This window comes from Pelobates fuscus, chromosome 4, assembly GCF_036172605.1.
Source record: "Pelobates fuscus isolate aPelFus1 chromosome 4, aPelFus1.pri, whole genome shotgun sequence".
NCBI classification, from domain to species: Eukaryota; Metazoa; Chordata; class Amphibia; order Anura; family Pelobatidae; genus Pelobates; species Pelobates fuscus.
Window position 1 is genome coordinate 119862080 of NC_086320.1, and position 144179 is coordinate 120006258.

Here is a 144179-nt window from a genome sequence, read left to right on the forward strand (position 1 = left end):
CACTCACACACTGCATTCATACACGCACTGCACTCATACACGCACTGCACTCATACGCACACTGCACTCATACTCACACTGCACTCATACGCACACTGCACTCATACGCACACACTGCATTCATACGCACACACTGCATTCATTATATACACACACTGTAAATAAATATTCAATTAATATAATTTTTTTAGGATCTAATTTTATTTAGAAATTTACCAGTAGCTGCTGCATTTCCCACCCTAGTCTTATACTCGAGTCAATAAGTTTTCCCAGTTTTTTGGGGTAAAATTAGGGGCCTCGGCTTATATTCGGGTCGGCTTATACTCGAGTATATACGGTACTCTCCAACAATGGAATTACTAAAAGATATAGATGGATCAGATATTCCTACAGCTTTTAAAAAATGGGAAAGAGATTTGGGTATGGAGATTCAATATAAACAATGGTGTCATGCTTACTCAAGAGTAAAAAAATTCATACACTGTTTAAATATATTAGAAAATTTCATCAAAGTAAGCTATAGATGGTACATGGTCCCAAGTAGACTTAATACAATTTCCGAGAGTAATCCCCCCAACTGTTGGAGATGCTTCCACATGGATGGCTCTATGATGCATATTGGGTGGAACTGTCCTAGAATAAGATCCTTGTGGGACCTCTCATTCAAACTAATACGCAAGGTGGGAGACACTTGCCTGAGTAATAAACCTGAAATAGCATTATTACATTTGTATGGAACGAAATTAGATAAAAAAGTAGAGATTATGGTAATTCATTGCCTTTCGGCTACTAAATTATTGATTGCTAAAGCTTGGAAACAAACATTAGTACCAAATGTGCAACAATTGAAAAACCAAATAATTTCACAAATTGAGATGGAAATGGGTAGGATCTCATCAAATTTGCATTTTAAAAATAAAACTAAGGAGCTCTATCTGAGTCTTATCACTGATATTAAAAGAGCTTTAGTTAATTAAAAAAGGGAAAAGAGAGGTAAAATTTAAGAGAAGGATAAAGGAGGAGGGATGATTTGCTTGTAGAGAGTTAACTTGAGCGTATAAACTACCTTTTCTATATGTATGAGACATATGAGGAAACCCAAATCACATGAATGCATGGTATGAATGCTATAGACGTAAGAGTAATAGTGAGAGTGTAAGTGCAAGGGCAGGATGGGATACCAAGACCCAATAAGAATGATACAAGGTTGAGGCATTCTAGAGTCTTTCAGCGGACTAAAGGATAATAATTTTTTCTATTGCTGAACAAACGTAACTGTCTGACAGACTTAGCTTAGCCGGGAATATTATGGTAATACTGTACTGCGATATAGGGCCTAATAACTATTGGCTAAAACTGTTAAACCTCAGTATAGATGTATGATAGGTATTCCATAACAATTGTTGTTTGTTTGTTTGTAAACGGTTCCATTGATGAACCAGTACATGTCTATTTGTATTTAAAGTATTAAAAAAAAATTTCAATAAAAATTAAATTACAAAAAAAAAAACCAAAGAGGTGCATCTCACTCATCAGATTTGAGAGTCTACATAGAAGAAGTTGCACATATGCTGATAGAGCTCCCTTTATGGGCCGATTTGCCTACACCCATTTTGTCTTTTGACTAGCAGAATTTTTACTTATACAATCAAGTGCTAGAGTCAGCAAATACATTATTTTATTTATTTACCCATAGTTCACTTCATGTATGATGAGGATTTTGTGTGTCACCATTTTTTGTGCACCTTTTAGCTTTATTTTGCCCTGACACCGAAAATGCAATAGTGTGCCAAATCCGAGTATTCTTTTTTCTGAAGATGGATGCTTTTGGTAGGAGAGGTTGGTCCTTGGCCTTTTGGCTGCCACCCTTTCTGAAGACCTTCTGGGCAGTGTATCTGAACTTGCTGTTCAGTCTTTGTAGGCCGATGAGGGGTGGGATAGTTTTATATAAGCCTTGTTTTATCTTTGTTTTATTTTCTTGCTGCTGAAGGTGTTTTTTCCTGAACCACCACACTGCTACTTAATTCCACTTGATGTGGAGATATGCTCAAGACTTGCATATTGTCTGTAAGTGCAATCTAATAAAGTGTATTTGTATTTTAACTTTACATCACTATGTGTGGCCTTTTTCCTCTATATATTTAAGGATTCCCACCATTTGAGAGCTGCCATCCTCTCCATCCATTTAACCCCTGGTGGGGTGAGAAGCCTGATTCATCTTTCGTTTGTGAGTTTTCTACCTTACATCATCCATTCTGTTTTTAATTACTGTATTACGCTATGTCATGTTTGTCATCATTATAGATCCATTGAGGATTCGTTTTTCCTGGATTATATTTCCAGGTTGTTTTAAGAATTTTTGACGTTTGCTGTTTTTTTTTTCCCACTTTCTGTTTATATTGTTTATTAGGTGTCAGTGAGGTACACCTGGGGGCACTTTAAGTTAAACGTTTATATCTTTTGTCTTTATTGTGTATACTCTTTTTTTTTCTTACTGAGGAATAGTGGGAGCCTCAAGGTGCACTGCTCCTGAAAACCCAACTTGGTTCTCCAAGTAGTTTGTTTTGCAGAAGTTTGGCATGAAGCACCTTGCAAAATTTGCATGAACATTAAAGATAGCAAACTCTTGCAAATCGGGCTTCAATAAAACAGGAACGAACTTGCGTACCAGGCTCAGATTGCCTGATGTTAATGACGTGCCTCCCTGGATCATGTATCTTGTAGTTTAAAAAAAAAGACTAAAAATATAATTGTTTTATGGTGAAAGAGAAATGTATTGTAGAATAAAATATTTTAGATTCAGTATGTACGTCATGTTTATCAAATGGTATTTGCACCAAATGAATAATGACAAAGTAACTTGTATACACAAAGTGAGCACTCTCTTTATTAGATCATGCTATCAGTCTGTAATTATGTGACTGCAGTATTAGCTCCAATATATCATATGGCTTTTCTTAATCATGTAAAAACCTTTTATTGCATGGTTGTCATGTTAACCTCTCCCCATACTTTCTATGAGTTAATTATATATATTGCCTTATTGTGGTTTGCTTCTATAAATACATAATCAGGTCAAATTGTACATGTTAGCTCTGTGAGTGCTTAAATAAAAATATAAATGCATTGAGGATCACTGTACAGTGGGTTTATATATAATATATATATTACTGACTTCAGCATAACTGTGCACCCTCTATAAGTGCTTTCATTATTGCTTTTTTTCTGCACTGTGAAGAGGCTGCTGCATATTTTTTGTGCAATGGCAAGGATGAGAACAGGCCAGGAAGAAACTGACACTGAGCAATTCGGAATTCTTTCCTCCACCTAACTTGCCTGCAAAACCTTTCTTAATAGAACACAATATTCAGGGAGTAAATTTGAAAAAGGAAAACACTGCACAAGGTTTTTCTTGTATAGGTTAAAGCATAACCTCTTTTTACTTAATTTTAAAATTGTGATTTTTTTTAAATTAATGGAATGCACAGTGAATGAAAACTGTGCAAACTGTGTTTTCACAGTGAATGAAAAACAATATGTAGCTGATATGAACGAAAGTGATGACACCTTAAAAGTAATGATATCAATATTACATAGTGGAACTCACCATTAATGTCTTTATTATATCTATTTTAGTTAGCTAATATTGCTATGGTAAACTATGAAAAGATAGTGCTAAAAAGAACTTATACACACAAAAACAAACAAACAAACAAAGAAAAAGCGATTTATTAGTACCAATGCTCCAATGTTAGACAGATAATAAGCTGTAGTATTGCTAAATAATGAATCCCCTGTAAAACAAGGAGTGTTTAATCTTTGATTGTACCATATTGTGTCACTGATTATTAGTAACTTGTAAATATCTGTATAAATAAATGGGTGCTTCATGATATATCCAAATTTCTAATAAGGATTGTCATATAGTAGGAGCGTCAGGTGTCACAAAGTATGAATGCGATCATTGGTTACATTGGGAGACTCCATCTTTTATGTTTGATTTGGTATCAGTAGGTTATTTTTTACAAGTCAGGGCCTAACCTTTACCATCATTCCTTGCCCTTTCCTTGCATTATGTTCCTTCATTGAAAATTCATCATTTGCAATGGTCAAGCGCAATCACTTCCATTGAACTAGGTATTTAAAAGCACTCTTACCTTAACACAGGTGAAGAAATTGATGGTGGTATAGACACCATCAATTATAAAATTGTGCATCCAAGGTCTCACTTTAAAAATGATCTTACCTTTTGTGGAATCCTAACTAGGAAATTAGGATGATTGAAAATTCTAACCTGTAATGAAACCTATAGGTACTTTCAAGGTATATGGTCATACAGGTGATACTCTAAAAATTAGAAGTTCATTTATTTTAGTAATGCAACGTAAAAGGGGAAACTAATATATGAGATAGACGCATTACATGCAACGCACCATAGTTCAAGCCGTGATTTGTCATAAGTGTGATGATGATGGCTTAAAGCTCATGAAAACCCCAAATCCACAATCTCAGTAAATTAGAATATTGTGAAAAGGTGCAATATTCTAGGCTCACAGTGTCCCACTCTAATCAGCTAAGTAAACCATAACACCTGCAAAGGGTTTCTGAGCCTTTAAATTGTCTCTCAGTCTGGTTCAGTGGGAATCACAATCTTGGGGAAGACTACTGACCTGACAGATGTGCAGAAAATCATCATTGACACCCTGCATAAGGAGGGAAAGCCTCAAAAGGTAATTGCGAAGGAAGTTGGATGTTCACAAAGTGCTGTATCAAAGCACATTAATAGAAAGTTATGTGGAAGGGAAAAGTGTGGAAGAAAAAGGAGCACAAGCAGCAGAGATGACCGCAGCCTGGAGAGGATTGTCAGGAAAAGGCCATTCAAAAGTATTGGGGACTTTCACAAGGAGTGGACTGAGGCTGGAGTCAGTGCATGAAGAGCCCCCACACACAGACGGATCCTGGACATGGGCTTCAGATGTCGTATTCCTTTTGTCAAGTCGCTCCTGAACAACAAACAACATCAGAAGCGTCTTACCAGGGCTAAAGAACAACAGACCTGGTCTGTTGCTCAGTGGTCCAAAGTCCTCTTTTCTGATAGAGCAACTTTTGCATCTCATTTGGAAACCAAGGACCCAGAGCCTGGAGGAAGAATGGAGAGGCACACACTGCAAGATGCTTGAAGTCCAGTGTGAAGTTTCCACAGTCTGTTCTGATTTGGGGAGCCATGTCATCTGCTGGTGTTGGTCCACTGTGCTTCATTAAGTCCAGGGTCAACGCAGCCGTCTACCAGGGGATTTTGGAGCACTTCATGCTTCCTTTCGCAGACAAGCTTTATGGGGATGCTGACTTCATTTTCCACCAGGACTTGGCACCTGCCCACACTGCCAAAAGCACCAAAGCCTGGTTCAATGACCGTGGGATTACTGTGCTTGATTGGCCAGCAAACTTGCCTGAGCTTAATCCCATAGGGCATTGCTAAGAGAAAGGTGAGAGACATGAGACCGAACAATGCAGAAGAGCCGAAGGCCGCTATTGAAGCATCCTGGTCTTCTATAACACTTCAGCAGTGCCACAGGCTGATAGCTTCCATGCCACGCCTCATTGAGGCAGTAATTGCCGCAAAAGGGGCCCAAACCAAGTACTGAGTCTATATGCATGCTTATACTTTTCAGAGGTCCGATATTGTTCTATGTACACTCCTTGTTTTATTGATTGCGTGTAATATTTTAATTTACTGAGATTGTGGATTTGGGGTTTTCATGAGCTGTAAGCCATAATCATCGCATTTATGACAAATCACGGCTTGAACTATCTTGCTTTGCATGTAATGCGTCTATCTCATATATTAGTTTCCCCTTTTACGTTGCATTATTGAAATAAATGAACTTTTGCACGTTATTCTAATTTTTCGAGTATCACCTGTACTACTTCATATTCTTTTATGAAACGTAGAGTACCCTTATTTAGCACACATTTATTTATATAAATATCTAATTGAAGCAAGGAGTACTTATCCAATAGTTGCTACTATTCTATTGTTTTCACTTATATACAGAAATTCAGTACAGTACAATGCAGCAATTGAGGCCACTTGTACTATATTCTAGCAATTCTTAAGCAGTAGACAGGGAGTGAGGGCAATTGGTTCCAGGATTCCTCTTCTTTTCTTCCTTGTGCCCTGCAATAGAACGAGAGATGAGAAGGTTATTTTCACATGTTAGCCATCATTTCTTGCTTTCTGCAACTATGTGGTAAAATCCAGCACTTCTCCAGCTCCTCCTATAGGCAGATAAACTAACTGCAACCAACCAGTTCCCTCTGTCAGGGCACCTGCAACATCAAGGAAGGTAACTTGTGCTGTGAAGTCTGCTGCCCCTTTTTAAGTTGGGTAAAAGTGGAAGCTACCAAGAAGAAGACTACTTGGGAATAAGACTGGGAATTGTGTTAACCTTGCTAATGCCACTCAAGCTGGAGGGGGATTACTGGTATGCTTGCTAGTCCTAATGTGGGTAATTCTATAATTTCCATTAATCCCTCACATTCCTTGCATTCTAAACTATACCACTCATGATACACCTTCTGTAGCTGCCAACAATGCTGCCCCTGTTACCTCATCTCATGTTATCCTTGGGGAGGCTGTTCACGCTGTTTCTGGTGTTGCTGGTTTATTTCAACTACCCTCCACTTTGCTTGGGTCTGCACCATATGAAGACACAGACCCTGCTTCATCCAGTCTGTTCCACTTTTCCATGAAACATACATTACATCGTCCTGGTGTCAGGGTGGGTGCTCAGTCTTATTCCAAACAAATTTTTAATTTGTCTAAAGCCCTTGGTGCTCCCAAGCTTTTTTCTGTTTTGCAGTCACTCAGCAGTCAAATGTAATCAGAACTGATGCAGGACAAAGCTTGGCTAGTGATGCAATCCCTCCTTAACAACCGAGGCTAGAGACTGATGATGCAGTCCATCCTCGACAACCTTCTACTGAATTTCTTTCTGGTTCTTCTTACACACTGGCTGGGTGAGGACAAAGTGAAATGCCACCTTCTCCCCATGAGCCTCTTTGCACACTCTTTCTTCTGTTTTGTCTGATGACTCTGGGTCTCATGATTCTTAGGTCTCATGGGAAAGGGCCAAAGGTTAATGTTTAGGAGACATTGGAAGTTGTTTTCTGCCCAGCTTGGTTGCCTCTTTTTTCTCCCCTAGTCCGCCATTGACATGGTGCAGGAGGACTCGTATCCCTGATCTGTTTATTCCCTGCATGCACACTTGAAACTTAAGATTAAAGCACAAATTTGGGGGTTTAAGTATATTCACATATTTAAGCTCTCTGCTGAAGTTTAGTGAGGATGGTACATAGTCCAAAAGGCCTAGACACCAAGAGTCACCCAGAGCAGCCAATCCCTCTCCTAAAATACATGCATACGGTGGACTACGTCCACCTTCATTTCTGGCAGGGTGCCTGGAGGGAATATGATCCAAACTTTAGTCACTGATTGGACACAATTCCATCTTTGAAATTTTGGTCTCTGGAGGTCAAACCCTTAAGTTTTTTTCTTTCTTTTGCCATACTACAGCAAAGCAACACCGTATAGTGCTAGTAGTAGTGCTAGTACTAATAATTCATACTTTTTTGAGTGTGCTACATACTAAGCAATAGGCTCTATTAAGCAGATACATTTAATAGTAAATACAATATTTATTATGAGATATGCTGTGATATGCTTTGGTGGTAAAGAAACAAGTTTTACATATAGTACAAATGAGCATATATCAATTTATACACATTTACTGAAGATGCTCAAAACAATTAGAAGCAATAAAGTATACAATATTAAGCTAAGAGATTGCAGTTCAACAGCATATTTCGTGTTCTGTAATTTTCTGTCATAGAATCAAGAGAAAGGATACACATTTCTATTGCGTTCTCTCTGCAAATCTCACAACTACATCAGATAATAGACTCATATGCCATGTTATTTGATATCTGCTTGAGCCTAATCTGCTTCTAGTATTGCTTTTCTGTGCTACGCCGATAGACGTCCTTTTTTGCATTCTCCTCGAGGGTTTGCTTTATCATTTTGACAACTTCATCAACCTTAATTACTGATAGTTAAAATTATTTTTAATGAGACTATTAAAACAAGCAATGTAATTAATCTTGGAGAAGTAACATTACTAGATAAGTTGCATGTTGAATATAAAACCCTCCGTCCACTTTGCATAAAAGAGCACAAGGACTTTAAACAAAGTGTAATGTATTATTTGAGATATAATGGGTTAAATCATTGGGATGAATGTAACCATAGTAACGATCAGCTTTCTGCTTGTTCTGTGCTCTGAGGCAAAGTAGCCTGTGAATTTAGTTCTGCACAAGTGATCTATGCAGACAGAATAAAAAAAGATAAGGCACTACTTCCACTGGACCTTGCACCATAGGTTACATCAGTAAGTACATGACATTTATTTTTCAAAGACTACATTTTGTTCTTCCAGATCTATTCAACTGTGGTTTCTTCTTTTGATTTGTAATTATTCTGTCAATAATGGATAATTCATTGTTCTGCCTTTTAAGAATGTTGTATCTATGCATAGGATTAGTGGAAGACTACTTATGCAGATAATGCAATTAAGTATATGCAACATATATGCAATAAACTAAAATTTAGAAAACATATAAGATAGATACTTTCATTTGCAGTCTCTATGTATTCTGTGGGTTCTACAGCTTCTGCAGTGAGCACTCACCAAACCAGGAAGTGACGTAGCCAGTCACTAAAATTATAGTACTGCATTGCTGACCACATAAGTGGTGCCTTATTGCCATAGCAAGGTCATCTAGGAGAGCGGAAGAGGGAGAGAGAGAATACATTATAAATCTATTATGGAAACAGTATGAGTTCTGGAGACATCAAGATAAACCATTGAAGGCCTTCAGATCTACAAAATGGCATTATTTTCCCTTGGCCAGAATGGGACTCGTATTCCCCGACACTCCTCTGACATTAGGCAGTAACAAATCAAACTGCTTTATAGAGAATAATATATAAATATGTCACTCACCATAGTGGGTTTGAAAACATGATCTACCTAATAAAATAATGGGTAGATATAGATAGATAGATAGATAGATAGATAGATCGATAGATCTTTGAAAACTTACTTCTTTAGGAAAGAATATCAATTAAACTGTGAACAGCTTTCTCTCCCCGCACCCTGATTCCTCTTCTGCAACTGTCATCAAAACAAAACACTCAGCCCTCAGTGAATACTATCCGAGCAACATACTATTCTACCCTACCCTTACCTTTTGTGTCACTATACCCCTCTCCCTCTAGAATATAAGCTCATTGAGCAGGGCCCTCAATCCCTCTGTGCCTGTGTGTCCAACTTGTCTGATTACAAATACGTGTCTGTTAGTCCACCCATTGTACAGCGCTACAGAACTTGTTGGCACTTTTTTTAAATATTATTAATAATAATAATTAAAAAATAGATAGATAGAAAAACAGCAACTTTTTATTATTTTTCTAAATATGATTATTTATATATAAATTTGTGTAGAGAAGAAGATTAATCACTCTTAGAAATATGTGTCAACCACCTAGAGTAGAAGAACAAAATCCATACAGTTTGATTCTTTGTGAAAGCCGGAAGCTCCAATGCAAGTAGTGGAGGCAAGGAACAGAGCTCTGTTTTAAAATGGTTTGGCACTTTACAGTGGGGTGGGGGACAAGACACGCCTGGTCACCATGACCACTACATAATGCTGTAGTGGTTGTAGTGTTTGGAGTGGTGATTTAAGTATCAACTTCAGGCAATGGTATCTTGTTCACACAAGTTTGTAAACACTGTTGCAGCACAAAATGCATTTTTGTCCTGTTACATTTACTGCTGTAGTACCACAAAGCGTTCATTCACCTGGTACAGTATTATATTTATAATGCTTATAACACAATACACTTTTACTTTCAAAACACAATTGCCTGAAGTTGGTGATTGATGGATATTAGCAGGGTTCTGACTGCATTCCATTCTTATGCTTAATTCTGAAAATATTCAATGTCTTGTACAGAATATTCAATATCTTGTATAACTAAGTGCTGATGACATTTAATAGGGTACGTGCAATTGTAGCAATGTTAAATGCCAAAATAAAATAAAAATGGTATGTTTTGCTAGTGTAATTTCCATAAATATAAATCAATATATATATAAGCATTTATGAAATAAGTAAACTATGGCAAATATCCTGTCAGTCATACATGTCAGTTTTATGGATTAGCCAAGATATTTGTTTATAAGTGTTTTAGTAATAGTGAGAAACAGGATATTTTTGAACTTGCATACCACTTGGGATTGATGTCTCAGTGTGCAAGCATTTAGTTGATATAGTAATTAGTTTATTCCGCACTTGCTTAATCAACAGGAAATGTATAGATTACTGCTCAATGAGATGTGAATGCACTAGTCGCACATGACATTCTGGGATAGACCTATTAGCAGTGTGGAATGTGCATGAATGCCACCTATATGAAATTGACCAGAATTGCAGTTGTAATAAACAAATACATTTCACAAATTCCCCATTCATGTGTTGCCATATCTGTGGACCACTTTGGGACTCCTTGCTGTTCCCTTGCTTTTTTTTTACAAGAACTATCTTACCAAATAAATTACTTTCAAAAACAAAATAAAAAAAAAACATGATTTTTCTTGACTTTTATCAAGATTTGTATTTTATTTTGAGGCAAAATCCTTTATAGTGCCTTTAGAATTGTATATATTTTAGGAATACCTAAAATGCGCTAAACAGTAATTTTGACAGACGACCTTGAATGGAATCTGCTCCTGCTACAAAGAGCATTCCAGGAATGAACCATAACATTTTGATACATTTGGAAAAACCCGGATTGTTTTAGTCAATTATGAAGGTTCGTATGTAGGACAAGTATAACATTTTGATAAACATGTTTCTGGTAAAATTATCGTGCATTTTCTGTATTATACTGTCCTCCATGTAAGCACTAGGGCACGGCTTTTTTGGTGGAGTCTGAGGCGTTCAAAAAATTTGTAGCTATTGGGACACCGCAGTGGAAGGTACCCGGCCGAAATTTCTTTGCACAAAAGGCAATCCCCAACCTGTACTCGATTGTGCAAAAGGAAGTAATGGCATGTCAGGCACACAGTGTTGGGGCAAGGGTCCATCTGACCACTGATTCCTGGTCTGCAAAGCATGGTCAGGGCAGGTATATCACCTACACTGCGCATTGGGTAAACCTGCTGACGGCTGCCAAGCATGGAATGCGTGGCTCTGCAGAGGAGTTGGTGACACCGCCACGACTTGCAGGCAGGCCTGCTGCCACCTCCTCTACTCCTCCTACTCCATCCTTTTCCATAACCTCCTCGGCTGAGTCCTCTTCTGCTGCTGCGTCTTGCTCCACATCAACGGCGCCCCCCCAGCTCCCCAGGTACTGTTCCACATCCCGGATACGGCAGTGTCACGCCGTCTTGGGGTTGACTTGCCTGAAAGCAGAAAGTCACACCGGACCAGCACTCCTGTCCGCCCTGAACGCACAGGTGGATCAGTGGCTGACTCCGCACCAACTGGAGATCGGCAAAGTGGTTTGTGACAACGGAAGAAATTTGTTGGTGGCATTGCATTTGGGCAAGTTGACACATGTGCCGTGCATGGCACATGTGTGTAATCTGATCGTACAACGCTTTGTGCATAAGTACCCAGGCTTACAGGACGTCCTGAAGCAGGCCAGGAAGGTGTGTGGCCATTTCAGGCGTTCCTACACAGCCATGGCGCACTTTTCCGATATCCAGTGGCGAAACAACATGCCAGTGAGGCGCTTGATTTGCGACAGCCCGACACTTTGGAATTCAACACTCCTAATGTTCGACCGCCTGCTCCAACAAGAAAAAGCAGTTAACGAGTATTTGTATGACCGGGGTGCTAGGACAGCCTATGCGGAGCTGGGAATTTGTTTGCCACGTTGCTGGATGCTCATACGTCCTTTTGAGGAGGTGACAAACCTAGTCAGTCGCACCGAAGGCACCATCAGCGACATCATACCATTTGTTTTCTTCCTGGAGCGTGCCCTGTGAAGAGTTCTAGATCAGGCCGTAGATGAGCGTGAAGAGGAAGAGTTGTGGTCACCATCACCACCAGAAACAGCCTTATCAGCATTGCTTGCTGGACCTGCGGCAATGCTGGAAGAGAATTGTGAGGAAGAGGAGTCAGAGGAGGAATGTGGCTTTGAGGAGGAGGAGGAAGACCAACCACAACAAGCATCCCAGGGTGCTCGTTGTCACCTATCTGGTACCCGTGGTGTTGTACGTGGCTGGGGGGAAGAACATACCTTCAGAGAGATCACTGAGGACGAGGAACAGGACATGAGTAGCTCGGCATCCAACCTTGTGCAAATGGGGTCTTTCATGCTGTCGTGCCTGTTGAGGGACCCTCGTATTAATAAGGCTGAAGGAGAATGACCTGTACTGGGTGTCCACGCTACTAGACCCCTGGTATAAGCAGAAAGTGCCTGAAATGTTACTGAATTACGGCAAGTCGGAAAGGATGCAGCAGTTCCAAAATCAATTAAAAAGTATGCTTTACACAGCGTATAAGGGTGATGTCACAGCACAACGGGAATCTAACAGGGGAAGAGGTGAAAGTAATCCTCCTCCTCCCACGACCACGCCGGCAAGGACAGGACACTTTACAGACGTGTTGTTGATGGAGGACATGCGGAGCTTTTTAAGTCCAATGCATCGCCACAGCCCTTCGGGGTCCACCCTCAGAGAACGACTCAACCGACAGGTAGCAGACTACCTCGCCTTAACTGCAGATATCGACACTTTGAGGAGCGATGAACCCCTTGACTACTGAGTGTGCAGGCTTGACCTGTGGCCTGAGCTATCCCAATTTGCGATAGAACTTCTGGCCTGCCCCGCTTCAAGTGTCCTGTCAGAAAGGACCTTCAGTGCAGCAGGAGGTATTATCACTGAGAAGAGAAGTCGCCTAGGTCAAAAAAGTCTAGATTACCTCACCTTTATTAAGATGAATGAGGGATGGATCCCGAAGGGACTGACAGTGGGCGATACATTTGACTAAAAAAGGCTTGATGAGGGGGACTACTTAACACACCACTCCTATCTGGTGGCACATTAGATTGCACGCGCAGTGCCCCAAATTGAAGTAGGAGGACCGACCAAGCATCTTTTCCATCTCCCGCTTCCTAAAATCGATGCCTTGTATACACGTCCCCTGATAGGGGACGTAACAGGGATTAAACTGATAGGAATAGTACTACTTAACACACCACTCCTATCTGGTGGCACATTAGATTGCACACACAGTGCCCCAAATTTGAAGTAGGAGGACCGACCAAGCATCTTTTTCCATCTTCCGCTTCCTAAAATCGATGCCTTATATACACGTCCCCTGATAGGGGACGTAACAGGGATTAAACTGATAAGAATAGTACTACTTTACATACTACTCCTATCTGGTGGCACATTAGATTGCACGCGCAGTGCCCCAAATTTGAAGTAGGAGGACCGACCAAGCATCTTTTTCCATCTCCCGGTTCCTAAAATCAATGCCTTATATACACGTCCCCTGATAGGGGACGTAACAGGGATTAAACTGATAAGAATAGTACTACTTAACACACTACTCCTATCTGGTGGCACATTAGATTGCACACGCAGTGCCCCAAATTTGAAGTAGGAGGACCGACCAAGCATCTTTTTCCATCTCCCGCTTCCTTGGTGGAGGAAGAGAGACCTTCAGTGACATCAGTGAGGACAAGGAATGGGACATGGCTAGCTTGGTATCCAACCTTGCGCAAATGGGGAGTTTGTAGTTGTGCAAATGGACTGTTTGCATAGTTACATAGTTACATAGTTACATAGTTACATAGCTGAAAAGAGACTTTCGTCCATCAAGTTCAGCCTTCCTCACATATGCTTTTGCTGTTGATCCAAAAGAAGGCAAAAAACCCAGTCTGAAGCGCTTCCAATTTTGCAACAAACTAGGAAAAAAAAACGGTTGTTTGCGGTTGTTTGCGGTGCGTTAAACAGGGAGTTTGGTCTGTCACTGTGAAGCGGGCATAACCCTTACACTACCTGATCGATACAATATCATACCTGATGTTTTAAAGCACGTTATTCCAAACAATTTAGGAATGTTAGGTGATTTATGCCCTTTATGGATTAAAACCAGACTCTGCATCAACTATGTCATTTTCCATGGGAGTTTTGCCATGGATCCCCCTCCGGCATGCCACAGTCCAGGTGTTAGTCCCCTTAAAAAAAACTTTTCCATCACTATTGTGGCCAGAAAGAGTCCCTGTGGGTTTTAAAATTTGCCTGCCCATTGAAGTCTATGGCGGTTTGCCCGGTTCGCCCGTTCGCGAACATTTGCGGAAGTTCGCGTTCGCCGTTCGCGAACCGAAAATTTTATGTACGCGACATCACTAATGGAATGTTAGTCAGTCTCACATTAACTCTTTCAGGGATGAAGTGTTAGTCAGTCTCATATTAACTCTTTCAGATATTAATTTTTTCAGGGATGGAGTGTTAGTCAATCTCATATTAACTCTTTCAGGGATGGAGTGTTAGTCAATCTCATATTAAGTCTACAGCGTGTATCCCTCTCTAGTCCCCTTCAGTTGTCTTTCTCTCTTTAGTAAACCTCACTTGTCTCTCTTTTTACCAGCCATCACTTCTCTCTCTTTCTTTCTCTCTCTCTCTCTCTCCTTTTAGTAACCCTCACTTCTCTCTCTCTCTCTCTCTCTCTCTCTCTCTCTCTTTCTCTCTCTCGTTTTAGTAACCCTCACTTTTCTCTCTCTCTCTCTCTCTCTCTCTCTCTCTCTCTCTCCCCCTTTCCCTCCCCCTTTAGTAACCATCACTTCTCTCTCTTTACCAGCCCCCACTTCTCTCTTTCTTTAGTAACCCCCACTCTCTCTCCCTCTCTTTACCAGATCCCACTTGTCTCTCTCTTTTTAGTAACCCTCAATTATCTCTCTTCAGTAAGCCCCACTTTTTGTGCTTTTTACCAGGCCAAACTTGCACTTTCTTTCATTATGAAACATTGCTTTTCTCTCTCTCTTTTTATCAGCTCTACTTGTGTCTCTCCTCCAGTCTCTATTATTCTACAAACCCCATTTTCTATCTTGTGAGTGAGTGCAATTCACACAGCACAGAGCTAAAATGAACATCTATACATAAATATAATTAAAAACCAGAATAAGACAAAATAATGAGAAGAAAAATTTGAAGATATCCAGAAACATGAAAGACTTCCATCAAAGCCAGGCTTTTAAACTGGTCTGAGCAAAAGTACCTAACATAATCAATACAAAAAGTGAAGTACTTCTGAGTAATTCAATAGATAATTGCTTGTATACTTCAACAGTCAAGGGGGATAGTCAAATGATAAGAACTTAAGAAACAAAAAAAATAATAATTCATATTCATTAAAATTTACAGTAGGTAAAATAAAGCAAATATTTGGAATGTGTTAAGCTAGCTAAATTCAAATGATTCAAAGAAGCTTGGCAAGAAAAAGCAGTAGAGAGATGGAAGGTAATTATTCAATTTTTTGTAGGAGATATACATTTTTTGACTAGGAGAGGTAATCACATTTGATTTTATTTCATATTTAAAGGAACACTATAGTCACCTAAACAACTTTAGCTTAATGAAGAAGTTTTAGTGTATAGATCATGCTTACCATGTTTCAATTCACTGCCATTTAGGAGTTAAATCACTTTGTTTCTGTTTATGCAGCCCTTGTCACACCTCCCCTGGCACTGATTGACACAGCCTGCATGAGAAAAAATGGTTTCACTTTCAATCAGATGTAATTTACCTTAAACAATTGTATCTTTTTCTCTGTAAATTGAACTTTAATCACATACAGGAGGCTCTTGCAGGATCTAACAAGCTATTAGCATAGCAGGGGATAAGAAAATCTTAATTAAACAGAACTTGCAATAAAGAAAGCCTAAATAGGGCTCTCTTTACAGGAAGTGTTTATGGTAGGCTGTGCAAGTCACATGCAGGGAGGTGTGACTAGGGTTCATAAACAAAGTGATTTAACTCCTAAATGGCAGGAAATTCAGCAGTGAGACTGCAGGGGCATGTTCTATACACCAAAACTGCTTCATTAAGCTAAAGTGGTTTTGGTGACTATAGTGTCCCTTTAACAAACAAATAATTAATTAATGAGAATGTTAAGGTCAACCAGTTGATGAACATGTGAATATCTTTCTTGACAATCCCAACAAACCAGTTATACAACATGTTGATTATATGAACATGGAAAAAAAAACTAATTGTTTATTTACCGGTCATGGCAACAGATTTCCCAGTTTGACATCCTAATTCCCAAGTTGCTTTCAACTATAAACTTGTCACATTCTAACTGCAAGTGCTAACAAGATTATTTTCCAGCCTCTAGGATGAGTGAAGATGGTAAACTACTTAGTTTAGTTTATTGTTATTATTATCAGTGCACTCACTAACTCATGCAATAAATGAGAATAAGTAGAAAACAATATAAGGGCAAGTACATATTTTCTATGTTTGTGAAACCAGGCAAACTCGGATGGACATTAATTGGCAATTTAGATATCTCCTTTAGGAACTTGAGGTCAGCAAGCGAATGATTTTCCCCTGACAAAATTATTGTTAGTATTTGTTGCAAAGTACCAAAATGCATATAGTTACATAGTTACATAGCTGAAAAGACACATGCACCCATCAAGTTCAGCCTTTCTCACATTTGATTTTGCTGTTGATCCAAAAGAAGTCATAAAACACCCATCTAAAACACTTCCAATTGTGCAACTAACTAGGAAAAATTCATTCTTAAACCCAAGAATGACAGTCAGATAATGCAATTGCAGACTGAAATCATTCACTGACCAATAAAAGTTACAGCTATAGAAATCTGTGAAAAATAAGTCATATTATTCTAGATCCAAGATCTGTACAAATCTATCATACAGTAGGCAAAACATCAATCTGTCACTAAATTAGTACTTTTTTTGGTACATCAGCAGAGAGCATATTAGCACAGTTCTCTGCTACAACACTGAACTAATTCCATATAAATGATATACATAGTAAAAATAAAATCATTGGAGTTTCTCAAGACCCTTATGTTAGAATTAGGAATAGATAGATGTCCCCTCTGAAAGACCCTATGGACCACTTTATTGTATACATAATTCCTCCATCCCACGTTGAATGTTAACTCTCAACCATTATGCTATTTCCACTTGTTATTGTTTGGAAGAAACCAGAATATGTAGGGAATTATAAGTATATGCATAATTTGCAACATGACTGCACATGAATGCACAGAGCCAAATAATTTTACATGGTGTTTAAATAAGATAGGGACTGTCTGTGGCCTCTGTCCACTAATCTCTACTGAAGAACGCTTCAATCCTTAAAGGAGAGCTGGTACTTCATCCATCATTTGGCAGGAATACGGTTCTTCTGCTGTATTGAAGTATGATTGTAAGGGATAGCGTCATCTGTATCTAATCCCCATAGTTTGCCGGTGATCAGTGCTTCTGTACCGTGCGTACAGAAGTGTGTAAGTGCGTGTAAATGTGTACAGAGATGTCAAATAAGCAAGGGAAACAGTTATCTACTTCAGGTGAAGATGGTCTGGACACTTTCATAATATCTTCATGATATGTAAAGTTCTAATAATAGTCTTACATTGCTTGCCTAGTTCGTAGCTCTTTGTTTACATGCCTCTTACAGACTTTTCATTCTCCTTTGGTGTTATTATTGATTATATTTTGTTTGAATAGGATTTTTTTTAACAACTGGCATGCTCTGACACTTTTTGGACAGCACCCTTGAAGATTTGATCATTTCTAATTGTGAGCACCTGTTTTTCTCATTTGTGATAGTCAATTAAACTGACACTTTATTTGGAGAACTTTGAGTATATTGCTGAAAAGACTAAATGTTAATATTACCCTAAACCTCCACATTTTGTTTACAATTTTCTCTCTTATTGAATAAACTGTTCGGACTTTAGATAATGGTTTTTTTTTTTTTAGCAATATGTTACATTGTTTCTAAGTAAGTAGTCCCCACCTGTAACAACTGTCCTATATTCTATCTCATTTTTCACATAAAGGGTAATCCAGATGTGGACCCCTTGCTCACGGAGAGATATCAGCTATGCCTCACTGAAGATGCCTAACAAGGTTGAAACGATCATCTGGGGTTGCTGTGTCTCTAGTGCAGAGGGAACTTGCTGGCATTTCAGATCGGGACTGCCCGTATGGGTGGGACCAATCTGATATGCTTCAGATAGGTTCTCTCTGCATTGGCACAAGATGAGCTAAAACCAGCTTGAGATCTGAGCAGGGACCCATGAAAGGGCAGGCTAATTGAGCTGTTGTCCATTCTCACCTCTCTTGTTTTTCTCTCAAGTATTTATGATATATTTATCTGTATGAATATCTACTTGAAATAAATTGTTTTTTAATTATATGAAATATAAAAGATGATTTTCATTTCAGCTAATTGTGTGCTGTTGGCATTCATGTGTAGCTGTATATATGTTTGACCATGAGTTGGGGGTGGTGGTGTTATTTTATCTTTTTGCAACCCTTTCATGTAAGTGCATACTGTACTGGATTGTTGCCCCTATCTATACTAATTATTATCTACTTCTTGACAGCTTGAATGATTATATAGTGTAGTACTTTCCAACCCAGTTCTCATGGCTCTCCAACAGCCAGGATTTTTATCCAAAGATTCTATAAATGTAGAAATTCAGTATAATGATGTGCCTTGAGAAAGACTCAAACTGCCAGGTCTCGATATACATGAGGAAAAGCCATCTGGCTTAAAGTCCTAGAGGTTCGGTGAGCACTGTATTGTGGTGATGCCTACAGTTGTAATCAACATTATTCAACTCCCATTGAAAATCCAATTTATTGTCAAATTTACAGATTTTTAGCTGTTTGCAATGAACAAATTAAACAAAAGCAATTGAAATAGCTCAACACAACAAATGCTTCAAGTGGTTTTCTGATATTCAACTGAAAATGCAACTTATTATGACTTCTGCAGTCTCCACATTTTTCAATCCCTTCATGACAAGCATCTTTAGTACTTAGCAGAGCACATTTTTACTGTTATGATCTGCTGCAAACTAGATGCATAGCCAGACACCAGTTTCTGACCACGTTCCTGAGGAATGTATTCCCATTTCTCATGAGCAATAGCCTCCAGTTCAGTAATATTCTTCAGTTTGAGTCCTGCAACCACCTTCTTTAAATCCCACCAGAGATTTTCTATGTGGTTCAAGTCAGGTAACTTCTTCACTAACCAAGTGATTTCTTCACTAACCAAGTGGAATTTTAGGTATGCTTCGGATCATTGTCTTGTTGGAAGATCCAATGGCGCCCTTCCTCACAGACAGCATGACGTTTTCTCATAAGATTTCCTGATACTTCAGTGAATTCATCTTGCCTTCTACACTCTGCAGGTTTCCAATGCCAGAGCATCACCAAGCATTTAGTAAACACCCTACAGTACTCACTGAAACCTCAGTGCCTGTAGCTGAAGGTCTTTTGCAGTCACTCAAGGGTTTTTCACAACCTGCCTTCTGGTTTCACAACAAATCTGGTTGCAGCCATTAAGATCTTCCTTATTCCTCCCCGTCCAGGTAGTGTAACCACTGTTCCTTTAACTTTGAACTCACAAACTATTTTTCCAACAGTGTCTCTTTGAACATTCAGTGCATTCGCTATTTATTTTTATCCTGTTTCTTGTTTGTGATAGGCGATAATCTCTTCTTTTAACTTTGTAGACCATTCTTTAGACTTAGCCATATCTCTAACATGCAGTCAAACGGGACACTCAACAAATCCCTAGCCAGTTCAGGTATTTCAAGTGTTCCAGCTCAAGCACAACTGGTGCACCTAATGAAGCCATTGATTAGTTGCATCTGGTGTGCTTGAAACAACACCCTTTTTCACATTTGTGCTGTTGTGAGAGATTCTATTCAGAGAGGTTGAATAATCTTGAGACTGTAGAAGTCATTATAAGTTGCATTTTCAGTTGCATTTTAGGAAACCACATGACAAGTTCATTGTGTTATACTATTTCAATTGTTTTTGTTTAATTTGTTCATTGCAAAAAGTCTGTAAGTTTTGACAATAAACCTGATTTTCAATGGGGGTTGAATCATTTTTATTACAACTGTATGTATGTTAACTACATACGTTGTTATAGGGCTGCAGAATTTGTTGCTGTGCTATAATATATTATCTTTTATTTTATTTTATTTTTTATCAGTGGTGTTGCTGTACTTGCAGGTTTATCAGAACATGAATGTGAACCATGAATTTATTGACCTATTGCTCTGAATACATGGAGAAGACAGGCCTACTATGAACTAACGGTCAAGCATGGAAATATTAAAATAAAGCTGAAACATTAAAATTAAGCTGACACAAAGGGCAAAAGTTGCAACATTGTGATGTGATGGCTTATTTGATTTTATTTGTTATAATTTTACATTGAAATTGGTTAAAACATCTTTCAATAGGTTGATTTTTCTTATTGATAGTTGAAATTAGCATTCAGTGATAATTAATTTCACAATTTTCTCAAATGTTTAAATAATTCCATAATTGTCTCGGTGAACTGGTGACAGAATTCTAACGCGCCTTCCTCTGATTTGCATACTGAAGCTGAAGAACTGGTGTAAACCTGAAACTGAATCTTTTTAGACAGACAAATACACATATGAAACTTTAGCACTGGTTTAAATTAAAATATTACAGGATGTCTTCTTTTATATATGTGTATTCTTTTGCTGGGTAACGTTATTCAGTTTTGAAAGCTTGCTTACAAGAAATTTTAATATAATGTTTCCAAATGTTATCCTCGTGTCATCAGTACATTTAACAACAGAAATTTAAGCTCTGAATCTTGCCAGTTGAATTTCTCTCATGCTGTTTCTGTGTTCTTCTAGCTAATGATGAAAAGATAGTGGGATATTACTTAGATTATATAATTCAATTAAAAATATATATTATAAAACAAACAAAGAAAAAAAAATCACTTTGCCTTCATGATAAATGTGGCAGCCTACTTGACAGACAGGTGGCATTACTTTGCGGATTTATAAAAGTGCTGATTTTTTTCTAGAAATCAGAACTTTTATGAAATAAGACTTCCTTGACAAGGGCATTAAACTTTGGAGCAGGGGTTGGCCTCCTTCGGCACTCCAGATGTTAATGACTACATCTCCCATAATGCTTTAACAAATATAATTCTGGCAAAGTATCAGGAGGATGTAGTCCACAATATCTGGAATGCTGAAGGTTGCCTAACCCTGCTTTAAGGGATTACTTTAAAGTAAAATTTGACTTGCCAAAAGGCAGTGGAGACATCCCCCAGCAATTCACACTCAATTACTCTCAGTCATTTGTCTTGTTGCTAGCTTTGCACACACTCACATTGTTGAAAAAAAATTAAATGTGTAAAATACTGTCATTCAATATGTATGTAGTTAATGCGTGTTTGTGAAAAATGTGTGCTTTGTGTCTTTTTACTGTTCTGCTCAGATTCCTCTTATATAACTCAAATATTCACTTGCACATTTCTCTTCCCAAGTTCTTACTCAGTTCACAATTGTGACAGTGTGTGCATATGTTTGTGACCTTTTCTTCAGAACACAGCAAGCGAAAGATAAGGACATGTTTATCATAGCTTCAGTACCAGAGTTTTAACATTGTTCCTAGTACATTATCTTTCATTGTGAATCTGACATTAGCCTGAGAGGTTTTTCTTTTTTTGTTGTTAATATTTAAATCTTTATATCTTGTATTATAATAAGTTCTGGAATCAAGGGGAGAAGAGAGAAAATGAGGGTTAACAAGCAGGTATTCCATCTATGCCACTTCTACTTAAATAATGAGTACCAAGTAATGTGCCCATAATGTATTATTAATAATAACTTAAGAGCTTCTGAATCTTTTAGAACATTTAACACTACACAGAGGCAGGTTTGCATAATTAATGTAAAGTTGTTTTTGATGACAGGTTCATTTTATGTCACCATAGCTACTTTAATTCCCAGAAAAAAATGGTTATGGTTAAAACATGGTTATTTCCTCTTTTAATTTTACAAATCTGGTAAATTCTGAGTTTTCCTCTAATCATTTAATGTTAGAGTACCAAAATCCAAACTTCGAGACATGGAAATCACAAAAATGTGGTCAACTCAAAGTTGGAAGAAACCTTTTCCTAGCAAATGTACCAACACAACCTTTACTTAATGAAGAAATTTCAGTGTAGATTAAGTGAAGTTTTAGTGTATAGATCATACACTTCTCTACCATTAAGGAGATATGAAATAAAAAATAAATAAAAAAAAAGATATATAAGATAAGATAAAAACAAATGTAGACTATGTTTCAGGAAGTTTGTAGGAAAGCTGTGTTTAGTCTCAAAAGAGGGGGCTAGAGTCCACACAGACAGGGAATGGGTCTGCCTGGTGGATTAGCAGTTGAGCCTGGAATGAATGCATTCTAGACTGCCTGTCCATCATCCACATTAGACCCTGGGCTCAGATGGTCAATTTCCATGCTTAAGACAGGAGTCCCCACACACTATAACATTTTATATACATGTTATCTGAGTCTTATTGCAGCAAATTTAACAAAACATTGCTGCTAGGAGCCAGTCACATCCACAATTTGTGCATGCTGTCTTTGGCATACTCCACCGATCTCAGTGTGTGTGGCAACTTGTAAGGCAGCTTTAGGTCTGGTACTGCCAATCACCCCTGCCATGCTCCCCAAATATATCTGATCATCATAGAGCATAAGGAAACAAAGTATGCTGCAGGATGTGAAAGGGAATGAGTTTGGAAAATGTAGAAGATGCTTTGCAGCATGTTTATTTTAGTAACAGCAATTCGGCCCAGTCAGCATATATGTAGTAGGGACCAATCTTCTAGCTATTTATAGAAAGAGATTAACATAAGGAGGAAGTTAATTTGTTAAAGTCGATCAAGGTCCCTAGTAAGCCAAACACCTAAATATTTTGCTCTATACGACACCTTCAATGGGAAGCCCCAGTGGATCAGTTCAGATCTTCCCTTTGGCACAGTTACCTATAAAATGATAAACTTCTCTCCATGTCATATAATCCCTCCCTTCCAAAAAATCTAACATTATGGATGCTCCAATGCATGCCGAACAAACAGGAAATACGACTCACTTATCTCACTAGTTCATTCTCTACATTACGCCTGGACTCTTACCTTACCTCACGTCCCACAACCTTTCAGGATTAGTTTAATCACCACTAACTCACTCACTATCTTAAAACTCTCCCTCACTGGACCTACGCTATATGCCCTCTGACCACCTTCGAAACCTTGTGTTCCGCTCCAGGAATTCAGAAACATTCACTCTTGGTATCTTATAAAATAAGCAAACAGACTCATTACCCTCCTACTAGTCGTTCTCTTTTTTGTCTCCACTTGAGAAAGCCATCATAGGTGAAACGCGTTGTGGATATTTTATAATTTTATTCTGTATTCCAATAAAGGTATTTTGGCTACTTTTAACATACTTTGATTGTGCCATTTAACTTTTTATATATATTTTCATTATTTATTCTTGCTATTGCTGCTTGGTATCCTGATTTAATTTTTTTGGAGTATTACTCCAAAGAAATCCTAGGTGAGGATTATACCGCTCCCGTCTGAGTCGTTGAGCAGTCCACCTGCTCAATCATATGTGAGTACACATTTGATTACTTATACTCCTAAGATATATTTTTACAGCGAGCACTATCAGATGTCTCTCTTCTCTCTTATCCTCTCTATGGTCTACATATTGATACTATACTAACCACTCTCCACGTATCCTATAAGCAGGGATTGTACCACTGTATGCCATTCATACTAGAGCTGGTTCAAGCTCTACTATACATGAGTAGGACTACAATAGACCCTGTTGTCCAATTATTTATCCATCTGTACTAGACGTATTGCACCATCATTTCTCTCTTTTCTCCACATACGGATTAAAAGACCAATACCTCTCTACGTATCCTACAAATGGGGATTGTACCGCTGTATGCCATCCATACTAGAGCTAGTTTAAGCTCTACTACATGTGAGTAGGATTACTATAGACCCTACTTTCCTGATATTCACCTTCTGCACCATTATTTTCTCCTCTCTCCACATACGGATCCAAAGAAGCCGTCTCCATTTGGTCCAGAGAATATTCCCCTACACAGGCCGTTGGCTGTCCATCTGGCATAACTGGGAATTTTGGTATCTCGCTTTTTAAAGGTTTTTCTTAAGATTTACCACCGTATTTTGGACTTTGTTTACCATTAGCTGTACTATAGTCTGTTTTGGCGCAACCTTTATTTGTCTTGTCCTTTGCACTATCCTTGTCAATAGGGCTTATAGGGAACCCTATTTTTTGATTTGCTGCCTCTTATTCTCTTCATTTATACTATCGGTTCATTTTAGCGTTGTTTCCTTTGTTTTTGTATTCCTACACTAAACTATGGGAAAAAGAGCTAAACATCTCTCTGACAACCCACCAATGGAATTTTTTTTTCTAAATCACATATACACTCACCACCAGTTCCAAACAGTTGGAAACCAACTTGAAGCTGCTGACTAGATTGTATCATACACCAGAAAAGCTACATAAATGGAACCCCCTAACCCCAGAAGTGTGCTGGCGATGCAGCTCTGGCCGGGGAAATATGCTTCACATCTGGTAGCACTGCTTACCAATCAGGTTTTTTTGGGACAAGGTACTGGTAAGGCAAATTAGTGGACTACCTCTCCTGATGGAGCCTCCAGCTGTCCTTTTACTACATACTAGTATGCCACATGCTCTGAAGCGTTCAAGCCTCCATTTATGCTATGCTGACCGCAGCCAAATCGCTCATCCCCCTACACTGGAGGTCCCCACATACACCTACCTTGAGGGAATGGAGGGACAAAGTAAAGGATATAAGATGTGTGGAGGAACTCACAGCCTTTTCCTTAAGCAAGCTACACGTCTATACGCAGAGATGGAACATCTGGGTATCCTACTATACAAACCATGCAAAACCCCTCTCCCCCTAACCTCCCTTTCTTCTGACTGCATCCTGGCTAGGAATTATTTTACTAGATGGGTGACAACCCGGTGAATCCTACTGTGAAATATATACTGTATGACCATTTGTGATATGATTATGTCCTGGTTGCCTGCTTCCTTATATGTTGTTGTATGTTTTAGGACGTTGACCTTCCCTTTTATATGGGTATTGCAACACTGATACATATCTTACTATGCAATTATGATGTATGGTGATTGTCTACTCTTTGTCTTACACATTCCTGTATGTTGCAATTTACCCAATCAAATTTTATCAAAAAAAAAAAAAAGGGGGGAATCCATCCTAAAACCTTAAGATATATACAAAAAAAGCAGAAAAAAGGCTGCGCCTCAAAAATTATCACACAATAATAATGTTTTTATTATACTACTTTTTACTATGTGATAATGCTTGTGGTGCAGCTTTTTTTCCTGAATTTTATCATTACCTCTTGGTATACTGGATCCATGTTGATGCAACATTTGTATTTTATACTTTATTACACATCTCAGGCAAGGCAAGCTTTCATTTATTTATTATTGGATGTTATTATCTAAGCGTTGGTTTCTATGCAATTTATGGTATAGCACAGTGGAGCTGTATGGTTGTAGGTTCAGTACATACTGTAATTTATTCATACAGCATGTTTGCTGTACAGAATGCTACCATTATATTTCTTAATATATATTCAAATACTAATGTCATCTGTAGCTCAAATTTATAGGAAGAAATAGAAGCCAAATGAACAGAGCTACTGATTAGGAAATATATTAGCTACAAATACTGAATATTTTTATATTAATAATAATAATAATAATAAAAAATAATATATAGTTTATAGCATTTCCATTAGACCAACACTTTATAATTTCCAGTTAATTTCTTTCAACTTCTAGAATGCAATTGTGACCATTTGTGAGTTATACAAGTCATGCTTGAAGGCTATTAGAAACTATTAGAACTATTAGAAATATGAAGCCAAGTTAAAACTGAAATCCTGCTGACATCCCCCTTAGCTTGACCTCTTTTTATACAATTTTTTCTGTTGCCTCTAATTTTTTTTACGTGCATAACCATTTTTATGTTCCCTCTCTCTCTCCCTTGCTTAACCTTGCTTAAAGGAAACTATAATGCTATGAATACAAAGTTGTATTCCTAGCACTATAGTGCCCTTTAGTGCCCCCCCCTCTTAAACACTTTCGTCACTTACCTGATTCCAGTTCCGATGTCCTTTGGCGCTGGACAAGGGGCTGGCTCCGCTCTTCATCCACCAACGTCAGCCAACGTTGGAGACCTAATGTGCTTTAGGACTACACCATATGACAGCATTAAATCAATCAGACAGTCCCTAGATTTGGAGTTAACCCTGCATGTAAATATTACAGTTTATCAATAATTGTAATAATCACAATTGCAGGGCTAAACTTATAGGGAAAACCGAGGAAAAACAAGTTACCTGCGCTCTCTCATTAATCCCTATGTATTTTTAAACAAATGGAGGTTTTTTAGTTACCTCCAATGGCCATGAGAGGATGGGCCCACCTGCCAACGTCAAGACAGACCCCCCTAGGTGGGTCATAACTCTAACCATTCACCTTGCTTCCTTGAGCCTCTGGCAAAAATCTCTAATGAGACAGAAAGGGGTATTTTTTATATACACCCCTATACATTATTAACCCTTAATAGGGAACACATGGGATGGGCGGCTGCATTGTAACAAGGCTAAGTAATACAAAAAATGGATACAAATGCAGAAAGAAAAGTCCTGCGCTCACTCCCATCATTGGGCGGCTGCAATGACTACAGTACACATCAGCCCCAATACATAGTAAAAACCAAAGAAAAACAAGTTACCTGCTCTCTCTCCTTAATCCCTACGTCTTTTTAAACAAATACCCCTTTCTGTCTCATTAGAGAGTTTAGCCAGAGGCTCAAGGAAGCAAGGTAAATGGTTAGAGTTAGGACCCACTTAGGGGGGTCTGCCTTGACGTTGGCAGGTGGGCTCATCCTCTCATGGCCATTGGAGGTAACTAAAAAAACCTCCATTTGTTTAAAAATACATAGGGATTAAGGAGAGAGCGCAGGTAACTTGTTTTTCTTTGGTTTTTACTATATATTGGGGCTGATGTGTACTGTAGTCGTTGCAGCCGCCCAGTGATGGGAGTGAGCGCAGGACTTTTCTTTCTGCATTTGTATCCATTTTTTTATTACTCAGACTTGTTACAATGCAGCCGCCCATCCCATGTGTTCCCTATTAAGGGTAATAATGTATAGGGGTGTATATAAAAAATACCCCTTTCTGTCTCATTAGAGATTTTTGCCAGAGGCTCAAGGAAGCAAGGTGAATGGTTAGAGTTAGGACCCAACTAGGGGGGTCTGCCTTGACGTTGGCAGGTGGGCTCATCCTCTCATGGCCATTGGAGGTAACTAAAAAAACTCCATTTGTTTAAAAATACATAGGGATTAAGGAGAGAGCGCAGGTAACTTGTTTTTCTTTGGTTTTTACTATGTATTGGGGCTGATGTGTACTGTAGTCATTGCAGCCGCCCAGTAATGGGAGTGAGCGTAGGACTTTTCTTTCTGCATTAAACTGATAGGGGCCCATGTAAGCGTTACTCATAGGTTTTTTCCTGACCATTTTCCTGCTTACAACACATGAAATTCAAGAACTGACTATTCCAACTATTGACAGGTGCCATTGTAACAACATAATCAATGCTACTTACTTCATCTGTCAGTGGTATTAATTTTGTTACTGATCAGTGTGTGCAAATGTATACATATACAGATATGAATATACACTGGATAAATAACGGCACTGTCGGGACTTATTGATAAAGAGCACAAAGTGTTATTTATTTAGTCAATGTTTCGGTTTGACAGCTCAAACTTTCTTCAGGAAAGTTAGTTATATGTATATTAAATAAATATATAGATAGCTATTATTTTACTGTTCCTCCTTCTTTCCTCAATTAGTCACCTGTTAGTAAATCTGTGAATAAAATTATCATTTATTGGCTGTCCCTTACCACCAATTGTTTTTTTTTCCCATCAACCATCTCTTTATATATCGACATGGACTGGCCTCCGAATCAAATGAGCATGTTTGGCCATCACGCTAGTCTTTTGTTCGGTTATACATCTGAAGAATTGGGTCAAACAGCCAATTGGGTCTAAAAACTAAGTGCAAATCAGAACCAAATGCACAAGTCTAGCATTACTGATGCATTTTGTTTTGGTAATACCTAATATAAACTAAAAACACTGGCTGGTGGTTTTTGTTCCCATAAAAAAAAAAAAACTATTGCTGAGAATAAATAATATTCAGCTTCTATTGCTAGTCTCTACCTCAACTAAATAGAGATTCATTTGACAAAGATCACAGGAAAAATTGTATGCCATGACAACTGGCATTCTTAGTGTTTCTCAGTAGGCTTGTACGGAGGGTGGTCTACCATTTGGCAGTATATGTATGTAAGCAATGGCGAGATTTATTGTGTGCTCTGATAAAACAATGGTTTAAAGTTCTAAATGTGATGCAGTCACCATTTAATGATCATTATGATTAAATTAGCATCCACTGGGATTGTCCAAGTTTTAAAACACTGCACTTTTTTCAAATATCTCCTGTAGGTCCTGAAGCTATTGTCTATTTTTATAATACTGACATGTTCGGTGCATATATTAAATTACATTACATTATGATGAGCGCACTTTCAGATTTAAGAGGAAATTTGATGCACAAATTGAAAATCCCGAGGGCACACAATTCCAGATGTTGTTGTACATAAACCATCCCAAGATAAAAAGGTTGTAAATCTAATGTGCTTGTCGAAACTGTGCTGATGTTGAACAGCCTGCCTACAGGGTTTTACTTGAAAAAGCGTGGAAAAAACGCTTGACGTCGGTCATATTTATCATCAGCATATGTGCAAAACACATTTGGCTGATTACTTTTTTGTTTACAAAACAAATGAGAAGTGTTGCAGTTATTTACATATTTCCCAGAACAAACTATTTATTCTGTAATATGATAGAAGTTATGTTTTACTTCCTGAATATGTTGCAGTTCATTTATTTCTGAATACTATAAACTACACTCATAGCTTCACTAACGTTAGTGTAGTCGAATGACCTACCAATGCCACTGACACCGACACTGCTCTGGAATTCGTAACATCAAATTAAGTTTGAAAATCAAACTTGTAACTCATTAAACTATTACATTTCATGAGCTGCTCTGTTATCTTTTGCATCTATGATAAAGATGTAGTTAACCCCTTAACAACGGGTGACGGACGATGTCCGTCACTCAGGGGATTGCCATAACGACGAGTGACGGACCTCGTCCGTCACCCGTTAAAATTAACCCCAGATTGCCACAATCGCGGCGATCGCGGGGTTAATGGTGCTCCGGTCTGCCTCTGTATTAGAGGCAGACCGGGAGCACCGACTCGCGCTGTCCCAGCACATGTGCCCGCTCTGACAGCATGTCAGAGCGAGCACATGTGCGGTGTATACTTACCTTCCACCTCCCTGCACTTCCGGGTTCACTGTGAAGTGCAGGGAGATGGATCATCAGTGATCCTGCCCCCTGTCAAAAAAAAATAAAGTTTAATTAAAATCCCACCCCCCCTTTACCCATTTTAATGAAAAATTAACCCCTTCCCTGCCAATTGATCACTGACTACAGTGATCAATTGGCACAGATTACATTTTACTATGATCTGTTTTTTTTTTTTTTTTTATCCCCTGAAGGTTAATTCTTTTTTTTTTTTTTTTTAACCCTCAGGGGTTAAATTTATTTTATTAATTAATTTAAATATTTTACAATTATAAATTTAGCTAGCTGGGGAGGGTGGAAGTTAGTGGGAATTGGGGAATTTAGAGTTAACTAACTAATTTAGAGCTAACTAGGGGTTAACATTAAAAAAAGTTTTAGAATAAGCTTTAAAAACTTAAAAAATTAAGAAAAAAAAGTTTTAATAACGTTTAAGTAGAAAATAAAAAAAAATAAAAATCCTTTACCCAGTCCAAATAAAAATTAACCCCTTCCTTGCCAGTCGATCACTGCCTACAGTGATTAAAATACAGATCACAGTATTATACTGTGATCTAATTTTTTTTTAACCCCTGACGATTAACTTTTATTTATTTTTTTAACCCTCAGGGGTTAAATGTATTTAATTAACTAATTTAAATATTGTTTAATTAAATATTTTGCTAGCTGGGGTGGGTGGGAGTTATTGGAAAATGGGGAATTTACTGTTAGTGCTGCTTAGTGCTAGATAGGGGTTAACTGTAAAAAAAAAAAGCTTGGAAAAATGTTAAATCTGTAAAAAAAAGTTTTAAGAAAGTTTAGGAAACTTTAAAAAAATTAATAAGCAAAACAAAAGTTTAAAAAATAGTTTTAAAAAGTTAAAAAAGTTTTAAAAAGTTCAAAAATACATTTAAAAACGCTCATTACCACTACACCTGGAACAAACTAGAGAAAAAATTATCCCACGCCAAGTTCAAAATATGCCTTTTGAATTACCCCAGGGTGTATTCTTTAATAAATAGTATGTGTTTGTGGGGAAGTTTCAATAGCCAACCATCAAAACTACTCCAAATTGGAACATGGACACAGCATAAAACTTCAAAGTTAGAAAAATACTGAATGGCTGCGTCTCAAATGTGCCCCTTCAACATCCACATATACCTGGCAAAGGCAGGGCCGGTGCAAGGATTTTTGCCGCCCTAGGCAAAAGTAAAGTTTGCCGCCCCCCCCCCATGTGACATCACAATGCCCCATTCATATAATCTGCCATGTTAACTAATGCCAGTGCTGCAGTGCTGCCATGTTTACATTAATAGGCCTGCAGGGACAGGCTATAGACACCAGAACCACTACATTAAGCTGAAGTGATTCTGGGGACTATAGTGTTTCTTTAATGTGAGGTAAATTAGAGATTAGTGCCACAAATAATATACTAGATTGCCTACTTACAACCAGATGAGGATGATGATGGGCTCTAGCTGCAGTCTGGCTCCACTGGTCTGGTGTAGAACAGGCTCTCTGGAGGCTGTTTGTAACTGTGGTCACAAAAATCAATGTTCTGGGAGAACGGGAAGCAGCTCCATTTTTTTGGGGCCCTTTACACAGCTCAAGGTCTGGGTCCCAGGGTCCACCTTCATGTTTCACCAATGAGTTTGTTCACAGGGGGTGGAATGTGTAGGGGATGTCCTGATATGTGTGTAAGGTCTTTCATTGTGTGAATCTGTGTTTGTATGTGTAAGGGCTGCAAGGTATGTTTCTGTGTATGTACGGGATGCAGTGTGTGCGTCTGTAAGGGGTGCATTGAGTGTGTGTAAGGAATGCATTAGTGTGTTTCTGTCTGTGCAAGGGATGCATTGTGTGTAAGGGTTGCATTGCTTGTGTGTGTGTGTCTGTTTGTGTAATGCATTGTGTGTTTTTCTGTGTGTAAGGGGTACATTGCGTGTGTGTGTGTGATGGGTGTCAATCTCTCCCCCCTCCCTTGTCACTCTCTTCTCCCCCCCTCCTCTGTCACTCTCTTCTCCCCCCCCTTGTCCCTCTCTTTCCCCCCTCTCTTGTCACTCTCTTCTCCCCTGCTTGTCCCTCTCTTCTCCCCTGTTGTCACTCTCTTCTCCCCTCCCCACTCTCATTCCCCCTCCCTGGCAATTTCTTCCTCCCCTCCCTGTCAATTTATTTTCCCCCTGTCAATTTATTCCCCCCCTTTCAATTTATCCCCCCACCCTCCCTGTCAATTTATTGCGCCCATCCCTTTTAATGTATCCCCCCTTCCTTTTCAATTTATCCCCCCTTTCAATTCCCCTCCCCTCCCTTCCCTTTCAATTTATCCCCCCCTTTCAATTTATCCCCCTCCCTTTCAATTTATCTCCCCCCTTTCAATTTATCTCCCCCTCCCTTTCAATTTATCTCCCCCCCTTTCAATTTATCTTCCCCCATCCTTTCAATTTATCTGCCCCGCCCTCCCTTTCAATTTATCTCCCCCCTCCCTTTCAATTTATCTCCCCCCTTTCAATTTATCCCCCCCTTTCAATTTATCTCCCCTCCCTTTCAATTTATCTCTCCCCCTTTCAATTTATCTCTCCCCCCTTTCAATTTATCTCCCCCCCTTTCAATGTATCCCCCCTTTCTATTTATCTCCCCCCTTTCTATTTATCTTCCCCCTTTATATTTATCTACCCCCTTCTATTTATCTCCCCCCTTTATATTTATCTCCCCCCTTTCTATTTATCTCCCCCTTTCTATTTATCTCCCCCCTTTCTATTTATCTCCCCCCCTTTCTATTTATCTCCCCCTTTCTATTTATCTCCCCCCCTTTATATTTATCTCCCCCCTTTAATATTTATCTCCCCCCCTTTATATTTATCTCCTCCCCTTTCTGTTTATCTCCCCCCTTTATATTTATCTCCCCCCCTTTCTATTTATCCCCCCCTTTTATATTTATCACCCCCCCAACCTGTGTTGTATCGTGGCCGAGCTCTGTATGGTCCGCGGGTACAGGGAACTTTTGTTTCCTGTACCCGGACGGACTAAAAGGAAGTGTGCACTTCCTGTTAGTCCGGCCGGGTACAGGAGACAGATGCTCCCTGTACTGGCGGACCATACAGTAAGGGAGTGACAGGAGGGAGCGCTGAGCGCTTCCCTCCTGTTAGTCCCTCTCCTCATGCTGCCCTCATGGACGCACCAGCCCGGGCAAAGCTGCAGCCGCCTGAGGCTCTCTACAGAGCGCTCGGGCGGCTGCAGCATGAGGGGGGGCGGCGCTCCTGGGGGCGCCCTTTCCCAAGGGGCGCCCTAGGCGGCTGCCTAGTCCACCTTACAGGTAGCGCCGGCCCTGGGCAAAGGTACATACGGGGGTATTGCTGTACTCAGACCACATAACTGAGCAACATATGAAGTATTATACAGTGGTAGCACACATAAGGTTTGCAAAATATACTGTGCAAACTCACTTTGTGTGTCAAAAAGTCAGAAAAAACGCTTATTACCACTACACCTGGTACAAGCTAGCAGAAAAATGATCCCACGCTAAGGTTCAAAATATGCCTTTTGAAATACCCTGGGGTGTCTACTTTAAGAAATGGTAGGCCTTTGTGGGGTAGTTTGAATTTAAAACCTGCAAAGATGCTTGGAAATTGCACATAGGCCCAGCGTCAAAATTCAAAGTTTGGTAAAAACTGATATGGCTTGGTCTCCTATATGGCACTGTAGCTTCACGAAATAGTGCCAAAGACATTCATTGGGGGTGTCTTTTTACTCAGAAGACTTAACTGAGCATAATGTGAGGGTTTTGAACTTAGTGGCACATATGAAATATACAAAATGTCCAGCAAAAATGCAATCCGTATGTAAAAAAAATGCCCAAAATAATTTTTTACCACATACTTTGGCATATATTGGTGGACAAATGGGGGCATGCTAAGGTACAATATGCACCTTATGAGATACCATGGAGTGTCTACTTTTACAAATGGTAGGCTTTTGTGTTTTTTATTTGAACAGTCAAACTGTTATAATACCCCAAATGGAAGCATAGGCTCATTAAATCCGTCTCTCAAAACTCTACTGTGAATACTGAAAAGGGCAGGTCTCCTGTATGGCACTGTAGCTTCACAAAATAGTGCCAAAGACATACAATGGGGGTGTCCTTTTACTCAGAAGACTTAGCTGAGCATAATTTGGGGGGTTTGAACTTAGTGGCACATATGAAATATACAAAATGCCCAGCAAAAATGCAATCCGTATGTAAAAAATGCACAAAATTATTTTTTACCACATACTTTGGCATATATTGGTGAAATAATGGGGGCATGTTAAGGCACAATATGCGCCTTATGAGATACCCTGGAGTGTCTACTTTTACAAATGGTAGGCCTTTGTGGGTTTTTTTTTTGAACAGACAAACTACTATAATACCCCAAATGGAAGCATAGGCTCATTAAATCCATCTCTCGAAATTCGACTGTGAATACTGAAAAGGACAGGTCTCCTATATGGCACTGTAGCTTCACAAAATAGTGCCAAAGACATACAATGGGCATGTCATTTTACTCAGCAGATGTAACTGAATACAAAATAAAACTTTGTACAGGAATAGCACACATCAACTTTGCAAAATACACATGAGAAGTTCTTTGTTATAAGTTTGTGTGCCAAAACCCCCAAAAAACACAATTTTACTCCAATATTTAGCAGAGGTTGGCGGTGAAATGGCTACGTAGAAAGTGTCAAAACAACCTTAGGTAAATAGCCTGAAGCCCATGGAACAACGCAGTAGGAGGAGTGGGCCTTGACAGAGCCAGGGAGTGGGCAGGTGCTAGTGTTTGGGGGTTGGGTTAGTTTAATGGTGCTTGGGGGTGGAGACAGGGAGTATAAAGAGCAGCCATTTTAGAATAGGGGCCATTTTAACCAGAGCCTCTCTTACCTGTAAATTGTCCCTCCCACCCTCCCTAAGTTTAGCAGTTCCGTTTAGTCACAGCGGCGGAACAGGGCGTAGTAAAAAATTGGAATTTGGCGTGGAGTTTGAACTGGACAGGCCGAGGTGTAGGCCTGATGGAATTAAGGACTGGTTGGTTCTAGCTCTTCGGTGGCGACGAACCTGGGGGTGTAGGGGTGTCTGAGGTACACCCCTACAGTTAACAATATGATGTGGGGCCTCTTTGGTAGGCCGTGGTTCAAGTGAATTGTTATTTGGTTATTTATTGTTCAATTGGTAGGGTCATTGTCAGGGGTACTGTGTGGGGGGTATAGTAATTTAATGTATAGTTGGACAATGACACTAAATTATGTTAATTATGTTAATTTATGATAATTTAATTAATAATTTAATTAATAAAAGCTGTGGACTTTGTACTCCAACAGAATTAACTGTGTCCGTGTCTTACTTAGTATAAGGGTATAATACATGACGAATAACGTCTGTGCAAAAGGTTATATAAGGTTTGTAGCACATGCTGAATAACGTCTGTGCAAATGTCATGTGGTTTCTACTTTATATAAATATATACTTTTGTGTGGCAATTTTGTTTTCTTTTATGGCTATTAAGCTTACAAGACAAACGTTTATTTTACTCCTTGTGCTTTGTGACCTGTAACTACCCAAAAAACTGAAAATCCCAGACACATTATATATTCTGTAAATCAGAACAACTAAATGAATTTATTTTGAATTACTTTTCTTAACCTGCACTAATTGTGCACACATTATTATTGCAAAAACTGTAAAAAAAATCAACATTTTTCTTTTGTTTTGCATTTTTCTGTATTTTTTTTATAATACATAAGCATTTATGTGTATATATGCTACATCAAATTAAAGCCCTTTCTGTCCTTTAAAAAACGGTATATAATATGCGTCGGTGCAATAAATTAGTAAAATGCAAATTGCAGTTAACGCAAACAGCAAAAAATGCAAAAAATGCCGTTGTCATTAAGGGAAAGACAAGCTTTTGAAGCTCTGTCCTTAAGGGGTTAATGATATCATTATCCAGTCTGGATGAGGCTAAACAATGCTAATGAAAAGGAGAAATAGAAACTGTTTTTATTTCTCCTCTTCTCCACTAACTTTCTCTATGTTGACTGCCAGGTGCGAAGGGCAGAGCTCATAAAAAATTAATGACAGGGAGCCAAGATGAAGGAGTGTGTTTCCATTGTAAAGTGGGAATTTCCATATTTCATTTTATGTTTTACACCTCACAGATGTGTATTGTTATATATGTTAAATATAGGAGATAAGTAAGCATACCATTTAAAATCCAGGGAAGTGACAGTATATTTAACATCCTAAAGCAGGGGTGCCCAAAGGGTAGATCCCCCAAATGTTTTAAAACTACAGCTTTAATGATGCTTTGCCGTTCTAAAGGCATTTCAAATGCATGTAAAGCATCATGAGAGTTGTAGTTCTACGGCACCCCATGTGCAATGGATGATACCATCTTCCATTAAGTAGGGAGTATTTGTAGCTTGCAAACTTTACTAAAACCTGTTCTAAATATGTGGAACTAGCCATTGTTTTCAAATTTGCTGCTTTGGTTTTTGCAAGTTGGTTTGTATGTCTTCTGGACTCTTTTCCTGTAAATAGAACTGCAAATAATCATACCTAATCATACCACTGTTATTCAAGTCATTTGGGATTATCAGCATTGTATACCTGACAGTTCCAGCTTTATATGTGTTTTTTTCTACATATATATTGCATATGTTTAGATTTTGTAAAAAAATACCAGTGGGAAACTTTCTATCTATAAAGATGCCATATTGTTAATTCTAGCTGATTTTGATTATAGGAACTGGAACTTCTTTGTTTGGAGTATGACATGTGGGGCCAGGCTGTTGTGGTAAGGCACTGCTTGAAAATAGTTTGACCCAAATACAGGTGGACAAAGCCTGCAGTCTACTAGCATCAATTCAACAAGTATGGTCATGATGCTTAGACTGCTCCTTTGAGAGAGAACGGAGAAATCCCCTCCTATTGACAAATAAATTGGCTTAGTTACATGCTTGCTCAATCTGTTGCATGGACAACTAATTTATATGCACAGCACAATGTGAAAAGAATAGCAATTTTATATATATAGAACACAAAGATATATGGGAAACAAATGCACAACAATTAGAAGAAAAAGAAAATGAAAAGTCCATATCACCCACGTTGGTGCACAAGTATGCTAGACCCGCCAATATATTGCCATCAATCCTCTGAGATCAGAAGAACAATCTAAAAAATTGAAAACATTTTGTAAAATTCAGAAGTTTGTATTTAAAAATGCCACCTTGACTGCTGGCCACGTAACTATAAACCCGTATACCCACCCACCTCCAAGAAAACCAGACAGACCTCAATTAATGTGTTACACAATGGCCCCATCAAACCAGCATAAACCATTTAACAAACTGTAATCTGCAGGCTAGATAGGCAACAGTCAGATAAACAAACAACAGAAGGATCAGTGCTAGTTAACAGAAGACAAAAAGAATCCCGCTCAAACCCTTATTGAATGGGAAAAGCAAAAAATACAAACAATGGCTATGCCTAAAACATGCGCAAATATTGTAACAACGTCTAGTGTTAGGTAGGACTATTAGTGTAATAAAATAGTCCAGAAAAAATGCCTTGACTAAAAGTACCCTCTTAGGTAGTAGTGAAAGCAAGTGGAATTTGGATCAAACAGAACAATCTTGTCTAGAAGGGTGTGCAGGTTTTCAGAGTTCCTTGATGTAATCCATATATAGCATATATAGCTTTTGTCTTTCTGTGATATATATGGATTACTCTGAAAACCTGCACACCCTTCTAGACAAGATTGTTCTGTTTGATCCAAATTCCACTTGCTTTTACTACTACCCAAGAGGGTACTTTTATTCAAGACAGTTTTTCTGGACTATTTTTGCTTTTAACAGTCAGATAAACTATATTCTTCCCAATAGTCCATTTCAGCCCTCTTCAACCTAAAATGCAGGCTGTGTCTTCCTAAGCCCACTACGAATTGGCAGTACTTTACAGTTCCTTGCTGGCAATAATAAGCTGTGATGTAGAATTATTAAAAAATCTTTATTGAACTTGTATTGAATTATTGCACTAACTCCATTTTAACCTGATACTGTGACAAATCCTCCATTTTGTCCTCATAACCTGACTTCTCCATATGAAAACTACATTACATGACAGAATTTCTCAGCACATCTAACACAATAGACAAAGACTGTATTCTCCATAAGGATATGACTAACCCAGGAACTGTTGAATTTCCCCTAACTCGCAACATAGTATAATTTAAAGGCCATGAGAACACAGTAGTAATGAAATGTTCTATTCATAAGAGACCTTGCACCTAACCACGAGACCTGACATCACCGACCGTGTAAAATGACGCTCAAGACCCCCTTGTCCCCACCCGTGTCCAAAACAATACCACCTCTTGGTGGGTGGACACGAAGCTAACCACTTAGTTTTTGAGCCAATTAATTATATTGATAGGTGGATACTAATCCAGACACTTAAAGGACCACTCTAGTGCCAGGAAAGCATACTCGTTTTCCTGGCACTAGAGTGCCCTGAGGGTGCCCCCACCGGCTCTGGAAAGGGGAAAGGGGTAAAAACTTACCTTTTTCCAGCGCTGGGCGGGGAGCTCTCCTCCTCCTCTCCGCCTCCGTTCTTCCCCGTCGGCTGAATGCGCACGCGCGGCAATAGCTGCGCGCGCATTCAGCCGGTCACATAGGAAAGCATTCATAATGCTTTCCTATGGACGCTTGCGTGCTCTCACTGTGATTTTCACAGTGAGAATCACGCAAGCGCCTCTAGCGGCTGTCAATGAGACAGCCACTAGAGAATTAGGGGGAAGGCTTAACTAATTGATAAACATAGCAGTTTCTCTGAAACTGCTATGTTTATAAAACAATTAGTTAACCCTAGCTGGACCTGGCACCCAGACCACTTCATTAAGCTGAAGTGGTCTGGGTGCCTAGAGTGGTCCTTTAACAATTAATCCAATTAATGATGTTTATTCACTGATATCTTGATAATCAATGATGACGAAAATGCCTCTTAAAAGGGCCTGCGCGCCCGCTTTTCTTTACTTGCCAATAAATTTCCTCGAAGTTATTTTAACCTGAACTCCGTGTGTCAGAATGAATTACTTCAGCGTATATACGCAATTCAATTCTCTTTAATTTGGACAGGAACAGATAGACATTTAAACATTTTGGTTTACTGAAAAAGTACCATAACAAACCTAAAATGCAGGCTGTGCCTTCCTAAGCCCACTACGAATTGGCAGTACTTTACAGTTCCTTGCTGGCAATAATAAGCTGCAAGATGTGACAAAATAACAAAAGAACACAAAAACAACAAGACAACAACTGTGACATATACAAACCGACGGCTGCCAAGAATACCTATCAGACCCTGGTCCAGATGAGTTGCCATACACGGTATCCTTCTGTTGCCATGGCTACCAGATGTAGCAGCAGTCATGTTCCTTCTTCTCATACGCTCGGGAAGAGGCCTTGAACTGACAATACAGAAACTACAGTTTTTACTTGCGTCAGTCAATCTTGCATAATCATTCTTGTCGTGTTTTTCATTTGCATTGATATCAGTTTCATGACAACAAAAAAAGACGAGTGTGATCTCTAGTAAATATTTTACTGTAGGTTATTTGTCTCCAAGTAGACTTTATGTAAGCAGTATTCCTTCTTGCTGTTGCATAGAAGTCACAGTTAATGCTTACATGAATGCAGTTAGAAAAAAACAGGCAAATGTGCAAATGTTAAGGTGTCTATTAACCCTTTAACCCCTTAAGGACACATGGCACGTGTGACATGTTATGATTCCCTTTTATTCCAGAAGTTTGGTCCTTAAGGGGTTAAAGACGTTAAATGGTCATTCATTACATCCTAACTATCATGGGCTTTAATGCCTTTAGAACATAATTGTTTACTGTAGTCCACACTAGAAAAGGAAGCCGGAGTCATATAAACAGTATTAGGGTGCTCTTGAACAAGGGCTGGCAATCCCTCAATGTCATGTAGTCAGACCACCCAAGTACTGCATCAATTCAAGCAGATTTCTTGGACATGAACAGACATTGCAATGTTTCAGCCCCAGGACCTTTGTCAAGCCCTCTGATTGCTTGCACCAATTTTAGTGGCACCAAACTTGCTTGATGAGCTGTTGCCTATTAAAAAGATTGCTGTGTGAGAAGGGTTAAATCTCTGCTCACACTATTAACCGCAGGTATCAATGGATATTTGGCGCTTCCCCGAGTTAACTGGGCCATTTTTAGTTGCCCCAGACTTTTTAATGAACTCTGTACAACAATAGAAGTCATTCATAAAACTGCGGGGGAAAAAAATTAGCATGATTGCGCCTCGCCATGGTTTCTCTGGGTTGCAGGCAGCTTTGGGGAGACAGTATGTGGAAAAAGGGGAGAAAGGTAATGCTATTAAAATCTATAAAATATAGTTACAGACAGATAAAAAAATAAAAGTTCACAGTAAAATACAAAATAAATATAAATTGCAGCTTGTTATTACAAACTCTAAAATATAGTATCAGGCAATAAGAAACAAAAAGTCCACAATAAAGTCCAAAAGATATAAAATGCAACTTGCAAGAAAAACAGGACAGGTTTTGGAGAATATTCCTCTTGTGCAGAATCTTGAAACAAAAGTGGCTTGTAGTTCGTGTAGATATATGAAACAGAAAGAGAAATCCAATAGTGCAGTATGTCCCAAACAACTGAACTAAATAATTAGTGTAGAAAGAAGAGCTCAAACCTGAGCTCAAACCAGCTCTAGTATAGGGTGTAGAGTGGCATGATGCCCACTTCTAGGATATGTGAGTTGATGTAGTAATCAGCTTTTTCTCTTCAATATAGGAATAATAAGACCCCAAAAAAACAGAACAGACAAAAATAGTGCTCTCCGTATATATATAAACAGGAGTAAAAACAGAAAATAAATCTTACTCGCATTTTATTGAGCAGGTTAACCGCTCAATGTGTAGCGCACAGGTGGTATGATCCCCACCCTGGATTCTTTGGAGAGATCCTCACTGGAGTAGAACAAGATGCCAGGCAAATAAAAATAAGATAAAACTTTGGAAAGATGGCACATTTTTAGAATTTAAATAGCCAAAATTATTCTATTGAAATTGATTTTTTAAAATCCACAATGCTTTTCACCACACAGGGCTTTATCAAGTGGAAATTAGATCTTATCTTTGGGGAGACACTCCAGAGTCTGAATAGACCCAGGCAGAGTATCCCAGCCTGCACCCGCTGATTGGGACCAGTGCTGGGCTTTGTAAGCTGCGCCCAGCACCGATCACAGTGTAATCGGCTGGGAATCAGGGCTCCACTAAGTGTGAGTCTAAAAATGGGCAGTAGATGGTGGCAACATACCATTATCTGCTATGTTTAACAGTAAAACCCATTTAGATAAGGGGTAAGTGTTAGTGTTTCGGTTAGTGTTGGGGTAGGGTTAGCTGTAGGGTTAGGGTGGGGTACGTATTAATACTGGATATGGGTTAATACTGTTTTAAGGCTAAAGATAGTGTAGGTTTGATGTTAGGGTAAGATAGGGCAGGTATATGGTTAGAGTTAGTGTAAGCATTGGGTAAGAGGTATGGTTGGTATAGTGTTAGTGTGGGGGTTGGTATAGGGTTAGTTTTAACTATCAGAAATGAATTAAGATCCTTAACATATTGGGCATTTAACAATCAGGACTGATATGCAAATCTATTTTGAGTTATTTTTAATTAGTTGCACTGAATATGTAAAGATTATTATAAGCAAAAAAAAAATGTTTTCCCATTTTTTACATTTTACTGTTGTGTTAGGTATGCATATCGGATGTTAAATGAAAGCCCTTTCTGTCTTTAAAAAAATAAAAATAAAATAAAATATATATATATATATATATATATATATATATATATATATATATATATATATATATATATATATATATATATTAGGTATGAGGGTATCTTAAAGAGAAACCTTTAAATTACTGTGGTACAAACCTACAGCTTATATTCTGTTTTGTTTTGGTACAGAACATGGACACTTGCCTCCATCCCTAAGATGTTAAACATAGAAATATAGTGAATTAAACAAGGCAATGCAAAGTTCAGGCTAAAATTTCCAAGCATTTACTATAGTTTTTCTACAATTTCCTATTTGTGCCTACATTTTGCCGGTCAATGAATTAACCCCCAAATTTACCGAGCCATCACTAATAAGCAACAATACACATATTATTTTTTATGTGCATTTGTTACTAGTTCATTACTTTGCAGTATAGATATTCTTATAGTATTGCCATTTACATACTGGCATCATGTTCTGCAGAGATTTACAATAATAAGATGGTACTTAAAAGTAAACAATTGACATACACAAATAATGTTGACAGCAATTAAAGTTGAGAAAGGCCCTGCTCAAACAAGATTAACAATTGTTCCGTAAAAGTATAAACATATATACTACAGCCCCCGTGTTGTCTTTGGACTAGCTGCTCCATAGCTGCTAGTTTGTAAATTCCTCTTCAGCTCTCAGACATTTTAATTTTAAAGCCAAAGTGCATACTTCTCTCAAATGATTACTTTTGCATTATCATAGCCAGTTTATTACAAATCTGGAAAAAATTAAATGGATTTTCAGATGAGAAAAAAATAGGATTATATTACAATCACTGCATTACTCTCCAGAGCCCATAGATAAGCAAGGTATATGGTTCGAGTTAGTGTAAGCTTTGGGTAAGAGGTATGGTTGGTATAGTGTTAGTGTGGCGGTTGGTGTAGGGTTAGTTTTAACTATCAAAAATTAATTTAGATCCTAAACATATTAGGCATTTACCAATCAGGACTGCCTAATATGGTCTTTAGGGCCCCCTCCCCCCCCCCCCACCCTCAGGGTCCCTCTCCCGCCGGGCTCTAGGGGAGGAAGGGGTTAAACACTTACCTTTCTCCAGCGCCGGACTCCCTCGGTGCTGGGGACTCTCCTCCCTCTTCGGCTGAATGCACATGCTCTGCAGGAGACAATCTATCTTCATAACCTGTATGCAAAATGCAATCAGTGGTTGGGCTCAAACTCTACACAAAATGTAGTACTGGTGAGAAGAAATTTACCCATGGTGAATATGCCATGGACCTTCTAAACTTGCAGTGGCAAACAACTTTTAAGTCCTAGCTAGTAGTATAGGACTTGACAATTTAAGCTCTGAATAATGTAAGTCTATGAAAGCATGGTGTTTTTGGTCATTCTACTTATAGATCTGCATGGTCTGATTCTCATAGTATTTGGCTTTCTCAGATTCATTTTGGGTTGAGCACCCAATGCTTCCACTATAGCTGGCCTTTTGGAGACGACCACAGAAAAACATAAATTTGAGGAGAATCTCTGGAAGCCGCTTAAGCAGTAATTATTTCAGATAGTATGTTTGCATCCCATGTTGAGATTAGTGTAGGATATTGTGGTACTGTGACGTAGTGTTGGGTTTACCATAATATGGTCATATGTTGTAACTAAATCCCCATATTTGTTTGCTAAGATAAGTCATTTTAACTAGCATTTTACAATTTAAAAACTGCATTTTGTTTGTGTGTGCACTGTTCCTTATATAGTATTTGTCTTTCTAAGACTTACTTTAGAGTTATTTTAATGTAGAAAGTTTTTATTTACTTCTAGATATTCAGTGGTGGAATATAGAACAGACAGAGCCTGACAGCTCTCCTTCGAGAGTGGGGATTCAATATCTGCCATGTAGTGATGTCCCGAACTGTTCGCTGGCGAATAGTTCCTGGCGAACATAGCTTGTTCGCATTCGCCACGGTGGGCGAACATATGCAATGTTCGGTCCGCCCCCTATTCGTCATCATTGAGTAAACTTTGACCCTGTACCTCACAGTCAGCATACACATTCCAGCCAATCAGCAGCAGACCCTCCCTCCCAGACCCTCCCACCTCCTAGACAGCATACAATTTAGATTAATTCTGAAGCTGCATTCATTTTTTTTTTTGTAACCTGTGTTTATTATACATTATCCCCCATAGCCAGTAACCTGTGTTTATTATACATTATCCCCCCATAGCCAGTAACCTGTGTTTATTATACATTATCCTCCATAGCCAGTAACCTGTGTTTATTATACATTATCCCCCATAGCCAGTAACCTGTGTTTATTATACATTATCCCTCCATAGCCAGTAACCTGTGTTTATTATACATTATCCCCCCATAGCCAGTAACCTGTGTTTATTATACATTATCCCCCCAAAACCAGTAACCTGTGTTTATTATACATTATCCCTCCCATAGCCAGAAACCTGTGTTTATTATACATTATCCCCCCACAACCAGTAACCTGTGTTTATTATACATTATCCCTCCCATAGCCAGTAACCTGTGTTTATTATACATTATCCCCCCATAGCCAGTAACCTGTGTTTATTATACATTATCCTCCCTGATAATGCAACACTTACAACAATCAAGTAACATACATGCATATAAAATGTAAGTTACGTAGCCAGTCAGTGTAATGACAGGAATGAATAAGTAGATACCTCCCTAATTCCCACGGTATTAGGGAGCTATCTACTAAAAGGCTAAAAGACCTAAATTGGTCTTTCAGCCAAATTTACTAATACTAAGTAAAGATTACTTAGTATTAGTAAATGATGCCCCTACTCGCTATACGCGAGTAGGGGCATGTCTATTAAACAGTGAGCAGCTTATGGCTGCTCACTGTTAAAAAAAACAAAAAATAAATAAAAAAGGTCCCCCCTCCCTGAGTGGCTGGGGGCCCTAAAGTAAAAAAAGGGGGGAAGACCTATTGTCTTCCCCCCTGGCCCCCACCCCTGAGTGGTGGGTGGGGGCCCTAATCAAGAATAAGGGGGGGACCTAATGTCCTCCCCCTGGCCCCCACCCCTGAGCGGTGGGTGGGGGCCCTAAACACAAATTGGGGGGGACCTAATGTCCTCCCCCCTGGCCCCCACTTCTGAGCGATGGGTGGGGGCCCTAAACAAAAATAAGGGGGGGACCTAATGTCCTCCCCCTGGCCCCCACCCCTGAGCGGTAGGTGGGGGCCCTAAATACAAATTGGGGGGGGACCTAATGCCCCCCCCTGGCTCCCACCCCTGAGCCGTGGGTGGGGGCCCTAAACACAAATTGGGGGGGACCTAATGTCCTCCCCCCTGGCCCCCACCCCTGAGTGGTGGGTGGGGGCCCTAAATACAAATTGTGGGGGACCTAATGTCCTCCACCCCTGGCCCCCACCCCTGAGTAGCGGGTGGGGGCCCTAAATACATATTTAACCCCCCTCCCCCAGGTGACTAGGGGTCCAAAAAACCCTAGTCACCCCCTCCCCCCAAAAATAAACTCCTACCTACCCCCCTCACCCTAAAAATAATGAGGGGGGGGACTGTTAACTAAATACCTGTAAAAATAAATAAAAATAAACTTACCATTCAATGTTTTCTTTCTTCTAAAATCTTCTTTTTTCAGCCCCAAAAAAGGCCAAATAAAAATCCATAATAACCGATGCAATAAAAAGAAAAAAAATTAGCGCAAAAAAAAATAATCCATCTTCACCCGGCGAGGGCTCCGCGCAGACTGAGCTCTGCAGGGCGGGGGAAGGCTTATAAAGCCTTGCCACGCCCTGCAATTAGGCTCAGAGCACTCTGATTGGTGGGTTTAAGCCATCCAATCAGAATGCTCTGACAGGTAAATGAAGAGACTGACAGGTAAGTCTCTCCATTTATCTGTCACATCACTCTGATTGGTTGGTTTGAAATCCACCAATCAAAGTGCTCTGTGTCATTTTACACAGCGTGGGAAAGTTCTTTGGAATTTTCCCACGCTGTGTAATTTGACTCATAACTCTCTGATTGGTTACTTAATCCACCAATCAGAGAGTTATGAGTTAAATTACACAGCGTGGGAAAATTCCAAAGAACTTTCCCACGCTGTGTAAAATGACACAGAGCACTCTGATTGGTGGATTTCAAACCAACCAATCAGAGTGCTGTGACAGGTAAATGGAGAGACTTACCTATTAGTCTCTTCATTTACCTGTCAGAGCACTCTGATTGGATGTCTTAAATCCACCAATCAGAGTGCTCTGAGCCTAATTGCAGGGCGGGGCAAGGCTTTATAAGCCTTCCCCCACCCTGCAGAGCTCAGTCTGCGCGGAGCCCTCGCCGGGTTAAGATGGATTTTTTTTTTTATTGCGTCGGTTATTATGAATATTTATTTGGCCTTTGTTGGGGCTGAAAAAAGAAGATTTTAGAAGAAAGAAAACATCAAATGGTAAGTTTATTTTCATTTATTTTTACAGGTATTTAGTCAACGGTCCCCCCTTATTATTTTTAGGGTGAGGGGGGTAGGTAGGAGTTTATTTTTGGGGGAGGGGGTGACTAGGGGTTTGGGGACCCCTAGTCACCTGGGGGGAAGGGGGTTACATTTTCATTTAGGGCCCCCACCCACCGCTCAGGGGTGGGGACCAGGGGGGAGGACATTAGGTCCCCCCCTTATTCTTGTTTAGGGCCCCCACCCACCGTTCAGAGGTGGGGGCCAGGGGGAGGACAATAGGTCCCCCCATTTGTATTTAGGGCCCCCACCCGCCGCTCAGGGGTGGGGGCCAGGGGGGAGGACAATAGGCCCCCCCATTTGTATTTAGGGCCCCCACCTGCCACTCAGGGGTGGGGGCCAGGGGGAGGACAATAGGTCCCCCCCCTTATGTTTGTTTAGGGCCCCCACCCACCGATACGGGGGTGGGGGCCAGGGGGGAAGACAATAGGTCCCCCCCCAGTTTTTATTTAGTGCCCCCACCCACCACTCAGGGGTGGGGGCCAGGGGGGAGGACATTAGGTCCCCCCCCTTGTTCTTGTTTAGGGCCCCCACCCACCGCTCAGGGATGGGAGCCAGGGGGGAGGACAATAGGTCCCCCCATTTGTATTTAGGGCCCCCACCCACCGTTCAGAGGTGGGGGCCAGGGAGAGGACAATAGGTCCCCCCATTTGTATTTAGGGCCCCCACCCGCCGCTCAGGGGTGGGGGCCAGGGGGGAGGACAATAGGCCCCCCCATTTGTATTTAGGGCCCCCACCTGCCACTCAGGGGTGGGGGCCAGGGGGAGGACAATAGGTCCCCCCCCTTATTTTTGTTTAGGGCCCCCACCCACCGATACGGGGGTGGGGGCCAGGGGGGAAGACAATAGGTCCCCCCCCAGTTTTTATTTAGTGCCCCCACCCACCACTCAGGGGTGGGGGCCAGGGGGGAGGACATTAGGTCCCCCCCCCTGTTCTTGTTTAGGGCCCCCACCCACCGCTCAGGGATGGGAGCCAGGGGGGAGGACAATAGGTCCCCCCATTTGTATTTAGGGCCACCACCCGCCGCTCAGGGGTGGGGGCCAGGGGGGAGGACAATAGGTCCCCCCCCTTATTCTTGTTTAGGGCCCTCTATTGTGGCCAGAAAGAGTCCCTGTGGGTTTTAAAATTCGCCTGCCTATTGAAGTCTATGGCGGTTAGCGAACCGAAAATTTTATGTTCGCGATATCACTACTGCCATGTGTTCCAGGACATACATAACTTCTTCTTACTAATTGGTGACACATGAAAAGTGCTGTCCATGCACTATGTAGAATTTATATGGTGCAAAATTTTCTCTTGCTGTATTTCGTCATTTTCTACCAGCACTAAATTAATTTTAAACTACAGGACAGAAATTGTCATGCATTGTCCATAAATATGTATAAGTGTATATGTCCAATTATGGTTCTCTTCTTGCATTCATATTTCATCCATGTTTCTATTGTTTTTTGGAGTTGAACCACGTGTGACATCTCATTGTGTCACAAATAGAGTAAATAGAGCTAAGCGGGCAGAGTCCAACAGGTCAAGATGGAAGAATTACAGAGTCACAGGTTAAATCAAATTCCAAGTGAGGGCTAAAACTTAACGAGCCGTCACAGACCATTACACATTTTTGGCAACTAAAGTATTTTTTTTAAAGATGACTTAGCATACAGTATATTCCTACATTTTAACTCCTTAACAGATATCTTTCCACTCCCTGCCAAACCAGTTGAAATTATGGTGATATAAATTTGATGCCTGTCCTTCTACGAACGTCATTGAATAGTAAACTCAATTACATAACTCATCTAGGCAAATGTAAGTGTCCTTGCTTTGCCATGCTGCATAGGTTAACCCATCTTGGCAAATATCTGTGTCATAGAATTTAAATGGAAGTAGAAAAAATCGTGCCCGTTATTACATAGACTTAAATATTACACTGGTATTATCTTCTATGTTTTCACATTCTAAAACACCAGTGTCTTAAAATGTCTTTTAAAATGAAGAACTGATATAAAGCCGTTTTAGAAATGAAAATCTAAAAAAAAGCATTAAAACAAAAAAAGCCTATTTCAGATTCATTTTTTTTCAAAAAGTGAAATGTTACCCTTTGATAAATCTTTCCCATTATGTACAAAGTTAATAACAGACTAATTGGAAATCTACCTTAGTAATGTATCCTGTAATAGAGTGTGACATGATATCTGAATCTGTAAAATTATGCAGAAAATTTGTATGTCAGAGGTTATAGCTTGTATTTCAATAAAGTAGAATAAATTCACCTGAATTCCATCCAGCCAGCTAGAAGCTAATCTCAGAATGTTAAATGCTTGCAGATTTGTGCAAATTGCCTGAAATGTTGTTTCTCTCTCTTATCTTCCTCTCCCAGGCTGCTTCATTCCTGTGATACCTAAATATCATTGAACGGTTTCTGAAATGAGGACAGTTTGAACTATCTATGTAAAAACATTTCATTATATGAAACAGGCAGTAGAGTACCTCAGTTAATGTATAAACCTATTTTTACCCAGAATTGTGTTATACATTACCCCTATACAGTATGGGATGCTACTTGTGCGTGAAAACTGATCCTGAATTGACTGTATCGCTGAATATAAAAAGGTATTCCTTAAATAGTAACCGTTCTGTCAAAAGTAAATCTATATTAAGTTTGACACAACACAGGAATAATCAATAGGCATGGTAGGGTAGGTATATGCCTTGAATGTTTCCACCCCTTATTAGTGATGTCGCGAACATAACATTTTCGGTTCGCGAACGGCAAACACGAACTTCCGCAAATGTTCGCGAACGGGCGAACAGGGCGAACCGCCATAGACTTCAATGGGCAGACAAATTTTAAAACCCACAGGGACTCTTTCTGGCCACAATAGTGATGGAAAAGTTGTTTCAAGGGGACTAACACCTGGACTGTGGCATGCCGGAGGGGGATCCATGGCAAAACTCCCATGGAAAATTACATAGTTGATGCAGAGTCTGGTTTTAATCCAAAAAGGGCATAAATCACCTAACATTCCTAAACTGTTTGGAATAACGTGCTTTAAAACATCAGGTATGATGTTGTATCGATCAGGTAGTGTAAGGGTTACGCCCGCTTCACAGTGACAGACCAAACTCCTCGTTTAACGCACCGCAAACAGTCCATTTGCACCACCGCAAACTCCCCATTTGCACAAGGTTGGATACCAAGCTAGTCATGTCCCTAGCCATGTCCACCCAGGAAGTGGGAGATGGAAAAAGATGATTGGTCGGTCCTCCTACTTCAAATTTGGGGCACTGCGTGTGCAATCTAATGTGCCACCAGATAGGAGTGGTGTGTTAAGTAGTACTATTCCAATCAGTTTAATCCCTGTCAGAGGCGGCTCTAGACTTTATGAGGCCTTAGGCGAAACGCAAACATGAGGCCCCACTAACAAAAAAGTGTCACATATACACATTGATGCACTGTCTAGCTGTGTATGTGCCTGAGAGTGTGTCTGACAGAGAGTATCCTTGTGTGTGTGAATGTATGTCTCTGTGAGCATGTTTGCGTTTTTGTCTGAGACCCTGTGTATGGGGTAGCTGCTTGAAGTGTGTTGTGTGTATGGGGGGGGTGATGGTGAGAGGCGGGTGATGGTGAGAGGCGGGTGATGGTGAAAGGGGGGTGATGTGAGAGGCGGGTGATGGTGAAAGGGGGGTGATGGTGAAAGGGGGGTGATGTGAGAGGCGGGTGATGGTGAAAGGGGGGTGATGGTGAAAGGGGGGTGATGGTGAGAGGGAGCGGGGGGGTGATGGTGAGAGGGAGCGGGGGGGTGATGGTGAGAGGGAGCGGGGGGTGTGATGGTGAGAGGGAGCGGGGGGTGTGATGGTGAGAGGGAGCGGGGGGTGTGATGGTGAGAGGGAGCGGGGGGTGTGATGGTGGGATGGTGAGAGGGAGCGGGGGGTGTGATGGTGAGAGGGAGCAGGGGGTGTGATGGTGAGAGGGAGCGGGGGGTGTGATGGTGAGAGGGAGCGGGGGGTGTGATGGTGAGAGGGAGCGGGAGGTTTGATGGTGAGAGGGAGCGGGGGGGTTGATGGTGAAAGGGAGCGGGGGGGTTGATGGTGAGAGGGAGCGGGGGGTTGATGGTGAGAGGGAGCGGGGGGTTGATGGTGACAGGGAGCGGGGGGTTGATGGTGACAGGGAGCGGGGGTTGATGGTGACAGGGAGCGGGGGTGATGGTAATGTGACAGGGAGCGGGGGGTGATGGTAATGTGACAGGGAGCGGGGGGTGATGGTAATGTGACAGGGAGCGGGGGGTGATGGTAATGTGAGAGTGAGGGGCGGTAATGTAAAAGTGAGGGGGTAATGTAAGAGTGAGGGGGGTAATGTGAGAGTGAGGGGGGTAATGTGAGAGTGAGGGGGGTAATGTGAGAGTGAGAGGGGGTAATGTGAGAGTGAGGGGGGGTAATGTGAGAGTGAGGGGGGGTAATGTGAGAGTGGGGGGGGGTAATGTGAGAGTGAGGGGGGGGTAATGTGAGAGTGAGGGGGGGTAATGTGAGAGTGAGGGGGGGGTAATGTGAGAGTGAGGGGGCATAATGTGAGAGTGGGGGGGTAATGTGAGAGGGGGGGTAATGTGAGAGGGGGGGGTAATGTGAGAGTAAGGGGGCTAATGTGAGAGTAAGGGGGCTAATGAGAGTGTGAGGGGGGTAATGTGAGAGTGAGGGGGGTAATGTGAGAGTGAGGGGGTAATGTGAGAGTGAGGGGGTAATGTGAGAGTGAGAGGGGGTAATGTGAGAGTGAGGGGGTAATGTGAGAGTGAGAGGGGGTAATGTGAGAGTGAGAGGGGGATGGTGAGTGGGGTGAGGCTGAGGGTGGTGGGGGTTATGCTGAGGGTGGTGGGGGTGAGGCTGAGGGTGGTGAGGGGGGTAATGCTGAGGGTGGTGGGGGAGTGATGCTGAGGGTGGTGGGGGGTGGTGGTGATGATGAGGGTGGTGGGGGGTGGTGGTGATGAGGGTGGTGGGGTGGTGGTGGGGGTGAGGCTGAGGGTGGTGGGGGTGATGGTGGTGGGGGGTGAGGCTGAGGGTGGTGGGGGGTAAAGCTGAGGGTGGTGGGGGGTAAAGCAGAGGGTGGTGGGGGGTGATGGTGGTAGGGGGTGAGGCTGAGGGTGGTGGGGGGTGATGGTTGTGGGGGGTGAGGCTGAGGGTGGTGGGGGGTGATGGTGAGGGGTGATGGTGGTGGGGGGGGTGAGGCTGAGGGTGCTGGGGGGTGATGGTGAGAGTGGTGGTGGGTGATGGTGAGGGTGGGGAGGGGTGATTGTGGTGGGGGTGAGGCTGAGGGTGGTGGGGGGTGATGGTGGTGGGTGGTGGGGGGTGATGGTGAGGGTGGGGAGGGGTGATGGTGGTGGGGCTGAGGGTGGTGGGGGGTGATGGTGGGGGGTGATGCTGAGGGTGGGGGGTGAGGCTGAGGGTGGTGGGGGGTGATGGTGGTGGGGGGTGAGGCTGAGGGTGGTGGGGGGTGATGGTGAGAGTGGTGGGGGGTGATGGTGGGGGGTGAGGCTGAGGGTGGTGGGGGTGATGGTGGTGGGGGGTGAGGCTGAGGGTGGTGAGGGGTGAAGCTGAGGGTGGTGGGGGTTATGGTGGTGGGGGTGAGGCTGAGGGTGGTGGGGGGTGATGGTGGTGGGGGGTGAGGCTGAGGGTGGTGAGGGTGATGGTGGTGGGGGGTGAGGCTGAGGGTGGTGGGGGGTGATGGGGAAGGAGAGCCTACCTTTCCCTGGTGGTCCAGTGGGTTCCCTGGTGGTCCGGTGGCCACTGCTTCCGGTCTGCAGCTCCGCATAGCTGCAGACCATGTAATCTCGCGAGATTTCAGAGCGTTGCCGTGGTAACCCGCGGCAACGCTCTGATTGGCCAATTCTCGCGAGTCACATGGTTTGCAGCTCTGAACACTGCGGAGCTGCAGACCAGTGTCTGCGATGGTGGCCGGGCAGCCAGGAGGGGCCTCGCACCCGGCGGCATACCGGGCAAGCCGCCGGGCCCCCTCCTGGTGTCAGGTCCTCGGTCACTGACCGAGGACCTGACACACTCTGCTCACAGGCGGTTTAGGCGGCCGCGAGGCCCCCGCCAGCGCGAGGCCTTAGGCGGCCGCCTAAACCGCCTAATTAGAGAGCCGCCTCTGATCCCTGTTACGTCCCCTATCAGGGGACGTGTATATAAGGCATCGATTTTAGGAAGCGGGAGATGGAAAAAGATGCTTGGTCGGTCCTCCTACTTCAAATTTGGGGCACTGCGCGTGCAATCTAATGTGCCACCAGATAGGAGTGGTGTGTTAAGTAGTCCCCCTCATCAGGCCTTTTTTAGTCGAATGTATCGCCGACTGTCAGTCCCTTCGGGATCCATCCCTCATTCATCTTAATAAAGGTGAGGTAATCTAGACTTTTTTGACCTAGGCGACTTCTCTTCTCAGTGACAATACCTCCTGCTGCACTGAAGGTCCTTTCTGACAGGACACTTGAAGAGGGGCAGGCCCGAAGTTCTATTGCAAATTGGGATAGCTGAGGCCACAGGTCAAGCCTGCACACCCAGTAGTCAAGGGGTTCATCGCTCATCAGAGTGTTGATATCTGCAGTTAAGACGAGGTAGTCTGCTACCTGTCGGTTGAGTCGTTCTCTGAGGGTGGCCCTGAAGGGCTGTGGCGATGCGTAGGACTTAAAAAGCTCTGCATGTCCTCCATCAACAACACGTCTGTAAAGCGTCCTGTCCTTGGCGGCGTGGTCGTGGGAGGAGGAGGATTACTTTCACCTCTTCCCCTGTTAGATTCCCGTTGTGCTGTGACATCACCCTTTTACGCTGTGTAAAGCATACTTTTTAATTGATTTTGGAACTGCTGCATCCTTTCCGACTTGCTGTAATTCGGTAACATTTCAGGCACTTTCTGCTTATACCGGAGGTCTAGTAGCGTGGACAACCAGTACAGGTCGTTCTCTTTCAGCATTTTTATACGAGGGTCCCTCAACAGGCACGACAGCATGAAAGACCCCATTTGCACAAGGTTGGATGCCGAGCTACTCATGTCCTGTTCCTTGTCCTCAGTGATCTCTCTGAAGGTATGTTCTTCCCCCCAGCCATGTACAATACCACAGGTACCAGATAGGTGACAACGAGCACCCTGGGATGCCTGTTGTGGTTGGTCTTCCTCCTCCTCCTCAAAGCCACATTCCTCCTCTTCCTCACAATCCTCTTCCAGCGTTGCCGCAGGTCAAGCAAGCGATGCTGATAAGGCTGTTTCTGGTGGTGATGGTGACCACAACTCTTCCTCTTCCTCTTCACGCTCATCTACGGCCTGATGCAGGGCACGCTCCAGGAAGAAAACAAATGGTATGATGTCACTGATGGTGCCTTCGGTGCGACTGACTAGGTTTGTAACCTCCTCAAAAGGATGCATGAGTCTACAGGCATTGCGCATGAGCGTCCAGTAACGTGGCATATAAATTCACAATATTTATATTGCCTTCATTTTAATGTTAAATAATGAATCAGGGATACACAAATTTAAGGACAACGGTCATCAAATTATTATTTTTAACAGCACAATACAATAGGTGGACTAACATTCAAGTATTTGCAATAAGACAAATTGGATGAACAAAAACAAAAGGTGCTGAGAGCTTTACTCAAATGAGCTTACATTCTAAGGGGTGTGTGGAAAAAGTGACACAATGGGTAAACATTAGTGATGTACCGAACTGTTCGCTGGCGAATAGTTCCCGGCGAACTTAGCGTGTAACATATGCGATGTTCGGTCTGCCCCCTATTAATTTACTAATACTAAGTAAAAATTACTTAGTATTAGTAAATTGTGCCCCTACTCGCAATACCGCGAGTAGGGGCATGTCTATTAAACAGTTAAAAAAAAAAGGGGAGGGGTCCTAAAAATCACAATAAGAGGGGGACCTATTGTCCCCCCCTGGCTCCCACCCCTGAGCGGCGGGTGGGGGCCCTAAAAATAACAATTAGGGGGGACCTATTGTCCCCCCCGGCTCCCACCCCTGAGCGGCGGGTGGGGGCCCTAAAATTAATAATAAGGGGGGGGACCTATTGTCCCCCCCCCGGCCCCCACTCCTGAGCGGTAGGTGGGGGCCCTAAAATTAACAATAAGGGGGGGACCTATTGTCCCCCCCCGGCTCCCACCCCTGAGCGGTGGGTGGGGGCCCTAAAATTAACAATAAGGGGGGGGGACCTATTGTCCCCCCCAGCCCCCATCCCTGAGCGGTGGGTGGGGCCCCTAAAATTAACAATAAGGGGGGACCTATTGTCCCCCGCCCCGGCCCCCACCCCTGAGCGGTGGGTGGGGGCCCTAAAATTAACAATAAGGGGGGGGACCTATTGTCCCCCCCAGCCCCCACCCCTGAGCGGTGGGTGGGGCCCCTAAAATTAACAATAAGGGCGGACCTATTGTCCCCCGCCCCGGCCCCCACCCCTGAGCGGTGGGTGGGGGCCCTAAAATTAACAATAAGGGGGGGACCTATTGTCCCCCCCCAGCCCCCACCCCTGAGCGGTGGGTGGGGGCCCTAAAATTAACAATAAGGGGGGACCTATTGTCCACCCCCTAGCCCCCACCCCTGAGCGGTGGGTGGGGGCCCTAAATACAAAGGGGGGGGGTGCCCTTGTTAATCCTTCCTCCCCCCCCAAAAAAATGATCTACCTACCTACCCCCCTCACCCTAAAAATAATGAGGGGGGGACCTTTAACTAAAACCCTGTAAAAAAAAATAGATAAAAACAACTTACCATTTGATGTTTTCTTTCTTCTACAATCTTCTTTTTTCAGCCCCAAAAAAGGCCCCCAAAAAAAACCATAATAACCGACGCAATTAAAAAAAAAACAAAAAAAAAACGACCGCACAAAAAAATTATCCATCTTCACCCATGGAGGGCTCCGCGCAGACTGAGCTCTGCAGGGCGGGGGAAGGCTTATAAAACCTTGCCACGCCCTGCAATTAGGCTAAGAACACTCTGATTGGCTGGTTTAAGCCAATCAGAGTGCTCTTTGTCATTTTACACAGCGTGGGAAAACTCCAAAGAACTTTCCCACGCGTGTAAAATGACACAGAGCACTGTGATTGGATGGCTTGAAATCCATCCAATCACAGTGCTCTGTGTCATTTTACACAGCGTGGGAAAGATCAATTTTCCCACGCTGTGTAAAATGACACAGAGCACTGTGATTGGATGGATTTCAAGCCATCCAATCACAGTGCTCTGTGTCATTTTACACAGCGTGGGAAAGATCAATTTTCCCACGCTGTGTAAAATGACACAGAGCACTGTGATTGGATGGATTTCAAGCCATCCAATAACAGTGCTCTGTGTCATTTTACACGCGTGGGAAAGTTCTTTGGAATTTTCCCACACTGTGTAAAATGACAAAGAGCACTCTGATTGGCTTAAACCAGCCAATCAGAGTGTTCTTAGCCTAATTGCAGGGCGTGGCAAGGCTTTATAAGCCTTCCCCCGCCCTGCAGAGCTCAGTCTGCGCAGAGCCCTCCATGGGTGAAGATGGATTATTTTTTTGTGCGGTCGTTTTTTTTTTTTGTTTTTTTTTAATTGCGTCGGTTATTATGGGGTTTTTTTTTGGCCTTTTTTGGGGCTGAAAAAAGAAGATTGTAGAAGAAAGAAAACATCAAATGGTAAGTTGTTTTTATCTATTTTTTTTTTACAGGGTTTTAGTTAAAGGTCCCCCCCTCATTATTTTTAGGGTGAGGGGGGTAGGTAGGTAGATCATTTTTTTTGGGGGGGAGGGTTAACAAGGGCACCCCCCCTCCCTTTGTATTTAGGGCCCCCACAATAGGTTCATTTTAGGGCCCCCACCCACCGCTCAGGGGTGGGGGCCGGGGGGGGACAATAGGTCCCCCCCTTATTGTTATTTTTAGGGCCCCCACCCACCGCTCAGGGGTGGGGGCCGGGGGGGACAATAGGTCCCCCCCCTTATTGTTATTTTTAGGGCCCCCACCCACCGCTCAGGGGTGGGGGCCGGGGGGGACAATAGGTCCCCCCCTATTGTTAATTTTAGGGCCCCCACCCACCGCTCAGGGGTGGGGGCCGGGGGGGACAATAGGTCCCCCCCTTATTGTTAATTTTAGGGCCCCACCCACCGCTCAGGGGTGGGGGCCGGGGGGGACAATAGGTCCCCCCCTTATTGTTAATTTTAGGGCCCCCACCCACCGCTCAGGGGTGGGGGCCGGGGGGGGACAATAGGTCCCCCCCTATTGTTAATTTTAGGGCCCCCACCCGCCGCACAGGGGTGGGGGCCGGAGAGGGGGAGGACAGTAGGTCCCCCCTCATTATCTTTATGGCCCCCACCCGCCGCACAGGGGTGGGGGCCGGGGGGCGGAGGACAGTAGGTCCCCCCCCCTCATTATCATTATGGCCCCCACCCGAACCCAGGGGTGGGGGCCCGGGGGGGGGGGAAGGAGAGTAGGTCTCCTCCCCCCCCTTCAACCACTAATGTGGGTTTTAAAATTCGCCTGCCTATTGAAGGCTATGGCGGTTCGCACGGTTCGCCGGTTCGCGAACATTTGCGGACGTTCGCGTCCGCCGTTCGCGAACCGAAAATTTTATGTTCGCGACATCACTAGTAAACATTTATTTCATGTATGGGAAAAGTAGGTTGCTAGAATAGTTTACAAACTTTTTTTGGATAACACAATAGCAGGAGAGAAAGCAAGGTTGGTTACTAAGGTTTGAGGAGGGCAACCTGTTTAATTGATATGCCTTCTCAAATAAGTGAGTTTTTATTTATTTCTTTTAAGGAATGGAGACTGGGCGTGAGTCTAATGAAACAGAGAAGGGAGTTTTTTCAGATGAAAGCAGCAGGATTTGGCGATTGACTGGACATAAGGGGAGAAGGAGAAGTTGGAATCAAAGAGAGAGGCAGCATATGAGTAGCAATGTTTAATAGAGTAAAGATGAAATGTACCGTTTTGGAGAGATTTAAGGAAGTGAGCAGATACCCAGTTATAAAAAGCAGAGAGGCAGTCTTAAACACGATTCAACATGGACAGAGAGAAACCAGAAGACAGATAGATTTGTGTGTTATTTGTGTATAAGCGATATTGGAGGCCTGTGGAGCTGACTAGTTTACCAAGGGAGGCAGTATATTTTGAGAACATGGATATGCACACAAAAGATGTGGAAATGGTGGCGCTATATAGTTGTTGTATAAAGTTATTAAAATGAAATTCAGCTGCTATATACACTCCGTGGGTACTCCTATTAACCCACCACACATAAAAGATCACCAAAAACAACAGAGAAACTTTATATTTAGCAGGTGTTTAACCCTTTAAACCCTCAGTTTTCACTAGTGTAAGTGCCCTTTAAAGCACTGTATACACATATTCACTCATTCTTCAGACTTATACCTAGCGCTACACTCGTGAAAACTGAGGGTTTAAAGGGTTAAACACCTGCTAAATCTAAAGTTTCTCTGTTGTTTTGGTATATTGAGAACAGTAGAGGATTGAGGAAGACCACTGACAGAGATAATGCTGGTACAGGCTCTAGGAGAACCAAGTTTCCAGAGGATGGGAACTAGAAGTTAATGATCAACTGGTCATAAGCAGCAGAAAGGTCAAGGAGAATTAGAAGAGAGTAGTGACCACCATATTTAGCAGCAATTAAGGCATTGGGTACTTTGCTCAGGGTTGCTACGAAAGCGTGACAAGTACGGAATCCCTTCTCATTTTTCAAAGTTTATTACATCTATTAAACTTTGTTTTATTGATGTATATTGATTTTTCTATAGAAGATTTAAATTTTTTTATCTTGCATCAAAGACTACTGTTATTTGACCAACAACTGCTCATCCTAACTTGCCTTTGCTGTGATTGCTCTGTGTGAAACTGCCTGCAGCAGCAGACAATTTAGGCTGAGTACCATTTGGTCAAATAATAGTAGAGTCTGGCTCAGCATGGCAACTCAGTCTGACGAATAAGGGAAATTTAACAAAAGTAAAAATAAAACGGACTTAATAAAATTAATCAAAAATACATAAACAATGTTTCATTAAATGTGATAAACAAAAAAAAAAAGAAAACAATACAATTTGATGACAGTTGTGTTACATATGAGCCTACTACATCTTACTTTGTTCGGCTGGGATTCTGATTTTAATTTTCAGTTTTCAGTAGTTTCTTTAACATTTGTGCTCTGTTTTTTCAAATCTATTTTGTAATTGAGGCAACAGTTAATTTCTAAACTAGTGTTTTAATGGCTCTATTTTAAGAATGACAATTATAGTCTGCTACACAGCTGTTAATGGTATATCATATTACATATTTGCTAATGTGATGTCACAGTGGATGAATATGAATTGAAACATTTTAATCATGACTAATACATTACCGGTCATGGGAAAACCAAACCAATAGCATTTGCACATGATGACACCGTATTGTTATATTTATTTCAATATAAATTATAAGATTACGTTTAATTAAATAAGCAAATATGGTCATCCATACAATAAAAAAGGGACTAGAAGAGCTTCTGTTACATAATGATTTTAGCATATATATTATATATATATATATATATTAGACCAGACTCTGGCACTCAACCCCAAAAGAAAGTATATACAATGTATATTACCAGGGTGCCTCCAGGCCAATAGATAAAAGGTGAGAATCAGGAGCACTCGCTTGGATTTTTCAACAGTGAATAAAGTGTTTAATCACAACTTCAGCATCAACGTTTCGACCCTTCAGGGAAGTTGTGATTAAACACTTTATTCACTGTTGAAAAATCCAAGCGAGTGCTCCTGATTCTCACCTTTTATATATATACATACACACACACACACTCTTCTGATTTTAGATGTAATCAGAAGAGTTTTGATGCAAATCTGTGCTAATTGCCTGCTGTGCCATGGTTCCCGGTGCATGTAATTTTCATCAATGCAGGATTTTTAGTGATTATATTGTGACAAAAGTCCCAGGAAATGAAAAGGTGATTTCCTCTTTAAGAAACGCTTTAAGAAGATATTTATAGGAATTTATATAAGATTACATTATCATTTATTAAACATTACAATAATGTAATTGTGAAAAGATTGGATTTTAGTATTTTTGTCTTTTATATTTTATGTGTTAGTTATTGACAGTGATTTATTGCTAATAAATTTTTTTTTTTTACTTGAAGCAATCTGTCGGCTGCACATATAATTGACACAGTTTTTCTACTACAGTGGGATAATACATATCTTTCCCAAAATTCATTTATTTTTTCAGTGTACTGGTTAAACATATGTGGTTAAACCTTTACTAGATTAATTTTATTCAGCTATTGTTTCATTTTTCTTGCCCACATATGGGAAGAAAAGATACAAAAAGCTGAGACATTTGTTACACAATATTGCTATTTTGTGAACTCATATTGCCTTAATAACTATCTCCACAGAGTCCTGCTATTACTATTGATTATTCAATAGACACACTTACTGGATTTTAGTAGGACTAACCTGATCATCACGCAAATTGTGAGGAGAAAAAATACAAAATGTGCTAAAATGCCTCTGCATAGCAGTCGCATGAAAATGCATGACTCATGTTATGAAATGACCTATTTTTGGTTTAGGTATAATTTTCTAAGACTTTCAGTTGGCGGGTATCATTTGGTCTGTACTAAAATAACTGCATAGCTGTAATATAAGTATTGTACTCAGTATTTTGTAAAATACACAGGCACACATACATATCTATCTATCTATCTATCTATCTATCTATCTATCTATCTATCTATCTATCTATCTATCTATATGTCTATCTATCTACCCATCTATCTATCTATCTATCTATCTATCTATCTATCTATCTATCTATCTATCTATCTATCTATCTATCTATCTATCTATCTATATATCTATCTATATGTCTATCTATCTACCCATCTATCTATCTACCCATCTATCTATCTCTCTATCTATCTATCTATCTATCTATCTATCTATCTATCTATCTCCCATCTATCTATCTATCTATCTCTCTATCTCTCTCTCTATCTATCTATCTATCTATCTATCTATCTATCTATCTATCTATCTATCTATCTATCTATATATATATATATATATATATATATATATATATATATATATATATATATCTATATATATATGTATCTATCTATCTATCTATATATATATATATATATATATATATATATATATATACATATATATGTATGTGTGCCTGTGTATTTTACAAAATACTGAGTACAATACTTAAATTACAGCTATACACCACAATTACAGTGATCCTCGGCACCACAGCCGCTCACCATGAGCCACCCATCCACAAAGAAATAAGAACACTCCCACGCCATATTACAAGTTGCGGCATTGCACTCTCCCACATGAGATGGCACCTCGAGGGCCGCATCTCTGACTTCCCCAGCATCTGTGTCAGAACACAGAGTTGACACCTCTATCTTTAGCAACCCAACCACTCCAGTGATGGATGGGTCAGTAAAAAACATGCTGTATCATTTAATTCCTCTATAAATGCAAAATTAAACTCCCTATCAGCAGACATCACAGCAGCTATACAAGCACTAGGGGAGTGTACCACACACTTAAAAAACTAAAGAATGAATTGATGCCCACAACAATTTACTGATGCTTATAAAACTATGGAAACCAAACTCAAAGCTATTATAAATCAACTGGAAGACTATAAGGAACTGGCCAGGGGGAATAACATCCACATTAGAGAATTATGGGAAGAAGTTAAGCCACAAGAACTGGCAGAATATGTACAGAGCATGTTTAAAACAATTTTACCAGAGGCTTCAGATCAGGAGCTGGTACTAGACTGCACACATAGATTGGCAAACCCCAATCACCTTGCATCTTCCCCAGAGCCGTATTACTAGAGTGCACTTTTATCGTATAAAAGAATGCAAAAAAAAAACAGAAGCTTAGATATATTACATCAACATTACCCTGACATACAATTATTCACCAATCTGTCACCTTCAACTGTAGGAAAAAGGTACACATTTACGACCAGCACTAAATTGCAGAGAGTGACACACATCTTGTATAGTGATGTACCGAACTGTCCGCCGGCGAACAGTTCCCAGCAAAATTAGCGTGTTCGCGTTCGCCGCGGCGGGCGGACACATGCGCAGTTCGATCCGCCCCCTATTCGTCATCATTGGGCAAACTTTGACCCTGTGCCTCTCGGTCAGCAGACACATTCCAGCCAATCAGCAGCACTCCCTCCCTTCCACACCCTCCAACCTCCCTCCCAGCATCCATTTTTGATTCATTCGGAAGATGCATGCTTAGTGAGAGGAGGGAAAGTTTAGCTGCTGCTGATTAGATAGGGAAATTGATAGCTAGGCTAGGGTATTCAGTGTCCACTACAATCCTGAAGGACTCATCTGATCTCTGCTGTAAGGACAGCACCCCAAAAAGCCCTTTTTAGGGCTATAACATCAGGCTGCTTTTTTTTTTTTTTTTTTACTGCGTAATGTAATTGCAGGTGCCTGCCTGCCAGCTTCTGTGTGAGGTTCACATTGGATACTGTGCCTACTTGCCCAGTGCCACCACTCATATCTGTTTTAACAATAGGTTAAGCTTTACATTTAAAATAAATATTTTTTTTTCACTGTAATAGAAGAGCAGTTGCCTGCCTGCCAGCTTCTGTGTGAGGTTCACATTGGATACTGTGCCCACTTGCCCAGTGCCACCACTCATATCTGTTTTAACAATTGGTTAAGCTTTAGATTTAAAATAAATATTTTTTTTTCACTGTAATAGAAGAGCAGTTGCCTGCCTGCCAGCTTCTGTGTCAGGTTGGATGCCTTGCCCATTTGCACAGTCAGTGCCACCACTCATATCTGTTTTAACAATTGGTTAAGCTTTAGATTTTAAATAAACATTTTTTTTCACTGTAATAGAAGAGCAGTTGCCTGCCTGCCAGCTTCTGTGTGAGGTTCACATTGGATACTGTGCCCACTAGCCCAGTGCCACCACTCATATCTGTTTTAACAATTGGTTAAGCTTTAGATTTAAAATAAATATTTTTTTTTCACTGTAATAGAAGAGCAGTTGCCTGCCTGCCAGCTTCTGTGTCAGGTTGGATGCCTTGCCCATTTGCACAGTCACTGCCACCACTCATATCTGTTTTAACAATAGCTTAAGCTTTAGATTTTAAAGAAATCATTTTTTTTTCACTGTAATAGAAGATCAGTTAGTTGTCTGCAAGCATCTGGGTGTCAGGCCTACTTCAGCGTGTGCTCTGCAGACCTGTGCCAGCGTGCTTTGACAGTTGCCAATCATATCTGGTGTCTCTTTAGCGTGCTTTTACAAAGAAAAAAGGTTTCCAGTGTAAGCTAATAGCAGACAGTCAGTGTCCTTCAAGCGGCTCTGTCAGGCCTACTTCAGCGTGTGCCCTGCACAACCCTGCCAGCGTACTTTGACAGTTGCCACTCATATCTGGTGTCTCTATAGCGTGCTTTTACAACCAAAATTTTGTTTCCACTGTAATAGAAGAGCAGTTGCCTGATTGCCAGCTTCTGTGTGAGGTTCACATTGGATACTGTGCCTACTTGCCCAGTGCCACCACTCATATCTGTTTTAACAATTGGTTAAGCTTTACATTTAAAATAAATATTTTTTTTTCACTGTAATAGAAGAGCAGTTAGTTGTCTGCAAGCGTCTGGGTGTCAGGCCTACTTCAGCGTGTGCTCTGCAGACCTGTGCCAGCGTGCTTTGACAGTTGCCACTCATATCTTGTGTCTCTATAGCGTGCTTTTACAACCAAAATTTTGTTTCCACTGTAATAGAAGAGCAGTTGACTGCCTGCCAGCTTCTGTGTGAGGTTCACATTGGATACTGTGCCTACTTGCCCAGTGCCACCACTCATATCTGTTTTAACAATTGGTTAAGCTTTACATTTAAAATAAATATTTTTTTTTCACTGTAATAGAAGAGCAGTTAGTTGTCTGCAAGCGTCTGAGTGTCAGGCCTACTTCAGCGTGTGCTCTGCAGACCTGTGCCAGCGTGCTTTGACAGTTGCCAATCATATCTGGTGTCTCTTTAGCATGCTTTTACAAAGAAAAAAGGTTTCCAGTGTAAGCTAATAGCAGACAGTCAGTGTCCTTCAAGCGGCTCTGTCAGGCCTTCCTTTAGCGTGTGCCCTGCACAACCCTGCCAGCGTACTTTGACAGTTGCCACTCATATCTGGTGTCTCTATAGCGTGCTTTTACAACCAAAATTTTGTTTCCACTGTAATAGAAGAGCAGTTGCCTGCCTGCCAGCTTCTGTGTGAGGTTCACATTGGATACTGTGCCTACTTGCCAGTGCCACCACTCATATCTGTTTTAACAATTGGTTAAGCTTTACATTTTAAAGAAATCATTTTTTTTCACTGTAATAGAAGATCAGTTAGTTGTCTGCAAGCGTCTGGGTGTCAGGCCTACTTCAGCGTGTGCTCTGTAGACCTGTTCCAGCGTGCTTTGACAGTTGCCAATCATATTTGGTGTCTCTATAGCGTGCTTTTAAAACCAAAATTTGTTTTTCACTGTTATAGATTGAATAGCAGTTACCGTATATACTCGAGTATAAGCCGAGTTTTTCAGCACATTTTTTGTGCTGAAAAACCCCAACTCGGCTTATACTCGAGTCAATTGTCTGTATTATGGCAATTTACATTGCCATAATACAGACTGGGGCTGTGGGGGCTGCAGAGAGCATTTACTTACCTCTCCTGCAGCTCCTGTCAGCTCTCTCCTCCTCCGTGCCGGTCCGTTCAGCACCTCGGTCAGCTCCCAGTGTAAATCTCGGCTCTCGCGAGACTTACAGTGTGAGCTGGCAGAAGAGCTGACCGGACGGCGCGGAGGAGGAGAGAGCTGACAGGAGCTGCAGGAGAGGTAAGTAAATGCTCTCTGCAGCCGCCACAGTCCCCCCCCCCCCCCCACTGAACTGCCAATGCCACTGGACCACCAGGGAAGGAGAGCCCCCCTCCCTGCCATATATCAAGCAGGGAGGGGGACAAAAAAAATAAATAATCAAATAAAATAAATAAAATAATAATTACATTAAATAAAAAATAATAATAAAAAAATACTTAAATAATTAAAAAAAAATAACAATACAATTGCCCACCCCCCACCAAGGCTCTGCCACACACATACACACACTGCACACATACACACACTGCACACATACACACTGCACACATACACACTGCACACATACACACACTGCACACATACACACACTGCACACATACACACACTGCACACATACACACACTGCACACATACACACACTGCACTCATGCACACATACACACACTGCACTCATACACACACTGCACTCATACACACACTGCACTCATACACACACACACACTGCACTCATACACACACACACACACTGCACTCATACACACACACACTGCACTCATACACTCACACTGCATTTATACACACACACTGCATTCATACACACACTGCATTCATACACTCACACTGCACTCATACACTCACACTACACTCATAATAAACACACTGCACTCATACATACACTGCATTCATACACACACACACACTGCATTCATACACACACTGCACTCACATACACGCTGCACACATACACACACTGCACTCATACACACGCTGCACTCATACACACGCTGCATTCATACACACACTGCACTCATACGCACACACTGCATTCATACACACACACTGCATTCATTATACACACACTGTAAATAAATATTCAATTAATATATTTTTTTTAGGATCTAATTTTATTTAGAAATTTACCAATAGCTGCTGCATTTCCCACCCTAGTCTTATACTCGAGTCAATAAGTTTTCCCAGTTTTTTGGGGTAAAATTAGGGGCCTCGGCTTATATTCGGGTCGGCTTATACTCGAGTATATACGGTACTTGTCTTCAAGCGGGTGTCTCAGGCCTACAGTGTGTGCTCTGCAGAACTGTTCCAGTGCACATTGCCAATCATATCTGGTGTCTCTATAGCGTGCTTTTAAAACCAAAATTTGTTTTTCACTGTTATAGATTGAATAGCAGTTACTTGTCTTCAAGCGGGTGTCTCAGGCCTACAGTGTGTGCTCTGCAGAACTGTTCCAGTGCACATTGCCAATCATATCTGGTGTCTCTATAGCGTGCTTTTAAAACCAAAATTTGTTTTTCACTGTTATAGATTGAATAGCAGTTACTTGTCTTCAAGCGGCTCTGTCAGTCCTTCCTTCAGCGTGTGCTCTGCAGAACTGTTCCAGTGCACATTGCCAATTTACGTTGCACTCATTAGAACCAAACACTGTGGGGTGATTTCACCAAGGACCACACGACGGAACAGGATCTGATTTTTAGGGTCCCTCAAATTGAAAAGGAGGATCCGGTATTTATTCTTATATCTGCTGTCAGTACACAGGAAAAGTTTAAATATTTCTTGTTCTACGTTCTCTGCAACTCCACGCACCGACTCATCCAATACGTGAAGATCTGGGGTTTCTCTGACTCTCCTCAGTAGTGTATCAAACAGAGTCTGCACTGTGGTAACACGGACATCTTCAGGACATAACTCAACTATTTGCAGATAGGCAGTCTGCAGCTTCTCTTTTTCACCTGTTCTCTTCTTTCTCTTATGCGTATTCTTGTCTATATGCAGGTGGTCTCTTGCCTTTCTTTTAACCAATTTGTTCCTTCCATATGGTTTCAAAAGATCTCTGGCATCATTACTTTCAACGCAAATAACGTCATCATAGTTAGTCTCCTCATTATTCACCGGGAAGAGAGTGTTTGCACTGACTACCCACAGCATGCTCTTGCCATTGCCTACTCCACCTTCAACGACAGGGTGCAAGTCCCAAGGAGAAGGATCATTCACTTTATTATCTGTCTTTATTTCACAAGTAGTGCCTGGAACATCCTCATGGGTCACAAGATGTAAATCTGGACTAATGTCAACCCCAGGGTCTGGAAAATCATCAATTTGAAATTTTTCGAATAATCCCAGTGGGCTGCCACATTCTTCCTCCTCTGATGGTATTAAAGTTTGCAGAGATTCACTATGGGGTGGTGTCAAGCATTTTGGAGAACAATTAAGCATCTCCATCCCAATACGTTTCAGATGTCCTATCAGCTCTTCCACCCTATGCGATACTATGGGCAGGCTACCCGTGACGTCATTACTCATGGCCCTATTTCACGCGGACACTCTGTGTCAGTGTGTATCATGGTCTCTGTGGACAGGGAACAGTCTCTATTCTGCTCTGTGTCAGTGTGTATCAGGGGTTTTGAGGACAGGTGTCAATCCATATCTGCCAAGTGACCCTGTGTAGGGGGAACAGTCTCTATTCTGCTCTGTGTCGGTGTGTATCATGGTCTCTGTGGACAGGGAACAGTCTCTATTCTGCTCTGTGTCAGTGTGTATCAGGGGTTTTGAGGACAGGTGTCAATCCATATCTGCCAAGTGACCCTATGTAGGGGGAACAGTCCCTATTCTGCTCTGTGTCAGTGTGTATCAGGGGTTTTGAGGACAGGTGTCAATCCATATCTGCCAAGTGACCCTATGTAGGGGGAACAGTCCCTATTCTGCTCTGTGTCGGTGTGTATCATGGTCTCTGTGGACAGGGAACAGTCTCTATTCTGCTCTGTGTCAGTGTGTATCAGGGGTTTTGAGGACAGGTGTCAATCCATATCTGCCAAGTGACCCTATGTAGGGGGAACAGTCCCTATTCTGCTCTGTGTCAGTGTGTATCATGGTCTCTGTGGACAGGGAACAGTCTCTATTCTGCTCTGTGTCAGTGTGTATCAGGGGTTTTGAGGACAGGTGTCAATCCATATCTGCCAAGTGACCCTATGTAGGGGGAACAGTCCCTATTCTGCTCTGTGTCAGTGTGTATCAGGGGTTTTGAGGACAGGTGTCAATCCATATCTGCCAAGTGACCCTATGTAGGGGGAACAGTCCCTATTCTGCTCTGTGTCAGTGTGTATCATGGTCTCTGTGGACAGGGAACAGTCTCTATTCTGCTCTGTGTCAGTGTGTATCAGGGGTTTTGAGGACAGGTGTCAATCCATATCTGCCAAGTGACCCTATGTAGGGGGAACAGTCCCTATTCTGCTCTGTGTCAGTGTGTATCATGGTCTCTGTGGACAGGGAACAGTCTCTATTCTGCTCTGTGTCAGTGTGTATCAGGGGTTTTGAGGACAGGTGTCAATCCATATCTGCCAAGTGACCCTATGTAGGGGGAACAGTACCTATTCTGCTCTGTGTCAGTGTGTATCATGGTCTCTGTGGACGGTGAACAGTCTCTATTCTGCTCTGTGTCAGTGTGTATCATGGTCTCTGTGGACAGGGAACAGTCTCTATTCTGCTCTGTGTCAGTGTGTATCAGGGGTTTTGAGGACAGGTGTCAATCCATATCTGCCAAGTGACCCTATGTAGGGGGAACAGTCCCTATTCTGCTCTGTGTCAGTGTGTATCAGGGGTTTTGAGGACAGGTGTCAATCCATATCTGCCAAGTGACCCTATGTAGGGGGAACAGTCCCTATTCTGCTCTATGTCAGTGTGTATCATGGTCTCTGTGGACAGGGAACAGTCTCTATTCTGCTCTGTGTCAGTGTGTATTAGGGGTTTTGAGGACAGGTGTCAATACATATCTGCCAAGTGACCCTATGTAGGGGGAACAGTCCCTATTCTGCTCTGTGTCAGTGTGTATCATGGTCTCTGTGGACAGGGAACAGTCTCTATTCTGCTCTGTGTCAGTGTGTATCAGGGGTTTTGAGGACAGGTGTCAATCCATATCTGTCAAGTGACCCTATGTAGGGGGAACAGTCCCTATTCTGCTCTGTGTCAGTGTGTATCAGGGGTTTTGAGGACAGGTGTCAATCCATATCTGCCAAGTGACCCTATGTAGGGGGAACAGTCCCTATTCTGCTCTGTGTCAGTGTGTATCATGGTCTCTGTGGACAGGGAACAGTCTCTATTCTGCTCTGTGTCAGTGTGTATCATGGTCTCTGTGGACAGGGAACAGTCTCTATTCTGCTCTGTGTCAGTGTGTATCAGGGGTTTTGAGGACAGGTGTCAATCCATATCTGCCAAGTGACCCTATGTAGGGGGAACAGTCCCTATTCTGCTCTGTGTCAGTGTGTATCAGGGGTTTTGAGGACAGGTGTCAATCCATATCTGCCAAGTGACCCTATGTAGGGGGAACAGTCTCTATTCTGCTCTGTGTCAGTGTGCATCAGGGCTGGGCTTTGAGGACAGGTGTCAATGTTAGGTGATTTCTGCCCTTTATGGATTAAAAGCAGACTCTGCATCAACTGTGCAATTTTCCATGGGAGTTTTGCCATGGATCCCCCTCTGGCATGCCACAGTCCAGGTGTTAGTCCCCTTGAAACAACTTTTCCATCACTATTGTGGCCAGAAAGAGTCCCTGTTGTTTTTAAAATTCGCCTGCCCATTGAAGTCAATGGCGGTTCGCGCGGTTCGAAAATTCCGGGTTCGCGACAACACTAATCTTGTATAAGTGGGGATTTTTTTTTTTTATTCTTTATTTTAGTAAGGCATACGTGAGGGATACAGAACGAAGATAGGGAAATGCATGTATGAGTTACATCGTAGGGTTAATACAGCAAAACATTTGGTTAATTACATTTCCAGATTGTTAATGCCTCAAGTTTTTTTATTTATTTTGAGGTGTCGATTAACGGTAGCATATTATAACCAAGCTGAAGTGAATGATAGTGAGTCGAGTGTGATATATTCAATGAGGCTAGTGCCTCGCTGTCGTACTATGTCGCTTTGGGCCCGTTTAAAGTATTGTACGGTGTGCTATTCCCATTGTGTGTGCTGTTGTTGTCATTAAGGTATTGCTAATGCTCTGCAGGTTAGTCTGAGGGCTTGTCACTGTAAGTCATGCTATATGGGCTTGAGTGTGTGAAAGTCAGGAGTTTAAAGCACATATAGGGTAGCATTAACATCATGCATGTATTCATGGGCCGGTTCAGCTATCGCTGGCAAATATCAAAACCAACCGGGTTAGACAGATAATACTAATGGAGTGTTCAGATACTCCCCTCCTTTACCCCTCTAAAGGTAGGTATAACAGTGGTCTAGCGAATTATCAGGCTGTAATGCTTGTCAATAGTGAGTTTTCCCTACATCCCCCAAGGGCTGCAGACCCTATACTTGCTTCAGCTGTCTCAGTAGATATAATGTTAATAAAATAATATAGCCAACAGTAATAGAACAAGGACAGTTATTCAGCGTGTGCTTGTGGGTATATACTCAGGTCCCAACGTATTAGAGACAGTGTATCTCCCAGGACCTTAGGCTTGGTGTTTTCATGATGTAGTCAGCCTATTTCCTGCATAGGAAAGGTATAGTCCTGCGTGGCATCTTGAGGCTTACATTTCTTCTGGTCCAGGTCTAGCTGGTCTGCAGATCTGCACAGTGTCCGCAGCTGGATTGGAGCGAGGTGTTGCAGTCCTCTGGGCTCCGGAGTTGCCAGGTGGGGTCGCATGGTCATGCCCTTCTGTCGTGCTTTATATCCCTGGTTGGGTCCCATGTGGGTGTTTGGTTTCCCGCGTTGGGGTAGATTGCGCCGCTTGGTCTGCCGCCATTTTGAGGCTTGGGTTGCAGTCCGGGCCTGCAGGGGCTTTCTCCCATGTTGGGTCAGCCTGTGATGCATATGGCTGCCAGTCGATTGTGGGGCAGGTGGGTGAGCTCTACCCTCTAGCTTGCGCCAGAAATTTGCGAATAGCTCTTCTAGTTTGCGCTGGAGGTCGGGTGGCTGTTCTTCCTTGTCAGGGGTTCTCTGTGCCACCATTTTGCAGGCGGTATCTGTGTCGTTGTGGAGCTGGGCAGACATGCCTCCAGACCTTGCAGCACGGCTAACAGGTGCCGGGATTTCCCTCACCGGCAGGGGAGGGGGGGTTGGACGTGCTCTGATGGATCCTGCGAGGGTATTGGAGCCCGGGGCTAGAGGGATCGGCCGTCTCCCTCCCCCCTCGTGTAGTAGGCCTCCATCCTTCCGTGGTCCAGAACCGTCAGGTGCCGCCCAAACTGCGGTGGGTTAATGTGCTCGAGGACTCACACAGTCGCTGTAAGTGTTGCAGGCTTTGATTACTCAATTTTAATCTTCATTAATCGATGTTTCAGGCTTTTTTCCCCCGGAGCTCGGCCACAGTGCAACCGGCTGGGTCGGCAGTTAGGCTACGCCCCCCATAAGTTGGGATTTTTCACGAAATTGCTGATGAGGATGAATGGAGTGGAGAAAACCTTCACATGAAGGAAGGTACTCGTCTACTAGTACAATGGAAGTACTAGAAATAATAGCATAAACTACAATCTAAAACATTTATGTAGAGAGGATTACCAAAAACAGTATATATGAAAAATGAAAAAAACTATTAGACTAAATAAAACCATATATCCTCAATACAATGCTCAATATGAGGAAAATGGCAAGGCTAGTTTCTCTAAAATGTATACCTAAAAATAGGGAGTCCTATCTAAAAGAATGAAACATATGCACATTTGGTATAAAAATATTATACAAATAGGGAAATATCTACTAAATTCCTCAAAATCAGAGCTGAAAAATAATAATAAATAACATAGATATGTTCACCAAAAGTCACATATAAAAAGAAGAATACAAGGAACACAGCTTTACACACATACACACACATATTATTTTGTATTATTTTGTTTGGTACAGAGACTTGTAAGACTTTTTTATTAGGGAATGCACATTCATGTTTTTCCTTTATAGCATTTATGTTCACATTGAGTATAAGAAGCGCTAAGCCAAATGTACTCATGTTGATATGCTGGTGCTATTTCTTCCAGTATGCTATGGATTTTTTATGACTTTATCTAACAGACTACAGTGACATTAAAATGATTTTATTGCATGTCCTATGCACATGGAAAATATTCTCCTCTGCCAAGTTTAACTGTCAAAATTTTATGCTTTGTAATAACATATCTAGATTCAATTTATTAAAAAATATATTTATAGTGCGCAAAGATACGTATGGTATGTTAAAATATAATAAGCATAACATAACCTAGCAGAATGTGTATTCCTTACATAAATCATGGTGCACTTTATGAGAAAATATTATAACACAATTACATTAATAGTTTCAAACTAAAACAAAACTCGATAATCTGTATATATCCAATAACACTAACAAGGTACCAGAGTGCATTAAACCCATTTACTGCAGCATAGCTCACATACCATTTACACACAGAGGAAATATTTTGCATGTTTATCATGTTAGAAGTACATGTTTTGAGATCAGTGACAGTTCCTATGTTTAAAACATACCTTCTTTCACTAAGAGTTCATTTCCAGTGTTGCCAATAATTATCTGCCATAAGCTACTGCTATGAACAAACGTATCTCAATCTTTTACTACTTTTAATAATGTCTGCTTCTTCTGATATAATCAGCAAGTTAGCGAAACCCTAGCAGCGACACTGGTATAACACTGTACAAAGTGTGCCTTTTATGTCATCTCCGTGGCAACCAGAACCAGGTGATATAGCAGACACATTGTGCACTCACACTAAAATAGCAAACATTGCCGGGATTGTTAATGGCCTAGATAGAACAGCACTGTGGAACTTTGAAAAGAATTGTTGAGACTTGCATTGTGCCAAATGACTCCCCTAGCCAAATTTTATAGCACTACAGATTATGCACAGGCTGGGGGAAAAGGTCACATGGTAGGGGAGGTGGAACTGCTCCCTGCATGACGAATTAACTACCTGAGGACAGGTCATTAGTAGTGCTGGGTCCACTGGTAGCCAGGGGCAGACTGAGAGAGTCTGTTGTAGATGTACCTTGTATTTGCATGTAAAGTGAATGTATGTTTCTGTGTATATTCACTGTAAGTGAATATATGTATGTCTTTGTGTGAGGTGTTAGGATATTAGGATTCAAAATATATTTGATTGTATGCGCATGTAAAGTGAATGTATGCTTCTGTGTATACTTACTGTAAGTCATGTTGGGATACTAGGATTCAAAATATATTTGATTGTATGTGCATGTGAGGTGAATGTATGTTTCTGTGTATATTTACTGTAAATGAATGTATGAAGGCCTTTGAATCCTCATATCCTAACACGAAATACAGAGTATCTATGAAGGGACACTATAGGAACCCAGACCACTTCCACTCATTGAAGTGGTGTAGGTACAGTGTCCCAGGTCCCTCAACCCTGTAAAGGAGGGGGGCACTTTAGGAAGCTATAGTGCTAGGGAAAAATAAGAAATGTTTCCTGGCACTATAGTTTCCCTTTAAGTAGATAAAAACTGTGGGGTGTTGTAGTGGGTGCAGGGGACATGGGGCTGCCGTGGGGGCAGGGGAATAAAGGCTGAAGTGGGTGCTGGGGCATAGAAACTGCAGTGGTTATAGGGGCTGTAGTGGGGGCAGAGGCTGTATTGGGTATAGAGGCTATAGTGGGGGCAGCGAATAATAGGGGCTATAGTGGGGGTAATGGGAAATAGTGACTATAGAGGGGGTAGGGAGTAATAAAAGCTATAGTGGGAACAAGGGGTAATAGAAGCTACAGTGGAGACAAGGGGTAATAGAAGCTACAGGGGGTTTGCTGGGGCTAGAGGGGCAGCATGGGGTAGGGGGACAGCAGGGGGTCTGCTGGGGCTAGAGGGTCGGCAGGGGGTCTGCTGGTGCAGCAGAGGGTAGAGGGGCTGTGGTGGGTATAGGGGTTGTAGTAGGTAGAAGGGCCGCAGGGGTAAGGGCTGCTGGGGGTAGAGGAGTAGCAGGGTGTAGGGGGGCAGCAGGGAGTAGGAGGCCAGCAGGGAGTAAGTGGGTAGAGGGGCAGAAGGGGGTAGGGGAGCCAGCAGGAGGTAGGGGGGCGCCAGCAGGGAGTAGGGGGCAAAGGGGCCAGCAGGAGGTAGGGGGGCCAGCAGGGAGTAGGGGGTCGCAGGGGGTAGGGGGTTTGCTGGGGCTAGAGGGGCAGTAGGGGGACAGCGGGGGGTCTGCTTGGGCTAGAGGGTCGGCAGGGGGTCTGCTGGGGCAGCAGAGGGTACAGGGGCTGTAAGGGATAGGGGCTGTGGTGGGTATAGGGGTTGTAGTAGGTAGAAAGGCTGCAGGGGTAAAGGCTGCTGGGGGTAAAGGAGTACCTGGGAATATGGGGGGCAGCAGGGAGTAGGGGGCCAGCAGGGAGTAAGTGGGTAGAGGGGCAGCAGAGGGTAGGGGGGCCAGCAGGAGGTAGGGGGGCCAGCAGGAGGTAGGGTGGGCAGCACCAGGTAAGGGGGCCAGCAGGGAGTAGAGGGGCTGTAAGGGGTAGGGGCTGTGGTGGGTATAGGGGTTGTAGTAGGTAGAAGGGCTGTAGGGATAAGGGCTGCTGGGGGTATAGGAGCAGCAGGGGGATGAGGGGCAGTGGGGAGTATAGGAGCAGCAGGGGGTTGAGGGGAAGCGGGGAGTATAGGAGCAGCAGGGTGTTGAGGGGCAGTGGGGAGTAGAGGGGCAGCGGGGAGTAGGCTGGCAGCAGGGAGTAGGGTGGCAGCAGGGAGTAGGGTGGCAGCAGGGAGTAAGTGGGTAGAGGGGCAGAAGGAGGTGGGGGCCAGCAGGGGGTAGGGGCTGCCAGCAGGGGGTGCCAGCAGGGAGTAAGGGGCAGCAGGGAGTAGGGGGCAGCCAGCAGGGAGTAGGGGGGCCAGCAGGGAGTAGGGGGCAAAGGGGCAGCAGGGGGTAGAGGGGTAGCAGGGAGTAGGGGGGCCAGCATGAGGTAGAGGGGCAGCAGGGGACAACAGGGAGTAGGGGGGCCAGCATGAGGTGGAGGGGCAGCAGGAGGCAGCAGAGGGTAGAGGGGCTGCTTGGGTAGATGAGTAGCAGGGGGTAGAAGGGCAGCAGGGGATAGGAGGGCCAGCAGGAGCTAGAGGGGCAGCAGGGAGTATGGGGCAAAGGGGCAGTAGAGGGTATAGGGGCTGTAGGGGTAGGGGCTGTGGTAGGTATAGAAGGACTGCTGGGAGTAGAGGAGAAGCAGGGGGTAGAGGGGCAGCAGGAGGTAGAGGGGTGGGGGAAGCAGAGGATAGAGGGGCAGTATGGGGTGAGGAGCAGCAGGGGGACAGCAGAGGGTCTACTGGGGGGGTAGATGGGCAATAGGGAGGCAGCAGGAGGTAGAGGGGTGGGGGCAGTAGGGGGTAGAGGGGCAGCAGGGGGACAGCAGAGGGTCTACTGGGGGTAGAGGGGCAGTAGGGAGGCAGCAGGAGGTAGAGGGGTGGGGGGCAGCAGGGGGTAGAGGGGCAGTATGGGGTGAGGAGCAGCAGGGGGAAAGAAGAGGGTCTACTGGGGGTAGATGGGCAGCAGGGAGTAGGGGGCAAAGGGGCAGCAAAGGGTAGAGGGGCTGTAGGGGTAGGGGCTGTGGTGGATGTAGGGGCAGTAGTGGTAGAAGGAAGAGGAGCTGCTGGATGAAGAGGAGCCTTTGGCCAGAGGGGTTAATCCTTCTCCCAGCAGCACTGGAGCATGCTGTCTCTCCCTGAAGTGCTGCCTCTAACACAGATCAGGCAGCTCCGCACGGCTCCCTGAACCTTTGACACATGATGTCATTTTCCAGGAGCCGCACGGAGCTGCCTGATCAGCACTACAGACAGCTCTCCTGCTCCGCTCACCAGTCAGGCACAGTGAGAGACAGCATAGTGGGTCTTTAGGAGGGCCCTTTAGCTGTCTCTGACTGTGCCTGCCCGAACAAGGGGGAAATTAGCTTTGTAACAGGGGCCCGCGGAGGGCCGTGCGGGGCCCCTGACTGACTGACTGCACGCTGGCTGGCTGGGGAGATTGTTTAACTCCCCAGCCCAGCTATTACTTTACTGCATGGCAGGCGGGCGGGCCCCCTAGAGCCTCGGGCCCTCGGTCCATGACCGATTTGCCCGAGTGCTCAGTCCGACCCTGCTGGTAGCATATGTGCCAAAGTAGGAATGTGTGGGGGCACTGAACACATTCTCTTTATTACTATATCATATCGCTTGTCCAGAGGCATAACAAGAAACTACAGGGCCCTGGTGCAAAAATTGCCCTGGGCCCCCCCACCCCTCCATTTGTATAATATGACACATACAGATACATACACGGACACACATGCTAATACACAGCCACACAGAATGGCACACATTCAGATACACAAAATGACACTTCTACAGATACAAACACTGACACACATACAGATACACAGACACACTTGCGAATACACAGACACACATACAGACAGATACACATATAGACACATGCAGATACACATATACAGAATGACATGCATACAGGTACAAACAGTGACACACATACAGATACATAGGGGCACACACTGACACACATGCAGACAAACAGATACACATACAGATACATGTGCAGAAAAACAGATACACATACAGACAAACAGATACACATGCAGACACAGATACACATACATACACAAATGCAGACAAATAGATACACATTCAGACATACAGAACACACAGACACACATGCGGATACACAGACACACATAGAGACACAAATGCAGACACACAGACACACTTAATGGCAAACACTCAGATACTCAGAATTACATGCATACAGATATAAACTGTGACACACATACAGATACATAGGGGCACACACTGACACACATGCAAACAGATATACATACAGACATACAGATATCCATACATACAAACAGATACACATACAGATAGATACAGACAAAGATACACATACAGACACACATGCAGACACACCAATACAGACACACATGCAGACACACACAGATACAGACATTCACACACATTTACACACACACACACATTCTCAAACATAAACACACACATACACACAAATACTTTTAGGTGCAGGAGGGTGACAGGGGGCGGCCGAGGCCCCTAGAGTCACAGGCTTGGTCGCAACTGAGAGCCCTGCGACCGCGATAGTTCCGCCACTGCACTTAACCCTCAAGGCTTCATATGCCTTATCTTCAAGTTCAGGAACAAGTGCCCCTCTTTCTTACCAGCATACCTCTCCTCTTTTAGTCTGATCCTGCAACCTATGACTTTGCTTCTACTCCCCCATCCATAGTAGTCATGGATGTTCCTTCCTTCAACTGATGCCCACTTAAAAATCGTTTTTTGGGTGGATGGACATGGATTTTAAGAGGAAAAAATTGGGAATATGGTATGGGAATAGGAAGTAGAGATGATTAAACAATTAAATACGTTTAATATAATAGTATGTAAATAACACAATCATTTGGAGATATTGCACATTTTATTGTAATCGCAAGCAATGCCTACTTCGCACCCCAAGTTTTTAAACTTTAAAAAGAAATATACAATTTATTTGTGCTGCATTTGTGTTCATTTGTACCAAAATTTGCTGCACAAATCCCAGCTAATTGAATTACCTTCGTTAAACCATTTTAGATAACACATTTTAAAATTGCATATTATGTGTTGATTCAAAAATGCGTATAATAAATAAGCAGTTCATATGTTTATCAGAAGCATGTTTTGGCTTTAGAAAGTACATGCAGCCATCTTGTGATAGATCACTAATTAACTAATATTTACCTATTAAATTACTATAACATGACTTTTACATCAGCTGTCAATGATTACTGGCAAAGTCAACACATATGTGATCAAACAGAATCAATCTGTAAAGAGAAGGAGAACCCGAGGGCACAACATAGCATGCATATTCATATTAATGTGAATAGAGATTATTACTTACGTGAAGAAATCGGGATCACTCCTGACCTGACTATTTTCCAGGGTTTCTGTATGGGTCATCTCTGTGGTGGAATTACTATCCCAAGAAATAAATCCATATAACTGGACCAGGTTGTGGAGGAAAAAGCATGTATTGAAGATTTTCATTTTCTTTTCAGGTATATAAAGCAGGACATCCTAATAGGTCCATATATTAAAAGGGCATCTTGAGGACCCCAAAGAGTCTCTGGGCTATGCCTTTGGTCCTCATATGCGCTTGACTTAATTGCCTGTCCAATAGGTACCAATAGGAGGAGCCACTTGAGCAATTTCTTAAGTGAATAGCGAGAATGAAGCATATGACATATGTAAGAGACACATGTAAAATATTTGATAACATTGAAATTAGAAATTACCTTCTATTTGTAGAAGAATGAAGGAATTGCATTATTGATATATGAATGTTGCACGATGATTTTTGTTCAGTATACTATATTAATGCTATATTAATGTTAGTATGATATGAACCCGCCTTCAAAATGCTGCTAGAGTTCAGAATTTTGCATCTGTTTATTGATGTCATCTTATAGTCAGACACAACTTGCCCATTGGGTGAGTTAATGTGTTTTGTATTTCTGAAGATAGGCATGCAGCCACTTTAAGTCATTATGGGAATATGTGTGAAGTCTTTTGCACCCAGCACATTCGGAGCTCCCCCATGCAGAGGAATCATTTTTTTTTTTTTTTATCATCTCTCCTGTCTGCAAGTGTTTATTTTTTTTGGTTGTTTTCTAAGGGATTCTATAGTGTAAGCAATACAAATTTGCTTTTAGTTCAGTTCACTCTGCCCAACCCCTTTCCCTCATGTCCTCCCGGTACAGTAAAGGTTAAGAACCCCTTTTAACACTTAACCGTTTCCAGCGCCGATCTCCCTTGGCACTGGGTCGGCTGAAGTGGTCTTGGTGCCTATAGTGTCCCTTTAAGGTGAATTTCCAGTTGTGGACCTACAACATGGCATATTGTAACTGTCTGAAATATTTGCTAAAGGTGCTCTTATGAACACTACTGACCAGACATGGGCAAGAAAACTGTTTAAACAGAACCACTGTTTTCAGTATGGCCGAGTGGAGGCTACTGAATAAATGTTATCAGACGTGACCAAAAAAAGATTTGGGAGCTCAGATCCAGAAGAACTGACAGGTGGCAAAAATTGGCCAATCAATGTGCTGCAAAATATATATTATATAAATATAGATTTATTTATTTTTGCTGCTCCTTTTTTCCCTCTATAGGTCACTTCTCATTTGACTCGAACATTGGCTTTCCCCTAGCCATCAATTTTTTTTCCCCTATCAGTCATCTCTTTTAACCCCTTAAGGACCAAACTTCTGGAATAAAAGGGAATCATGACATGTCACACATGTCATGTGTCCTTAAGGGGTTAAAGATGCCGCTGGTAGAATACTTCATGATTTGGCTACATTTTGGCTTGGAGTTTGGTATGGCGTGCTATCACCTGATTGACTCAAATTCTATGTATTTAATGTGCTCATATACAGAGCATGATCAGTTTTTAAGTGGTACAGTAAATGATGGATATTTATAAACTTTGTGGCTTACATTTTTCTGTCCTTTATATTATGATATGATTTATTAATGTTTGTATATTTGTTACATGTCATGCATATATGATGGCCTAATATGCCATCATGGCATATATTTAAATATAAATATATATCTGTATCCTGTTTATAGATGGGCTTTGGTGCTTCATTGTACTTTGATATAGAATGATTTCATTTTTCCTATATGACGTGCTGGGAAGTAGCTCTGGTTCATTTGTATCCACCAGGTAGAGCCAGGAAGATTCTTGTTTCTTTTTTAACTTTGGTGACTTGCTGTGACTTGCTCATTTGAATGACAGATTCACTTTATTTATATAAAAATGTGTTTATTTTTAAATCCATGTATCTGACTTTCATGTTTATCTTTGGTTTGAAATACTTTGAGATATGATGTAGTGTTTAAACGTATTCTTTTTATATGATATGTAGGGAGTTAGCTGTTAAATGAATTAACCAGATAGAGGTAGGTTTTTAGTTTGTAATGACAATGGCAACCGTTAACTGTAATGATCAAGTTGGAAACCTCTGCCAATTAAATATAAAATGGGGAAGGGGGGTGGGGCCGGACCGCCGAGCTGGACGGTCGCAAGCAAGATCAGCTTCTGCAATTTACTAATTTTTAAGCCTTTAAAACATGACTTTCGACCCAAATCCAGACCAACAGCGATGGTCCTCGGTGCAAAGGGAACACTGAATCCAGGGCGAGGCTGGCTCCTTGAGTTTCAGTCCCCTGCAGGAGAAATCTTCAATGTCCCAGTTGGGGCCTTCTCCGGCGGTGAGTGGGGCGGATGGCCGCTGCCCCGCTCTCCTGCCTGACAGAACCCAGCCAGGGGATCTGGCCCTGTCCCCCTCCCTCTGGACCGGTGGGGGTGATCCCAGTCCTAACCCTGTGGTCCCAACCGCTGCAACGCAACCAAGTCCCAGCAACTATCCCACCTCGATCTGCGGCCCGAGCGATGCATCTAAAATAGCGGGCGTCATGTGCGCCGAATTCAGAGGGAAGAACTGCTCTCTCTCCGCGCTCACAGCAATCAGCGCGGTTCCCGGGCACAAGCTTGATGTGTTCGCAGCCTTCCTACCCCACAACGCAGACAGACAGAAGAACTTTCACCCGTCCCCTCAACAATCCAAGCCAGCGGCGAACTGTGCAGGCGATCCAACCAAGCTGATGACAGCTGCTGCACCGAAGGGACAGAACGCCGCACAGCGATCATTCCTGCCAATGACAACCGACCCTGCCACCAAGCGAGGTACTTCTGCAACTGGGCCAACCTCACACTCACCTTACGCCCATCTTGAATTGCGGCGGCCCCGAATAATCCAGCATGGAAGTCGGCTACAAGTTTTATTGGACTGCATACAGTTCCCTGCCTTGGCGTATACTAGCCTCCTGATGATCAAATATGGCAGACTCAAATAGTTGTGAATTAAAACCAAATTGCTAAATTGGGGCTATAATAATAATATAAGATAATCATCATCATAAAGTTGTGACTTTAGCAGATTGAGAGATTTTTTTCAGATGAGCTGTTGCCACCACATTGCTCTGTTCGGTTTCAGCTCTCTTTAGAGTTTTGTGAATAACCATGTAAATTATGTATCTAATTTTATACCGATGCATATGAATGAGAAACCTGTACATGTTTATTTACTTCCACACATTATAAGCGTCAAAATCAGGGACATCTATTAAACTGTTACTGATGTCTAGGGAAAACACATGCTAAATATATAGATAGCTGTCACAAATTTAAATGCCAATATATTAAAGCAATTCAGATTTTATTTTTCAGAGAAAATGAATGCTCAATCACGTATGGCCTTTACAATCTGACAGAGAAGATTCAAGTGGAATTTAATATAGTGCAATCTTTTATAGAAATGATGATACACGCATTATCCCCCCCCAGATACATTTATTTTGGCAGTGACAGCAAATTTACCCAAACATCATAATATAGATAACTGTAACACCTTTCTAACATATTTACATACAGCCTGGAACAAAGCCCCTGACATTATTTTTATTAAACACTTTTTTTGTGGACCACAAAACTATACTAGCAAAATGCAGTAAAAAGAAAGATGACACCCTGCTATTACATCAGTGATTTGTAAGCATTTATTATATATTAATTGAGAACTATTATTGACAAAAACTCTCAGGTATTGAAACGTTGCCCTGTATTAATACTCACCCAAAGTCCATAGGTGGGGAGATAGTGGGCTTGGACAGTGGAATGTCCACCCGTCTTGATTATGTAGTATCCCACACCACGTAAGCTCACTGTTTGGTAGTAGATGTTTGAAACCTCCCTATATCTAGACTAAAGGCATATTCACCCCTAACACCTTGTTTTACTTTTTTTAAAATGTGTTTAAAAGTGGCAGCTGGCTAGCAAGTGATGGCCAAGACTGGTTAATATTTGTGGCACTGAGTTTTTTTTTTTTACTTTTTGCAAACTGGCTGCAAGCAAATAAAATTGAATATTGACAGATTTGACCTTACGAAACATAAGAATTGTCAATCCGTTCAGAATGCAGCCATTTTCACCGACTTTTTTCCATCTGGTCAAAGTTTGGTGCTTGTTGAATAACCCTATATGCACGCAAGCCTAACAAAGACAGCAGCCAGTTTGCAATTAAGTGTTGCTTATGATCACATTATTCTAGTATGGTAATGTATTATCACTATTATAATTATTAGTAATAAATATATTGTCTGAAAGATACATTGCTGTAAAATGTCATTCATAGTTCTTGTTCTCTAGGACATACATAAAGATACAATTATTTTGTTTTCTAATACACATTTTTATTTATATTATTGAACTCCTGTATTTTGTAACTGAGTGGAGGTTTTTGTTCCCCCTTCCTAAATTTACCTGTTATCCTTACAGCTATGTTGGTATACAACAAAGGAACCAGAAGGTGCAATTAGTGCTTTGTTCGGTTGCAGTTTTAAAAGGATAAGTAGAGATGTCGCGAACATAAAATTTTCCGTTCGCGAACGGCGAACATGAATTTCCGCAAATGTTCGCGAACGGGCGAACCGGGCGAACCGCAATAGACTTCAATGGGCAGGCGAATTTTAAAACCCACAGGGACTCTTTCTGGCCACAATAGTGATGAAAAAGTTGTTTCAAGGGGACTAACTCCTGGACTGTGGCATGCCGGAGGGGGATCCATGGCAAAACGTCCATTGGAAATTACATAGTTGATGCAGAGTCTGGTTTTAATCCAAAAAGGGCATAAATCACCTAACATTCCTAAAATTTTTGGAATAACGTGCTTTAAAACATCAGGTATGATGTTGTATTGATCAGGTAGTGTAAGGGTTACGCCCGCTTCACAGTGACAGACCAAACTCCCCATTTAACGCACCGCAAACACCGCAAACTGTTGTCAGGGGCAGACACACCAAAAAAATGCCACACTGCTGAGCTCTGCAATGACGGCATTCTGGTGGTGGCAACAGCATGCGTTGATTGGCGTGCTGTCTGGCTGACCCCAGGTGCCGATGCATGCTGTCTGTCTGTGCCACTAGCTCCTTGCGACGACCTCCCCCTGCTTCCAACTTGTCTCCTACTCCTCTCTGTCTCCCCATCTGAACTTTCCCCCTGTTCTTCTTCTCTTCTAGCGGGCACCCACATGACATCCACGGAAGCATCGTCATCATCAACCGCTTCACTTGTATCTGACAACTCAGCAAAGGAAGCAACAGTGGGTACAACATCATCATCATCACACCGTACCTCCATGTGTGTAATGCTGCCTGACTGAGATATATCCCTGTTATCTACATCCTCTGGCAATAATGGTTGCGCATCACTCATTTCTTCCAACTGATGTGTAAATAACTTTTCTGACATACCAAGTGAAGCGGCTGTGGTGCTAGTGTTGGTGGTGGCGGCAGGCGGGCGAGTGGTAACTTGAGAGGTGCCCGAAGCTAAGCTGGAGGAGGATGGTGCGTCAAGGTTCCGAGCGGAAGCTGTAGAAGATTGGGTGTCCTGTGTTAGCCAGTCAACTATGTCCTCATAACTTTTCGAGTTCAGGGGACGTGGCCTCTGAACACTGGGCATTATTCTAGGGCCAAAGGGAATCACAGCACCACGACCACGATGGCCCCTGCAGGGTGGCCTGCCTCTGCCTGTCATTTTTTTTCCAATTAGTGGTAATATGCGTGCAAGCTACTGTGACAACAGATATGAGTGGCACTGTGCAGTGGCAGAAGTTGGCAGAGTACACGCTGTAGGCCTGACACACATGCTTGCAGACAACTAACTGCTATTCAATCTATTACAGTCAAAATTGTATTTTTTTTTTTTAAATGTACACTACTGTTACACCAGATATGAGTTGCACTGGTGTGACACTGTGCCCTGGCAGGCCCTGAAATACACACGTGTGAAGGAAACTGACTGCTATTATTTCACAGTCAAATTTCTAGTTTTTTTTTTTTTTTAATGTACACTACTGTTACACCAGATATGAGTTGCACTGGTGTGACACTGTGCCCTGGCAGGCCCTGAAACGCACACGTGTGAAGGAACCTGACTGCTATTATATTACAGTCAAAAAAGTTTTTTTTTTTTAAATGCAAGCTATTTTGACACCAGATATGAGTGGTGGCACTGGGCAAGTGGGCACAGTATACGCTGTGAGCCTGACACACATGCTGGCAGGCAGGCAGGCAGGCAACTGCAATTAGATTACACAGAAAAAAAAAAGCAGACTGATGTTCTAGCCCTAAAAAGGGCTTTTTGGGGTGCTGTCCTTACAGCAGAGATCAGATGAGTCCTTCAGGACTGTAGTGGACACTGAATACACTAGCCTAGCTATCGATTTCCCTATTAAGTCAGCAGCAGCTACACTGTCCCTCCTCTCACTAAGAATGCAGCTTCCGGGGGGCGGGGCCTAGCTGTCATGGAGGAAAGACGCACTTCGTGTGAGCTCCCTCAATATCTCACTTTAAGCAGCTATCAACAAGCGTATTTCACCCCAGAAGGGGATGACCCAGCAATGTTACTTCTACCTGACCGACCCGACATGCTTAATAGCGGTCAGCAACTCGACAGAGTCTTACTTACCTCCATGTGGCAAGTGTGGCCTGGTACTTACCGGACGGGAGAGGCGGTCGATCTCCCGATCCTGGGATGCCCAGGAGCAGCTACTTCCCGGCAGGAGCTTCGTTACCCCCCCCCCCCCCTTCGGACCAGTGGAGGTTATCCCGGTCCACCCCTGAGCGGCTGTCTGGAGCTAATGGACGCACAGAGCACAGCCGCCCAGGCTGACATACTCATCTGTGACTCTCCCAATATGGCGGCAGCCGCGTGTCCTCCTGGTACCAGCAAAGCATGGCAGGATATTGAGTCTAAGCTGGACAGACTCTTTAATTAATTTTGGAAGCAAATAACAAGCAGGAAGCCCCAACAAGCTCCACCACAGCCCCAACAAGCTCCACCACAGCTAAGCGAAGCAGTCCCCATTAAAATCCACTAACTCAAAAGGTGTCGAAGACGGGACCGGAGGCACAAAAAGAAATGCAGAGCCTGCCCCACGTCAAGCACTCGTCTCCACCTTAAGCCACCACAATCCCGCACCGGGCGTGAAGCACCACCGGGACAGATCCGACCACCTGACCAAACAAGCTTCCACCACCTCAAGCCGCGAACCCGGCACTCAGCCAGAGACTTGCCTTTGTTGTTCCAGGTATCAGGGACTCCCAGGGTCTGCACCTGGCACCCAGAAGGGATCGGATGAGCACAAGCAGTAAACAGCAGCCTGCCAAGCATTTCCCACTATAGCCGATCCTCCACACCATGCCTTTGATCACATGAACTGCTCTCTGCACATTAACTAATCGTAAAGTAGCAAGCGTTTAAACATGTCATTATTTCACCTCCTAAAGAGTTTATTGTTGTAGTTCCTTACATGCCTTTACCTTAACCGTTCATGTATTATGTTATTCACTAGTCTCATCTCATGGGGCGACTCACACTTGATTTATAACTAGTGGTGGAGCTGCTGATATAAATACACAGTTGATAACGTGCAAGCTAAACCCTAAACATGACAGCCATCTTTCACAACAATGTACTGCTATATACTCATACCCTCAGTGCAACTAGCCATGATATACGCACGTTCAGCCTAGCATGCTCAAATATAACACATTTCTGTCTAAAAAAAAAAAAAAAGAATGCAGCTTCCGAATGAATCTAAAATGGATGCTGTCCAGGAGGTGGGAGGGTCTGGGAGGGAGGGTCTGCTGCTGATTGGCTGGAATGTGTCTGCTGACTGTGAGGTACGGGGTCAAAGTTTACTCAATGATGACAAATAGGGGGCGAACCGAACATCACATATGTTCGCCATCTGTGGCGAACGCGAACAAGCTATGTTCGCCAGGAACTATTCGCCAGCGAACTATTCGGGACATCTCTATTCATAAGAAGTTGTGCAAATGTAAACTCAACTTACATCACTCTAATGTATCCTCTTCATTTCTACATGTTCTCATATTTTACATGGCCTATTTACATAGTTCTATTCAGATGGGTTTTCAGCTATCAAATATGTATATAAAAATATATCCCTTACAACTAGTTTTTTGCTTTTCCTAAATTTAAAGGGTAATCCAGACGTGGACCCCTTGCTCAAGGGGCCTAAAGGGATATTCGCTATACCTCACTTGACGATGCATAACAAGGTTGAAACGACCGTCTAGGGTTGCTGTATCTCTCGTACAGAGAGATGACCTGCAGTTTGGATCTGTTCTGCCCTTTTGTGTGCGATCATTCCGATATGCAAATGGTCTGGTTCTTTTTGTAATTGCACTAGATGAACTAAAACCAGCTTGAGATCTTAAAGGGGAGCCACTGAAGGGCAGGCTACTTGAGCTGTTTCCGTTTTTAGTATTCTCTTGCAACTTGTTTTTTGCTCTCTATAAAAATATAAAATCATAGTATGTAGCTTACCTACTACATTTTCTGTGCCATGGTGCCAAGATGCAGTGAAAAAGTGGAAATACGATGGTTGACAGAACGAGATGTATGTAGATGTGCTCACAACTAACTACGTCCAAATGCCACTTCATTCTTTACAGGATGCTGAGCAGATCATTTGCGGACAGGCAGCTGCACACATCCATGTCTGATATCCATTATTTGGGAGGTAGGAGGTTACATAATTACCTGAAGCCAAAACGTTCACATACATTATTTGTGGATAAATGAACCAATCAAAATACTACCATGATAAAGATTGAGATAGATATTGTAGGTTCAAAGTAATTTTGAAACAAGAAAAAAAAAAATGTTGATATTAGGTGATGGTTACTCTGAACGGTTACTCTGAACAACTACTCAACAGATCTGGGCCATGTGCCAAAAAAGCTTCCTAAGTATAACAGCATGCATAGCAGATTTTAATGCTAATTTATTACTGTAAGATCTAGCAGCAAAAATACAATTTAATTCCCAATACAGTATTGCTTATTTCTTCCATCTAATATATTTGTTGTGAGGGAAGCTGAAGCGACAGCAAATATTTTCGACATTACAATGTATGATGAACAAAGAGTGCATTTTTGCTAACATACCATATTTATTGGCGTATAACCCGCACTTTTTCTCCCTGAAAATAGGGAGCAAATGATGTGTGCGTGTTATGCGCCGATATACATATTTTTCGCTCCATAAGACGCACTTTTTTTCCCCTCAAAAGTGAGGGGAAATGTTTGTGCGTCTTATGGAGCGAATGTGAAGGTTTACTTACCTGTCTTGAAGCGTGGGCCGGTGTTCAGCGCGCACCGCGGTACTGGAACTTCAATTTCAGGTCCCGGTTTCTGGCGGGACTGAAAGGAAGTGCGCACTCAGTTCTTAAAATGAGGTGCGTTTTATACGCCGGTGCGTGTTATACGCCGATAAATACGGTACTTACTTGAACTTTTGGAAAGATGCAGCTGTTTTGCATCTTCTCCAATTCTTTCCCATGTCAATTACCTAGCAAATAACCACTGATTTCTGACGTTCAGGTTATTTATTTAATAAAATGTCAACTGTCATCTTTTAAAATTGTCATGAGAAAATGTTTAAAATTGCTCGTTTGGTAAATGGAAATTGAATAGCAGTTCAACTATTGCATCTGTTTTATTTTACATAGAAACATAGAAACATAGAATGTGACGGCAGATAAGAACCATTCAGCCCATCCAGTCTGCCCAATTTTCTAAATACTTTCATTAGTCTCAAGCCTTATCTTATAGTTAGGATAGCCTATCCCACGCATGCTTAAACTCCTTTACTGTGTTAACCTCTACTACTTCAGCTGGAAGGCGCTTCCAGGCATCCACTACCCTCTCAGTAAAGTAATACTTCCTGTATTATTTTTAAACCTTTGCCCCTCTAATTTAAGACTATGTCCTCTTGTTGTGGTAGTTTTTCTTCTTTTAACTATGGTCTCCTCTTTACTGTGTTGATTCCCTTTATGTATTTAAATGTTTCTATCATATCCCCCCTGTCTCATCTTTCCTCCAAACTATACATGTTAAGATCCTTTAACCTTTCCTGGTAAGTTTTATCCTGCAATCCATGAACCAGTTTAGTAGCCCTTCTCTGAACTCTCTCTAAAGTATCAATATCCTTCTGAAGATACGGTCTCCAGTACTGTGTACAATACTCCAAGTGAGGTCTCACCAGTGTTCTGTACAATGGCATGAGCACTTCCCTCTTTCTACCACTAATACCTCTCCCTATACAACCAAGCATTCTGCTAGCATTAACTGCTGCTCTATTACATTGTCTGCCTACCTTTAAGTCAACATAAATAATCACCCCTAAATACCTATCCACAGATGTTGAGGTTAGGACTCTATCAAATATTCTGTACTCTTCCTTTGGGTTTTTACGTCCAAGATGCATTATCGTCCACTTATCCACATTAAATGTCAGTTGCCACAACTCTGACCATTTTTCTAATTTATCTAAATCATTTGCCATTTGGCTTATCCCTCCTGAAACATCAACCCTATTCAGTTTGGTTGAGATATATGACACTTTATAATTAATTTACATTTGGTTATATGTTAAAGGAACATTGTATATGATTTTGGTATTTTACGTAGGGATATGCCAAAAGTAAAAGAAAGAAAACACATAAAGACACTAAATGGTGTCATCAGTAAGGTACAGCTGGTACCTTGTTAAGAGACCCAACTGAGCCCTAGGGCCTGCAGGGGACAGTGAAATAAAATGGGGTCTGGTTGATGATATATAATTGTCTCTCTTAAATCTGTATGCTGAGAGTAGCATAACCAGCAAGTGCACACAATAATGGAGAACACACCACACACATGTTTCATTGCTCCAAATTCCTTAGGGGAAGAAGTGGGGCAACCACTTTACCACATAACAAGGAACACATTGAGGGCACCTTAGGATTACATCCCAAAAATCTCCAATAACCAAACCATATCATTGAACTCTGCTACTGTCCCTGTGCCGTGGTGTGCTGTCTGCCTCACCTGTCTACCAGCACATTTGTGCTATGAGGAAGTAATTACACAGTGCATGAAAAATATGCATGAATATATAAAAGGCAATGAATATAGCTTACACTCTTTGCAGCTAGTTCCCCTATGGACCCCAGTGAAGTCACCCTGCTACTACAAGATGTAGTCATTGTATGTATGTCTGGAAGTGTGTGTGTTTATGTGTGCCTGTAACGAACGCTGGTATTTCAGATATCTGTTCGTTCGTTTCCTCCCGAACTGCTAGAGGCTGAATGATTATAACTCCCAGTTCGGGTGTTGATTCGAATGTTCTCCTGAAGAAATACAGCATCCAAGTAAATTCACCAAGCAAATCAGACGGATACCCAGACATTAGCCTAGACTATATGAAGGGTACAACAGGAATTAATTTATTCAGGCCAACTGGCCGGTTTATATGCAAGTCCCCATGCACGGGGGTTTACAGTAACATATTCCAGGGGCATTCCGCACTGGGCCTGAGAGGGGACTATGCCAAAATACATACTGTAAGCACATTGGCTCTCAGGTCCAGGACACTCCCACATAAAATAGGATAATCCTTCCCATGTGCTTGGGAGATAATTGAGTCAAGGATTGTACTAAACTCAAATATCTCTAGGCACAAAAAACATTAATTTTAAAAAACAAAACAGAAAGTGCCTTTAAACCCATGGAAACCCCACAAAAGTCATATCCCCTGATAGCCCTGATCTGGGGGACCAACATATCCAAAAATGACCCAGATCGGTTATGGGGTTTGAAATTTCCATGGATGTCATAATTTGACCGACCACACACAAGATCCTATGCCCAAAACAGTTCCACAGTTTCAGAGGAAGCGGTCGGTCCATTTCAGAAGTCTAAAAAACCGAACAAATTCACGAACCATTCCCCTTGCTCATGGGTAGGATTTGTTCCCCTAATTCGTGGGGGGGGAAAATAACCAAATAGTGCTCTCCTGGATGGTCGGTGAAAAGAAGCAGGCATTCGCAAAGTTGACCGGTGTTCGGGTAGTCGAGTGTTTCCGATTTTAGTTCCAGACACTCAACGAGCAAGTCCCGCTGCCTCTTTTCGTGCTGCAACATGGCCGCTGTTTTCTCCAACATGTGGCGTTCTGCCATACGAACGACGACCACACAGGGAGAGCACTTAATCTTTTCAAATTAAAATTAATCTCTTACATTTTTTTCTTTGTAGTTAATGAGGCAGGGGTGTGGTCGGTGTTCAGTAGTTATATCTACCTAATGGGAAAATCTAAGTTAACAAACTAAGTGTGTGGTTTCTTCACAGTGCCTATTAGTGTGCTTGTATTTTGGTGTATATGTTCTTGGTAGTGTGTGTACCTGTGTGGTGTGGCATTGTGTATAGTAATGTGTGCTGTTTGTATTTTGTATTTCTGTGTGTGCACCCAGAGTGTGTGTTTGTGTATCTGGCAGTCAGTGTACTCATGTATGTTTGTCTGGAAGCATGTATCAATACTGTGTATGTTTTTGTGTGTGTATTTAAGTGACACTATAGGCACCCAGGCCACTTCCGCCAATTCAAAGGCTCTGGGTGCACTGCCCCTTTTGCACTTAGTGCTGAAATGTTAAACATTGCAGTTCCAGAGAACATGCAGTATTTACATTGCAGCTCTAATTCTGCCTCCTGTGGCTGTCTACCAGACAGCCACTAGAGGGCTTCCTAGATTGAAACAGACCTTTTGTCTGGTATCTGACGCTGGACGTCCTTATGCTCTGTTTGAAGATATCCAGTGTCAGATTTTTCCCCTAGGAAAGCATTGATTCAATGCTTTCTTATGGGGTGGTCGACTGCACGTCCTCGTCGAGGGACGTCCAAGTGGGTGGAGTTTCGATATCCCTTGGCACTGGGATATGGTAAGTTAAAAAACGGTTTTGCTAAGTAGGAGATGGAGCAAGAGAGGTGGTAGGCAGGGAGAGTGATAGTGCCAGGATTACAGCTTTGTATTCCTGGCACTATAAACAGGGCCGTCTTTAACGCGTGGCAAATGGGGCAGCTGCCCTGGGCCCAGGGAGGAGCAGGCAGTGAGGATGGCTCCTCACTCCCATCAGCCTTAGGCACCACACTGGACCCCAGAAAAGCCTCCCTCCAGAAAAGGTAGGTGTAACGGACCGTTTCAGCAGACAAGGGGTTAAAATAGTTTAGGCGATAATCCCCTTTTCAAAGACAGGCACAGCTACTGTAAAATCACCAAAACTCACGAATTGGATATAAGTGAATGCACCAAACTCCCGAACTGCATACAAGGGAATAAGGTAGCACTCCAAACTCTCGAACTGGAACCTCACGAATAGCTGCTAGCAGACGAACAGGAAAAGATCCCAAGCGGCTTACACTCCTGGCAATCAGTCTCTATCAGCATACAGTGAATCCCCCCAAGAACAAGACAAAGCTCCGTGTTGAGGGTCAAACAGTGGTCTGTTTAATGAGGGCTACCTGCCCCTGTATTTATGCAGGTCTCCCTCCTGGTGGACACTCCCCTAGGGGACCAGATGGAAGACTGTAACAACGGACAGAGAAGTAGCATTTCAGGACATACAGAAGTAAAACATCCCCACAATGCATCCTGGCTTCCTCCCCTCTGCCCTGGAGATAATTGAGAAGTAATTCAAATATCTCCCAGGACAAAGGCAAAACTCCATTACACATGTGGGGACACAAAAACAGCAAACACTTTAAAATACATAAAGTCACCTTTTACACATAAAACATAGACATGTCACATATTCCCAGATAGCTCAGGTCTGAGTGCACATTATTAGGTGAATGGCACTCAGACCACAAATACAGTTTAATTGCCATGGAGCCGAAGTCTTTAATCACACGAATAGGCTCCATGGCATAGCTATCTGGGTTAACACATATTCACATAGAACAAAATACCGAATGAACGGCTGTTCGGCTACATCCCCACGAATAGGAACCAGGAGACGGACGGCTCAGCGGTGTTCGTGCAAATAAGTGTCCGTTTTTAGTTCCATAGAATCTTTGCCGAACACCGCTGGTCTTTCGCACAATTAAAATGGCCTGACGCCTCGTGGTCGGCAACCGAACAAAGACCACCCTGGATTCGTCAATTAAGCTGCGGTTAACCACAGCTTCAGGGAGGTAAATTGATGGCACACTCCAGCTCCCAGGTGGTCGCGCATTCGTTAGTTTGTTCGGTAGATAAAATCTACCGAGCACCCCGGCAGAAAAGGCACGAATAAGCCTTTCTGCAGGGAAAATAAGTCTTTTAAAATCTGGTCCATAGCCCAAAGGCAGCAGGCGGGCAACCAGGCTCCTCCAATGCAATGTGGCGAGATTTGTCTCGTCACAGTAGGAAACTGGAGGGTGGGTTTAAAAATGTAAATTGTACATGTGTGTGTCAGTAATTCTGTGTGTGTGTCATTATGTCTGTGTGTGTGTCAGTATGTCTGTCAGTGTGTGTCATTATGTCTGTTAGTGTACGTATCTTTGTTTGTCAGTATGTCTGCCTGTGTCTGGGTCAGTATGTCTATCAGTGTATGCATCTGTGTGTGCACCCGTATGTCTGTGAGTATATGCACCAGTGTTTGTCAGTATGTCTGTCAGTGTATGTGTCTGTATGTGTGTCAGTATGTGTGCCTGCCTGTGTGTGTGTGTGTGTCAGACATACCAACACACATATAAATACATACACTGACAGACACACACACGCAGGCACATTTACTGACAGACATACTGACACACACACAGACGCATACACTGTCAGACATACTGACACACAGACACTGACAGACATACCGACACACATATAAATACATTAACTGTCAGTGTCTGTGTATCTGTATGTATCTGTGCATCTGAGCATCTGCATATGTGTCAGGTTGTGTATCTGTCTGCATGTGTATCGGTGTGTTTGTATCTGTGTCAGCCAATGTGTCTGTATCTGCATGTGTTTCACTGTGTATGTGCTTCACAGTGTGTGTGTATATCAGTGTATGTTTTCTATGTGCATATATCTCAGCATTTAACACCAACACTGCATACAAACTTCAACACTACATGCAAACTCACTCCTGCAGCAAAACGTCAAAACTACATACAAACACACATCTGTGTTAAACACCAAAAGTATATATAAACTCACCAATACATTCGAAAAAACAAACACTACACATAAATGCATGCTTGAATTCAAACTCCAACACCACATACAAACACATGCTTACATTCAAACACACAAACACGTCTCAGTACTACATAGAACCATGCAAGCATGGGGAAATGGTAGAGCCCCAGTTGTCAAAGCATTATTGGAGTTGCACGACAAGCTTGAGATTGATGGGCTCAAATATTTCTTGCACCAGGGCTCTTTCCACTTTAGTTCCGCCACTGCATTTGGGTGGGGGTGTGATTGCATGCCAGGGAATGAGGAGCAGAGACCAGAGACCCCAAGCAAATGCTTGTCCAGGGTCCAATCAATATTAAAGATGGCCCTGACTATAGTATCCCTTTAATCTGACAGTGAGTATCTATGTGTATTCATTAGTGAGCCTGTGAGTGTGGTATATGTATTTATGAGTCTGTAATTTCTCCCTTAGCCATACCTCCACTAGGGGATGGGCTGTAAGTGGCCAGGGATTCTTATTGAGTGCAAAAATGCTTGAAAATGTATGCAGTGACAGAGGACTCAAGACACTATGATCAACTCAATGAGATGAAATGGATATAGTTCTTTATCCTTATGCCTTATACCTGTGTAATGAGAGCACAAAATTTTGTTGTTTTTCTCGGCCAATTCTATTGTAAAGTACATTACTTTCTACTGATGTTCATGCTAGATTAAATTATGAAACATTGATTATGAAATACATTTTAAATTTCAAAACAATGAGCATACTTTTATAGATTTGCTTTTAACTTAAATGGTGTGCAACATTACACAAATTGATACAATATGCATCATCTAGCGTCTGTGCATATGTCGCCTCTGTAAAATGTGAAAGGCTATGTAGAAAATTGGAATGAATAAATATTACATTGAATAATATATGATGGCTGGCTGGCGTGACTACATGAGCAGCTTTTCAAAACAATCAACTACATACAAATTCTAAACGAACAAAAGTAAATTGAACTACCCATTCAGCTTTGAGATCCAAAAACTACTTTGCATGAAATGAATGTTTGAGTGGAACAGCACACAAAAAAAAGTAATTACTTCCACAAAATATTTTAATATGAAAATGTATGCATCCCAAAGCCTCACAACTGTACATGATCTGTTCTGGTTACCCGCAGAGCAAAATGCCTATGAGCTTGTGCTTGGATGGATGAAAAATAAAGTTACCATGGTCATGACAACTGAAATAAATTAAAGTGTTTCTGATTGCTCATTTAGGTTATGCTTCCTGGATTGAGTTATTTTTGTTTAAGGAAGTTGTTGATGCTAACTCTTTAAATAGTCAAATCATTTGAGATAACAAATTATGAAAGTAAATCATAGCCTTTGGTTTTAGACCATAAAATATTTTTGTTGTATCTGTTGTAGATAGATAAAAATAATGATGTAAATAGTTAATTATTTGTTTCTTATAAGGCAGCACTGTGAAAAGCACTGTGTGCACATCGAACAGAATAGACATACAATATATGAAGTAAAATATTTTGTTTAGTGTTCATATATATGTGTATCAGGGTTCACAACTTCACATCTTGAGTTGCTTGCATGTGCACTGATTTTTATTTTCTGTTATAGTCCATAACTTCACAGTGTGTTTCTGAATGCAGAGACATGTTTGTGTGGAGGGTCAGTGTGTGAATGCAGGGGTGCATGTGTGCGGATAGTCTGTGTATGTGTCAATGCAAAGATATACATGTGGATTCTTAGTGTGCAATTGCAAAAGTATATGTGTGCAGAGGGTCAGTGTGTATAAATGAAGGGGTGCGTGTGTGCTGAGGACAAGTGTGTAAATGTAGGGTTGTGTGTGTGTGTGTATGCAGACTTGTGTGTGTATGAATGTGAATGAATGAATCTGTGAAATGTGTCAGTTCTTGTGAATACATGGGTGTATTTGCACCTCTCATTGTCTGTAGCTCATTCTATATTTCCCTCCATAGCCAATAACCAGTCCCCACCCATAGCCAGAAGCCCATAGTCAGTAATACATTGCCACCCAATATATTCAGTAGCTCATTCCAACCTAAGTTAAAGTCTCTAAACTATATTGATATGATGACAATACCATTTGTGGCCCAGAATCAAAAGACATGAATACAGATTATGATAATATGTATCCTTCTTCCCTTTTCCTTAATTCAGCTTGTTGTAAGTCTCATTATTATGATCAAGTCTCTCACGGTCAGGCAGCCTATTTTGACACGTCAGCTGGTTTTTATGTGATTATCAAACATTATACTGCTAAATGTTGAAGTTGGTAAGGAAAACATTTTCTCCGATTTATGTTGATGAGGATTATATTTTGAATGATATAATATTGTAAATACATCTTCTTGTGTGTTGTACACCCACATAGAGTTTTTAGGATTGCTTCCCATTCCTTATAATATGTTTATTACACAATCTTTATTGATGAGCTAACCTTGTGTAGAATAATGTAGTGAAGCACAATCGTTATGTTCATTTTACTATGGTGACTTCTACATTGATTGTCTCCTCTCCTCTTGAGCTAATTGAGCTGTTGTCCATTCTCACCTCTCTTGCTACTTGTTTTGTCTCCTCTCCTATGTATCAGCTGACCAGATATCTGTTATCTGTCCACTATTCACATGCATAGACGTCAGAAATGTAAAGTGAATTTCAAGTATAAAGCCAAGATAGCCGAACTGGGAAAATCCTTGAAGTCAGGTATGCATCCAGCTCTGCTTTTTTGCTCTAAAATCTGAAATTCATTTTAAATTAATTTTGAATTCCCAACAATACCTATTTCAGAAAAAAAAAACCATGAAGGCATTAGATGGCTTCTAAGTGAAATGTTTTTTTTTTATTTTAAAACCGCAATAAAAGGAATGCTTACAGGATTTGGAGGTGTGTTGGACTATTATTTTATTTATGTGCTGAATCTGGAATGTATGTTTCCATACTTCAGAATCATGATTTTGACAATTGCAAGTGAAGTTTGGTTCTGGCAGCAGTATTGATAATATTACAGGAGCAGCTTTGAGTTGATATTCTGCTACTGCATGGATGCCAGGGAGATTAGAAGATCTCTTAAACAAGACACACACACATATATACACACTCACACACACACACACACAGGCAAGCACATGGTAGGAGGAGAAAGAGGGTTTATTATAATGAAGTCTCTTTGTTCTTGTATCAGTGTCTGTGTGACTGTGGGTGTGTTAATCAGTGTGTTGGGGTGTGTGTGTGTGTATGTGTGGTGTGTGTGTATATCCAAAGAGGCAAAGTGGTGGAAATGTGAGAGCAACGTGACAGCATATACAAAATACAGAGAGCATTGCTTATATAAATGGGTTTCTGACCAATTTAATGTTCTCATGGTGAGTGTCACTCTATATATGAAGGTTCTTTGTTGAGGATATGTCTTACTATGAAAAACAAAGTTCAGGCAGAAGATCCATTAGGAGTGCTTGATCCTTTCAAAGATTCTAGTGGCAGAAAACCTGGTTAAGGTGGTGATGAGATCAGTAAGATGGGTTCTTACCTACCTGGAAGAATGTGGGGATGCAGGAGCTCATGACTACCTGAAATAAGAAGCAGGTAGAGAGGTTATACATGTCTACTCAAAGACAGGATTGCTGTAGTGACCACTGATACTAGAGGAGAAGGGACAGAGGGCACAGAAGGACCAAGTCAGATGCAAGCCACCCCTTCCTGTTACAAAGTGCTTATGGGATAATATGTATGGCAAACACATACGAACAATGTGCAAATAGTATAGAATTTGTAGGCAAAATATCAATGTTACCTATTTTTGTTTAAATATCTTCTTATATTATTGTTTCATTGTCAGTATATTTTTAGTACATTTTTTCATTTTTGCTTTTCAACAAAAATATTCATTTTGTTTCCATTAAATAATCATCTCATCTATTAATATTGAAGCAAAAAATATATTTACTTATTATTTTCTACAACACAAAATAACAAAGTTGTTTTTTTTGTCAAAAAGCATTTACGTGTAGAGAGATGAATGTCAGTCTAGTAAATGGACATTAAAAGAGACATTAAAAACATATCTAATATAATTTTTAAGATTCAGAAATAAATAGTCTAAAATCAAATTGCCTCTTCTGCTACCCCACCCATACCCCAACAACCTAGACAATAGAGAGGATATTTCTAGCAATAAATTCTAAGGGTGGACTTGCAGGTAATTACTAATGGCCAATGGCAGAAATATAGAGGCTGGGCACACTGTACATGCAGAAATTTTGATAGCTTGTCTTAAGTGAATATCAAATTACAGTGATCTCGTCGTAACACCCAGGAAATATATTATCTGTTGTTTTGTGTCATTCATTTTACATAGTACTAATTAAATTATTATGTATTACGTTGATGCGAATTAATGGAGACTGGCAGTTTGTTGTAATACATTTTTTAACTGTAACAACGGTATTTTGGAACGACTTGATTTTGGAATTTCCTCTGTTTATGAAGTTCAATACATTTCTTTATTATTCTTCAACTTTAGATTTAGGTTAACACAGTAAATGAGTTTAAGCATGCGTGGGATAGGCATAAGGCTATCCTAGCTAAAGGATAAGGCCAGAGACTAATGAAAGTATTTAGAGAATTGGGCAGACTAGATAGGCCGAATGGTTCTTATCTGCCGTCACATTCTATGTTTCTATGATTACAAATTAATTTGCTATGCAAATATTAAACTTCAGCTGACAGAGTTGATAAAGTCAACCTGAATCTGTAAAATCTCTTGATATATTGCCAATAAGAAGATTGCTGCATGAAGTAAAATAATTGCAAGGTTAATAAATGATTAATTAGAATGCTAATTAAAGTATATAAAGGAAAAATATATTTTTTAAACTAGAAATGTGCTTTATGCAATTTACTGTAAGCTGTTATGTTATGTTGAAAGAGTTATGTTGCTTAATCTCTCAATTTTAATTTATTCAATAAATATTTTCCTCCAGGTATTGAAATGTTGATAAAAAAATGTTGATATCTTTTCTGATAAAATATAATTTAGAAAGGTAATAAATACAGACAATAAATTTTCCTTTTTTTTCTGTGCAGAGGGAGTTTGATTAAATAAACATTATTTTGCAAAACATAATTAACTGTAGAAACATTTCTCTAGAGGCAGACACTTTTTGCAGAGTCTTGAGACTTTTTCTCACACCGGTATGTACAGCTCCAAGACAAAGTACCAGGTATGTCACTATCTAGTCTAGTGGCTAGTGTTCCAGTATCATTTAAAAGAGGCATTTGCCTTCCGGTTTCAGTGTTTACTAAAAGCAGAAAGGAGAAGGGATAAAGATTTTCACTTTCACACATGGAACTATATTTCTTAAAGTTGTGTATGATGACATTTTTAGTTCTTCTGCATTGATATGGTTCTGACTTTTGACATTTTTCAATTCTGAAGAATTTTGGTTGAAATGTTTTGGTTCAATTAAAAATTTTAACTCAATTTGAAATATTTTGGGTCAATAAGAAAATTGCAGGGGAAGCCCCAAAATGAACTAAAAATGTGCCTATAGTGTCAATTTAACAAAAATATCAATTCTAAATCTGTAAATTAGTGATTAAAATGTAGTGTTAACTGGCAGAAGCTAGTTTCGTTACTCATTTCTTCTGAATTGGCACAGTTCTGATTTTCCAAATTTTTCAGTTCAAAATAATACCTAATCAAGTGAAACTCTGCAAAAATTATTCTCTCTGGTTCTAATCTTTAAGATAGATTGGGGAAAGATGAAATGTTACCCCTGTTCCTATTAAAGCTGTTGCTGTATTCAATTTCTGTATGCCCGGACATCTTTCAATCTGTGTATCACTTTAAGGTGGCATATAGCCTACCCTGTCTGTGAGGCACCATAGGTATTTGGTATGTGCATTCCTATTTCTCTTAATATGGATTCAAATCTAATGTTTATGCATTGTGTAGTTAGTGGAGGCAAGCAATTAAAAGAAATGAGAAGAAAAGTAGAAATTGTGCAGTAGAGGTACAGATATGAGATCCAATGGTGCGATAAAAGAAAATGAAAAAGGAGGTTACAGATAAAAGAAGGAAGTTAAGTTCAAAAGGAATCAATACAAAGTAAATTAGATAAAATACATTATATAAGATGTAATGGTGCACTATGTTTTTTAATAGTGCATCGTTTCTTACTTGCATTTGAAGGTATTTTCCATGTTGAATATGTCACAGAAAAGTGGAATATTTGCACCATGTTACGATCATAGAGTGGCTTGTTTAGTACCTCACAAACATGGTTTACAAGTTTAATTCATTACTTTAAACAAGTACATATTGAAAGCAACATTATGCAACCACAGGTCACTGCCAACAGTTATGGAACTTAGTTCTAACTTCTCTCTACATTTGCTTCAGGAAGTATTATGACATGACGGGATACATTTTGTAAAAACTCCATAGCACTAGGAACTGTGTGCATATATATTTAAATAAAAATCACAATTGATGAAAGCACAACTATATAACACAACATGGGATATAAAGTTAAAAAACAAACAAAAAAAACATGTTTCACGTAGTAAAAGACACAGACTTACTCACTTAGTATCTGCAAGTCCCCTAATTCTGAAATAATTATGTAATTGTTAAACATGTCAAATCCTTCAGTTTGCTTTACGCTGTGCATGAGTAACTGCAGTTTTTCACAATCCTTATTTGAATTTTACTTATCATAACAAAAACTCAACAGTTTGAATGGATAAGTCCAGTAGTAGTAGAAACCAAGTGTCATACATATGTACTTATTATGTATGTCCTCTTTAAACTTTGAGCACCGGTTCACTCATGGCCTTTTTTGATTCCCTTATTGGGATATTTAAACCTACGGAGTTAATTAACCTGTGAACTATTAATGTGTTATCAGGAGTATCGATCTCTGAACTATGAGCAATAAGACTTTTAAGTACTAAGCCATTTGTTGACTTGGTCCAGTTAATTACCAGCTTCCTGACCTTGGTTTGGCAACTGGATTACTCCTCTCTCTTCGATTGGTTAATTAGATGGTTATTAGACATTCCTTATCTGTCCTTGAACCTTCTGAACTTGGCTTTGTACATGATCCTGCTTCTGTCTGATTACTATCTGTAATCTTATCTTGGGCCATGGAGGGAGGAATCTTTGTCCTTTGGAGGTCCGGTGGGAGATACAAAATGAAGGCTTCCCAGGTTCAGTGTATATGCTTGTGCAAGCTTGGGTGTTTAGAGCATTGCTGTAGCTACCTGCAGCAACGCTCTAAGCACAGGAGTCATGCTGGGAAAAACACTTCCAAGGCTTAAAGATGGCTGCCGCAAAGAGTGGTTTTCATCTTTAGCACATTAGCTCATGGCTGCCCTCCACAGAGGGACCCCCCTCCATGATTAGTCTGCCCCAGGGTACAAGGGACAGCTGTTGTGGGCCCCTGTAAGTTATGGGGTCCAAGGCAGTTGCCCATTTTTCCTGAGGTAAAAATGACTGCATGTAGTAAACAATAGCAAAATGATATCAGAGAGTTTCTTAAAAGTAGACTTTATGTAGACATTGAAGAATGCAATGTTGTAGCTCTGTCACAGAGCCTTTCTCAAGCGCTTGTGAGACAGCTGATTAATTACCAGCTTTAATATTCAAATAAAATATGCATTGAAAAATAACTCTTGGAGCTATGAAATAAGGCTATTTTGGCCATGTCTTTGTTGATGCATGTTAGATATATTTTATTATATGCACTTAACAGAAAATGTATTTTAAAATGTTCCACCCATCTCCCTTGAAATATGACGGATACTTATATTGGTTGGAGTATTTTATGTTTTTAGACACTGGGTACTGCAATTGCTCTGACAGTAAGTGCTTAGCTGGTTTTGAAGAAATGTTTTGCATACATATATCTTTCACAGTCATTAGTGACATTTCAGTTTTTATATTGGTATTTGTCAGAAGTTTTTTATTTGTATTTATTCCTTGATTGGTAGTTTGTAGAATATTCAGGTGTGAAATAGGAAAAATCCTATTAAAAGGTTCAAGATTTTTAAATAGAATGTAAGCTTTTTAGAAGCTCCCTACCATACTACAAGAGAGTGTTGAGTGGCTCATAGTTAATTATGAGCCTTCATTGACTGAAGTGTACAATTACTCAGAAATATAACAAATCAAAGAAATTTTCATCGAGGCAGGATAATGCATTTAGTGGTGCATTAAACTATATTATTATTATTATTGGTATTTATATAGCGCCAGCTTATTCCGCAGCGCTTTACAATAAAAGGATGTGGCGGAGGCCTGATATTCCACAGGTTAACTCCACTATAGATCCCAGTGAGGCTCAGGAACAAGTAGTAAAAACACCATGAAGCAGTAATTCCAGCAAATAACGTAATCCAAGAATATCCCCATACAGATCCCAATGACTGGACGACACACAGCATCAGGAGCAGAACTCACTTTTAATCCACACAGTCTCCTTATAAAGCATTCTCCCATGCAAGGGAGGGATTCACATTAATTAGGACAGTATCCAATAGTATAACCGTTACCTCCCACACATCTCCTCCCCTCAGTACGACACTTAATCCCATTACACATACTGTAGTTTTCCCCCAGTTCTGAATGTACCCCAAAACAAGTAGTTACAATAATCCTGGGGGTACCCCCTGGTAGCCCTGATCTGGGTGACTAACATATCCAAAAATCACCCAGATCGGTCCAGGGGTTCGGGAGTTAGGTGGAGGGTATAATTTGACCGACCGCACATGAGGTGGTATCCAAAAAGAGTTCCATAGGGTTATGGGCCATGGAGGGAGGAATCTTTGTCCTTTGGAGGTCCGGTGGGAGATACAAAATGAAGGCTTCCCAGGTTCAGTGTATATGCTTGTGCAAGCTTGGGTGTTTAGAGCATTGCTGTAGCTACCTGCAGCAACGCTCTAAGCACAGGAGTCATGCTGGGAAAAACACTTCCAAGGCTTAAAGATGGCTGCCGCAAAGAGTGGTTTTCATCTTTAGCACATTAGCTCATGGCTGCCCTCCACAGAGGGACCCCCCTCCATGATTAGTCTGCCCCAGGGTACAAGGGACAGCTGTTGTGGGCCCCTGTAAGTTATGGGGTCCAAGGCAGTTGCCCATTTTGTCCTGAGGTAAAAATGACTCTGCATGTAGTAAACAATAGCAAAATGATATCAGAGAGTTTCTTAAAAGTAGACTTTATGTAGACATTGAAGAATGCAATGTTGTAGCTCTGTCACAGAGCCTTTCTCAAGCGCTTGTGAGACAGCTGATTAATTACCAGCTTTAATATTCAAATAAAATATGCATTGAAAAATAACTCTTGGAGCTATGAAATAAGGCTATTTTGGCCATGTCTTTGTTGATGCATGTTAGATATATTTTATTATTTGCACTTAACAGAAAATTTATTTTAAAATGTTCCACCCATCTCCCTTGAAATATGACAGATACTTATATTGGTTGGAGTATTTTATGTTTTTAGACACTGGGTACTGCAATTGCTCTGACAGTAAGTGCTTAGCTGGTTTTGAAGAAATGTTTTGCATACATATATCTTTCACAGTCATTAGTGACATTTCAGTTTTTATATTGGTATTTGTCAGAAGTTTTTTATTTGTATTTATTCCTTGATTGGTAGTTTGTAGAATATTCAGGTGTGAAATAGGAAAAATCCTATTAAAAGGTTCAAGATTTTTAAATAGAATGTAAGCTTTTTAGAAGCTCCCTACCATACTACAAGAGAGTGTTGAGTGGCTCATAGTTAATTATGAGCCTTCATTGACTGAAGTGTACAATTACTCAGAAATATAACAAATCAAAGAAATTTTCATCGAGGCAGGATAATGCATTTAGTGGTGCATTAAACTATATTATTATTATTATTGGTATTTATATAGCGCCAGCTTATTCCGCAGCGCTTTACAATAAAAGGATGTGGCGGAGGCCTGATATTCCACAGGTTAACTCCACTATAGATCCCAGTGAGGCTCAGGAACAAGTAGTAAAAACACCATGAAGCAGTAATTCCAGCAAATAACGTAATCCAAGAATATCCCCATACAGATCCCAATGACTGGACGACACACAGCATCAGGAGCAGAACTCACTTTTAATCCACACAGTCTCCTTATAAAGCATTCTCCCATGCAAGGGAGGGATTCACATTAATTAGGACAGTATCCAATAGTATAACCGTTACCTCCCACACATCTCCTCCCCTCAGTACGACACTTAATCCCATTACACATACTGTAGTTTTCCCCCAGTTCTGAATGTACCCCAAAACAAGTAGTTACAATAATCCTGGGGGTACCCCCTGGTAGCCCTGATCTGGGTGACTAACATATCCAAAAATCACCCAGATCGGTCCAGGGGTTCGGGAGTTAGGTGGAGGGTATAATTTGACCGACCGCACATGAGGTGGTATCCAAAAAGAGTTCCATAGGTTTTGGCCCTGCGGTCGGTCTTCGTTCGGGAGGTAAAATACACATTAAATACTGCCATCCACGATTAATATTGGATTTGTATGAATCCCCTTGTTAGGTACTTTGAAACTACCGAACGGGAGACTGATTAGCCTTCCCGTTCGGGAGTTACGGAGCTATGGAGGTCTCAGCGGTGTTCGGGTAATCGAGTGTCCGATTTGAGTTCCAGACACTCGACGACCAAACACCGCTGAGATTTTCATGCGTAAGATGGCCGCCGCCACGTGTTCGTATACCGAACAGCGGCAACCCAGATACCGCACCAAAGTACCAATTAACCTGTGGTTAGAGAAGTGTGAACGATTAATAAGGTACACACTTCTCTCTGGGGTGACTATTGGTTCAGTAGTTTACATTCGTATGGAGTACGGATGGAAACTACCGAACAATTATACGAATCCCACATACATTTTAACCATAGGAACAAAAATAACACACAAATTGTAATAATAGTACAGTCTTTTAATACAGTCCTGATACTATCTGCTACAAAGGGGAATTTACCAAATTAGACAATAACAAAGTGTAACAGGAACAACAGGGAGTTGAGGACCCTGCTTAAATGAGCTTACAGTCTAGAGGAAGTGGGGTATAACAACACAATAGGAATGGTATTGAGATAGACAGCAAATAGACTTGGTGGGAAAGTAGCAGTACTTGAGGTGAGAGAGGAGTGTGGCCCTTTAGGAGAGAGCAAGAGGAAGGTTTGAGAGATAGAAGTTACTCTTGGAGACCATAAGCATTCCTGAAAAGATAAGTTTTGAGGGACTTCTTAAAGAATTGAATCTGACAGGAGTAGGCAGGCTGTTCCAAAGGAAAGAAGCCGCCCGTGAGTCTTGCATTCGTGAATTTGCAGTAAGGGTGTGAGCAGCAGACAGGAGACAGTCACCAATAGAATGGAGAAACTGAGGGGGGGGGGCATACCTATAAATCATGAGGGGCTAGAGTTGGTTAGAGCTTTATAGGTAAGGGTTAGTATTTTAAATTGACACCTGTAGGGTACAGGAAGCCAGTGTAAGGATCGACAGAGGGGTGAGGTGTGAGAGGAGCGACAGGAGAGAAAAATCAGCCTGGCAGCAGCATTCATCACAAAATGTAGGGGGGCAGTACAGCTTCTAGCAATTAGGAGAGAATTACAGTAATCGATGCAAGAGATTACTAGAGCATGAACAAACTCTTTGGAGAGATTGAAGAGTTTGGAGAAGGAGGACATGATCAACAGTGTCAAAGGCAGCAGAGAGGTCAAGAAGAATTAGTATGGAGTAGTGGCCTTTGGATTTAACTGCAATTAGATCATTTGCAACATGAGTCAGAGCAGTCTCTGTGGAGTAGAGAGGGCAGAATCCAGACTGAAGAGGGTCAAGGAGAGAGTTGGTATTGAGGAAGCAAGTCAGATGGGTAAAGACAAGTCTTTCCAAAAGTTTTGAGGAAAAAGGGAGCAGGGATATGGGATGATAGTAGGAAGGGGAAGTTGGGTCAAGAGATGGCTTTTTTTTTTTGACAATTTTTATTGGCATTTTCTTATTACTTCAACAACCACAATGTAATGAGGGTGGGGGGATGGGAAGGAGGATACAGAAGAGAAAATGGGGGGTGGGGGAGGGGAGGGGGGGTCTAGCAGAAATGTTGTTGTTTACATCACATATTGTAGTCATACAGTACAAAATCAGATATGCATTGGTTCTGTATTGGTTCTCCGTGGGGTCTTAGGCCGGTCGACATTACTCAATACACCTCGAAATCTATAATCCTGACTATATTCATATTATGTTCTCTCATCGGTTGTACTTATTTGTGTCAAATAACCGATCTCCATGACTTTGAGGTGGTCCGAGATGGGGGCCACAATTTTTCGTATGCTCCCTCTTATGCTCTTTGGTCAATTAAAACATAAAGTAGCCTAGAGAGGGGCGGGCATATTTTGATTTTCCATGTTCTTGCAATCTCTCTGTGAGCTGAGAGAAGGACATGATATATGAGTTTATTTGTAGCTCTGGGAATCCCGCTCGGAAGGAGTAGGGTTATGAATATTTGAGGCGTAAATTGTAGGGAGAGGCCCATTAAAACTTGCAAGAATGAATGGACCGCTGTACAGAATGGTCTATATGGAGGACATCTCCCCTTAATTCTTCACATCTCCAGCACGTGGGGGGGCTGTTTGGATAAAATGTATGGAGTCTTGTGGGTACCATGTACCATCTATAGATATCTTTCAGCTGTTGCTCTACCAGAGTAGTGGATTTGAGCAGTTGGCTAATGTCTTGGAACAGGGTATTCCATTGTCAAGGAGAGATATTCTCTCCAAGGTCTATATTCCATTGTTGTGCTATTTTGGTAGACGGGAATGGAAGGTAGTTTGCTAAGAGTTGGTAACACATGGAGGTTGGTTTACATGAGGGTGGCAATAACCCATTTATGCATGTCTGCTCCCACAACGTGAGCTGTCGCTTCTCCTGGTTTTGGTTTCACTCCTGCATAAGTTGACTTGTGGAGGAACGATCTCAACTGCATGTATGAGAAGTGTAAGGTCAGAGGGAGATTATGTGTATCTCTTAGTTTAGAGAAATCCAATAATTCCCCCTGCTGGAAGATATGATAGAGGTATGTTAGTTTTTTGTCCAGCCATGGGTTGGCATTGATTGGTGGGTATGCAATACGGCAGGGCTGCCAGTGGCTGGTGAGAGCGTAGCTTGGGAGCTGAGTGTAGATCTGTGTCTATCCCATATGTGTAGTCTAAGGGTGACTAGGTCAGATGGATGTGGTAACATTGGGCGGTGTTCTTTTGGCAGCCACATAAGGTTAGGCAATGTAAAGGGTCTCAGCAGGCTCCCTTCTATATCTACCCATTGGGGGTGTTTTATTTGTATGATGGGTTAGGAGTGAGGACAGTATGGATGTGTGGCAGTAGGCTTTCGTGTCTGGTAGCCAGCCCACCTTTCCTTTTAGGTGCTTGTAGTAACTTCCTGGCCACTCTCGGTTTGGACCCTGCCCAAATAAAGTTATCAGTATCTTTTTGTACCATTTGGAAGAAGGCGTTTGGGATGGTTATCGGGAGAGTTCTAAAGATATACTGTAGCTGTCAGGACCCCGCGGGCGGCTGCAAGGGGAGGCTGCAGTCCGCTCGCGGCACTCACCCTCCAGCCGTCCGCGGTCCCCTTCTCCACGGGGTCTCGGCGAGCGGCATCCCTCCAGCCTCGGATGCCGCCCGCGTCTTCCTCCACGCCCCCCAGCGGCAGCATGCATGACGCTGCACGCTGGAGGACTGCCCAAGATATGTCACGCCGGGGTCAGTCACCTGACCCGGCATTAAAGGCACAGTGCCTCAGTCACAGTGGGAGGTTTAGATATCTCCCACGTGTGATTGTTAATTCTGATTGGAAATTATCCAATCAGAATTAACCTGATGGTTTAAATACTTACCTTTCCTGTTCCTCCCTGCCCTGTTGTGGTCTTTGCTTTTTAGTATTGATTCTGAACGTGTGATTTCTGGTTACGTACTCTCTGGCTTGTTATACTGACTTTGTGACTTTCTCCTACCCTTTGACCTCAGCTTGTTTCTCGTTATTCTGTTTTCTGGTTCCCCTTACTCGGCTTGTCTCCTGACTATTCTGTGTGTGCTTAGCCCGGCCACTCTAAGGACCGGTACTGCACACTTTCTGTGTGTGTGTCTGTGTGTGTGTTAGCGTGTTGGGTTCCCCGAATCGTGACATTACAACAGGGCCATAATGGAACCTGCTGACATACCCCAGCTTTTGGTTAATCAGGAGGCTAGAATGGATGGCTTGGACCACCGTATGGTTCAGTTTGCTCAAGCCTTACAGACCATACTGACTCATACTGCACACTTGCAGCCTGCCGTCCAGGAGGTGGCTGCTGCTGTGTCCGAACCCATTGCCACTCCAGTACCCGTTCCTGTTCATGTAGTCCATATGACACCGCCACAGCGCTATAGTGGTGACCCAACTTTGTGTCGTGGTTTCCTCAATCAAATTGACATCCATTTGGTAATGAATCCACGTTCCTATCCCACTGACAGAACTAAAATTGCCTTTTTGATAAACCACTTGTCTGGGAGAGCTTTAGCATGGGCCAACCCCATGTGGGAGAATACGTCTCCTATGTCCTTCGCAGATTTTCTGACAGCTTTCAAACGCACGTTTGATCAACCCGGTAGGGTTGCTTCTGCTGGCAAAGCTCTGCTTAGGGTCCGACAGGTTAACAGATCTGTAGCGGATTACACTATCGAATTCCGCACTCTAGCAGCTGAGGTGGTATGGAATAATGATGCCCTCGTTACAGCCTTTCAGGAGGGTTTGGCCGCTTACATCCTGGACGAAATAGCATCCAGGGAATTGCCTGTCCTTCTGGACGATCTTATAGATTATATCATCCGTATTGATAATCGTATTAGAGAGAGACGTAGTCAGAGGCGTATGTTTACACAGATGTCACCTGCTTTACCCAGTACTGCGTTACTGGCATTACCCCCTTCTAGACTACCTCCCCCTGATACCTTGCATTGGGTGTTACTGGGTTAACCGAGGTAGAAAAATCATACCGAAGAAGGGAAGGGTTATGCCTTTACTGTGGGAAAAGGGGACATCTTCTAAGAACCTGCCCTGAATTGCGGGGAAAACTGCAGCACCCAAGGCCTATAGAGGGGTCGGCCTCGGGCGTTATGTCGTTTACCCCTCACGCCCCCATTACTAGACCATTTATTACGGTTACCCTTTTTGTTGGAAATACCTCCGTGATAACCAAAGCCTTGATAGATTCAGGGGCTGCTGACAATCCGATGATTGATTGGGGTTGTTTGGAGATACTCTCCTGGGGGGAATCTTGTCAAAAGGAATGTATGACTCGTGTTTGTCCTGTTGGCTTGCTTAACGTACCCACAGCCAAACCACTATCTGTTTATGTTCCCCCTGTGTATGCAGACCTAGCTAAGGTGTTTGAAAAAAGGGAGGCAGATAAACTACCCCCGCACCGTGAATATGATTGTGCCATAAACCTCTTACCTGGTACTATGCCGCCTAGGGGCAAGGTATACCCTCTTTCTGAAAAAGAGAACCAGGTAATGGAGGAGTACATACAGGAAGCCTTAACTAAAGGTTTTATCAGAAGGTCCTCCTCTCCTGCTGGGGCTGGTTTCTTTTTCGTTGCCAAAAAGGAGGGTGACCTACGGCCTTGTATAGACTACAGGGGCCTGAACAATATAACGATTAAAAATGCCTACCCTATTCCCCTCATCACGGAGTTGTTTGACCGGGTCAAAGGTTCTAAATACTTCACTAAATTGGACCTCAGGGGGGCTTATAACCTTGTTCGTATAAAGGAGAATGATGAGTGGAAAACAGCATTCAATACACGTAGCGGACATTATGAGTATCTAGTCATGCCTTTTGGACTGTGTAATGCTCCCGCTGTGTTTCAGGACCTCATAAACGATGTCCTCAGGGATCTATTGCATGTCTGTGCCGTGGTGTACCTGGACGACATCCTTGTATATTCCCCTGATTTACAGACACATCATAATCATGTTAGGATGGTGCTTAAAAGGTTATTACAGAACGGACTTTATTGTAAATTAGAAAAATGTTTGTTCGATCAGACCTCGGTGCAATTTCTAGGATATATAATTTCCGAACAGGGTTTCAGTATGGATCCTGCTAAATTAGAAGCCATACTATCCTGGCCGCTTCCCCAAGGTCTTAAGGCTATCCAGCGTTTTATAGGATTTGCCAACTATTACAGGAAATTTATAAGAAACTTTTCACCACTTATCTCCCCTATAACGAAGCTGACTAAGAAAGGTCTACACCCTAGGGTTTGGACTCCTGAAGCCCTTAAGGCCTTCGACACTCTCAAGAAGGCATTTGCCTCTGCTCCAGTACTGCGCCACCCTGATCCTTCTCTTCCCTTTGTTATGGAAGTGGACGCTTCTGAATCAGGTGTGGGAGCAGTACTGTCACAGAGGTCATCGTATGACGAACCCCTCCATCCCTGTTGCTACTTTTCAAAAAGGTTATCTGATCCGGAAAAGAATTACGATGTTGGGAACAGGGAACTATTGGCTATTGTGTTAGCTTTTAAGGAATGGAGGTACTTGTTGGAGGGTTCTAAACACAAAATCATGGTTATAACAGATCATAAGAACCTCTCCTATATAGCTGATGCTAGAAGGTTGTCCGCCCGGCAGGCTAGATGGTCTCTATTTCTTTCACGCTTCCAATACGTGATTACCTACAGACCTGGTTGCCGTAATGCCAAAGCTGACGCTATCTCTCGACAGTATGAACCTCTAGAATCTGTTAACCCGACCCCTGAACCTATTGTACCTGCGTCTCAGATAATAGCTGCTACCCGTTTGGTTGTTTCGTCCCTTGTTCTCGATAATATTAAGACATACCAAACTCAAGCACCTCCTGAGACGCCTGTTGGCAGACTATACGTTAGAGTGAATGACAGAAAGAAGTTGTTAGCTTTATTTCACACCGCCAAAACTGCTGGTCATCCGGGGGTTACCAAGACTTATAAGGGCCTCCTTCAACAGTTCTGGTGGCCTTCACTCAAGCGAGACGTAGTGGATTTTGTGCAGGCTTGTCGGGTCTGTACGCAGTGTAAGTCCCCTAATGTGAGACCCCAGGGTCTCCTGATGCCTCTATCGGTACCCAAGAAACCATGGACCCACTTATCCATGGATTTTATTGTAGACCTTCCTCCTTCCGATGGTCAGACAGTGATATTAACTGTGACGGATAGGTTCTCTAAAATGGCGCACTTTATTCCGCTTAGGAAACTGCCTTCTGCGCTTCAACTTGCTCAGGTGTTTGCCAAGGAAGTGTTCCGCTTGCATGGGGTACCTCAAGATATAGTGTCTGACAGGGGTCCTCAATTTGTCTCTCGGTTTTGGAGGGGTTTTTGTGCTGAGATGGGGGTCTCCTTGTCGTTTACTTCCGCCTATCACCCGCAATCTAATGGTGCAGCCGAACGTGCTAATCAGTCTGTGGAATTGTATTTGCGCTGCTTCACTAATGCGCACCAGGATGACTGGTCTCGCCTCCTTCCGTGGGCTGAATTTGCCAGGAATACGGTGTCTCATTCGTCTACTGGCTTAAGTCCTTTTGAGGTTGCTTATGGGTTTCGGCCTTCCGTCCTTCCCGGTGCGTTCTCCGACAAGGGAATGCCCGCTTTGGACCAGCACCTCGTCTCTTTGCGGAAGATGTGGGATCAGGTCCATGTTGCGCTGTCCCGTTCAGCGGCTGCTCAGAAGAAGTTTGCTGATCGCCATAGGGGTGCGGCCCCTTCCTATGTTCCGGGTGATAGGGTATGGTTGTCCTCCAGGAACCTCCGCCTCAAGGTTCCCTCGATGAAGTTCGCTCCCAGGTTCCTTGGTCCCTACAAGGTGTTGCGTAGGGTTAACCCCGTTTCCTACTCCCTGGACTTGCCTTCTTCCATGCGCATTCCGAACACGTTTCACGTTTCGCTTTTGAAGCCCTTGCTTTGCAACCGGTTCTCTCGTCCCCTCGGGCGGCCTGTTTCCCCTCGCACTGTCCCCAGTGATGTGTACGAAGTGGCTGCCCTTCTCGACTCTCGTGTTTCTAGGGGTCGGCTGCAATATCTGGTGGATTGGAAGGGGTACGGCCCTGAGGACCGATCTTGGGTTTCGTGCTCTGATCTGCACGCTCCCTCTTTGATCCGCTCCTTTCATGCCCGGTTTCCTTTGAAGCCTTCTGCTTCCCGCCCTCTGGGCGGTCTTCGAGGGGGGGGTGATGTCAGGACCCCGTGGGCGGCTGCAAGGGGAGGCTGCAGTCCGCTCGCGGCACTCACCCTCCAGCCGTCCGCGGTCCCCTTCTCCACGGGGTCTCGGCGAGCGGCATCCCTCCAGCCTCGGATGCCGCCCGCGTCTTCCTCCACGCCCCCCAGCGGCAGCATGCATGACGCTGCACGCTGGAGGACTGCCCAAGATATGTCACGCCGGGGTCAGTCACCTGACCCGGCATTAAAGGCACAGTGCCTCAGTCACAGTGGGAGGTTTAGATATCTCCCACGTGTGATTGTTAATTCTGATTGGAAATTATCCAATCAGAATTAACCTGATGGTTTAAATACTTACCTTTCCTGTTCCTCCCTGCCCTGTTGTGGTCTTTGCTTTTTAGTATTGATTCTGAACGTGTGATTTCTGGTTACGTACTCTCTGGCTTGTTATACTGACTTTGTGACTTTCTCCTACCCTTTGACCTCGGCTTGTTTCTCGTTATTCTGTTTTCTGGTTCCCCTTACTCGGCTTGTCTCCTGACTATTCTGTGTGTGCTTAGCCCGGCCACTCTAAGGACCGGTACTGCACACTTTCTGTGTGTGTGTCTGTGTGTGTGTTAGCGTGTTGGGTTCCCCGAATCGTGACAGTAGCTTGGGGAGGATAGACATTTTCAATGCCACTATCCTTTCTGTCCATATTAGGTAAAGTGGGGCCCATCTTTTAAGTTGTAGATTACACTCTTTGCATATTTTAATGTTATTGCCTGTGTATAGTTCCGACTGTTTCTTGGTAAATAGTAGCCCTAAGTATGTAATGTCATGTTTCCTCCAGTCGAAGGGGTATGACTCTCTTAGGCCTTTCAGGCCGCTATCCAGTACTCCTAAGAGATGGCTTTTTGAGGACAGGTACAACAGTAGCATGCTTAAGGGGAGCTGGGGCAACACCAAAAGAAAGAGAGCATTTGAAGATGTGTGTTAATGACTGCATCAGACAAGGGGTGAGAGATCTGATGAGGTGGAATGGGATCAAGCTGACACGTGGTGGGACAGGAGGAAAGGAGAAGTGCAGCCACTTTGTGTTCAGTAGCTGGAGAGAAGTCTTGGAGGGTAGGGATGGCATGGTCCAAGTGTGGTTGAGATAGAGAGGGTAGAAGGGGGGAGAATTCATTACTTAACTGTTAATTCTTGTCAGTAACATTACATGCAACGCTATCAGCTGAAAGATTAGTTTGTGGGGTGGTCACAGCAGGGCAAAGAAGAAAGTTAGAAGTGTTAAAAAGATGCCTAGGATTGCGGGAGCATGAACTAATGAGAGAGGAAAAGTATTACTGTTTAGCAAGGGTGAGGGCTGCGCTGCATAAACGCAAGACAAATTTATATATATATATGTTGTTTGGGGTCGTCTTATACATGGGGGTGTCTTATACACCGAAACATACGGTACTTTGTGTTTATGTTCTAGAGGGTATTCAAAGTTGCAAAAATATTCAGGAATATTATTCGAATTCAAAGTGAATTTCAAATTTAGGGCCAAAATAGTTGAAATGGAGCATTTCTCCAAGCTATTTTCCAGTTTGGCTATTTTGACCTTAAATTTGAAATTCACTTTGAATTCTTGTCAATTCTCACTTTAGTGAATAACCCTGCTAATATGTGTTTATTCCCGACTACACAATAAAATACACAATAAAGTCACTATGCTTCGTTAAAGGTATAGCCTGAAGTGTAGTTAAAGCTGCTGTGAATTTTTTGAGGTGTTCACTTTTATATGCCCATGACCTACTATAATGTGTGTTTACATAAGTAGTTCCATAAAAAAAAAAACACATTATGAATATATTCCATACTAAATATTGCAAAATGGTTTTTCTGAACCTGCAAAACATATTGCAACCAAAAACTTGATTTTCTGCTTATCCAAGGTAATCACTCTGCTCTGGACAACAAGATATGCTATTTTGTTCTGGATTTAAAAGCTATATTGCTCAATCTTTTCTGGCTTATCAGTTGTGCAATATACTTATTTTCTTATGCAGGGGGGATTTAAGAAGCAACTGGTTTCATGTTTCCATTAAGATGAGAGCTTTCAATATAAATGGCAATAGTTTAATGCATATCACAGTAAGAAACTCTCAGATCTTAAAGGTTATTTAAATTCATGTGATCCAATTAAATGAGGCTTGTATGGAATGAAAAATGAAAAATGCAGATGTCAAAGACAGAAAGTAGAATTATATGTATTTATTTTAAGAATATTATTTAACCCTATAGTGGCCTGGTCTTTTCAGAGATTCCTATTTTTTGTATTTTCGCTATGCATGCTTTACATCATAATTTATGGTTTGTCTTAAAGTGCATCCATGCAGACTGAAAGTAGAATTATATTTTTGCTATGTATTCTTTTGGTTATAATGTATGCTTTTTCTTAAAGTGCATCGATGGGATAATAAAGAATATTGTTTAACCCCATAGTGGCACGGTATTTTTTAGAGATGCTTTTTTTGCATTTTTGTTATGTATTCTTTTCATCGTAATTTATGCTTTCTCTTAAAGCGCATCCATGCGTACTATGTATTATTCTTCCGCAATATGTATACATAATACAACACATAGCATGAATACAATATGAAAAAATGTAAATTAAATTTGAATTAAATAATTTTTGCACTGTTTTGCTTATACTTTCTACACAAATAACACAAATAAAAAATATAACTCAAAATAGATTCACATATTAGTTTTGATTGTTAAAATGTCAATTAAAACTAGGATTTTTTGTTCTAATTTTTTAAGTTGTTGGACATTGCAAGAATATCAGTTTTAAAGGTAAAACAATAGTAAAGTTGGTCTGCTGATATCATGTGTTTGATTTTACTAAATCACAGTGGCCATTTTTTTTTTTTTTTTTTGGTGTCGTTGCAAATTTACACCAAAATTGCTGTTTCCTAACAGTGTTGCTTTCAGAGATGTCAGTTAGTAATATGGTTCTGACTGGAAAGCAAGTACTCATTAGTAAACAACAGAAACTGCAGTGCTATTTGATATGCATAAAACAAATATAAAAAAACCTTTTTATTTTGGTCAGAAATGCCAAGCCTAGGTAGGCAAGGTATATGGTCTCTCCTGGGTCCTTTAATGGGAATAACATAACGCATTATAAAAGGGCTCTGTACAGTCTTCTTCTTCATCCTGAATTTTATTACTATGAACCCCCCCATCTCTCAGCCAATGGGGTTGTCAGAGATGAGAGGCCACCCACCAGACCACTTATGGCATTATTGGAATCCGAGGAGATGCCAGACTATTTTTTTATTTATTTAGTAATTTTTAGGATTTGAACCGATCAACTGTCTAATGGAATGTTAAGGCCATACTATTTGTGTTTTTACTGTTTAAAGCTGCAAACAGTGATGAAGTGTCACTGTTTGTAGCTATAATTGACAGGCTTATGCTAAGAAAGCATTGTGCCAGATAAATAGATCTGCTGACTTAGCTTAGTTGGAAGCAAGCATGCATGATTGTGAATATCACAGATCTGTAAAAGCCTTTTTCTAGAGTATCTCAATTCAGCAGCGGAGTGGATCACAGATTTGTGTTCTGTTGCAGCCCCAGCGCACAGCAATAATCTACATGTAGAGTAGACCATTGACAGATCTGTGAGAAGTTATAGGCTGAAATTACAGCAGTGCCAATTTCAGTATTCAGGTTAGATCAATTCAATTACTGGGACAACATCATATTTGACAGTTTGGGACAAAATTAATGACACAAAAGAACTATAGTGAGAGACAGTGTAAATAAAGAACAAAACCGTTTCAAGAACTGAGTCTTAAGGGACTGTAAATGAGACAGGTGGTGTGGAGGAGGTGGCACCAGAGAAAGAGAGATTGAGTAAGCATTGGGAAATGCAGAATAAAAAGTATATTGTCACAGAGGACACGGTTATGGAGGGTTTGAAGTTGGAGTAGTTGGCTGAATCAAAAGCAGCAGTGAGGTCAAAGAAGATTAAAGGCAAATATGGACCTTTACACTTAGTGGAAATTAAATTAGTCACTTTAGAAAGGGCTGTTTCAGTAGAACAAAGGCAGTGGAAATCAGACTGGAAAAGATCAAGAAGAGAGTTATTGTTGGCAAATTGAGTAAGATGGGTCTAGAGCAAAATTGGTTACTGGGTGTGTGGAAATTCTGAGCCCTGATGATTATATAGATACCTTATGTTAAAAAAAACACACACAAAAAAACAGCACAAACATAAAGCCAACCTGTGCAATCAATCAAAACTCCTTTTTCCACAAACATATATTTGCAGGTACTGTTGGGCAGAATTCTGTAAAACAGTTTAGAGAACAATGCTTGCGTTTTGTTGAATAATTGTAGATTATGCTAGCTTTAGTGTACTGATAATCTTAATTTTATTAATGACAGGAGGCGAGTATTTGCTTAAGACTTTCTTTACTTAAGCTTCACAGCAGCACTTTTTTACTTAGTAACAAGGTAACCAATCAGAAAAAAGATAACATGGTATAAAAGTCCCTCCCTGTGACGTCACTTCCTCTTTCTGGCTGCGAACAAAAGGAACGGGAAACTGTAAGGGAACCGATAAGAAATCCGGAATGCCAGACGAGAAAGTTGATGCTTGAGAGGGAACAGGAACGAAAACATGACTTCTAGGAGAGCTGAGATGATGCTTGAGATGAAACAGCAACTAAACTTGTCCTCTTGAGGGGCTTTAGGCTGAAACGAAAAGAGCAGAGTCGAAACCAAGGATTAATCCGAGAATTGGACTTCTAAAATTATGGTGTCTAGTAATTAGAAAAAATCATATATAATAGACCACCTCCCCTAAAGTGTTTATATTTAAACACTTTTTTTTAATTAAATTTATACAGCCATGGAGAGAAATTCTTAGCCCCTCCTGGTAGAATATACATAGCGTGTAGCGTGTTACTCTAATCTGAGATAAACTTACCTAAAGAGGCGACCCAAGGGGGGGAAGAAAACGAAGGTGAATGGGTGGGAAATACTCGCCTCCTGTCATTAATAAAATTAAGATTATCAGTACACTAAAGCTAGCATAATCTACAATTTTATAACATGACAGGAGGCTTCGTATTTGCTGTTTTAACGCTCCCCCAGGAGGGCTAAGGAAGCGTGCACAGCTGGACGAAAGTAGAAGTTGCGGAACGTCTGTTCCCTGGACCAGTCTGCTGAGTGAAGGATGTCCCGAAGAGAGGCTCCAGCGTTGAATGCTCCTGATGCCGCCGCACCCCTGATGGAGTGGGCTCCGAAGGAGGTTTCAATCCCGGCCAGGGAGAGCAACCACCTAAGCCATCTGGCAAGGGTTGTGGTTGATACAGGATGATGGGGTCGGACGTATGAGATCAATAGTTGGTTGGAGGAGGATGAACGTAGAGAGGAGGTGACTGATAAATAACGAGAGAGAAGCGAGACCACACACAATTTTGGATGGTTAGGGAAATAAGGGTAAAATACTGAAGAGGAGTTTGATTTGGTCCGTCTGGACACGGAAAAGGTGACACCTTCTGGTGAGAAGTTGATAGCGTTATGGTCAAATGCTCGAACGTCTGATACTCTTCGGAAGGAGATTAGGCAAAGCAACAGAGTGAATTTTGCTGAGAGTTGACGTAGGGTTAGATCTTCGTTGTTCGGCCAAGCTTCAAGGAAGCGAATCATGACATTAACGTCCCATAGATGGGAGTATTTCGGAGTTGGGGGGCGAGCTAGTTTAATGCCCCGCAATAGTCTACAAACCAATGGGTCCTGGCCAACTGGAGCTCCATCTAAAGGTACGTGGGCCGCTGAGATTGCTGACCGGGCAACGTTGATGGAAAGGTATGAGCGGCCTAAGTCGAACAGATGTGAGAGGAAATTCAAAATGAACTGTCTAGGGGCTGTAAGGGGATCGGTATTCCGTTCCAGGCACCAATTGCACCAAGCACCCCAGGAGGAAAGGTAGCATCTTCTGGTTCCAGGCGCCCAAAAATCCCAGAGGAGTTCCTTAGCTCTCTGCGATAATTCTCCGAAATTCCAGGATCCCCTGAAAGAGTCCAAGCCACTAGTTGGAGGTGGCCCTGGATTATCATCGGATGAGGGTTCCCTTGAGGGTCCTCTAGCAGGTTGAGCCATGGAGGTAGAAGGAGGGGATGTTGGCAGGATAGGTCCAGGAGGTCTGGGAACCAAGCTTGGCCCTGCCAGAGCGGGGTGAGTAGTACCAGCGTGACTTGTTGTCTGCGAATTTGGAGAAGGACTCTCGGGATCATTGCGAAAGGAGGGAAAGCGTAGGCTCCCGTAGTCGGCCACTTTTGAAGGAAGGCATCTACCGCCGAGCATTCTGGGTCTGGTAGCCAGCTGAAGAAATGTGGGACTTGAAAATTCGTTCGGGAGGCGAAAAGGTCCCGAGTAAACGGTCCTCTGAGCTTGGAGATGCGGAAGAAAACTGATTTGTGCAGGCGCCAGTCGCTGACGTCCCTCCAATGTCGGGAGAACCAATCCGCCGTAATGTTCGTCTCTCCCGGGAGATATTCTGCTCGAATTGTTATGTTGCGTTGGAAACAAAAATTGTAGATGTCCTTTGTCACTTCGGATAGGGTACGTGATCTGGCCCCTCCTAGTTTGTTGATGTATTGGACAGCTGAGATATTGTCCATTCGAAGGAGGATGCAGCAGTCTGAGAGGTGGTTGGCCAGACTGCGGATTGCGAACGAGCCTGCGATTAACTCCAGACAATTGATGTGGAGAGAGTGTTCCGCCGCGGTCCATGGTCCCCCGGTGGAAGTTGCATGACAAGTTGCGCCCCAGCCTTGGAGGCTCGCGTCTGATTCCACCACAAAGTCTGGAGTGGGGCCGAAAATCGCTTTGCCATTCCAGGCAGACATGTGGCGGAGCCACCAGTTGAGTTCCTCCCTCACCTCGGTAGTGATCGGGACCCTCTGGTCGTATGATGGATGGGTCTGGAGGAACTGAGCCTTCAGGCGTTGCATGGCCCGATAGTGGAGGGGACCTGGGTAGATCGCCTGAATGGAAGCCGAAAGTAGGCCTACAATCCGAGCTAAACCTCGGAGAGGTATATCCGCTTGTCGAAGCGTCTTGCGTAGTTCCTTCCTGATCGCAGTTAGTTTGGCTTGAGGTAGGCGGAGAACACAGGTAGAGGAGTCGATCTCGAAGCCGAGAAATTGAATGATTTGGGATGGAGTCAGTGAGGATTTCGCCTTGTTGATAACGAATCCCAAAGATTCGATCAATGAAGATGCGTAGTTCGTTTGTGACTGTATGCTGGATGCGTCGTCGCAGAGTAGTAAGAGGTCGTCGAGGTAGATTAGGCAGCGAATGCCTCTTGCTCGAAGATGTGCGGTGACTGGTTTGAGTAGTTTGGTGAAGCACCATGGAGCGGAACTCAGGCCGAATGGAAGGCAGGTGAATTGGAAGACCCGGTGGTGCCAAAGAAAGCGGAGAAAACGTCGGCTGGATGTATGTACCGGTACGGAGAGGTAAGCATCCTTGAGGTCGAGTCTGGTGAACCAATCCCCTGGTCGGAGGATGTCTCTGAGGAGATGAATCCCTTCCATTTTGAAGTGCCTGTATATCACGAAGGCATTCAACTGGCGAAGGTTGATTACTGGGCGAAATTCCCCTGATTTCTTCTTGACTAGGAAGATGGAACTTAGAAAGCCTTTGTCGTTTGGAGCTGGTTGAATAGCTCCTTTTGTCAGTAAGGAACGTAGTTCCGAATCGAGGAGTGTGGTTTGAGCTCTTGACATTATCGGGTAATGGGGAAAACCTGTTTGAGTAGGGAGAGAATAAAATTCTATCAAATAACCCCGAACTGTGTTCAGAACCCAGGTATCTGAAGACAGCGTCTTCCACATATCTATACAATGTAATAACCTGCCCGCATGATAAACCGTAGTAAGGTGAAAGGTAGGAAATCTCACCTGTAGGGTATCTGTTGCGTCCACGGGTTCTGCTTCCTCTTCCCCTGTCTGCTCTTTGGGTGTAGAAACCCCTTGACTGGTAGTTGGGGAAGAAGGATGAGGTGGGGGGTCGCTGGCGTTGGCCTGTGGCCCAGAAGCGGCTGACTGTACGACCCCTTGAACGGCCAGCCCTTCCAAAAACCCGTGAGGGTTGTTGGTGGAATACTCTTTTCATGGATGATTGTGCTTTGTTCAAAGTAGTGTATAAGTTTACATGCTTGTGTAACTCTTTGATATAGGGTTCTCCAAATAATAGACCCTTAGCCTTGGGGCCCAATTCTTTGGTACCCAGATCGGTTAGTTTGGCATCCATACGCAGCAGCACTGCTTTTCTACGCTCCGTACATAGGGAAGTATTTGCATTGCCCAGCAGGCAAATGGAGCGTAGTGCCCATTCTCTTATAACCGATGGGTCTAAGGGGCCCTCGTTAGTGATGGCTTCATCAGCCAATAGTAGAATTCTTGCCAAGGGCCCCAGGACATCCAACATCTTGTCCTGGGTGAGGCGTAGGCTGCGTTCGATGCCCTTTTTTGGGTCACGGCCAGTTCTGGCTAGGTATGTGTAGAGCATTGGATCAAACTCCGGGGTCATGGCAACTTGTCCGGCAAAGTCGGCCTAGGGCATTCAGCTCTTAGGCGCTTGCGGACCTCCCGGTCTAGTGGTCTCCTGATCCAGAAATGGATATATTGGGAGAGATGAATTGGGAGTGACCATTCAGAAGACCGAGGATATCTGATATGCCGTGGGTCAAATAGGGGTTGACCCAGTGTATCCATAAAGGTTTCGGCGTCTTCCGAAGGGTTCTGTTCAGGTACAGAATCCTCTGTTGTGAGATCTCTATTAAAATCTTGAGGGAATGGTGCCCCTTGAAAAGAAGCCCCAGGCCAGTCTTCTTCATCTTCAGAAGAGTGGTCGGCTTGCCATTCATCTAGGATGGCCAAGGGGTGTAAATCAAACGAGTCGTCCTCTTCCTCTGACAGAGTAGGTTGCACGGGATGTTTCGTTTTGGTGTCAGTCTGTTTCGGGCGTTTTGCTGGTTCTTTCCCCTTGCGTTTGGGTGGTTCTGGCCCATCCCCTTTCCAATATCTTTTATTGGGTTTGGAAGGGTTCCTTCTTGTGGAATCTGAATCATCCGCCTCTTCCTCAGAAGGCGGGGGCTCAGAAGTTTTAGAATCTTTAGGCTCAATGGGCAGCACCCGAGCCAGGGCCTTTTCCAGTGAAGCGGCAACAGCCGCATTTATAACAGCTTGTAAGTTTTGGTCTTGGATTGAAGCCTCCATAGCAATAGTGATGATACCTATGGGGCAGAATAGGCCAGCATTAGAATGTATTGAGGCCGTCCGAAATAACACAAAACTTTATTAAAATGTTTTAGAACAGTGCAAGCTGTAGCTGGGGGTCACCCAGTCTTAATAACCTCCGGGAGTAATATTTCAAACCCGTATAGAGGTATAGCGGCACAGACAAAGCGGGCCAATCATGGGCTGTATATCATAACAGCAATCATAAATATATTTAGGGATTTACCCTCAAAATAACTCAGTATTAATGTAATGAAACTCAGGCTGAATGGTAATGGGGTAATCCCAACAACGGTATTGAGTTGTTTAATATGAATTCGAAATATAAATATTTGGTTCCAAGTAGTACTTCCCATTCACCACCAGGGGTAGTAGTATAAGCCAGTAACTCATCAAATTGAAATTACAGAGTGAGATATTTCCAAGGGGAGTGAAATCAAACCTACTCAGAGGTAATATTATTATTATTATCTGAAAAATAGCAGTGTAAAAAATATATATATTTCTTTGTTAGAAATGAATATACTGCCGAAGTGCAGTTAAAATGGCCGCCGTGCGGCTGTTTGGGCTCCAATCACGGCTCCAAGAAAATGGCCGCCGCGATCGTGCTCATGCGCACAAGGAAGAGAAGCGGCCGTTTGGATCTCGCAGAGGTGCGCGAGATCCAAGATGGCCGCCGTGCGCGCTCGGGGCCGCTGGAGGCGTTCTCCACGGCCCAGAAAGCCCGGGAAAACGGGGCAAAATATGCCGACCGCAACCCGGACCGTTAAAATGGTAAATTTTAAAAATTATTAATTTAATACATTCAATAGATACACAACAGAAATGGAACTGTAGAATGAGGAAAGAAAAATAAGGTGGTAATAAGAACTAAGTTAAAAGAAACTTAGGGAAAAATAAGATAGGGTAGGAAACAACACCTAGGAATAAGAAACCATATTTAAAGTGAAATTATGACAGAAACAGATAGGTAAGAAATAAGGAATAAAGAATAAACCACAGAATCCACAGAAAAGTAGGAGACAGTGGCACTCTGACCTGTACTGGTGTGAAGCAGCAAAGAAAGAGGAAGTGACGTCACAGGGAGGGACTTTTATACCATGTTATCTTTTTTCTGATTGGTTACCTTGTTACTAAGTAAAAAAGTGCTGCTGTGAAGCTTAAGTAAAGAAAGTCTTAAGCAAATACGAAGCCTCCTGTCATGTTATAAAATTAGAATCATTCCGATTGTCACATAAAAAAGTCAAACACTGCCTCATTTCCATATTTCTTACCATAACTCACAGATTGCACAGCAAGAGGATGAGTTCATTTTGCTTTTGGATTATTTTCTGATATTCTGGAGGAATGGAGAAATTATGGGCAACTGTTTTGTAAGCAGTGTATAAAAATAATAATAAAAAAAGTTGCATTTGTGAATTCTAAATAGAGAGTGGTGATCCCATCCCAGTGATGGGCTGTGGATTCTCTGCATTTTCCACGTTGTGTGTGTTTTGAGTAACACTTGCATATCCAGCAACGTTTGCCACTCCTGAACTGGTTTTGAAATACCTAATTTGCTATAATTAGAGACAGGTACTTAAGCTATTAGCAGCTGACTGGTAAAAAAGTAGAGACTATTATAGAGATTCATCAGTCCTATTACTATCTAGCGCAGGTGTAGGATTTCTGGGGTAAATGTATCCAATTTCCATGCTTAGTCTATTTGAAAAAACATCATTCCCATTCAATTTTTTTTAGGGCAGTTTTTCAACGTACTCGCAAAATATTCCACGCAAGAGTAACCAAGTAGATCCACACCCCAGTAATTGTAAACTTTTTACTGGCACATTTTTCTTTATCTCCAGCCTTTAATAACTCAAAAAGGTTAATTTTGTCTGATGTTATTTTATTTTTATTTTTTGTAAATATGTTTTTATTGGAAGGAGTAAGTAGGAGATTTTTTTTGTAAATATAGATAGACACAGGTATATAATTAGTCCTGCAGGACTTCATATTATAGCTTAGCTCTGATCATATGACCTGTTAAGCGTGGTTGTCCGCATGTTTAAACAAAAATTTCACAGTATCTAAATCTCCACTCGAAACATATAAAAGCAATATGAGAGTATTGTGGCAGTATGTCGGAGTTTTTCTAATTAGTTAGGCTCTGCTTGCGGCACTGGTTGCCTGAGAAGTGATAGAAAACCTTACTGCTATTGTGCGACTTAACAAATTCTTTGTTAAGGGGAGGATATGAGCTTTGAAAGCTAAAGGTTGTTTGTCATTGCAACCTGATGGGGATCAGTTTCCTTTATACTATTGTATTAATGTTTCTGACTGTTCACGTCTAATGCTGTATGGACAAATAACCTCTCATTTTGTCGCAAGTGTCTGGCACATCCAAGTCTTTATGGTTTGGGAACATCATTGATATACTGGCTTGAATTGTTATATATTAGCCATATGTGTATGTTAGTAGGTATCTACGGGGAGGGAGAAGTCTGAAGCCTCCAGAGTAAGGCCTCTGTCATAGCTCATTACAACCCCTGTGAGAACAGGTCGTATTCAAGGTCCTCTCCTTCCTGTCCTCGGCATGTAAGGTTATACGTTGTTCGGTACCTTTGCATCTCCCATCTCTCTTGTGTTTGATGTTATTTTAAAGAATCATTAGGGTAACCATATTTTTATATCCTGTGGAACTCCCTTCTCTTCTTTATTAGACTTTCACCAAGTTTCCATTGCTTCAAAAAATCTACTAAGACTTCTAAACCCTCAGCGGATACTTTTCTAGCAACCTAATTTTCTAGCCTACCCTTACCTTTTGTGTCACTATATCCCCCTCCCTCTAGCATATAACCTTCAATCCCTCTGTTCCTGTGTGTCCAACTTGTCTGTTTACAAATACGTGTCTGTTAGTCACGTATGTGCTGTACAGCCTTGTGGAATTTGTTGGCACTTTATAAGTAATAATATAAATAATAATGGGATGTCCAGGATCCCAGTGCCACCTACTTTTTGCAAATAAACAAACACAATTAAATTAAATCAAAATAAACCAACAAATAACTAAGAATGATACACACCTATTTTGCAGTTTAATCGCTGGGTCTGCAATGTCATCCAGTAAATACCTGGGATCCTGTCATGTCAGATGTTGTAATGCCTTTTGCTTGGTCCTAAAGGACAGACAAGGGTAATGCTATTGTGTCAATTCAGCCTGAAGATGGATTGATTTTCTCATGTCTCTGGATGCTTGCTGGTTTTGCTAGATCTGAGTTGTCAAATGTGTCAAGCCTGATGAAATAGCCATTAACACTCAGGTTCGAAGACCTGATGATCTCAAGGCCAAGTAAATGGATATCAATATGCATTTTAATCTTACCACTTACAGGTTATTTGATCTTCAATGATAAAAGAATGTGTTCATGTAAAGTAAGTATGACATTTACATCTTTTTCCTCTCTGCACAATGTTTTGCAAGTTAGTGACAAAAACATGTATACGCATTTCTGTCTATAAATATATAAAGTATATAAAGATTCTTATATTGTGTTGTGATTGCATAATTGTTCGGTAGCTGTCTGCTATTATTAATTTATTTTAAACCGCAAATCAAGTGTATATATGGCGCTAACATCTTTTTCACTAAATACAAAAAAAAATAATAATTAAAAAATTAAAAAGCAGTTCCTTAAAAGTGTAAAAGCTCAGAAACACTTCAATATAACACTAAACCAGGGAAGGCCCGGCTTTTTACTTGGTTTTGTATTACTAATCCATGTTGTGGACACTGGATAGAGAGCAATACAATTTTTTTTAAAGAAAAAATGGTGATGAAGACTTGGGTCTATAATAGTACACACACAAAAGAACAAAATACTAGTTTCTAGTGTTAACAGTAGTTTTGTGAATATTTTAGCTAAATTTTACAAACTCGCATATCGGCAGTCCATGATATGGTTGGAAAATATTGAAAGTAAGCAAATACTTAAGTGGACACTCCAGGAATCACGGTGACCTCCCAAAATAATACATTAAATTACGTTAATAAAAAGATAATTGCCAAAAATTGCAAGTTCATGCTATTTCTGCTAATATACCACAAGCAGAAGGTGCAGGCTCATTCTGGACTACTGGTTTTCTTTCTTACCTATAATAAAATGTCCAACAAGAGTGTCTATGTCATTCAGAGCAGCTGCAATTCCACATACCAGATCTGATATTATTATAAATAATATCAGGAAGTATTACTTTATTGAGAGGGTAGTGGATGCATGGAATAGCCTTCCAGCTGAAGTGGTAGATGTTAACACAGTAAAGGAGTTTAAGCATGCGTGGGATATGCGTAAGGCTATCCTAGCTATAAGATAAGGCCAGGGACTAATGAAAGTATTTTAAAAAATTGGGCAGGCTAGATGGGCCGAATGGTTCTTATCTGCCGTCACATTCTGTTTCTATGGTGTAACCTCCAAAACCATTCCAATTAATATTCTTCCAGGGTCAAATGTAAGCCATAACTGGAACATATCATAAGCATACCATAATCAAGTAATTAGAACATATACTCATTCTAGATTAATAGCCACCATGTGTGCTGAAAAAAAAATGTTGCTCCAAAAAAACTGATGGCTTCCAGATAGGTGACTTGAAAAGGGTTTGTTTGAACTATATAAATCATCGTAAAACAAGATGGGAAAGCACTATGGATCTCACACTAAATATAGCATGATTTATACTGGCAAAATAACAGCATTTACAACACGGCTAATATTGACAAACAAAGCTTTGAGGCAATTTTCTGTCAGTTTTGTCTTGCTTCTTTTTGTTTCTGCCTCTGAGACATCGTTTATGCTCTCTCTGTTTATCTCTGCTGGTCATAATGATTCAATGTACTAGAGAGTTGAAAACAATAAAAAAAATGCCTATTTACTATGCAGTACAAACCAGGTAAGATGGCTGTAAACAGAAATAATTGTGTTCAAAGTGAAAAACATTTCTGACTCAGCTGATAACAAACATGATTATTTTGTCCTGAATGTAATTATTTTGCCAATGCACCATAAAACATTGTTTAGTGAACTAAATTGTATTGTTATTATTTATTTCTTTAAAAGACAGAAACAATATGAAATGAATTATATCTGAAAAGGTTATGATTTGACATAAGTATTTAAAGTACAATATCTACTAAAATTCGCTCTTATGGCAGCACAGCAAAAAAATAATAATTTTTAAATGACTATTTACTACACGTGTTAAAATGTTCTGCCAAATTTTAACAAAATGTTTTGATTTTTTCCACACAATCCTGCTTTTAACTTAATCAGTCCTCCACTTCCTCTGAGGGCAATGTTCTACTCCACTACAGTTATTAGTTGAGAGGTTCAACCAATACAGTGAGCTAAAGTTAGTATCCAGTTCATTTTGGATATAATGCTTTTTCCCCTAGTAACCTTCCTCCACCCCTTCGACCCACACTGAGAGACACTGACATTTACAACTAAATATTTCCTCCTCACTCCATTATAACAACAAATGAATGCCTATAAGATTCAGGTAACCCACACATGATCCAAGTTAATAACCAGTTTACATGTCACCTCTTTTCTCCTAACAACCTTCTTGCTCCCCTTAGATGCACACTGAGATCCATGCCCACTTATTCCTCATGCAATTACTTCTTTACTCTATAACAGTGGTTCTCAGCCCAGTCCACAGGTACCCCCTAACAGTCCAGGATTGGACCATATTTCTTTAAGCATTATACCGATAATAACTAAAAAAAAACCTGTAAAAATTTAAAAATACATATTCAGTTCCTAATTTCTTGTCTTTTGTTGCAAAACACCAGGATCTGAAGAATTCTGCATTGAGCTCTGCACATCTGGGCGGTAACTAAAACCTCTTGACCAGTCCTAGCTTTATCATTGTTTTCTAAAGGAACTCAGTATATCCCATAAACCCTTGCTGAGCATTCCACTGCAGTACCATGTGTGTGGTCAAGACAGAAAGTTGTGAAGGTGTTTGATGAAAAAATGGGGCTTTTATATTGTGCAACCTCCTTTGACATCCTTAAATCTAATTGCCTATTTAGTCCATGTTGTGGCACATTTGGACATCACTTTAAATTGGCTTTTTTTGACTTTCTTTCTTTCTTTCTTTTTTTTTAATTCTTCATGTTTAATATTTATTTTGGTTTTAAAGGTACATATAAAACATTACAAGAGTTATCATGTAAGCATATACTGTAGGAGTCTATATAGATATCACATTTATGTAGTGTTGAATCTATGTAGTGTTTTACAGACAACTGTTGCTGCTTTTACCAAAGTTTAATCTCATTCCTACAGATGTACTCATACGAAAACATACAACATTAAACATAAATGCACATATTTATCCGGAGTCACGCTAGGGGGAGGGGTAATGGACTGCTATATAAATCTATTGCATCTACAGGGACATGGCTATTCAGCTATTTTACTCTGAGTCTTGTTGGTTGCTCTTTAGATTCAATGTTCACGGTTCCAAGATTTCCTTATGTTTCTGCTAATTGAAGATTTCTATGAATTGGTTTTTCCATTTGTTACTCCATGATGGATTATCTACATACCGCCAGTATCTTGCCAGGCAGGTTTTAGTTGCCATTAAAACATGTATGTATGAGTAGAAATTTTAAAAGTTTGCTAGTGGTAGGGTATTCGATATGGAACATAAAAAGTTGAAATCGTAAATGGTGTGTTTAGAATCTTGCTAATTTTTTTCGCTATTATTTGTTTTATCTCAATAAGCTTACAACAATTCCACCAGATATGTTGTTGAGTCCCTACTTCTCTTAGACATCTCCAGCATGTGTCATAGTTGGGGGAATACAATTTTGACACTTTAGCTGCTACGATATACCACCTATGTACTAACTTGATCTGTAATTTGTGTATGTTTATACAATGTATCACTCTTCTAAGCAATGAGAAAAATTCCAACCACTGTTCCTAATTTGATTTTCCATTTAACCATTGGTTTTATTTTGTCTTTATTATTTTGTTTATATATTCCCTTATTTATTTTTGATATTATATTCTTTCTCTATTCCATATTAACAGGGTGTCTAACTCAGAACCTTTACATATCATCTTAGATTGGAGAACATGTTTAATACGAAAATAAGAGTGTTGTTCTTTTTCAATCCCTTTTATATTTGTCAGAATCGGTTTGGAGGATTTTAAATGAAATCTATGGTTACGATGTCTCCCAGTTTAACTAGGTCATTTTCTTTCCATTTCTTTAAATTAAGGTCTATGATGAATATACACTGGACAAAATTCTAAACACAACACTTTTGTTTTTGCCCCCATTTTTCATGAGCTGAACTCAAAGATCTAATACTTTTTCTATGTATACAAAGGGCATAATTCTCTCAAATATTGTTCACACATCTGTCTAAATCTGTGTTAGTGAGCACTTCTCTTTTGCCAAGATAATCCATCCACCTCACAGGTGTGGCATATCAAGATGATAAGACAGTATGATTATTGCACAGGTGTGCCTTAGGCTGGCCACAATAAAAGGTCACTCTTGGAGTATTAACACAAATATTTCCAGCTGTTATTGAGTACTGGTCTTGCACCTTAGATACGCATTACATTGTCCTGCCAGTTTATCACTTTTTCCAAATATGAATGTTATCTTAGAATGCAAATGGAAGGACACATAGTCCTCAATTATTTAATGTTTACTCCTGCCCATTCTCATAAATAAAATGGATCAGGACACACATATGTTATGTTCGGGTGTTGATAGAGCTGTGTTGGCGGTTGTGACTTGATCATTGGTGCTTTATGGTGACTTGGCCACTTGTGTCCTGAAGTTGGAAACCAATGCCCAAAAGTTGGGCAGAGGGAAAGTTGTCATTAATTGAGACTGTCCTGCAGAACCAAGGATGATTGAAAGGTATGTAATACAGATGCAGTCACCTATACCTCTTACATGTACATGCAAATTGGATGTGCACATACACACAAGCTGCTCTCATTGGTGTGTGAACAGGACTTTAGTGCAGAGTACGCACCAAAAAGAAAATTCCCATCTAAACTTTACTTAAAAACACTAATTTACAAAATTACTTGTAAAAATATTTTATTTTGCCCGAGCAAATACATAGTAATTGCAGAGATATTAAGTGATATAGTGTTGCCTCCTTAAAACTATAAGAATCAAGTCAAAACTCTTGTAAAAGTGTCCATTAAGTCAAAAGAAAGACAAGTTAGTAAGTCCCTGCATTAGGTTGTGCCACATGTGGGACACTTCTTACACAGGCTCTGGCTACTCTTATGTTAGTGTATCATAATGGTTTTGTTGGATGGAGGGATGTTTGGAAATCATCAAAAGCTTCTTGAAGGTGGCACTTGTACTTGGCAGAGTCAAGGACAGCAGCAAAGCTAAATGGACATGTTAAGTGTACTTTTTTCAGGAAATATTTCCACTAAGGCACTTCAAGATCCATTAATGTGCCTCATATAGAGGTTAAAAGAAGAGGGAGCTCACTTTCTTTGAATGTCAAAGGTGTCAAGTGTAAGTTAAGAAGCATGCAAGCTTTAAATCATTCAAAACTGTCTGAGGTTAATTAACAAATTTAGCCATGGGTTGTGTGTGTGTGTGTGTATATATATATATATATATATATATATATATATATATATATATATATATATATATAGCTTGACAAATCCAAGGTTCCAGGTCGCCATGGTGACTAAAATTTTTGCCCTGGTGCCTGGGATAGGTCAGCCTGGGCCCTCCCTTCTCCCACAGGGGAATTGCAAGCTGGAAGGGCAGCATATAAAGACTGCTAGCTTGCCGCCTGCCTGCCCCCTCGTTCACATTGCTCTAAGTTTGTTTGTCCATTCACGTTCCACAGAGTCAGCCTGCCTGCTTTCCTTAGACCTAGCCTCCAGCTGCCCCTATTACGCAGAGCCAGCTGCCCTTTACTTCCTCTCGGCTCACAGAGATCTGCACAGGGCTGTGGAGACAGGAGGAGAAAAAAGCTCAGTCAGTAAAAAAAAAGGTGGCAACTGACATTTAATGTGGATAAGTGCAAGATAATGCATCTTGGATATAAAAACCCAAGGGCAGAGTACAGAATATTTGATAGAGTTCTAACCTGAAGAAAGGGATTTAGGGGTGATTATTTTTGATGACTTAAAGGTAGGCAGACAATGTAATAGAGCAGCAGGAAATGCTAGCAGAATGATTGGTTGTATAGGGAGAGGTATTAGCAGTAGAAAGAGGGAAGTACTCATGCCATTGTACAGAACACTGGTGTGTATTGTACGCAGTACTGGAGACCGTATCTCCAGAAGGATATTGATACTTTAGAGAGAGTTCAGAGAAGGTCTACTAAACTGGATCATGGATTGCAGGATAAAACTTACAAGGAAAGGTTAAAGGAACTTAACATGTATAGCTTGGAGGAAAGACAAGATAGGGGGATATGATAGAAAAATTTAAATACATAAAGGGAATCAACACAGTAAAGGAGGAGACTATATTTAAAAGAAGAAAAACTACAACAACAAAAGGACATAGTCTGAAATTAGAGGGGCAAAGGTTTAAAAATATCAGGAAGTATTACTTTACTGAGAGGGTAGTGGATTCATAGAATAGCCTTCCAGCTGAAGTGGTAGATGTTAACACAGTAAAGGAGTTTAAGCATGTGTGGGATAGGCATAAGGCTATCCTAACTATAAGATAAGGCCAGGGACTAATGAAAGTATTTGAAAAATTGGGCAGACTAGATGGTCCGAATGGTTCTTATCTGCCGTCACATTCTATGTTTCTATGTTTCTATGAATGTAGGTGCGGCACATTGTGCAGCATTGATATTGGAGACACTTTAGTGGCCGTTTGAGTGACGACCACTAGAGGTGTTACTAGGCAGCAATGTAAACACTGCCTTTAGTCTGAAAAGGCAGAGTTTACTTAGAAAAGATTAAGCTGTAGTAGTTCTGGCGACTATAGTGTCCCTTTAAGAATGGTATTTTTGTCGTTGGGATAAAACACTGGCTCCTAACTTTTTTAGCTGGCTCCTAGATTGAAAACAAATTTGTCAAGCCCTGTGTGTGTGTGTGTGTGTATATATATATATATATACACACACACACACAGGGCTTGACAAATTTGTATATATATATATATATATAATATATATTTAGATTGAAAATTATATTTAATATTTACATTATATTTTTGTTTCTCCTGGCACAGGTATACCATATACAGTAATGAAACTTTGACAGTGCAGTGTGCATGTACTATTTGAGGTATGCTTGTATGGCAATGAAATCACCCAAAACACAGAGTTGCTGCAGAAGTAACTGTGTCCTATAATTGCCAACGTGCTCTATTCACTAGACCCGATCCTTGAGTAAAGAAAACATTGGCAATTACATATTAGTATTCCTACCAAATGTCTAAAAATTCCATGAGGAATACTCCGACCCGATTAGCCCTCACTATTGTGCTCAATGCTTAATGCAAGATAAGGTGGGGTTAATATTGTAGTCTGAAGTTGGCTTTTTCTCTGCCTTTATCTTTGGTAAGAAAAATAATAGAGTGTTCTCTATTCTTCTATTCATTCTCCCATTTGTAAGCCCTCTTCTTCCCACACACACATTTAAAAGCTTTGTGTTTCTATCCTTGATAATTCTCTGACCAAACAATGTTACAGTTAATTACTCTAATATTAATAATATATGTATTGAAAAATGATTTCCACAAGTTCAATTAAGAATTATATGGTATTATCAGACTTGATTAATACACATAAATAATGCATATGTCAGAAAATTACATTTTCACAGAACCTCATAAAATATAATTCTATGGCCATATGGAAATTACAAGAAAGTAACAATAAAATGATGCAGTCACATATATTCTTATTATTTTTTAGGTCTAGTTCAAGATTGTTTTTGAATTTCTTATACCATCACTTGAACTTTCTCTCTCGTTGTTAATAATGTCTTACTAAGTACCCAAGCTTAAAACGTGGCTATATGTTTTTACAGTCTCCTGTTTCCTCCATATTCAATATTTTGCTAATTTTTGCTGTATACACTCTATATAACATTTATTTTTTTTAATTACTTCTGTAACAGAAGCCTTTGAAGACTTCTGTAACCCTGACACTGATGGAGACTAAGGTCCAGCCTCCTCCCCACCGACTATGGGTCTTTCCCCAAATACTACTGTAACAGACAATTCACCAACTTTAAATTGTTTGTTATCTGGTTTGGGATGGTGGGGATAAATTATGTTGTGTAGCTGGTATCGAATTGAAGGTATTGATTTCCAGCTTGTTTGTGCCTTTTCCCCTCCACCCTTTCCGGTCTTATTGTTTCACTAGCAGGCCGTTGTCCCATTGTTAAATGTCCCATGTGGTCCACAGCTATTGTTATTGTCTGTCCCCATGCTTCTTTGTAACCACAGTGCTACATTCACACTAATGTAATGTAATTACGCTTTGTACTGTGATTGGTTGCTATCCCAAGTGCCTACTGCTATTGGTTGACTTGGGCTCACAGTACTGTCTTTGTGAACTGGGAGGGGGATATGGTGCAGTAACTGAAGGAGAACTTTGTCTATAACAGTATCTCTATTGTATGTAAATTAGGCTGTTGGAGGTATAAATAGATGTGCTGTTTTCAATAAAGCTAAGTTGTTTTTCACCCAATGCTATATCTCGACTAGTATTTAGGTGAAAGTGGTGATATTGCTTCAATCACTGCTCTAATGGAGAGAAAATCACTTGAACTATAATTACTGCAGCCTGGTCTGGGACAGAGATCCTCAGAGACCCTAGTCAAAAATTGGCGACTGGGTCTGAAGCACTTCAGAGAAAAAGCTGACCTGGCATGCAGGAGGTCTGTCACAACTTGATGTTGCTGCACAGATTAGCTTCCCTTACAGAAGTGCGTTTTTTTACGATTCTCTTATCTCCTGCTCTGGCAATAGCCACAGAGCAGGAGAGAATAACTTCTAAAGTAAATACACTGTGCTGTGAGATCTAATTGAAAAATCAACCTTTTTTTTTCTCATGGAGGCTTTGTGAGTTAAAGCCAGGAGAGGTGTGGCTAGGGCTAAATAAAAAGAAACAAAATTGATCTACCGTAACTTTTAAACGGCTGAGAGTTACGCAGTGAAATTGCAGTGGCATGATCATTTTGTAATGCTAAATGTCCCTCTAAAGGACATCTTCAGGATAACCAGAAACAACTGATTCACTCTCTGGTAATATCCTGTCTGAATTGTTATAGCTGACAATGCCCCTTTATTAGCTATCCCTTATTCAAACCATTATAAACACCTCTGCCAGACTAATTTACTTCATTCATTGTTTATTAGAGATGTAAACTGGCAAAAAAATATATTTTGTTAATTATCAAATTTTGTTTTGGACGAAATTTGGAAATTATCTATTCAGAAGTAAACAAATTGTGCATGCTATTATTTCCATTATTCCAAAAGGATACCAAACTAGGGTGCTGTCGAGTAGTTAGCTCTCTAATTTAGTACCCTTAACAATGATAATATGACATCAGGGTACCAAATTAGGGAGCTATGTACCAAGCACAGCTGAAAGATCAATATTAATTAAATGGCTTTGGTCTTAATTTTTACCCAACAGTTTAGTAGATAATTTCCTAAACTGCTATTCTTACATGGGATTGCCATATTTAAATTACCAAATTAGGGAGCTATCTGCAAAACAGCCCCCTAAATTGGTATCTTTAATTATGGCAATCGCAGATAAGGGTACCAATTTGTTTAGTAAATAACTCCCTAATTTGCCATCTTCATGTGGGATTGCTATTATTAGGGAAGTTGCCTGCTAAACAGTGCCATAATTGAATATAATTTAATACAAGCTGTTGTGTTTAGTAGATAGCTCCCTAATTTTGTACCCTTAAATATTTCAAACCCCCATATGGGTACCAGATTAGGAAGCTGTTGTGTTTAGTAGCTAGTTCCCTAATTTGGTATTCTTAAAATTGGTAATCCCAAATAAGAGAACAAATGTAGTAAACTATCTACTAAACAACTCCCTAACCTGGTACCCATAAATATGGTAATCCCACATAAGGATACCAAATTTAGGGATCTGTTGTGTTTATTATATAGATTGCTTATTTGGTATCCTAAAAATGCCAATTCCACATAAGGGTGCTAAATTAGGGAGCTATCTACTTTTTTCTAAAGCCTTTTTTTTTTTTTTTTTTTCCTCTTTCAGTTTCTTAGTAGATACGTCCCTAACTTGGTATTATTCATGGCAATCTTATGTAAGTATACATACAAATTAGGGAGCTATCTACGAAGTCCCTGCCCCCCTCACCTACCTTTAAGCTGTTTAGTAGATAGCTTCCTTATATGGTATCTTTATGTGGGATTGCGATCATTTAGAGTACTAAATGATGGACTTCTAGGACTAAAAAGTACTAAGGAACTGAAATAGCTTAAGTACGAAAGGGGTTTTGTTTCATAATTTTCACCTTCCAGTTGATTGATTGCTCTCTAATTTGGTATTCTTATGTGGGATTGCCATTATTAAGAGTACCAAATTAGGGAGCTGCTGTGTTTAGTAGATGGCTCTCTAAATTGGTGTCCTTAAAATGTCAATCTTACATAAGGGTATGATTAGAGAGTCTCTACTAAGCAGTTGCCTGAACTATCAAAATAAAACGAAAAAAAAATATTTTTTTCAAACTGTTTAGATGATAGCTTTGTAATTTGCTATCCTGTGTATATTACATACATTCTATATGTATAGTGTGTATATCACATATATTCTATGCACATGCATCACATCCATTAACTGTCTCTACCATCTCCACTGGAAGATCTACGTCCTCTCTCATGTGAACACTCTTATCCGATATCCAGGTGGAGGCCCGCACTGGCCATCGGGCAAACCTGGCAAATGCCCAGTGGGCCGCGATGGCCAAGGGCCGAGACCGCCCAGGGAAATCAAAGGATTTCTCCAGCCGGTAAACCCAGGGCCGATGCTCAGTGAGCATGGCCCAAACATATCACAAAGTCTCTTGACAGGCCGGTGAAGGAGATTAGAGATCTCCTTCACCGGCCCATTGCACAGAGAGGCAGAGGGGCGAAGGGAGCTGCTGAATTCATCCTGGTGCAGCGTGGCTCTGTACTCTGTTGCCACGAGAGTCGGTTACTGAGAGCATTGCCGCAGGTTACCATGGCAACGCTCTCAGTAATGCCGGAGCTCCTCGGAGGAAGCAGCCAGAGACAGCACCCTGAAAAGCCACCAGGAATCCCCTCCTCCATTGGCAAAATGTAACAGAAGGAAGGGGGGGAACAAATGTAGTATTTGTTTTTTTTTTATTATTATTTAATTTTGCAAATATAATTCAAGTACATTTAATATCCCCCCAGCACCCAGAAGCACCAGTCACATGAAACAATACAACCTCTGCACACACAAAACATCCCCTGTGCATCCACACTAAAGCCACATATACACACACAACACACCCCCTGTACATACATACTAAAGCCCCCTATACACACACACACACACACACAAAACAGCCCCTGTACATACACACTAAAGCCACACACACTAAAGCCCCACATAGTGTACACACACAGTACAGCCTATAGAAAAAATATGCATGCTACAGCCCATATATATGCATATGAGAGCCCCTAAATACATGTACATGCATACTACAGCCCCTATACAAATATATGCAAACTACAGCCACGAGATGCCCACACACACCATCTAAACACACACTATACCCCATCGTCAAATACATACACTACATTTTCCTGACACACAATCACTCTCTACAGCCCCTAGAAACATACACACACTGAAGTCCCTATACACAAACAGCCTCTATATATATATTATTATTATATTTATAGCGCCAACAAATTCTGTAGCACTTTACAATGGGTGGACTAACAGATATGTAATTGTAACCAGACAAGTTTGACGCACAGATACAGAGGGGTTGAGGGCCCTGCTCAATGAACTTACATGCTAGAGGGAGTGGGGTAAAGGAACAAAAAAGGTATGGGAAGTAGATTAGAAGAATAGTATTCAATGAAGACTTAGTGTGTGGATTTTTCTTTAAAGACAGTTGCAGGAGATGAATCAGTTGGGAGCCATTATGAGTTTAATTGATACGCTTTTGTGAAGAAATACGTTTTTAATGATTTTTTTGAAGAAGTGGAAACTGGTTGAGCATCTAACGGAAAAGGAACAGTGCAGCCCTAGAGAAGTCTTGAATGCAAGCATCAGAGGTGTGAGCACAAACAGAGAATACAAATACAAAAAAGATACGTTCTGTGCTCACTCCCATCACTCCTGGGCGGCAGCAACAACCACAGTACACATCAGCCCCAATATATACAGTAAAAACCAAAGAAGTTACCTGCACTCTCTCCTGAATCCCTATGCATAGGTAAACAAATGGAGGTCATTTAGTTACTCCAATGGCCATTGGAAGGAATGCCCGCCTGCCAACGTCAAGGCAGACCCCCCTAGGCGGGTCCTACACTGACCTTTCACCTTGCTTCCTTGAGCTTCTGGCAAAGATATCTCTAATGAGACAGAGAGGGGTATTTTTTATATACACCCCAAAATACTTATTATATAAAAAAATAACAAAAATAAAAATACCCCTTTTTGTCTCATTAGAGATATCTTTGCCAGAAGCTCAAGGAAGCAAGGTGAAAGGTCAATACATTCACCAGGACATTGAGCACACACACACTATCTCATACTGCTTACACATAAACATTGATTTCAGTTAATTCTACTGGCCGACTATGGGAAGTGATGTTCAGAGAGGTTTTCGATTACAAATCAAGGATGCTAGCTCATGATTTTGAGTCAAAAAAGGCCAACATTCCAAATTGCCAACATTTGCCTCAATTTAATTCAACTGAATCAGAATCAGAAATGATTCAATTCTGTAAGAAATCTGCAAGACTCTGTGGATAAAACATTGTATGAGTTTTACTTTTCTTTTTCCAACAGACTGAAATAATTTCTAATTCAGATTCAAATGAATTAATGGGACATTGTGACAACTTCATATTAATGAAGTTGTTATAGTGCTTGCAGTCCTTACCCCCTCACCTACAAAGTTAACAAGTTAACTAATTAGATGGCTTAGAAGTGCGGTCTGCAAGCCCTCTGGGTATGAGAGCCGGGAATCTTTCTTTACAGTTCTTATACCTTAACATCACACATGCATGCGCAGTGCCCTTATGGTCAGCCATAAAGAATCATTGTATTTAATGATTCTCTGTGGAAGAAATGTAGGGGCATTGCAGCAAGGAGCACTGGATTAGCCTGTCAGTGATGTCACTGAAGGAGGAAGTTGTGGCAGCGCCAAGGGAGACTCAGCGCTGGGGAAGAGTGAGTAATTTCAAAATTAAATATTTTTTTTAATTTTATGATTACGGGGGCAATGGTACAGGGGTTAGGAAAACAGATATGTATTCCTAACACTACAGTGTTCCTTTATTGTTGTCAATCCATGTCAATGTGTTAAATAGTATTAGATTGGAGTACCAAGGAAACAGTCATTGGGATTCGTTTTTCCTATTAAAACAGTGACATGAAATAGAAAGTATTCATGATGAGCTACTATAAAAAAAAAAAAAAATGAAAAGCTGGCATCAGCCATAATTTGTTACATAAAATGCCCGCAAGCACACAGAATTTATTTGGTGCAATCATAAGAATGCATGTCATTTAGAATAAATGGTGACAATAAAGAAGGATCACGCTGACCCATACAAAAGTGTAACTGCTTTAAGGAGTTGGGCGATAATGCTGACAGATTTATTTTTCCTTATTACTTTATGGGGCTGAGAGAGCATAGAGTTTATCCAAGCATAGAATGGGTGATCAAAATGAAATAAATCAAGGACACAGAGAACATCTTCCTTATATATAGAGACTGCGAAGACTTTACATCTATAGTTTCATTAAAAGGTTGTGTTTTATTACAGTACAGTAATTTCACATTGCCTAGGGGAATTTAAAAAGAGAGAATAATATTACCTGTATGAGTGCCTGGGAATATCACAAATCTCAAAAGAACATTATACTCTCATTTTCTCCATAGAAGAAATTAAATGTGCAGCAACAATGAAAATTATAACCTTCAATGCAATGGTTCCTATTAGATCATCCTGAAAATTGGAAGTAGCCATTATGCTAATAATAGTACACTCTTGAATTAATTACACGTTCTAACTACTGCTTATGACCTGCACTTCAGACAATTATTGTCTCTGCCATCACGCACGCATAAGTAATCAGGAAAGCTCCTTTTCTTCAGATTATTTAAACGAGCCTGCCAATCAACTTTAAAGTGCTACATGCATTTATTTAGTACCGCGTCTAACATGTATTGTTTTCTTTAACACTTCTCATATTACAAAACAAAGAATGCCAAATTAAAGGTTTTACACCAAAACCAATTTTACACTTACATGCATATTTTACAAATGTGTTTGTATGTGTTCGTTTGGTCAACACTAACCATTTTATAAAAAACAATATATGCATTTATTAAAGGATCACTATAGTGTTAACACCCCCATCTAGCCCCCCTGGGTCCCTCATGCCTCCATAAATATTGTAAAAATCTTACTGTATTCAAGCCTGGAGCTGTAAATCTGCATGCTGTTAGACTCAGAAAAACAAGCAGTCTGCTGACATGTGATAGCCTGATCCAAACACAGTGCTTCCCCATATATTGGCTAAGACTGACAAAGAGGCAGATCAGGGGCAGAGCCAGAATGATTCAAACACAGCCCTGGCCAATCAGCATCTCCTCATAGAGATTAATTGAATCAATGAATATCTATGAGGAAAGTTCAGTGTCTGCATGCAGAGGGGGGAGATACTGAATCACAGGATGCTGTGCACAGTGCTGCCCTGTGCTCTGCTGACAGCAGATCTGAGTGGATGGAGGCATATTATGCCTCCATGAACTCCGAAGTCCCTCTGGTTCACTCTGAGTGACTGCAACTGGAGGTGTTCCTAGCTTTCAATGTAAACACTGTATTTTCTCAGAAAATACAGTGTTTACATTAGAGAGGCTGCAGGGAGCTATAGTGTTAACCTGAACAACCTCATTAAGCTGAAGTTGTTCAGGTGACTATAGTGTCCCTTTAAGTAATAGGGAAAAAAAAATCAAGAATATTTATGTTTACCATAAAGTATCTGAAAACATGTATGATAAGATAAAAGGTTAATGGACTGCTAAAAAGAAACTAAGGAAACATATCTGTTTTGGAAAAAGGAGATACAATTTTATGGCAGGACAGGAGGCTTCATATTTGCTTTACCTTCTTTACTGAAACCTCCAGCAGCCAAGAAACAGTTAACAGAACTTTTCAAAACAACCAATCAGAACAAAGCAACAGTAGTATAAAACCCCTAAGCAGGCTCTTCCACTTCCTCTTTCTTTGCTGCTGCCTCCAGGTGAGCACTCCTCAGGTGACCAGTTGTCTCTGCTCTGGGTTGTTTTTTTATCATACATGCTGCTTGCTTATTTAAACAGTCTATTTAATCAGTCTATTGTTTGTTTAGGCAGCTTAATTGCTGCATTTATTTAGGCAGGTTTCTTGCTGGATTTGATTTAACAGTTTGTCTGCTGTGTTTATCTAGGCAGTCTATTGCTGGGTTTAGCTAGGCAGTTTATTCTGTGTTATTTCCTATACCACTTCATGCTATGTAGCTGCTGTATCTCTCGTTAACATCTGTTGCTGTATTTAGGCTATTTATCTGATAGATTCTGGATACTGCTTATTGATTTATTGTTATTCTGGTTTATTTTATGCAGTTTTTCTCACTCTGCTGTATGGGGAATGGGTGTCCCTGCTATGATGCTCTTACTCTGCCTATACCCTTTCTTCCTTATTCCCCACCTGCTCCCCGCGGCCCCTGGTCGCTTGCTGAGCAGCTTTTTCAACCGTGGCAGGGCCGCGTGATCACCACGCGGTAGGCCGCGCTCGTTTTTTGCGGCCTCAGCGGCCATTTTGTTTTTTGAGCCGCATGGTCTCCATGCGTTGCGAACAGCCCTGTCTCCCCCACCATGCTGCCTGCTGGCCATGTGGCCAGCCTCCCCTCTCCCTACTTACTGTGCCTGTCTCACATGCTGCATATGTAACAGATCCTGGATAGCAGGATCTGTCCCACGCACTCTCACAGCTCACAACTGCAGCTTACTATGATGTCTGATGCAATGTGACTATGTTCTCTATCTTAGCAGTAGACTTATCATGCTTTTTTACTAATTACATGTGAATCTCAGATTTAAAGGGGCATGTTACTGCTCAAATAAAAATCATTGTTTAAAAAATCATTCTTTAACAAGACTATGCCACATGTGAGATATGCTAATCAAGAGTTTCTCTTAAGGTTCAGTCATTTCTCATGAACATAAATGGCCTGTTTTTCAGCACCTAGCTCCCCTGCCTAGGATTTGCTGCCCTTCCTGCAAGGGACTTAAATTTTTCCACTATACATACACTTCGAAAGTGTATTCTAATATAATACCTGAGTGGTCTGTAGATGTGTCAGCTTTTAGCTGTATGGACCCTTCTACCCCTCAGGGGGGCTAACTGGCCACACATACAGCCCTGTTATTACTGGGGGTGACCCCCCCCCCGTCCATATTTCTGGGGGTCTACCCGCTACTGGACCATAATAATGGACGTGTGACACCATTGTGGGCTGGGTGACCCCTGTGGCAACATGGCTACCAATGAGTACCCTGCTGGCTCTACGGTGTCCTGTAGGATTAATGCTGAGGGTGACCCCCTCCTGCTTCCTACGCTAATGCTCTGGCAATGTCCTGTTATTATCATACAGAGGGGGAACCCCTCCTACAGTCTGCACTGCTGGACCTGCAGCATCCGGGTATACCCGTAAAAGAGGGTTCCCCTCCTACTGATTGAGCTACTGTTCTTACGGTGCCCTGCTATATGCAGATACTGAGGGTGACCCCCTCCTGTGGGCTATTCTGCTGGACCTAAAGGGGCCCGTTATAACCATAATGAGGGTGACCCCCTCTCGCTGACTGCACTACTGGGTTTACAGACCTCTATGATACTGATGTAGATTAATTTAGAAATAAACAAATATGTTTAAATGTCTATCTGTTCCTGTCCAAATCTGAGATGATTAAATTGCGTATACGCAGAAGTAAGTTCACACTGACACATGGAGTTCAGGTTAAAAGCACTTCAGAAAATTTAATGGCATCTGGTTAGAAAACGGGTATGCAGACCCTTTTAAAGGCAAAATGACATCATCATTGAATATCAGATAATAACAAATAAACATAATTAATTGGATTAAATGTTAAGTGGCTATATCAGTGTCCACCCATCAATATTATTACTTGGCTCAGGGATTTGAGTGACTAGCTAGGTGTCCTCCCACCGGGAGGTGGTATTGTTCTGGACACGGGTGTGGACAGAAGGCTCAAGCGCCATCTTTCCCAGCATGAGGTTTACTCGGTGGAAAGGGGGGCTTGAGCGTCATTTTACACAGTCAGTGATGTCAATCTTGTGGTCAGGTGCAAGGTTCTTTTATGAATAGAACATTTCATTAGTACAGTGTTCTCATGGCCTTGGCTCTGGCCTTGGTTATACTTTGTTGCATGTTACAGGAGATTCAATAATTCCGGAGTCAGCTATGTCTTTATAGAAAATACAGTCTCTGTTCATTGTATTAAATGTACTGGGAAATTCTGTCATGTAATGTAGTTTAAAATGGATTAAAATGGAGGATCTGTCAGGTAATGAGGACAAAATGGAGGGTTTGTCACAGTGTGAGGTTAAAATGGAGTTAGTACAATAATTCAGCACAAGTTCAATAAAGATTTTTAAATAATTCTACATCAATACCACACTGAGGGTGACCCCCTCTTACCTACAGCACTGCTGGATCTGCAATGCCCGGTTATGGTTATATGAGGGTGACCCCCTCCTGCCGTCTGCACTGCTGGACCGGCAATGTCTGGCTACTTTTATTATACGGCTAACCACTACGGCACTACTGTACCTACGGTGTCCGATTTTGTTCAGACTGAGGGTGACCCCCTCCCCTGCTGGCCTATGCTGCATGGTATGCTTGTGCTTGTTGGGTGACCCCATCTTGCACGCTGGGTGACCCCCAGCTGGCTGCACCAGGTATAACTCCGACAGTGTTACCTCTATGGCAGTTATGCAATCACGACTGAAGGACAAATCTCCCGTACCCAGAAGGTCACTTGGCCTGTCCTCATGCCACCCCGCTGACCTCACTGCCAGAAACCATTGGTACCCTACAGGGGACACTCCACCGGCCATCCTAGACACTACACCAAGCACCCCTGGTACGAGTTGGCTAATGGATGGATTCATCAAGAGGATCAGTCTTCATGATGGAGTCCGGAAAGGACCCCGTAAACACCTGATACAGGGTTTGCACTCTATCTGGGACTAACCACTGGATGTCGACGACACGCAGACACAGATGTTTCCTCAGGACAAACGGCGCGTTACAGCTTGGAAAGCGAAAAATAAAAAAATCCCTTTGGGAATGGACCGATTTGACTTATAGGTATCGCCTAGTTGGTTTCTACCCCTGAGAACCGAAAAACGGCCCTTGTCTGAGCTGGACATCAAACTGACGGATTTGGCATCCAAGTGCTGGGTCTGCTCTCCGGAGTTACCCTCACGTACAAATTGAGCTGACACGTCTCTATTCATAGGGTCCCCCTTAACTAGCCCCAGAGGTCTCTCGGACAGTGCCCGGACTCAGGATCAAGGTTGCGGAACCTTGGACCGTTCCATGAGCGATACGCATGACCAAAAGAGGCGTCCATTCCGAAGTTGCCATGCTGGGCGAAGGGTGTGGCGGAGTGGACTCCCGCCCCATCCCCATGCTACATGCTCCCAATGCATATGTCGCCTGTGGACACTTTGAGACGGAGGGCACTCAGCCCGTCAGAGAGCTGCTCGGCGTGGACGATTGGTTCTCTCCCTCAACTGGACATGAGAGAAACCCGCATGGATTTTGCCATCAACATGGACATATTGAATCTGACTCACTCCCAGTCAACCCAGTTTCTGGTCTTTCATAGAATATTCGGTCCAGGCTGTGCTCCGCCTCCCGAGGACCAAGATGTCCGTCTTCAACAAAAATGGCAGGCATATGCTCCGCAACCCACGGGTCACACTTAGGGGCCCAACCCGGTCGATTGACCAGTTGTTTTTCGCCATCAAGGCCATACCTCCAGGATCCGGTACTATCAGCCGCTCCAACATAACGCGTTCTCGGGTCTTCGGCCTGGTACGACCGAATCATGTGACCTTTGGACAAAGCTCATCTAAAACTTAATTGATGACTCCGACATAGGGGGACCTGGCCTACCTAGGAGTTTCGGAACCCGACCAACTTCGGCCTGGACTCTGGAGTCCGAAGGAGGGACCTCTTCTTCACACCAACTGCATGGAACTACCTGCAGGTTTGTTCAACATTCACAGCTTTCCCAGGGGAAGTAGTACTGCTCGCTACCTTCCGGCGTGGACTTATCACTGGTTGCCCACTACGGACTGCAGTCAGATCTCGCGTAGGATCGCTATTTATAGCGTCTGGACAAGTATTCTTCATTTGTGACAGAATGTCTGCGGGACGAGACACTCATGTGGTGGACGGCTTCACCCGACAATGGAGAGACCCCAACGATTGGTTGCCTCACCCTCCGGGGTCTCGAGTACTGGCATGATTAAATTCGGTGAGAATTGCCATACGTAGCGGTTCTCCAGCTGGCTGCCGGACCCTCAGCAAGGCGAGGGACGCGTTTTCCAAGCTTGGTCTCCTTTGGGGCGTATGCATCCCGTTTACCTCCAGGATAATTCGGCCTTAGCTTCAGACCGAATTCCTGAGAGTGTCGTTTCGCCTGGCCACACCACTTCGGAGTAGTCCTCCGTGATTTCCCCTTTTGCTGGAGTTTGCCATGGGAAGGCAATCTATGACTCCCTGTCTCTTAATGTCCTGTGTGGGATCCACAGGGGTAACCTGCCATGACTGGTGTCTAGAGAGATGTTTGGGTCCCTATGGTGGTCCTTATCATGGCTGTCCCCGTTGTCTGGCTGAGTTGTCCTCTCAGGGTAGGATCGTATGGGGCCATTTACGTCCTATGTCAGCTAGTGGATGACTCATGTGCATTTTCTCAAGATTCTGGCATTGGTAAGGATCTCTTGGTCTGCAGTCTACCAAGAGGAGTATACCTTACGGGAGCCCTATCTCTCGCTATTCCTCAAGTCTAGTGGTATCGTGTGTTCTGTATTTCCTTGAGGAACAACCTGATGACAAGGACTTGCCTTGCGCCAGTTTTTCCGCTTACGGTTTTCCCCAGTACATCTTGTATTTCATGGCGTTCTGACGTCATGGTATTGACGTAGTGTCTTCTTCCTTCTTGCCGTTCAGTACATCGGTTTCTGCTCCACACATATTTCATTTCTATTCGTCCTCTGTAATGTACCCCTATTCTCCGGATAGGCCACAGCTCTGACAGGTTGTACACGACCATGTAGATCCAGGATCTGGTTCTTTCGTCCGTCTACTCATGGACAGCTGTTGATTTCTGCGTACGGCCGTTTTGGACTGTTTCTGCATCTTCGCTCGCCCATTGGATTTGGTGGATCCTCTCATTGGCTGACCTTGAGAGTTCCTCAGGGACACTTTTGGTTCAGGGTGCTGTCACCTCAACAACTTTGGAAGCCGTTGGGTCCCTTCTGCATTTTCTCTACACCACTGCTTGGTTTAGGGAATGGGTTTTCCCATTCTCCTTTTATTTCAGTCCTCTATCTCATATTGCTTCTGGTTCTACTATTTGGGTGTTAAAATTGCAAATATGAAGCCTCCTGTCCTGCCATAAATTTAGGGATTAGCCTCGGTGAGGGAATAATCTAAATTTTATTAAAGACAGGAGGCGAATATTTCCCCCCCTTTTTTTACGTTCCCTCCCTGGATTTGGATCTTATAATTAATTGGGGATATTGTTATGTTTTGTGAATGCATTGTTTTTACATAATAAAGGTTATTTCCATTATTCTGTGATGATTGTCTGTGTGCATCATGTTTGTGTTGTAATTATGTTTCGTCAATGCCTTTTTAGTTAAGGTACATACTAGATACTAGGTCTTCATAAGATCTGTAGACTTTGTTTATTCTTTAGGTGTTATGATGTGCAAGTGATATTGTATGGATATGACATCTTGCCGTGACAGTTTACTTTCACGATGTTTCCTTTTTCTTGCAGTGTAATCTGTTTTCTCTCTGGGCTTGACGATTATTTCTCTGGATGTGTCTGCTACAAAGTGGATTCGTTGGTTTCCTTGCTCTCCTGCTCGACCTCATCAAAGAAAGAGGAAGTGGAAGAGCCTGCCTAGGGGTTTTATACTACTGTTGCTTT